This window comes from Neoarius graeffei, chromosome 8 (assembly GCF_027579695.1).
Source record: "Neoarius graeffei isolate fNeoGra1 chromosome 8, fNeoGra1.pri, whole genome shotgun sequence".
In the NCBI taxonomy this organism is placed as follows: domain Eukaryota; kingdom Metazoa; phylum Chordata; class Actinopteri; order Siluriformes; family Ariidae; genus Neoarius; species Neoarius graeffei.
Window position 1 is genome coordinate 45,574,631 of NC_083576.1, and position 144,179 is coordinate 45,718,809.

General features: G+C 41.1%; 4 protein-coding genes across 11 annotated transcripts; 2 read left to right on the top strand and 2 right to left on the bottom strand.

The window, feature by feature from the left end:
- The first annotated feature begins 11,063 nt into the window (after positions 1–11,063).
- On the top strand, positions 11,064–68,683 carry afap1l1a (actin filament associated protein 1-like 1a). 7 transcript variants are annotated; one of them, XM_060927677.1, is made up of 20 exons: positions 25,747–25,784; positions 25,908–25,955; positions 36,032–36,157; positions 37,077–37,160; positions 37,252–37,331; positions 38,013–38,124; positions 38,311–38,406; positions 38,935–39,143; positions 47,369–47,548; positions 47,766–47,867; positions 63,555–63,624; positions 63,927–64,079; positions 64,385–64,599; positions 64,796–64,941; positions 65,040–65,097; positions 65,530–65,635; positions 66,133–66,300; positions 67,221–67,396; positions 67,478–67,597; positions 67,773–68,683. In XM_060927677.1, the coding sequence occupies exons 2-20, from the start codon at positions 25,919–25,921 to the stop codon at positions 67,800–67,802; spliced, it is 2,268 nt and encodes a 755-aa protein (XP_060783660.1). In that variant the 5' UTR covers positions 25,747–25,784; positions 25,908–25,918; the 3' UTR covers positions 67,803–68,683. The 7 variants fall into 7 exon arrangements, with proteins under 7 accessions (XP_060783661.1, XP_060783663.1, XP_060783660.1 ...); XM_060927678.1 differs by lacking the exons at positions 25,747–25,784; positions 25,908–25,955 and adding an exon at positions 11,064–11,151; XM_060927680.1 differs by lacking the exon at positions 25,908–25,955 and having other exon boundaries at positions 25,720–25,784.
- Positions 68,684–69,231: 548 nt separating this feature from the next.
- On the bottom strand, positions 69,232–79,105 carry pttg1 (PTTG1 regulator of sister chromatid separation, securin). 2 transcript variants are annotated; one of them, XM_060927684.1, is made up of 6 exons: positions 78,996–79,105; positions 78,305–78,401; positions 78,054–78,199; positions 77,896–77,971; positions 71,348–71,497; positions 69,232–70,158 (listed from the first exon to the last, which is right to left on the bottom strand). In XM_060927684.1, exons 2-6 carry the CDS (start codon positions 78,390–78,392, stop codon positions 70,109–70,111), a joined length of 510 nt encoding a protein of 169 aa, XP_060783667.1. In that variant the 5' UTR covers positions 78,393–78,401; positions 78,996–79,105; the 3' UTR covers positions 69,232–70,108. The 2 variants fall into 2 exon arrangements, with proteins under 2 accessions (XP_060783667.1, XP_060783666.1); XM_060927683.1 differs by lacking the exon at positions 69,232–70,158 and adding an exon at positions 71,122–71,271.
- Positions 79,106–102,461: 23,356 nt separating this feature from the next.
- Positions 102,462–104,402, bottom strand: foxi3b (forkhead box I3b). The gene is made up of 2 exons (XM_060926904.1): positions 103,648–104,402; positions 102,462–103,513 (listed from the first exon to the last, which is right to left on the bottom strand). The coding sequence occupies exons 1-2, from the start codon at positions 104,237–104,239 to the stop codon at positions 102,966–102,968; spliced, it is 1,140 nt and encodes a 379-aa protein (XP_060782887.1). The 5' UTR covers positions 104,240–104,402; the 3' UTR covers positions 102,462–102,965.
- Positions 104,403–119,834: 15,432 nt separating this feature from the next.
- On the top strand, positions 119,835–120,199 carry syce3 (synaptonemal complex central element protein 3). Its single transcript, XM_060926905.1, has 2 exons — positions 119,835–119,943; positions 120,042–120,199. The coding sequence occupies exons 1-2, from the start codon at positions 119,835–119,837 to the stop codon at positions 120,197–120,199; spliced, it is 267 nt and encodes an 88-aa protein (XP_060782888.1).
- Positions 120,200–144,179: the final 23,980 nt, after the last annotated feature.

Genomic DNA, 144,179 nt, shown 5'->3' on the forward strand with positions numbered 1-144,179 from the left:
TGAGGGCCATCCTTAGGTCACTGAGGCGAGCGGGTCTCACAGCCAACCCAAAGAAGTGTGCGATTGGGCGGGTGGAAGTACGGTATCTGGGCTTCCACTTGGGCAACAGGTAGGTGTGTCCCCAAATTAACAAGACAGCAGCAATTGCGGCCTGCCCGAGGCCCAAGACCAAAAAGGGGGTGAGACAGTTCCTGGGGCCGGCTGGCTACTATCGTAGGTTTATACCTAATTATTCGGACGTTGCCAACCCGCTGACTGATCTCACTAAAAAGGGGGCATCAGATCCGGTCCAGTGGACGGAGCAATGCCAGCGGGCTTTCTCTGAGGTGAAGGCTGCACTGTGTGGGGGGCCACTGTTACACTCCCCTGACTTTTCTCTCCCCTTTATGTTACAGACGGATGTGTCGGACAGAGGGCTGGGGGCTGTTTTGTCCCAGGAGGTGGAGGGGGAGGACCGCCCAGTGCTGTGCATCAGTCGGAAGCTGTCGGTGCGTGAAGGGCGCTACAGCACCATTGAAAAAGAGTGCCTGGCGATCAAGTGGGCGGTCCTCACTCTCCGTTACTACCTGCTGGGACGCCCTTTCACCCTCTGTTCGGACCACGCACCCCTCCAGTGGCTCCACCACATGAAGGATGCCAACATGCGGATCACCCATTGGTATCTGGCACTCCAACCCTTTAACTTCAAGGTGATCCATAGGCCAGGGACGCAGATGGTCATGGCGGACTTTCTCTCCCGTCAGGGGGGGGGGAGTCGGCTGCAGGCCGGATGGCCACCCAGCCTGAGTCGGGCGGTGGGGGTATGTGGCAGCGGGGGCGTGGTCAAGCGTCGGTCTGTGCCCGGAGGGCGGAGTCAGGGAAGGTAAGTGGCAGAATCACTGCACCTGATGTTGATTAACGTGTGTTTGTGTGTCTTCCCCAGTGACCGCGCCCTATTTAAGGAGAGAGTGAAAGCAGAGGAGGAGCTCTCTCCCCAACCAGACACCTGATGTGTGTGCGCGTGTCTGTGTGTGTACGAACGAGAGTGTGCAGAGACAACTGAAAAGTGTCAAAATAAAAGAGTTACGAAACTCAGTTCTGGCCTGCAGTCTTCTGTGCTCCTCCCACTCCTACAAACTGCTACACTGACCTTTTCTCCCTTGGATCCTTTTCATTTAATAAATCCTCAAAGTACTCTTTCCACCTTCTTAATACACTCTTTGTTTGTCAGCACATTTCCATCTTTCATCACTCTTACCTGCTGTACATCCCTCGCTTCCCCGTTTCTCTGCCTAGCTAGTCCATACAGGTCTTTCTCTCCTTATTTGGTCTCCAGTCTTTTGTACAACTCCTGATGTGCATCTGCTTTCGCCTTCGATACCGCTCTTTTTGCCTTCTGTCTCATCTCTCTGTATAACCGCCTGCTTTCCTCGTCTCTCTGATTGTCCCAATTCTTCTTTGCTAGCCTCTTCTCTTTTATAATTTCCTGCACTTCTTTGTTCCACCACCATGTCTCCTTGTCTTCCTTCCTCCTTCCCGATGACCACCCTAGCACCTTCTTTGCTGCCTGTCTTACTAGTAGAGCAGTAGTATTCCAATCTTCTGGCAGACTTCCATGACCACTCAATGCTCATCTCATTTCTTCCCTAGACTCCTTCTGATGTTCAACCTCTTTTAGTTTCCACCACTTAATCTTCAGTTCCACTATATCACGCTTCCTCTTTTTCACTTTCAAGCTCATCCTGCACATGACCACTTGATGTTGTCTAGCTACACTCTCCCCTGCCATCACTTTACAGTCTCCAATCTCCTTCAGGTTGCCCCTTCTGCAGAGTATGTAGTCCACCTGTGTAGATCTTCCTCCACTCTTAAACGTCACCCTGTGCTGCTCTTTCTTCTCGAAGTATGTATTGACTATTGCCAAATTCATCCTCTTTGAAAAATCAACCACCATTTGCCCTTCCACATTTCTCTCTCTTACACCATATCTGCTCATCACGTTCTCATCTCCTCTGTTTCCCTCGCCAACATGTCTGTTGAAATCTGCTCCTATCAGCACGCACTCCTCCCTCGGTATACTTTCTACCACTTCATCCATCTTTTCCCAGAAAGACTCTTTCTCTTCATTCTCACATCCAACCTGTGGGACATGCACACACACAACATTGATTACCACTCCTTGAATCTCCAACTTCATGCGCATCAATCTATCTGACACCCTCTTCACATCAATCACACTGTTGACCAACTCTCCCCTCAAAACAATACCAACACTATTTCTCTTTCCATCGACTCCATAATAAAACTTGCATCCATCTCCAATGTTTTTGGCCTTGCTTCCTTTCCACCTCGTCTTCTGCACACACAAAATGTCCAACTTCCTTCTTTCCATCATACCTGCTAACTCTCTCACCCTGCCAGTCAATGTTCCCACATTCAGTGTTCCTACCCTCAATTCTAAGCTCCTTCCATTCCCAGACCCTCCAGGATTTTGCGATGTTGCGATTTGCAACATCAACGCAAATTCAACCAATCCCCGCGAATTCAGGGCGGTGTTGCAATTATATCCAATCACCGCAACTTTCCCGCAAATTTGACCAATCGTTGGAGTCGTCTTGAGGTGACGTCCACAAACTACCTTCCGCCTTACTTCCGTGTATACATTCAAGAGAAGCAGCATGTGCACAGTGTTGCCAGATTGGGCGGTTTAAAGTGCTTTTTGGCGGGTTTTGAACATATTTTGGGCTGGAAAACGTCAGCAGTATCTGGGAACACTGCATGTGTTTATATAGGCTTAAGTTCTGTTGCTGAAAGTGTGTTATGTTTACAGTGAAGGACTGTGTGCACTTTACATTATTTTTTTACTTAATACAAGAAATTAATGGATGCCAACATTTTTGCCAAAATGGTATTTTATTTTCCATTGTTTAGGTGGCTTCAGCATCATACTGTGAGATTCTGTTCAAATTGTTTTTTTTTCTTCTATGAAGCCTGAGCCATTTATTTTATTAGTTTATAATTATTGTTTAATTTAGTCTTCAGGAGAGACTGCCTGCACACAGTACTAGTATTAATAGTTTTTTTTCTTTCATGAAAGCTGAGGCATTTATATTATATTATATTTTAAGGTAACTTCATGTTGTGCTGTGAGGTTCTATGCACTTTAACTTTTGAACCAACAGGTGCATTTGGATAAGTAAAGCCTATTTTTCTGCATTTTTGTAGTCCTGGTAATCTTTTATATTGGTAAAGATGTTTATAGGACCATTTCTCAGTGTCTTTGTTTTTTGAATCAATAGTTTTTCAGTAATAACTTAATATTTAATATATCACTCAATTTTAATCACAAAAAGAGAAAATCGCAACAATTTCTCGCAACTTTCACTTCCTCCCACAATGTAATCGCAACAAAAACCTAAAAAACACCGCAACTTTCATCGCAATTTTTTGGAACCCCCCCCGCAACATCAGACATTTTAGCCCACAACAATCACAAAAAAGGCCCGCAAAATCCTGGGGGGACTGCCTTCCATCTTTCATGCTCTCTCCTAATATGCCTCCCCCCTCTCTTTCTCCTTCTCCATTTTGGCGCAACAGTAGCACACTTTCCACCGGCACCCTGTTGACCAACAGTACCAGAGGCGGTCATTGTTAACCCGGGCCCTGACTGATCCGGTGTGGTATTTCTCTTTTCATTCCGCATGTTAGATTTGGCACAGTTTTACGCCGGATGCCCTTCCTGACGCAACCCTCTCCAATTTATCCGGGCTTGGGACCGGCACCAAGAGTATACTTATGCACCTCCAGGGGCTGGATTAGACAGTTATCCAATAAATAAAGTGAGGGAAAAAGGGCGTGGAGAACAAAGAACTAGAGACCAGAGGTTTAAGCTGTGATACGTGGAAAGTGGGGTGAATACGTTGCATGGTGAGTGGTAACGTCAGTCTGACAGAACATGGATTGATTACCTTGCTGATGAGGAATGGTCCTAGGTATCTGGGGGCCAGTTTGCGGGAGATAGTTCTGAGTGGCAGATAGTGCGTGGAGAGCATGACTCACTGCCCCACCCGGTAGGTGGGTGCCTTAGAGCAGCACTTGTTGGCCTGCCTCTTGGATGCTTGGCCCGGAGAAGACTCATTCGCTCTGCCCTATGCCCACATCCTCCTGCAGCAGCATATGAAGATCTGGGCTGAGGGTATGGTGACCTTCTCCTCTTGGTTGGGGAAGAGTGGTGGTTGGTAACCTAGGGAGCATTGGAAGGGTGAAAGACCTGTGGCAGATGAAGGGAGAGTGTTGTGAGCGTACTCGACCCAAGGTAAGTACTTACTCCAAGAACCAGCATCCCTGGATGCCATACACCTGAGTGCCACCTCCAAATCTTGATTCACCCGTTCCAACTGGCCATTGGTTTGAGGATGGAACCTCAAACAGTTTGCAGAAGGCCCTCCAGAACTACACAGTGAACTGAGGACCCCGGTCGGAGACAATATCAGTGGGGAGTCCATGTAGGTGGAAAATGTGAAGAATGAGTAATTCGATGGTTTCTTTAGCTGTGAGAAGCTTGGGCAGAGGGATGAAATGGACTGTCTTGGAGAAACGGTCAATAACTGTGAGGATGCATGTGTTGCCACCTGAGTTGGGGAGTCCTGTGATGAAGTCCAGGGCGATGTGAGACCAGGGTCAATGAGGAATCAGGAGGGGTCTTAGCAGGCCGGCAGGGGGTCGATTAGCTGTCTTGTTCCGGGCACATGTGTCGCAGGCTGCCACAAACTCCTGGACGTCTTCCTTGATGGATGGCCACCAAAAGCGCTGTTGGATGAGTGCCAGGGTTCGAGCAGCAACCGGGTGACAAGCCAACTTGGAGCCATGACCCCACTGCAGCACCTGAGTTCGAACAGAACAGGGAACAAACAGATGGTTAGGTGGTGTGTTGCTTGAATTACCTTCTCCAGGGCCTTCTGCACCAATGTCTCTACCTCAAGTAGGGTGGCCCCCACCAGACAGCATAGAGGGAGGATGGTTTTGGGCGTACTAGACTCCTCCTGGTGGGCAGTGAATATCCTGGACAGGGCGTTGGGTTTGCCATTCTTGGAGCCTGGGCAGTAGGAGAGCATGAATCGGAACCGGGAGAAGAAGAGAGACCATCGGGCTTGTCGTGAGTTAAGGTGTTTGGCGGACTTGAGGTATTCTAGGTTCTTGTGGTTGGTCCAGACAAGGAAGGGGAGATCCAACCCCTCGAGCCAGTGCCTCCACTCCTCCAGGGCTAGGTTGACGGCCAACAGCTCTCTGTCGCCGATGTTGTAATTTCATTCAGCAGGGGACAGCCGGTGAGAGAAGAAGGAGCAGGGATGTTATCATTAGCCCTCTGGGAGAGAATGGCTCTGACCCCGGACTTGGAAGCGTTGACCTCCACAATGAACTGTTTGGTTGGATTGGGTATGGTGAGAATGGGTGCTGTGGTGAACTTGCACTTGAGCATGGAGACAGTGTTGCCAGATACTGCTGACGTTTTCCAGCCCAAAATATGTTCAAAACCCGCCCAATTGGGCTGGAAACTGCCCAATCTGGCAACACTGCATGGAGAAGGCTTTCTCTGCTTCCTCTCCCCACTTGAACGAGGTCTTAATCAAGGTCAAGGCAGTGAGAGGTCTGGCCACTGTGCTAAAGTCGCAGATGAAGGGCCTGTAGAAATTGTCGAATTCCAGAAAACACTGGAGCTCTCATCGTGAGGATGGGGTGGGCCAATCAGCAACTGCCTTAAGCTTGAGGGGGTCCATCTGGATCCTAGCCAGGGAGATGATGAACCCCAGAAATGAGACAGAGCTGTGGTGGAATTTGCTCTTTTCTGCCTTGACAAACAGTTTATTTTCTAGCAGGCGCTGGAGGACCTGCCGGACATGGCCCTGATGTTCCTCCAGGGAGCGAGAGAAGATCAGGATGTCATCCAGGTACACGAAAATTAAGATGTTAAGAAAGTCCCTTAGGACGTCGTTGATGAGTGCCTGGAAGACTGTGGGCATGTTGGTCAGCCCAAAAGGGACCACAAGGTACTCGTAGTGGCCAGTGGTGGTGTTAAAGGCTGTCTTCCACTCGTCTCCCTCCCTGATCCTGACGAGATGGTAGGCATTGCGTAAGTCCAACTTGGTAAATATCTTGGCTCCCTGGAGTAGTTCAAAGGCCGTGGTCATGAGTGGTAGTGGGTAGCGGTTCTTGACCATGATGGCATTGAGACCTTGATAGTCAATGCAGGGGTGGAGCGATTTGTCCTTCTCCACAAAGAAGCATCCCGCCCCTGCTGGGGAGGAGGAAGGGTGGATGATCCCAGCTGCCAGAGACTCAGAGATGTACTTCTCTATGACTTGCCTTTCAATGGGAGAGAGAGAGTAGAGTCACCCTTTGGGTGGTGCCGTCCTGGGCAGGAGGTCGATTCCGCAGTCATAGGGTCTGTGAGGAGGGAGGGACACTGCTTGGGTCTTGCTGAAGATGAGTCTTAAGTCCAGGTATTCCGGAGGCACATGAGAGAGGTCGGGAAACTCACTGGCTGAAGGCTGTGTTGGTTTGGCGGGAGGCAGAGTGGAGTTCAGGCAGGAAGCTAGGCAGGAATGGTGTTATCGGCCCAGTTTAGGTGGGGGTTGTGCTGCATTAACCAGGATAATCCTAGGATAATGGGTATGTGGGGGTTGTTCATGACGTGGAGTTGGATGGTTTCAGAGTGGTTACCGGAAATCCTCAGGGTGAGCAGGGTGGTAAGGTGGGTGATGGTGGTCAAGCCGGTGCCATTGAGTGTCAGAACTGTGAGAGGGACGTCGAGGGTGAGTAGCGGGATTCCCAGATGCTTGGCAGTGGCAGAGCAGATCAGGTTCCTTTCCGCCCCTGAGTTGACGAGGGCCTGGAGATGGTGATGCTAGTTGTCATGGATGATGATGACAGGGAGTAATAGTCAATCAGCAGGGGGCTGGTTCTGAGCATTGCCCACCAGGGCCCCTCGATTCGCTGGTGGTCTCATTCCCTTTAGCGGGCAGGCTCGGCAGATGTGTCTTTGCTGACTGCAGTAGAAGCAGGCCCCTGTGCTCCACCAGCGCTGTCATTCCTCTGCTGACACCCGTACCCGGTCTACCTGCATGGATTCGATGGACGAGGCGGGAGGTGGAGAGGAGGTGAAGCTGGGGCGGGTCTTCTCTCTCCTCCGTTGCTGGAACCGAGCATCGATACAGTTGGCGAGGTCCATGAGACTGGAGAGGTCAGATGGCAGTTCCCACAATACCAGTTCATCCTTAATGACGTCGGACAAGCCACACAGGAATGCGTCAACCTGGGCGCTCTAGTTCCAACTGCATGATGCCGCCAATGTCCGGAACTCGACGGCGTAGTCCGGGGTTGACCGGGACCCCTGCTGCAGCTCCAAGAGTTCCCTAGCCACCTCCTGGCTGTACAGAGAGCGGTTGAAAGTTTGCACCATCTCCTCGGAGAAATCTTTGAAACTGGAGCAACAGGGAGCATTGGCATCCCAGACCGCTGTTCCCCACTCCCTGGCCTTGCTGGTGAGGAGCGTGATGATATATGCCACCCGGGAGCATTCTGTGGGGAAGGTCAGAGGTTGCAGCTCCATGATCAATGAGCATTGAGATAGGAATGATCTGCAAGTACCTGGCTCTCCATCGTAGGGCTGAGGCGCTGGGAGTCTCGGTTCATGGAGAAAGGCAGTGGCAGGAGCTGAAGTTGGAGATGGCTGGGCAGGGGTAGGCACGGCTTGATAGCGCTGCATAATGTGTGGTGAGGAGGTTGAGTGAGTTGGACAGGGTGGCGAGGTTCTGGGTGATCTGCTGGAGGTCTTGTTGATGGGTCCCGAGGAGAGTCCCTTGCTGCTGGATGGCCGTTCTCAGATGGGTGAGTTCCGTTGGATCCATGTTGGCCAGAACGTACTGTTAGGGGTGGTGGAGGTGTGGCGAGATAGGATCCAAAAGCAGAACACAGATAGTTATCCAATAAATAAGGTGATTTAATCCAGGGGAAAAGGGTATGGCAAAAAGGTAAACAAACAGGACAACAAACAAATGGCAAAAATAGTCCAGGAAAAAAAAGACAAAAAAAACTTGACAAAAACATGAGACAGGTAAGGGCAAAAATGTTAGTGCAAAAAAACATGAACAAGAATAAACGCTAGTGCAAAAAAAACATGAACAAGAAAAACCTTAGTGCAAAAAACCATAAACCAGAAAAACAGCTAGAGCAAAAACCGTGAGACGCAAAAAGGCACAGAAAACCAGGAAGTGAATACAGGTGAGATGGAATTCCCGTCCCGGATCCCGATCGCGCTGGCGTGAGAGATCCGTAATCTCCAGAGTGGATGTCCAGGGTGGAGCATGACACAAATCATAATCAAAGAATGGAGTTTTACACTATTGTCAGCTTATTATTTAAGGAATTCCAATGCAGATTTTTCATCTCACCTATGGCTTTGAAGACAGTTTCTGACAAGTGTTTGATATCAGCAAGTATTCAAGCAGGTGTTTTGACATTTTGGTACGAGTGGAAAGTCTTCACTAATCTACCGTTTACTTATATATACTTATATATGCTTGTATAACCATTGGATTGCACAGAATTTCAATAACTAGTACTGTTAAGCTTTTATTCAGACCTCTAACATGTTAAAAAGCACGATATTCGTTTTAAGTTGTAGCTCGTCTCGTCTCGTCTTCTTCCGCTTTATCCGGGACCGGGTCGCGGAGGCAGCAGTCTAAGCAGGGAAGCCCAAACTTCCCTTTCCCCAGACACCTCGGCCAGCTCCTCGGGAAGAACACTGAGGCGTTCCCAGGCCAGCCGAGAGACATAGTCCCTCCAGCGTGTCCTGGGTCTTCCCCGGGGCCTCCTCCCGGGGGGACATGCCCGTTGTAGTCAGTTGTAGCTGTTTTTTTTTTAAAAATAAGTCAATTTGAGGGCGGCACGGTGGTGTAGTGGTTAGTGCTGTCGCCTCACAGCAAGAAGGTCCTGGGTTCGAGCCCCGGGGCCGGCGAGGGCCTTTCTGTGTGGAGTTTGCATGTTCTCCCCGTGTCTGCGTGGGTTTCCTCCGGATGCTCCGGTTTCCCCCACAGTCCAAAGACATGCAGGTTAGGTTAACTGGTGACTCTAAATTGACCGTAGGTGTGAATGTGAGTGTGAATGGTTGTCTGCGTCTATGTGTCAGCCCTGTGATGACCTGGCGACTTGTCCAGGGTGTACCTCGCCTTTCGCCCGTAGTCAGCTGGGATAGGCTCCAGCTTGCCTGCGACCCTGTAGAAGGATAAAGCGGCTACAGATAATGAGAGATGAGAAGTCAGTTTGAGTTTACATCACACAGCGGGGTCACCAAATGATCAAATTCTAGTTCATTTACATTGAATTCCATCAGATTTGGGTGTAACTTTTTTTAACCTCTCAGTCAAAAAGTCAGCATAACTTTTGCATATTGCTAAAATATGACATCTCCAGAAGGTATAACCTTAATTTGAACTCATTTGAAAAGTGAGCCCACAAAGAAAATTTGATTTTTCGTTTGCCAGTAAATCGCCTTGTTGTCAAGTGGTCCTGAAAGAATGTCCTCAATTGCTGTTACAAACATCCACTTAATCCAGAAATTTAAAGAGATGAAGTGTTTGATATCTGGTTTAAACAAATATGGTGTTGAATGAGTAATCAGAAGCTGGAATTTTACTCTGCGAGCCAAGTTTTTGGACCTGTGTTATTTTCGGCCCGCGTGATAGCGAAATCAAAATTCTCGATTTTTTTCATAAAATTTGATTTGCTTCGAAAAATAAACCCCAGAACCTTCAAGAACTCATCTACAAACTCAAAATGAGGATAGGTTATGTTTTGACTTGTGGCTATGATTTGCTCGATTTTTCTGTGCATTCGCTCTTAATCTGGCATTTAAATACAGGTAGTCGTTGACTTACGACCTATGCGACTTACGACCAATCGACTTTACGACCGTCTGGTTATGACTGGCAAGTGTTTCCCAGCTGAGCTAGCTGAGCGTACGACAGTTTCCGCCCCAGCTCCCGGCAGCGCCCAGCATCCAGCCAGTGTTGCCAGATATTGCTGACAGTTTCCAGCCCAAAATATGTTCAAAAACCCACCAAAATGCACTTAAAACCGCCCAATCTGGCAACACTGCATCCAGCCTCTTCTATTATGTGTGCAGTGTTTCGCTGGACAAACAACGAGCGAGCTACAGCGCGCGTACGGCTTAACCAGATCTTGTGCTATAACGTGCGCAGCTGGTAATCAAAGTAACTTTCACTTTTCTGTTCTGTTACACTGTTCTGTGTCCAGTGTCCAAAATGAAAAGTTAGTTTTCAACTGTTCAGCTAACAAAAATGTAATTAAAATGATTGTGTTGTTGAAATGATGTGTTTGCAATTTATTTATAATCAAAAACTGATACAGGTGGATGAAAAAGTGATAGTGTGATAAAAAAGTACTATACTAGTACTACTGAGTGATAAGAAGTCCTAGTGAATGCTTGATAAGTAGACAATAATAAATAATTAGGTGTATTAATATACCGGCAAGAAATAAAAGTTACTTTCACCCCTGAGTATGCAGTGTTTGACTTAAACCAAATAATGAGCCAAGGTAGTGAAATAAGAAAATGTTGATAAAATAAGACTTTAAGATGAATACAATATCATTACACATCACAATATACTTACGTTCATTTAACATAGGCCGACTTACGACCAGATCGATTTACGACCGGTCAGTCGTAACCAAACGCAGTCGTAAATCGACGACTACCTGTAGGCAAATTCTCTTCCATTTGCGTTTCCATTTTCCAGTTGCTTTTCTCTGATTAATTAGAGAGTCACACCAATTAATATTTCAATGAAAAATTATTTTTTATAATTCCTCTTTTTATTGCACAATTAGTCAGTCATTAATTAAAAGCCGTGTTACGAGTTCCTTGACACCTGTGGTCCTCCATACTCGGTGATGTTTAAACCGGCCAATACTCTGCACTAGGACCCAGGTGCCACGGTGAGGGGAAGCTGTGCATCTTCTTTGGGACTGTTTGAACTGTAGTAGACTAGTTCTGTCACAGAGGCTGCGCGCGCGGAGAGAAATGCTCACATTGGGAAAGTTAAGGATTTTTGGATGACGTTCCGCACATGGAGGGAAGCAACGAGAAATGTAAGTAGCCTGTAGCGATCCTAGTTAACCTGATTTGTCGTTCCATTTGCAGAATCTTTCAATCACGTAACTTGGGTTCTCAGTAAAACACTTAGAAAGAATAGAAAGCACAGATAAATTCAGGTGTTGCTGGTGTGTCACAAAACACTTTTGGATTCCTGCTCGTTAAGGGAAGTGAGGAATCCAGTTTACCAATGTTATTCCAATGCGTCTCACATAAGTAAGTAAGTTTAGAATGGGAATGTGGTCCGGCCTGTGTGCTCAGCATTTCTCCCTCCAGTATCAGTGCTGTGGCCAGAGGCGCCTCTGGAGGGTGAGGTGTGCAACTTGGACCCTTAAGTGGAGGGGGCCCTCAGGAGCCATTTCATCCACAGGTTCTGCCTTAAATACACCTGCAAAATAAACATACTTGTGCGGGTGAGTGGTTAAGTGACTCTCAAATGGATTTACTTTTCAGTTTCCTCCAAGTCTTGTTCTGAGCTTGGGATCCCACATTCCACTCTTTTTAGTTTATAATGACAAAAGCCTGTCTTTATGAAGGGGACATGTCTAACAAGACCTTGGCACAGTGTTCTGCAGAGGAATGGCAAAATGTTTCTGCACTTCCAGGAGCAGATACTGTAACAATCAGCGTGCTTTGTAGCTTTGAAATTTTCATTAGTTTTTATTTTTATTTAGTGTTTCAGTTTTTTAAACTATTTCAGTTTAGTTTTAGTTAGTTGTACAAGTGCATAAGTATTTTTTTTTTATTTTGAGCAACTGACTAGTTTTAGTGTTAGTTTTTCACAGCCATAGAACTAGAGAAGATAAGAAGACCTTTATTATCCCATAATGGGGAAATTTCCTGTTTGCAGAAGCACAGTGGATAACCGCAAAAGAGGACATATCAAGCCACACAAGTAATAATAATAATAATAATAATAATGTTTTCACTTATTTTTTATTAGATAAGCTATACTAAGCTGTTTACTTCTGGCACAATTAGACACCATATTGGTTTGGCTGATTCTTGTCATCGGTATCCAATTTTGTATATTGCATTGATGGATATATTGATTTAAAATGCATATTTTAACACTGAAATAATGCTTAGCAATAATGGAAAATATGTGACAGAGGGTTTGTGATCACTCTGAACGTGTCAAACAGGAGTGTCAGCATTTAGTGAACATGTTTCTTGTGTGTTTTATATCTGATATAAAAGAAATCCGTGTTTGCTCAACTAAATGAAACTGGATGTTACCGTATGTGTTATTGTAGGTCTTTCTGATGGAGAATTTTCCTTTGTTTCTTACAAATATAAGGCTTATTTATATTTTTAAATTGCAGTAAGTATTGTTTAATTTAAAATTATTGTATATAAATGGTGTTTGCTTGTAATCTTGGCAACTTGTGTCAGTTGTCATACCTGTTGTGACCTTGAGACTTATCATCATAGGTAAGAGCATTTTTAAATATGTTTTTGAGCTAGATGAAAATAGGGAAATTGTCTGGCTTAGCATGCTTTTTGTTCATGCATAAATCCCTCCAGTAAAGTTAGTTTACAGTTATTGTAGCTATGTGGAATTCAGCAAGCTATAAAAATGTTGTACATGGACTTTACCGAGCTCAGTTCATCCATCCATCCATCCATCCATCCATCCATCCATCCATCCAGTGTTCTCTAATCCTTTAAATAGATCTATTCTACACCCTTCCTTATGTATGTATGTACATTATGTATGTATGTATGTATGTATGTATGTATGTATGTATGTGCTAAGGTTAGTGTGCACCCTGCCTCACCTGCCTATTCATAACACTGTTTGCTGGTACAATGAAAACTTCCTGCTTCTTCCTTCTTAAGAATATTTGGAATTCGGCCTGGCTAATTCATTTTCTTTTATAGAGTGAGTCTGTTTATAGGAACAACTAGAGAGACAAAAGAGAAGCTCTCCAGGGGAGCATCCATGTTGTTCCAGGCTCTATTTTTAAACAATCCTGCTGCCAAATTGAATATTTTCATGGGAATCGGGGCCCATTTCCTCTTTTTCTTGCGTTTCAATCATCTGTCAGGTTTAATTAGTTGGGGGCCAAGCTGCGTAGGCACCCATTAGGATTCTACTTTTTCTTATTTTAGATCATCTTCTGGTTGCAGTGTTTATGGTAGCCCATCAAACCATATAGTAAATAGTTATGAAATATGGTACACTAATTAGGGACAGTCCTGATTCTTTTCCCCAAGCTTCATGTTTGCACCTCGAATGCTCTAGTGCCACTAATAGGTCAAATTATGGGGGTGCATTTATGCATGTCACCTTTGAAATGTATGCCCAATTTTCATATTTGAGGTACCAAAACACTCTAACAAAATTGGATTCCTTGGCTCAAGCCGACTTCAATGCATCCCATGATGCCAGTTTTCACCATGTTAGATTTTTTTTTTGCCATTTTGGATTTTATCAAAAACGCTTAAGTTTTTCACAAGTCACAAATTTTGTCCAATCTTCATGAAATTTGGCAGAGACAATTTTCAGACCAAGCCTCACAAAATTTATTTGTTGGCTTATTGATTTGCAAAAGCATTCGTCTGTCACAGTCAATTGAAATTAGCAGCGAAGCTGCCAAACAAGAAGGGAGCTTGTATCTCGGCACTATTTTGATGTCTTGGCACCAAACTTGGTACGTGGACTCAGGACCTGATTTTCAGGAAGTGCAAAATAAATGGCGTCATTTTAACTACTGGGGTGTTGCAATCAGCAAAAATGTGTGTGGCTAACTGTTTATGTTGAATTCTCATCTCTGCTAATACGGAGGGAGTTCCCAAAGCTGAGACATGGCAACTTTTTTCAAGTCAATATAATTGATTTGGTTGCCATACTGGATTTTGTCAAAAATGTTAATTTTTCACAGGCTTTTTATTTTGTTCAGTCTTTGCCAAATTTGGCACAGGCGATCTTCAGTCGAAGCCTCACAAAAGCTCTTCGGGTTTTTATTTTTTTAATTATTTATTATTATTTTTTAATTTTCAAAACCATTTGTCCATTACAGCCTAACAAATTCAGGAATTCACTTCAAACAGGAAGTAAACTCGTATCTTGGCCAGTCTTTGGTCAATTGACATGAAACTTGCTGTGAGTGCATACAGCCATGCCCTTGACAAAATGACATGAAGTTTCCATGGCAACTGTGCCCTGTGGGCTTGCTTGGCCCCCTCTTCTCTGTAATCTTGCAGTTGTTTTTGGTTTCAGCTGAGTTGATTTGAGTTGCACACGTTACTAACAGTAAAGTCACTGCATATATCTAATCTTTTTTTTTTTTTTTCTTCTTACTTTTCTAGTTAAGAAATTAAACTTGTTGTGAATCATTAAACAATGAGTAGCAAATAACCAAGCAGGATAGAGCTCATGAACTGCATGTGCAGTTCATGATGTCTTGGATAAGTGTATCAGGTAGGCGTGAAGGCGAACAGCTCTCCCTATGGAGCTGTTTCATATGTGGGATTGTCTTTTTATTTGAGAAAGTGGCTCTGAATCATATTTATTGTTTCCTTGGTCTTTCCCTTTCAGCATGTGGAAGAGCTTATGAGTATTAAGAACAAAGATCTCCTGTCTTGTAAATTTCCTAATGACATACGAATTAAATGTGAAGACTATTTCACTTTCCAATCTACTGTCTTTTATTTCACCATGGATTTCTTGAATGCCCAGTGTTTTGTAGAATGTAGCACTAATAGTGTTTTCTGTCTTGAACTATCTGCAAAAGTGGGCCTATCATGATTATTGCAAGCATGCCAGGGCTGCAGGTTCGCACAAAGCACTCTGTTTGCCCTGCCTTTTGGCATTATCTTGCGTGAATTAATTGATGGATTTAGATTTGTCAACTGTAGTAGAACGAAAGTTGTTTTAACCCTACCATTGGTTGTTTTTAATTCTGAGATTATAGCATGTTGGATTTATCTTTAAACCACCTTGTTTTATTTTGTGTGCTATAATGTCACCTTCTGTTTTGATTTTGACAGCTTTATTTACGACACATGCCATCTTTTCCATTTTTAAGGCCCTTACTACACCTTCAGTAAGTTTTCTTTTTCTTAATGTTTTTTTTTTTAGTTGTGCCAATACTAACACACTTGGATTCTGTTATATCTTTGGGTTGCAATGGTAGTGTTACAGTGATACTGTGCCCAAGACCAGACAATAAAGAGAAGCTCTAGCTGGTAGCTTGGCACAAACCAAGAGTGCACTTGGTCAACTCCCCCCCCCAGGTTATGCTTTTATCTTGAAATGTTGTTGATCCTAACTAGATAATAATGAAGTCCACAATAGGCCTGCAGCTGCAGGGAGGGTCAGCATATCTCCTGTGACTTATCAATGCTGCTTCAGACAGACTGATCTGTAAAGCTACACTGAGCAACAATGATCCACTTAAACCTGATCTTTGAGGGTGTATTTGAAGGTGAGGCTAGAGGAAATGTGCTGATTTTCTAAGTACCTGATAACCGTGAGCCTTTTATAAACTGTAGAAGTGATTTTTTTTATGAATCTTTCTGTGAAGTGTTTTGCTGATTGAAGAGCTACTGTGGTGTTGTTAAAACATGGTAACTAGACTTTCTAGACCATTTTTAAATTTTTTTTTTCTCTTTCTTGGCTGAAGCTTCCTCTCTGAGCTGATATACTGTATTAGGAGAGGGTAAGGGTCAGGACTGCACCCTAGTGAGGGGAATTTTGCTTTCTCTGACTTTGCTGCACACACACACACACACACACACACACACACACACACACACACACACACCTTTTACATCTTTTCCATGAATATTCCTAGACAAAACCTCTAGTCTTTGTGTAGCCACAATGTCAAATGCCTCTGCACAGTCTTAACACTGTCAATGGAACACTGAAGTTCTTCACAGTGGAAGAAGCAATGGCCAATAGAAGGCATAGTTGCAGAGTGAAATCATGGGGGTTTTGGACAAAATGAAATATTAATTAGGCTGACAGAATGAAGGCTCTTTTTGTCAAGGGATAGCTGACATGAAGAGGGGTAAGTCATATTCAGGGAAACTGTAAAAGATGTTTTGATGGCTAAGGGGTGCTGGTTTAGCTGGTGATGGGTCACTGACCCCTGTAACCTAAGGGCACCAGTGCCAGCATCCCTAATTTTTACACACTTTCATCACCAACCATCAGATCTAACAGCTTGAATAAAAGCTCTCACAATACTATGTTAGGGTTGACTGTGAATTCCAGCTGCCTTAATCCTGATCATGTTGATTTCAAGGTATTTATTTGGCATGAAAAACATTTGTACAGTTTGGTACATTAAAATGTCAGGCACACACACTCACTCCCTGGCCACTTTTTATTAAATACACCCATATACTTGCTGTTTTATGCAGTTATGTACACAGTCAATCCCTTGACAGCAGTGCAATGCATAAAATAATGCAGATACAAATTAAGAACTTCAGTTAATATTCACTTCAAACATCGGAATGGGGGAAAAATTGTCATCTCTGTGACTTTCACTGTGGCATACGTGTTGGTGCCAGATGGACTGGTTTCAGAAACTGCTGATCTCTTGGGGTTTTCACACACAACAGTCTCTAAAGTTTACACAGAATGGTGCGAAAAACAAAACAGCATTGAGTGAGCGACCGTTCTGTGGGTGGAAACGCCTTGTTAAGAGCGGTCAGATGAAATTAGCCAGATTGGTTCGAGTTGCCAGGAAGGATATAGTAACTCATAGCAACTCTTTGCATCTGTGGTGAGCAGAAAAGCATCTTCTGCAACAGCACAAGACCACATTGGGCTCCACTCCTGCCAGCCAAGAACAGGAGTCTATCTTAGAATCAAGAACAAGTTCCTATTAAAATGGCTGGTGTGTGTTCTATATAATGTTACACGGTTGCACGAAGATATGGAGTTTATAAATGTTCTTTATATTATATAGACACATCCACAAAAAATATGCAAGTTAATCAACAGAACTTTAATTTTGAGCCGGTTCACCAGTTTGACAACGCACGTCAAGTCACCAGGAAAACACTGGGAGTGATGTCATCAGAATGAAATATCAGAAAATGTTACTCAGATCCACAATGTATTTCGTATGAAAAATGCGAGTTTTTCAACACAAGAAGATAAACGTCATATTTTCAAGCCAATGTGGTTTTTTTTCTTTTATTATAGACACATTCACAAAGTACCCAAATTTATCAAAACAATTCATCAATATCCTCATGAGTGAGATCTTAATCTAATATACTATGCACTGAGCGACTCCGGTTGAAATTATGGATTCTCTGAGGTGACTGGCATAGTATGATTTTCTGAGGGAGCATGGCCCCGAAGGAAATGCTACTATGCCAGTCACTGAAGAGAATCCATAATTACTGGTGCCTCTCAGTGCATGGTGTATTTGATTTATATCCCTCATCAAAAAATTCCAAATTTAAAGTGCTAACTTTCGTCTATGAGATTGAATCTCAGCATAAACTCACTGGAGGGAGCCATGTTTGTTGTTTATCAGTGCGACCTTCGACCTGTACATGTGCAATGTACCATGCTATTGCGTTTTAAAACCTGTTTTATTTTTTACCACGCTATCACCTGCCTCACGGTGGTGTAGTGGTTAGCGCTGTCGCCTCACAGCAAGAAGGTCTGGGTTCGAGCCCCGTGGCCGGTGAGGGCCTTTCTGTGTAGAGTTTGCATGTTCTCTGTGTCCGCATGGGTTTCCTCCAGGTGCTCCGGTTTCCCCCACAGTCCAAAGACATGCACGTTAGGTTAACTGGTGACTCTAAATTGACCGTAGGTGTGAGTGTGAATGGTTGTCTGTGTTTATGTGTCAGCCCTGTGATGACCTGGTGACTTGTCCAGGGTGTACCCCGCCTTTCGCCTGTAGTCAGCTGGGATAGGCTCCAGCTTGCCTGCAACCCTGCAGGACAGGATAAAGTGGCTAGAGATGATATGAGATCACCTGCCTCACTAGGCATGATCATGATGCATAGATCTACACACAGAAATGCTTGCAGAGCCACAGCTGTGACTTGAGTTGGCCATGTAGCTTGAAATTGTGACGTCAGTTAATGGTGTAGCCAGAATATACCATGACTGACTCACGCCATATCCCTTTTTTTTTTTTTTTTTTTTTTTACTTTTTATATCATGAGATACATTGCTTAATCAATGGTGGAACTATTTTATGTCACGTGAGCCATCCTTGGCCAGTCCCTGCACGGAAGTTTTTTGATAAGGCATATAAAGAGATTTATGTTATGGTTTTGGATCGCCATGTCCTGGATGTAACACACATGAAAAATATGAGTGACACATTTCTCAGTAAAACACTCCTATCCATATATAAACCAGCTATAAACAGCTGTTCCTTCACCAGCCTCTCTTCACTCTTAAAGTTAATATGAAGATAAATGGAGCTTGTCATGTTGCAGACAAACCTCAAAACTCACTGTCAGTCTTAAAGGGAAAAACTTTACCTCTGCCTGTAAAATGCTGACAGTGGAGACTCCTTCCATAAATGTTACATGAACATCTCCTTCCAGAAAACCTCGCCGTATAAAGAATTACATACTTATGTGGATTCTCTGTGCAAGTTATTAGCATGATGACCTAGAATGAGCACAGTAGAACTCTGAGCTGCTGTTATAGAAAATTAATCAACACCACCTGAAGCATCAAAATTGAGAATTCAACAGTGCAGTGGTATGTAAGTGATGTAATCCACCTTTAACAGCAGTAAGCCAATTGCATTTCATTGTGCAACACTTTTGATCAAAGTGTGTGAGAATCATACCACACTGAATCATCTAATCATCTTGGGGTGTGGTTGTAGTCCTTGGGGGTCCTGAATAAAATTACCCATGAACACTGACCCAAGACAAGCTTTGTGACTTGCCTGCATTAAAGAAAATAAACCTTACTGAAAACTGCAGGCATTTGTGGTATGGGATTACTACTTGATGAGGATGACTACTACTGAGACCCCCTCTAGTGGTTAACTAATAAATTGCTAATGATTCGCAGAAGGATATATATATTTTTTTGTTCACATGCTTGAGCCATAGATTTGAAGTTTATCTTGTAATCTCATGCCCCAATTGGCAGCTGCTTATACCTGCAAGTTTTTACAAACTTCTGGACTGAGGGTGTTCATACTGGTTAAAACACATGTACCATGAGGCACTGTAGAATATACCTATACTGTACTGTGCAGTATCATAAATTCCTGGTAGTAGTGGAGCCTCAGGCTGCAGTGAGAAAGGAAAAAGATCAAAACTTCTTGCACCCTGCTGAGCAAAAGATGGCCTTCAAAGCTAATTAATGCTTCAACAGGTGAGTGGGAGTATCAAGCTCATAACTCTGCCGCAGTGCATGTGTAGATGGGATGAACATCCCCGACCCTAAAGGGGCCTCCTACTAGTCATAAGCTTCAGTATCCTCCCTCATTGGCTAAATCCTCTTCCTTGAGTTTGACTTATTAACCATGGCAGACACTGTAAGGAAAGAAAATGATGGAAGATCACCTTATGCACCATCCCATTTACTGGCAAGCATTAGTAGCATGTTCAGTTAATGGTGATGTTCAAGCTAAAATATATGTACAATGTTGGTGCACCATCTAAGAAAGTTGAATGCATTCTTGCATTTCAGGTGTTAACGCCAAAGTGATCTTCAGCTTTAGGTTAATGCAGCCACATTTGAGCAGTTAAGCAGTCTACATCGCTAACGTAATTCATAATGAAAAGTGTAAATGTTCCCAGTGTTTCTCTGTTTTCCATCCTCTATACTGTCTGTGTATATGGCTTTGTTTTATGTTAACCTGAAGCATGTTCTCATCAATCATAAAGCAGCAGGAGTAATGGGTAATTTCCTTTTTCCTCAAGTTTTAATACATATTAGGATGCACCCAGAGAACTATATAAATCTTTGCACATACTCACCTGCTGCCTGTGTGCGCACGTGCACTCTGAAGTAGAGGGAAGGGAGTCATGGATATATTGTCTGCATTATATGGTCATTATTCTGGAGATACTGCATACACGTGTAAAAAGGCAAATGTACGTCTCCATCAGGGTTGGATATGAGACACCCTTGTCTGTATGTTTTATACCTTAACTTTGTTTGCATTGAGTCTTTGATTTAAAATAATTACTTTTGACATTCAAATGTTTTTAATATAATATTAAAGTGAAAGTTTAGATGTGAATAAAAAAGGGAGCAATAGTCAGTGGTGCAGAAAGAAAACATTAAAATGTTTGAGTGACATTCAGTACCATTTTCTTTTATATAGCCAGTCAGCACTGTCAACTTGTGTTGATGTGCCACAGTGTGTAGTAATCAATTTGTGTAGAAGTGATGCTTGTTTGTATGCACAGCTTAAGATTGTAGTCATGAGAGGGGGGAAAAAAAAGTACTCCCTCCTTCAGTTCTATGTTTTTATTTATGAGAGCCTAAACAATTGTGTGATCCTCACCAACATCTGTAAACAAACAAACCTCAGGTGACAACAACAAAAATGCAACATATTTCAATAGGTAGTTACTTTTTTGGAGTGTTAAAAATGCTCAAAACTCAGGTGGGGGGAAAAATAAGTATACCCTGTTCTGTTACATGTACAACCACTTTTAGCAACAATAACTTGAAGTAAAGGTTTTCTGTAGGAGTTTTAGCCTCTCACATCATTTTGGCCCACACAGTTTCTTCAGTTCATTGATGTTTGACAGCATTTGTTTATGTGCAGCTCACTTAAGATCCCACCACAGTATCTCCATGAGGGTTGAGGTCTGTACTTTGATTCCAACTCCTTGATGTTTTTCCTCCTTTAGCCATTCAGATGTTGATTTTGCTGGTGTGCTTGGGATCATTGTCCTATTGCATGACCCAATTTCAACCCAGCTTAGGCTGTTGGACAGATGACCTCACATTTGTCTCAAGGCTATTTTGGTGTAAAGTGGTGTTCATCAGTGTCCCAATGACTGCAAGTTTCCCAGGCCCTGTGGCTGCAAAACAAGCCCAAATTATCACCCCTTCACCACCATGCTTGATAGTTGGGATGAGGCATTTGTGGTGATAGGCTGTGCTTAGTTTTTGCCAAAGGATGTTTCAGAACTTTTGTTCAGAAACAGTTTTGCAAATCAAAGCCGTGCTTCCATATTCCTTTTGGAAAGAAGGGGCCTTTCCTTGCTACTCTAACATGAAAGCCTTACTTGTTCAGTCTTTCTCTGACAAACCTGAACAAACATTTAATGTGCTTACAGAGGCATGATGATCTCTGAGCATTAATCAGTCTGACCTTGGACTAAATTTGCTGAGGCTACATCCACACGACAATGGCAACGAGATTTTATTTAAAAAAAATATCGCATCCACATGGGCAAAGGATCAGTAAAATATCAGGTACATATGGCAACGCAACGCTTGCTGAAAACGATGCAATACACATGCCACACCTCTACGTGCGCTGTAAGACGGTCCCATCGGAGACACCAGAACAATAGAAGAAGTAGGACGCATGTGCATAAACCCCTTCTTCTACCCGGCGTGAAGCACTCACAGGAACAAGCACACAACAACAAGAAGAAGATGGCTGCGACTACACGAGGAAATCGTGCCTTCTGTGTGTACAAATTAGTTTTATTAGTGTGCATAGTTTTATATAACTTAATTTTCTTTTTGTGTGATCACTTTGAAAAGCAGTCTTATCCAATAAAAAAAAGAAATTCAAGAAATGGTTCAGTTTATTTAAAAGAAAAGCTGTATACAAAAGTGAATGCAATGCAGTGGTTCATACAAAACAGCGAGAGTGCTGCTTGTTGTAGTCATGTGGTTGTGACATCATCGTAAACAAATCCGCTCTACTCATCCAGACGACTTTGCAACGGCGCCGTTGCCAGATTTTTCCACTCTGGAACCCGTTCTCGTTTTGGGGCACCCAAAATGCCGGTGCCATGTGGACGCCAGGCTGAAACGATAAACAATTTTATCAGATTCACCTGAATCCGTTGCTGTGTGGACAGCCTCTGGTGGTGTTTACATAAGACCGTATCCGTCTCGTTTTCGTCGCGGATGCACTGTCTGTTAACATTAAAACGCCGGGAAACGACTCCACAAGCGGAACAACTTGAATCCGCCAGGGCCCACGTATTCAATCCATTACGTATCTGATCCGGTGCTGTGTAAACATTGAGGAACGAGGATACGCTGTGCTGAGCTCTAGCTGACGTTGTCATTGGACTACGTCACTGTGACATCCACCTTCCTGATTCGCTGGCGTTGGTCATGCCACGTTGGTCATGTGACGCAACTGCTGAAAAACGTCGCGGACTTTCACTTCCTGCTATTTGTCCCGAATCACTGCTCGCGCGCTCTGTGAGCTGCGCAGGGCCGGAGTGTGCACCCTCCAGAGGGCACTCCCTGTTCAGGGCGGAGTGATTTGGAGCGCAGGATGCCTGCGGAGCCGAGCGTATCCGTGTATTGGCGTTGCTGTGTGTACGCGAATCGTGTATTGGCATTGCTGTGTGCACGCGAATCGTTTTAAAAACGTTAATCTGATGATCCGCTGATACGGTCTAATGTAAACACCACCTCTGAGGCTAAGTTTACATTAGACCGTATCTGTCTCGTTTTCTTCGCGGATGCACTGTCCGTTTACGTTAAAACGCCGGGAAACGGGAATCCGCCAGGGTCCACGTATTCAATCCAAATCGTGTCTGGTCCGGTGCTGTGTAAACATTTGAGAATACGTGGATATGCTGTGCTGAGCTCTAGCTGGCGTCGTCATTGGACAACGTCACTGTGACATCCACCTTCCTGATTCGCTGGCGTTGGTCATGTGACGCGACTGCTGAAAAACTGCGTGGACTTCCGCCTTGTATCACCTTTCATTAAAGAGTATAAAAGTATGAAAATACTGCAAATACTGATGCAAATACTGCCCATTGTGTAGTTATGATTTTCTTTAGGCTTGCCATCCTTCCACTTGCAAGTGGTAAGTGACGCGCATGCCCGACATGCACTGAGATCACACACACAGCGGCTCAGTCCCAAATCACTGCTCGTGCGCTATACTCGCGTGCTCTGGGAGCTGCGCAGGGCCGGAGTGCGCACCCTCCAGAGGGCACTCGCTGTTCAGGGCGGAGTGATTTGGAGCGCAGGATGCCTGCGGAGCCTAGCGTATCCGTGTATTGGCGTTGCTATGTGCACGCGAATCGTGTATTGGTGTTGCTGTGTGCACACTAATCGTTTTAAAAACGTTAATCTGATGATCCGCTGATACGGTCTAATGTAAACCCCACCTGAGACACCCACTCTTGGGAAGATTGGCAACTCTCTTGAAGGCTCCCCATTTGGAAACCATCCTTTTGACTGTCAAATAATGGATTTCAAGTTGTTTGGAGATGGCTGACCATTTCCTGTCCACACACCTGTGTGCTCCAGAATATCAAACTGCCATAAATTCCACTTTTCTAGAGGTAGTCTCACTTCTTGTTGATTAACTAATCTTGTGCATTTCATTTGTAACACATCACTGCTAATTACTCTCTTAATTACTACTGTAATTCTTCCCTCAAAACTTTGATGATTGGAGTCATCAGAGCAGCCATGTCTCTACCATGATATGCCAGATACAGTACTATGGTTATGTGACCTCATTTATTCAACCTCACAGGAAAAAAAAATTCTGAAAAAGCAAAACCTGAGGAAAAATTACATTAAAATTTTGGAAAAATATAACTTTTAGAGCCCTAACAATATCTCCTCAGTTCAGAGGTTTTCCCATGAAAATGTTCTAAAATAGCTACAAATTTTTTTTCTAACTTCTCTTTGGAGATCTTTTGCATTGTACAGGGAGGAGAGGATTATAATGTTGGAGTTATTTTCAGTTACAGCTAAATGCTATCGGTCTATCTAGCCAGTCTGACCTTAAGATTAGTCCCATCTGAAAGCAACACTGTTTTATTTGTTACCTGGATGAGTCAGTGATGTTCCTGATAATCCTGCAAGTAAAAAGTGACTAAGCAACTTAACATCCTGCTGGACATCACATGACCTCATATTGACTGTTATGACTGCTTTGTTAATGTTCATCATATGGAGGCTTACATCAGATTTGGGGCCAAAGCAAATATTCTGCAACAGCCAAATCATCTGTTGTGCCACAGCATATCCATATTTGATGAGAGCTCCAAAGTTTATGCTGGAGGGATTTCTCTCCCTATTGACTTTGGAGCAGTAAAACAAGGTGTCATCTCACAAATCTGATGCACTATGAAGTAAAGCTATGGGGGATTATGTGTAGAAACCCAACACTCTGAGTTTTGAGGCTTCATTTTGTGCTATTTAATATGGATGGACCACAGCTGTTGGTTCATATCATGGGCCAGATTGTTTTTGTGATTTCATTACAGCAGGCCTTTTGCTTTCAATTTTCAGGCTTGTGGCTGTGTGTCTCTAAGAAGACACCTCTGATGAGGTTATGGGCCAAAATTCTCCACCACAGTTCAGTGTATGTCAGCTGGGGTAGTATGTAGAGTTGATAATGGGGACTTGTAGTCATGTTTACAACAGACATTAAACAAAACACTGAGTCACAATGTTGAACAATATCTAAAGGAAGTGTGACTAACACAATGGACTGTCTGATTCAACAAAGATTTGTTCATACTGTGTTTACTTTCTTGAAAAGGAATAATAAGCTTTTGGTTTGATTGATTGATTATTCTGTTTCTTCGCTGTGAGATGTGAGACCACCACATTTGCCCTGGTGAATATATTACACTGTGTATAACTTGTCTTTATATCCAGTAATATAATTGCTCTGCAGTGGTCGTTATCTGCTGTGACTGATATTGGCATCATCTTACATCGTCTCATCAGTACCTACAACAAGACAGATCTCAACATGCCGTCAGGAGTATTTAACTGTTTAAAGAACTGGAAAAGTGTCTGCTGCCATGCTTTCATGGGTAAAGAGATGGAGCCACTGATACTAAGAGCTTATGGGTTTGTGCATGCGAGTGTGTACATATGGTTAGCCACATGCATGAGTGTGCTCTGAAAAATTTGGCATGTCCAATCCTGCTCTGTTGTCTTGAGGATCTGTCTGTGGGCTGGAGAGGCTCATACGCATATCAGTCGGCTCCATTCCAAAGGACAAAACACAAAGAATGGAATTGAGACTCTTAACCTCTGTTCACCTGAGCATAGCAAGGGAATGACTCCTTTGTGTATTACCTTACATTCTTTCGAGTGTGGCATGGATAATCCACCACCACACACACCTTAATGTTGCAGGGATATAGTGGCATACTACATAGGATGTGAAATCATGACAGTTATAAGGCATGAATTAAAGGCAATTCAAAGCTTGATCAGCCACATCTCAGAACTTGATTTTAGGCTTAAGGGGGAGGTGTGAGTACATGTTTACACAAGGCCTGTCTAGGTCCTGGATTCATTAGGACTGCAGATGGGGGATTGGGTGCCTCCCCTGACTACACACACACACACACACACACACACACACACACCCTCCCCCAATGATGCATCAGAGCAGAAAGGGAGGGCAATTCCCCTGTTAGCAATCCTCAGCCATCTTTACATCAGAGGGCGAGAGGGAGGAACTGAAAAAAGGTGATGGCAACACACCTACACTGTCATTTACTGTCTGACCCTACTCCAGTTTGCAGTTCTTTTGTCTCCATGTAAGTGTTTAATTTACATGGCTTTTGTGGATGATTGAGTGACTTTCTTCAGGTTGGTAGAAGATGGTGGGTCTGACTGCCTCTACAGCAATTGGTAATGGTATGTGTTTCATTATTGCAGTATTTTATTTTCCAGTACTTGGACTGATTTACTATATGTTCGGGTCTTGCATTTCACGAAATGTCTTCAAATGTAAAGTTGTTTCAACTACTTGTATAGCCTGAGGCAACCCAATTTGAGATGGCACTATTTATGCATGTTGAAGCATGATTTAAAAAAAAAAGTTTCTCCCAGGCATTTCATGCATTCTTGGGTTGTTCTCTGTGGTTCTCACTAGCAAGTGAATTGCTGTTTCAATTTTGTGGTCATATGAAAGGTGTTGAAAACAGCTTTTGGCAAGGTGAGGAACATACAAGTTAAAAAATTTGAGTTCTAAAGCACTAGTTCAGCTGTGGGGAAATAATTCCTATTGGGAATCGTATGTTTTTCCCTGAAACACACACGCCAGTCTGAAAGTCACATTTCTCAGTACAGCTAGCAATGAACTTTTTAATGTTACTGAGAAAAACAAATATATAATCAGCTGTTATGTTTGTCAGATCTCGCTGATAGATTGGAGGACATTTTATGGAGTGTATGAAAGAAAATGGCAAACTCCTGTACCATAAGCAAACCTTGCACATTGTCTGGACTTGATTTGAAGCACCAGTGTCAGTTCTGGTGTTCGCAGTACAGTGTTTTTTGATGTGGTACATTATCAGAGAAGACCACATGTGTAGCATTTGGGAGGAGAGTGGGCATGCAGGCCTTGTTATGCTTGGCTTGGGAAGTGACCTTCCACAGGTGCAGCTGAAGATAAAGTGGAGCTCAGTACGTTTGATCTCCTCGACTGAGGGGTATAGCTATAGGAATTGTATATGCTCCAAAGCTTTGGTGTTGCTTTAAGCTGGTTGTAACTAGCCCCAGAGGAGGGTTGTGATGGGATGTGGGTTGGTTTAATTTTTATTTATTTATTGATTGATTGATCTTTAGAATGTTTGTGTAAGCTGGCAACTGCAGAGCTAAAAGTTAACTTCAGTGCTTGGTCGCCACTCAGGCTAGTATCCCTGAATTCTTCGTGGCCCAGGCCAAAATAAAGTGGCTCTTAAATTTCCTCTAGTCAAACACCAAAAAATTAAAAACCATTTTCACTTGAATAACACCCCACAGTATTTAACTTGTGCTCCCAGAAATGGATTAATCAGCAACATTAATTCTGTGTAATTGTTGTTTAGATATTGTACATTATTCAAATATTAGTCCTTTTGCTGACATTTTTATTCAGAGTAACCTCACAATAAGTGCATGTAGCCAAGAGAATCCAAGCACGATGTACTAGTGTAAACAAATGGCCTACAAATGCCATCGAATATCTGGAATGATCAGGGTAGTTAAGAAGTTGAAGAAGCTTGGACAAATACATAGGCAAGGAGTTATTTAAGTATGGTATATTTGTTGTTTCCAAAGTTTGACAGCATTTGCATCTGCATTAAAATGATTAGCCTGTGGTTCTCTGACCTAGCTTTTGTATAGGCTCAAGAAGCAAGAGACATTGCGGTACAGTAGGCTGGTGAGTTCTATTACGGGGGGGTCTCAACCTTTTCCGTTTTGAGGCCCACTCATACTTATGAGTCGGTGCCTATTAAAAAAGATACCCAATTACTTTTGGCTCATCTATTCTATTAGAATGTAATAATCTATTGTTAAGTGTCTTAATGCAACAATACCAGGAATGAAATAAATACAATAACTTCTATTTTTATTTTTTAAATTTTATTGTAGGTATTGTATTTTAAACTGTATGAATGTGCCAGAAGCCAACATAAAATCATGTATGCAGGGCATTCTCAGTCAAAAAGGATTAATGATCCAAAAGTGGAGTCTGGTCAATTTGCATGAGAACTTATTGCCATGTTTGTGTACAGTAAACAAGCAAGATATTAAAACCAAGAAGCACACTCAAAATAAGTGGATATAGAAACCACTCAATGGGATAGATACTTAAACGCTAACAAAGAAGGATTTTTTTCCTATGAGTTGGAAAATTGTCCATCTGTTGAGTTCCCTGACATCTCAAACTACCTGGTGCTGCAGACATTGTTCTACACAGACACACAGATGAAAACCTGGAAGAGCATGGAGGCGTACGACTTTTTATATGTGGCTGGGTTAAAGATCTGGGGATCAGGACACTACGAGATAGACGGTGGTCGACGGATCTAAGTGCAGGAAGAGTGTTTATTAGCAGGTATGATATTTACAAAAACAAAACACAAAAGCAAAGCAGAATCATAAAACAGAATATTTAAACAGTGTTATAAATATGGCTCGAAACAAATGTGACCGTGATAATGATGATCCTTCGCAACACCTCTGTGAAAAGTGTCCGTATCTGCTGATTGCGCTCAAATCAGTATCTGGTGTTTCCCATAGTGACCAAGTTCCAAGAATGCGCACCAGGTGCTCCATGAGCACGTTGCTGCTCAAGCTGCGCCAAACTCAAGCGCGCGAAGGCATAACCATCAAGTGTTCGCCTGCTGTGTGACCACAACTTTTTAGCTCACGTGTGTATATCACCATGCATCACCACCAAAATGCCTCATTTTCATCAGTAACCCATCGCAAAGCATCACGAGCTGTAGTGTGACCATAGCTTAATGAGGCAGATGTGACGTCAGATGCAACTCAGCAATTGTACCCTACTACGAGTAAAAATTTGCTTTAACTTGGGGGGGATTTGTGGCCCACAAGATGGCGCTTCGCGGCCCACTAATGGGCCATGGCCCAGTGGTTGAGAAACACCGTTCTATTAGACTAAGGCCAAGTTTACATTAGACCGTATCTGTCTCGTTTTCTTCGCGGATGCACTGTCCATTTACATTAAAACGCCGGGAAACGGGAATTCGCCAGCATCCACGTATTCAATCCAGATCGTGTCTGATCCAGTGCTGTGTAAACATTGAGAATACGTGGATACGCTGTGCTGAGCTCTAGCTGGCGTCGTCATTGGACAACGTCACTGTGACATCCACCTTCCTGATTCGCTGGCGTTGGTCATGTGACACGACTGCTGAAAAACGGCGCGGACTTCCGCCTTGTATCACCTTTCATTAAAGAGTATAAAAGTATGAAAATACTGCAAATACTGATGCAAATGCTGCCCATTGTGTAGTTATGATTGTCTTTAGGCTTGCCATCCTTCCACTTGCAAGTGGTAAGTGACGCGCATACCCGATGTGCACTGAGAGCACACACACAGCGGCTCAGTCCCGAATTACTGCTCGTGCACTTCACTCGCGCGCTCTGTGAGCTGCGCAGGGCCAGAGTGCGCACCCTCCAGAGGGCACTCGCTGTTCAGGGCGGAGTGATTTGGAGCGCAGGATGCCTGCGGAGCCGAGCGTATCTGTGTATTGGCGTTGCTGTGTGCAGGCGAATCGTGTATTGGTGTTGCTGTGTGCATGTTAATCGTTTTAAAAACAGTAATCTGATGATCCGCTGATACGGTCTAATGTAAACCCCACCTAAAGCTAGGTGCTTATGGTTATGCTATTTGGCAGATGCTTTTGTTCAAAGCAACTTAGAATATTTACACACTACGCTATTAGTAAAGTGTTACAATAATACAGTCACTCTACTCTGACATAGCCTACCTTCCAGATGATAGCTGCTGCATGACTGTAGGATTTCCCTTTATTTGCTCTGGCTAGGCTTAGTGCACCACAAACAAACTCACTCTTTTACACAATTTTGCCAATTTTATTACTGTGTAGATAATTCTACACCTCCGTGCTTTTGTACTTCCTTAGCTCCTCGCCATCAACGCCCTCACTAAGAATAAAATAATTGACAATGTCAACGTAGCTAACATCAGGCCACAGCTTCATGTCATCTGTCCATTCTGTGAGGGTAGACAGATGGCACACTTTAATCGTATTATCCCCAGAGCATGTCGAAAATCAGACTCGTGTAACCATCTTTTAGGTGGTGTTTACATTAGACCGTATCAGCGGATCATCAGATTAACGTTTTTAAAACGATTCGCGTGCACACAGCAACGCCAATACACGATTCGCGTGCACACAGCAACGCCAATACACGATTCGCGTGCACACAGCAACGCCAATACACGGATACACTAATCACATGACTAATTAGACGGCACGTCACATGATTCCAGTGCATATCGGGCATGCGCAAGTCACTCACCACTTGCAAGTGGAAGGATGGCAAGCGAACACCTTCTCCAGCAGATAAACACACCTGGCTGTGATGTTCATGTTCTCACTGAGTTTAAGCGCCTGAAGGAGGTAAATAAGTTGAAATGTGTAAATAAACCTCAGTGCGGCTCAGCGCTTCCTCCTGCGCTCCAAATCACTCCGCCCTGAACAGCGAGTGCCCTCTGGAGGGTGCGCACTCTGGCCCTGTGCAGCTCACAGAGCGCGCGAGTGAAGCGCACAAGCAGTGATTTCGGGACTGAGCCGCTGTGTGTGTGATCCCAACGCCAGCGAATCAGGAAGGTGGATGTCACAGTGACGTTGTCCAATGACGACGTCAGCTAGAGCTCAGCACAGCGTTTCCTCGTTCCTCAATGTTTACACAGCACCGGATCAGATACGAACTGGGTTGAATACGTGGGCTCTGGCGGATTCAAACTGTTCCGCCTGTGGAGTCGTTTCCCGGCGTTTTAATGTGCACGGACAATGCATCTGCGACGAAAACGAGACGGATACGGTCTAATGCAGGGGTGTCCAAACTGATCCATAAAGGGCCGTGTGGCTGCAAGTTTTCATTCCAGCCATGCAGCAGCACACCTCATTTGGCTTATTCAATCAACTGACACACCCACCCTTTAATCAAGGGTGGGTGTGGCTGCAAGTATTTGACTGTGTGAAGACAGTTCAGTTGATTGAATGAGCCAAGTCAGGTGTGCTGCTGCATGGCTGGAATGAAAACCTGCAGCCACACGGCCCTTTATGGATCAGTTTGGACACCCCTGGTCTAATGTAAACACCACCTTAGTCATCTTTGAGCTTAACTACCTAGAAGTTAACATTAGCTACAAATGTTAACACAGTGGAGTGGAAGAAAGATACCGGCTTCCGCTATGACACAGCAGTGAATCCTGGGAAAGGTCAGAGCTCGGGAAAGTTGTGAATCTCGTGGCGCTATCTGAAAACTCATGAATGGCTTTGAATTTTGCACTTTAGAACTAAACTTTTTTTTTAATGAGAATTCATGAACTTGGAGTTGAGGAAAGGTACTCCAAGGACGGAACATTTTATTTAATTTTTATTGTAAATTTTTTTTAAATTTTTTGGTACTTCTCAAATTGTTGTTGCCTTTCGTGCAATCGAACCTCAACTTTTAGTGGTCCTGGTCAGTTTGTAATTGCCACTGGTGACCATGCGACCGTTAAGTTTCAACCCTGCAACTGTATTCCTAGGCCTACTCGGATGACCTAAATCCATTATCTGAAATCCATGTCATGACATCTTTTGTGGCAGAAATGCCTCTTTATTCTCGGCGCTTGATGATGAGGGCTGTTATTTGAGTGATGATGAATGTGTCCACAGATGCTGGACAGCTTCCTTTGGTCTCTGTGACTGATACCTTGGTTAGATTCTGTATTACATAATATGTCTACCTATGATAAATATATTTCACACTATGGTATCCATGGTTAATACGTCTCTCCATGCTTTGCCTTCTGTGTGATTCAATCATTGTAATCTGAATGTCACCCTTCTCAAAAGCATAACCCCAAATAAAAATTTTTGGGAGGCATTTTCAAAAGAAACTCAACTTCCACCTACTCCTAGTTGGCAACTAAGCCATATCTTCTGGAAGAGGTCATCTTCAGGGCAATCAAATAAAACTAGCCATTTTGTGAATACAGGGGCCTTGTGTCAACAAGTCCAAACGGGAAAGTTTTAAAAAATGTTGAAATACGCATGTTTGCATAACATACACGCTACTGGGAGTCTACCCTGAAGGCAGCTGAAGGGGATTTTGGCAGGAAGAGAGGTGTTTTGCAGTAAGTGATTCAACAACGAAGGCTTTCGGCTCACTATTGTGATCTCTGGACTGAGAAACTGACTGAGCATTTTTGCTACGTTATACTTCTAATAAAGAAATGGAGCATGTGGGTGTGGATGCAACCGAATATATTTGTGTTTTGTAAATGCTTCACCTTCCCCTGGGAGAAAGCTGACGTCAATTCACTTTGATTTGAGAGAATTTGTGTTCTGGACTTCTGAGCACAAGTTAATTGGAAGCATGTTAAGTTTCAGTTATATACAGTGGTGCTTGAAAGTTTGTGAACCCTTTAGATTTTTCTACATTTCTGCATAAATGACTTAAAACATCAGATTTTCACACAAGTCCTAAAAGTAGATAAAGTTAAACGAATGAGACAAAAAATTATACTTGGTAATTTTATTTATTGAGGAAAATGATCCAATATTACATATCTGTGAGTGGCAAAAGTATGTGAACCTCTAGGATTAGCAGTTAATTTGAAGGTGAAATTAGTCAGGTGTTTTCAATCAATGGGATGACAATCAGATGTGAGTGGGCACCCTGTTTTATTTAAAGAACAGGGATCTATCAAAGTCTGATCTTCACAACATATGTTTGTGGAAGTGTATCATGGCATGAACAAAGGAGATTTCTGAGGACCTCAAAAAAAGCGCTGTTGATGCTCATCAGGCTGGAAAAGGTTACAAAACCATCTCTAAAGAGTTTGGACTCCACCAATCCACAGTCAGACAGATTGCGTACAAATGGAGGAAATTCAAGACCATTATTACCCTCCCCAGTAATGGTTGACCAACAAAGATCACTCCAAGAGCAAGGCGTGTAATAGTCGGCGAGGTCACAAAGGACCCCAGGGTAACTTCTAAGCAACTGAAGGCCTCTCTCACATTGGCTAATGTTAATGTTCATGAGTCCACCATCAGGAGAACACTGAACAACAATGGTGTGCATGGCAGGGTTGCAAGGAGAAAGCCACTGCTCTCCAAAAAGAACAAAAAGAACTGCTTGTCTGCAGTTTGCTAAAGATCATGTGGACAAGCCAGAAGGCTATTTGGAAAAATGTTTTGTGGATGGATGAGACCAAAATAGAACTTTTTGGTTGAAATGAAAAGCATTATGTTTGCAGAAAGGAAAACACTGCATTCCAGCATAAGAACCTTATCCCATCTGTGAAACATGGTGGTGGTAGTATCATGGTTTGGGCCTGTTTTGCTGCATCTGGGCCAGGACGGCTTGCCATCATTAATGGAACAATGAATTATACCAGCGAATTCTAAAGGAAAATGTCAGGACATCTGTCCATGAACTGAATCTCAAGAGAAGGTGGGTCATGCAGCAAGCCAACGACCCTAAGCACACAAGTCGTTCTACCAAAGAATGGTTAAAGAAGAATAAAGTTAATGTTTTGGAATGGCCAAGTCAAAGTCCTGACTTTTAATCCAATTGAAATGTTGTGGAAGGACCTGAAGCGAACAGTTCATGTAAGGAAACCCACCAACATCCCAGAATTGAAGCTGTTCTGTATGGAGGAATGGGCTAAAATTCCTCCAAGCCGGTGTGCAGGACTGATCAACAGTTACCAGAAATGTTTAGTTGCAGTCATTGCTGCACAAGGGGGTCACACCAGATACTGAAAGCAAAGGTTCACATACTTTTTGCCACTCACAGATATGTAATATTGGATCATTTTCTTCAATAAATAAATAACCAAGTATAATGTTTTTGTCTCATTTGTTTAACTGGGTTCTCTTTATCTACTTTTAGGACTTGTGTGAAAATCTGATGATGTTTTAGGTCATTTATGCAGAAATATAGAAAATTCTAAAGGGTTCACAAACTTTAAAGCACCAGTGTGTGTGTGTGTGTAATACATTTATTAATTATAAAAGATTACTGGCCATATTGTCAGCAGCAGAGTGGTGCTAGTGAAATGGAGAGTGACACCAGAAAAATAAAAGCTTGTTGCTGAGTCCTGTCAACATGTATGGTCTTTCAACTTTTAATGAACTTTTAGCTGAGTCATTGTGCAGCTGCATGATCGACACAGATCAGGCCTCTCTTTCCAAGATTCTTCCTCATCTTATGCAAGTGTTATGGCCACCCTAATAATTATGAGCTCATGTATGCAGAGTCCAGAGGTGTTTACTGTGTGTATTTATTTCCTCAAACAAAGCTGTGAGAATCTACCCAAATGACCAGCTTCTTGCTAAACATCCAGAATGTTTGCCTATTAGGGAGTGTTTTAGCATTCATTTCAGGGATATCGGAATCTGCCTGCCAAGCTGTTTCTTGCAGTGGTAACTAAAATCTGGCTAGGGCTGAAGTGTACCTGCTGTGAGTGTATCTGCAAGCAAGATATTGTATCACTGAATGATGTGATGGAAAGGTGGAAGATACAGGAGATTTCAGTGTCCCGTAATGCAATCTGAGTGATTGATTGTTTCTAAGGGAGTTTGATTATCTGTCTTAGGTTAGATGGCAGGTCTCCATTTAGGGAAAAGATTTTTTTGTTTTGGAAATCCCACTGATATCTTGAACAGAGCTGTGGAGTCCTAGTGAGAGGTTTCATGGTCCAAGCATGTTACAAGTTAGGAGCCAAATAACCTTGCACATGCAGTAACCTTCCACTGACAGTACTGAAGTTACTCTTTGGAATATAGAGTTAACACTGAACTGTGCATCTTGGTCTCTGTTATTCCAGTACAGGAAACACTTAAAAACTAGACAGCCTTAAGCACTGTAGGAGCATTGTGGTCATTAAATGTTTGCAAACTAATGGCCCTTTTCCACTACCCTTTTTCAGCTCGCTTCAGCTCACTTCAGCCCGACACGGCTCGCGTTTCGACTACCAAAAACCAGCACGACTCAGCTCGTTTCAGCCCTGCTTAGCCCCTAAAACTCGCACCGTTTTGGAGTGGGGCTGAAGCGAGCCAAGCCGTGCCGAGTGAGGGTGGAGGCGTGAGCAGACACTCCCCTGTGCACTGATTGGTGAGGAGGAGTGTCCTCACATGCCCACACACGCCCCGCGAGCGCGCTGGGATCTGTAAACACCGCAAACCCGGAAGAAGAATAATTACGAATTACGAGAATTTCTGAAGCCTTATGCGCCTCGCCTCATCTATACGCTCTTGCCAGTATCTGTCCGCGTTGTCGGTGACAACAAGCCACAGCACCAAGACCAGCAACACTAACGACTCCATGTCCTCCATGTTTATTGTTTACTATCCGGGTCGTGAGACTACCGCTTAAAAGCTCACTGAATCAGTGACATACAGAGCATCGTGGACGAGTTCGCGGAGCGCAAGGCTCGTCGTATGCCCTTCAAATAATGCGCGCAGTAGGCTATTGATGTTTTATTATGAGCCATGTACAGTATGTCGCCTAATGTTTTTTTGTTTGAGTTACATGTTCGTTTGAAGGACTTGATGTACAAAATAACATAGTTGCACCCCGTAGTGTTGAAATTGGTAAACACAGTGCATTCAGTGAGGTTTGCACCGCCCTCCTTTTATTTCTGACTCTTCCTGTCACCGTTGCAACCTCTGAGCGCTCATTCGTATGCCCTTCAAATAATGTGCGCAGTATAGGCTATTGATGTTTTATTATGAGCCATGTACAGTATCCTAATGTTTATTGTTTCTGAGTTACATGTTCGTTTGAAGGACTTGATGTACTAAATAACATAGTTGCACCCGGTAGTGTTGAAATTGGTAAACACCGCAGTTGCGGACATTTTGTAGCCTAAAATGATGTTATGATAAGCTTTAATAAAGGGCCCGGTCATTTGCCCTGCCCCCGGCCCGGCTCTGACTTGTTCCGCCACTGTCACTGATGTCACTGTTTGCGCTGCTTAACGACATCACGTGACGTCCACCCACTTTCGCTAACTCCACCCAATGTGTCCACCCACTTCCAGCCAGCACGGTTCAGCGCGGTTGTAGTCGAAATGCAACTCCAACAGCCCCGCTTAGCTCGACTCAGCACGGCACGGCTCAGCCGCGTTTGTAGTGGAAAAGCGGCATAATTAACCCATGACATGCATAGACAGTTGTAAAGTCTGATGTCTACTGACCTCCTTACCTTGATCTTTTCCCCCTTAGTGATGGAACTCTTGGTGACAGAACTGAATGTGTTGCTCAAGCTGCTAGACCATGAGACCTTGAGCTCTGCTACTGAGGAGAAGAAGTGTGCTGTGAGGAACCTCGTTAAACAGCTGAAGCCCTCAGGTGGTTCTTGGTGAAAAAAAAAAAAAGAATACACACAACAACAAAAAAATACATCTTAGCAAGTGAAGGTATCTTGAATAAAGGAAAATTATCTAATATTTCTCATTATGTGCTTATTATTATTATTATTATTATTATTATTATTATTAATTTTTTTTTTTTAAATTTCCCTGAGGGAACCTGCCCAAAGGGATCAATAAAGTTCTATCTAATCTATATAGCAAATATAAAACACAGTGGAGGTAAAAGGTCTTCATACTCCTGTTAAAATGACAAGTTTTTGTGGTTTTAAAATATAAATCATGTCACATCTTTTTCACATTTATATAATAGTTGTATAGCAACCAACAAAATATAAATGTTTTAGGGAAAAAAAAAAGAAAAACTTTAACCCCAAATAAAGTTTCAGATTAATCAGAATTACTTCACTGGTAACCAGTATATGATGGTTTACTTTTGAATGAGGTTTAAATGTGTTAATTTTGCCTTTTTCTAGAAACAAATGCTTAAAATCAGCAAAATTGGCTCCCTGTAGAATTAGACAGTTCCAAGCTCGAACTGAGTAAAATATCTGGAAATGGACTTAATAATGTTTTGTTTAATGACAGTGTAATGAAGAGAAATATTTGCCTATATTCAAGATTTTTTTTTTTTACTTGCTAAGATATTTTTTTGCAGTGTATGATCAGATGTGGGATGAGGGGGACAATGTGTAAAATCACCTAAATTTTGTTTACATTAAATGAAGTTGCTGCTCTAATTTACTTACAAATGTAATATTCATAGAAATGGTGACCTAGTAGCAATTAGTCTCTGAAAATGTTAATGGTTCCTTTATTTTCCTATGGTTATCTTAATGGTTGTTATTGTTGTTGTTTTTTGTTGTTGTTGTCTCATTTAAATTTTTTTTTTTTTAAAGTCACTGGACCAGAATACACGTACATGAACATTTCTGTCTGCAGAAATGGCACTAGCTTTGTGGAAGCCCTTTTTGAGAACTTTGGTAAATAAGACTAGCATTGATGTGTTTCACTCAGCATTCCCTATTGATGCCATTATTATGGACTAAAAATATTTATGCATTGTTTCCACAGACTGTAACCTTAGTGAGCTGAAAGTTGAAGAAGAAAAGAAGAAAGACCTAATCCAAAGAACCCAAGCTGCACCTAAACCTGTAAAGTGCTGCCTTTTCATTTGCTCTAGCATTTGGCACTCTTCTAGAGAACTGTATGAGAATAATTTGAGTAACTACTCACCTTTACTCGACTCTAACAAAAAGATTCTCAGAGCTGCTTTTAGAAGAGTAATATTTTTATCTCAAAAACTCATGAACTGCCTTGAACAACAAAAATTTAAAAGGAATGCAAATAGTTTGTCATTTTTAAAAAATTGTTTGTAAAACTTTGTTATTGATTTCTTGTTTCCTGGGGTATAAACATGAGGCTGCACACAGATAAAATCCCTTCATTGTTGCAAAAAGCTTTTAACACAAAAAAACCCCCTGTACAAGTCAGATTAAAAATAATAAAATTAGATAAAATTAAAACAATTTAAAATTCTTGTAAATTGCATGTTATTCTGCTTGCACATTAATGTTTGCATACATGTCCAATATATTCTATATTTAAAGCATTCTGTGGGAAGATTGTGGTTTGATAAAATACGAAAGCTTAGCGAGCCTTTTCAAAAGGGGCAGTTCATTGTGGCATGGTGGTACTAATAATCCTCTAACAGCACTATCTTCACAGCAGATGTACTTCAAGATGTTAGACGAAAAGCTATGAAAGAAGTTGATTGAGTATTGTGGGGCCACAGTTTATGGTAGAATGTCTTATTGCCCATTCATTTTGACTAGATTGCACCAGATTCAGCACCTCCACTTCCCACCACCCCACCTCCAGAGGACTACTATGAGGAAGCTGTGCCACTCAGCCCTGGTACTGTGCCAGAATACATAACTAGCCGCAGTGAGTATTGCTGCCCCAGAAATATTGCTTAAATGAAATAAACATTCAGTCATATGGTTTATGTCTTGTATTTTTCTTGAAGAATGCATAAACAAATGGTGAATCTAGGTAGCCATTTCCAGTTACATTTATGAGCCAGAACATATGCACAGTATACCATTTTACAACTTAATCTCTGATCTCTAGGTAGCTCCAGTCCTCCTAACTCCATTGAGGATGGATACTATGAAGACACTGACAACTGTCTCAATGTCCAAATGAACCGGCGGCGCAAAAACTCATGTAAAGCTCATTACCTGTAGATGCATCTCCTTCTCAGTGAAAATAATGATAAAATCGCTTCCCTATGAGAATACAGAAGGCATAGAATGTCAGTGTTTCGTTTTTGCTTTACCTTGAGCAGCATATTTTTGGTTACCTTAACATTTATTCTTCACATTTAGAATAAACAATTAGTGTTTGTTTAACTGAATTTAATGTGTCCTCTATCTCGACAAGCGCTTAACTGATATTTGGTGTCTTTTCAGCCATGGCTTACATCCATGGTACTGTACTTTTGCTGTTGGTCAGAAAATATTTACAAGCAACATTTCCAGAAAAGTTTCCCCTACTTTGAGATGTGCCTTCACAATGCACAGGATTGGTTTACTAATTTGAATTTTCTTGTCCACTATATTTCCATCCGCCTGTAAGCCAAACCATCTTACCACTTGCCCCAGACATGTGTTCCCACAAGACTACAAATAAGTTTGGCATATGTTTTTAATCAATAGTGGTTATTTTTTTTTATTATATGTATTTGATCTCCAGATAATGATTCAGATGCTTTGAGCAGTTCCTACGAGTCATATGATGAGGAAGAGGAGGAAAGGGGTCAGCGTTTAACCCACAAGTGGCCCTCAGAAGAGAACTCGATGGCCCCAGTGAGGGATTGCCGTATCTGTGCTTTCCTGCTGAAGAAGAAGCGCTTTGGTCAATGGGCCAAACAACTTGCAGTCATTCGTGAAAATAGACTTCAGGTGGGCCATGTTGAGCTTTGCCCAGTGACTTTTTGTATTCAACCCGTGTGTGTGATCTACACACGTGTGTGTGTGTGTGTCTGTGTGTGTGTGTGTGTGTGTGTAAAATATATATTTACTGTATATATTAAAAAAAGCCTAGAGATGCATTTCCACTCAGAAAAGGTGAAGTGTGATTGCAACGGTGCCAGTCTGAGAAACCGAAATGAAGTTTGACCCCATGGGAGAAAAAGGGATGAGCGAAAAGCAAATAAAAGACGAGTGCAGTTCATGACCAATTTCGTGTATAGTACCAGTCAAAGATTTGGTTACAGTTTCTAATTCAATGGCTGTTCTTTATTTTTATTAATTAAAATACACTTCGTCTTAGAGTAATGATGGACTGTCGTTTCTCTTTAGTTAAGTGGTTCTTGACAAATGATTACTACAGTTGTCAAATATAGCTATTTGCTGTATTTTATTATTTACTGTTTGATGGTATCATTTAATAAGGTAAAAAAATTCTACTAATTAACTTTTTGACAAGGCAAACCTGTTAATTGAAAAGCATTCTAGGTGACTACTTCATGAAGCTGGTTAAGATAATGCCAATAGTGTACAAAGAGAAGGTAAACGGTGGCTACTTTGAAGAATCTAAAATATCAAACATTGTTTTTTAACACTGTTTACCACAATTCCATACATGTTCCATATGTTGATTCGTAGTTTTGATGTCTTCAGTATTGTTCAATATAGAAAATAGAATGCAGAAAAACATGAAAGATTAGGTGTGTACAAACTTTTGACTGGTACTGTATGTGTCAGGTGAGGTGGCCTCAGGTGTAATATGAAGTTTGGTGGCTCTCTGACGAAATGTGACCGAGCAGGAATGCTTTGATTCTGAAGCAACATTCTTTTCAATGGGGCCAAAATACGAGACTAAAACAAGAGAATGGTTTGTCTTTCCAAAAGCTGTACACAAGCACACTATTCCAGAACACGACGGACAATTTGTCATTGGTTTGGAGTTATTATCTCGAATTGCAAAAGTAGTAGTGAGACAATAAGTGGTCTTAATAATAATAATAATAATAATAATAATAATAAAACCATCAGAGAAAAATGGTGCGATTTGCTTGCGCAGTTACACTAATAGTCCAGTGGTTAAGTGACCAAAAAAAAACCACAATATTGTTCAATTAGTGATACAAGCATGAAATTTTCAGTAAATAAAGTGTTTTAAATAGTAGATGCATAGAAGAGCAAGACTCCTTTGGAATCTTACCTCTAACACTATAAATAGTGATTTTCTAGATGGTCCCCAGTCTTGTACTGCAGGCTCACAATTAAATTTGGATTTCCTTCAAATTCTTTTTTTTTTCTTTTTTTCTGTACTGTTTTTAGATATTTTCTTTGTTTTTTTATCTTTTTTTTTAAGCAATACATTTTTAAAATATAAAATATTCTTTTTAAATTGGGATTCCTGTGGTCTGCAGCAACACCTGGTTGATTTTTAGATCAGCAGGTGGAATTGACAGCTTTCTGAGTTTTTGGATTATGGAAAAGAACTGGAATTTGTGTGCTTTATGTGAGCGTCATACAGGTGAGAGGCTAGTGTGCCTTTTAAATAGGACAAGGCTCAACTACAGTTCAGGATGCAGACATTTGGCGGAAAATTTGCAGCATTTTAGTGAGCTCGGTGACGTACCCATTCAAGTTGCTTTGTCATGCCTTAATGATGGTAATGGAATAGAAGAAACACTGAGATCCCATGAAGCAAAATGGCACAAGTCATTCTTTAACAGGTGCAGTAATCTAAAGTTGCAGAGGGCGAAAAGAGGAAGTTAGGACAGTTCACTGGGAGACAATGAGGCATCTAGTCCAGTAAAAACTCGTGCCAGTCTGAGCATGGCCTCTTCTGTTGATAAACAACTAGAACTAGAAAAGAATGTTTCTTTTGTGATGAGCCTGGAAGGGCTCTTTGTAGAGCAGCAATGCTTACCTTTAATAGCAAGGTCAGAGCTACAGCTACAATACTACAAGACCTAAGTTTTTAGCAAAACTTGCAGCTGGTGAGCTCCATGCTATTGATGCATATTATCACGCCAAATGTTAAACTGCCCTTTATTGAGCAAAGTTGCTCCTAAAGAAGTGGAGCACTCAAGTTTCATTGGAAGCCATCGCTCTGGCCGAGTTAGCTGCATACGTGGAAGAAAATGAAGATCAAACAGTTTTTAAGCTATAAGATTTGACAAAACTGTATTCTTCAAAACTTGAGGAACATGGGGCACATGTACCTGAGTGTGTAAACTCCACCCGATTGAAAGATCGCCTACTTTCACATTTACCTGATCTTCATGAATGCAATGATGGAAAAGAGGTTAAACTTGCTTTTTCCAGTGAGATTTGTGCAGCACTGCAATTTGCACAGGACCATGATTTGAGGATAGATCTAGCATGGGATCGGTACTTGCAAAACAGTTTAAAGCGAGGTACAGGAGAGACAAGAGGCATGGGCTCTTGAATGTGTGTGAACGCAGCTATTTCAGCAAATTGGGAAACCCTTCTGCAGTCAGAGGAGAACAAAAGAGAGCTATTCCACTATTGGTCACAAAAAGCCACAGTGATTGATTGATTTACCAGGAGTGGAGATGATCGGCACATTTGATGTTGAAGTGCTCAGTTCCCTTCCAATAGATAAGGAAGGCCTAACCCCTTGCAACCACGAGGAGGCAGATTCAAGAATCCTGATCCATGTAAAACCCGCATCAGGCAAAGGTTTCAAGAAAGTCATGATAAGAAAGGTCAACACTCAGTGCGTTTACATGCGCATAGAGAAAATCGAATTTCTGCCGTAGCTCGACTGAAATCGAAGTTCTAAATGCCATGGAAACACCTTAGCTCGGCTGAAGGCAAGGCAAGTTTATTTATATAGCACATTTCATACACAGTGGCAGTTCAGTGTGCTTTACAGAAGTAAAAGCAAAACAGTAAGCAATAGAAAACTAGACAGGGACACTCTAACGAGTGCAAACCCCGCCTTTTCCCTATTAAAATACATTGGGCGAAAATTTCGAAGTTCTGCCATGACCTTGACCTTTGACCTCCAAAATTTAATGGTTTCCTTCCTGGGTGATTGGCAACACGTACAAAATTTGGTCCAAATCGATCCATTGGTTCTTGAGATATCTTGCAGACAGACAGACAGATACACACACACACACACACAGACTGACGCAAGTGAAAATAATAACCCCTCCGACTACTGTCGGCGGGGTTAATAAAATTACATAAAATAAATGGGGAAGAAAAATAATGAGTTAAACAATAGTAGAAATAGAATAATAAAATGAAGTAAAAGTTCAATAAAAAAACAGCAGAATAAAATAGAATAAAAGTTAAGTAAAATTTAAAACATGCAGAGACTGTAAAAGTAAAGAGTTTAAAACATGTAGAGATGACAATATTTATAATTTAGCAGAAAGCATCTGAAAACAGCTTGGTCTTTAACCTAGATTTGAAGCTGCCAACAGCAGGAGCATTTTTGATGTCCTCTGGCAGTTGGTTCCATAGCTGTACTGCATAGTAGCTAAAAGCTGCTTCACCACACTGTTTTAACAACAGGTTTTAACAGTAAATTTTTCTGCTGCGATCTGGTAGATCTGATTGAGTTAGGCCGCTGCAACATATCAGAGAGGTAATTGGGCCCTGTACCATTTAGAGATTTGTACACCAGCAGCAATACTTTAGTCAATTCTGTAGCTTACTGGAAGCCAGTGAAGGGACCTTAGAATTGGAGTAATGTGCTCTGTTCTTTTTGTTCGTGTGAGAACCCTAGCTGCTGCATTTTGAACCAGCTGAAGTCGTTTGATGGTCTTTTTTGGCAGGCCTGTGAAAAGGCCATTGCAGTAATCAACCCTACTAGAGATGAAGGCATGTATAAGTTTTTCCAGATCATTTTTTGACATAAGTCCTCTTAGTTTGGAAATGTTTTTTAGGTGATAAAATGCTGTTTTAGTGATTGCTTTCATGTGACTGTCAAAATTTAGCTCGCTGTCAATGAAAACACCAAGATTTTTAACCATTTCTTTTGTTTTAATCCCCTTTGTGTCAAGAATAGTGGTAATCCTGAGTCTTTCATCTTTTTTTCCAAATAGAATTACTTCTGTTTTATCTGTGTTCAACTGAAGAAAATTTTGTGACATCCAGTTGTTGATTTGATCGATACACTGGTAGAGACATTCAAGGGGGGCATAATCATTAGGTGATAGAGCAAAATAAATTTGGGTGTCATCTGCATAGCAGTGATACAAAATTGAATTGTTCTTGATAATTTGCCCAAGTGGGAGCATATAAAGGTTGAATAGTAATGGTCCAAGAATCGACCCCTGGGGGACACCACAGGTCAAGGACATTGATGTTGAGGAACAATTTCCCATGGTAACAAAGAAGCTTCTATCTTTTAAGTATGATTTTAACCAGCTGATAACTTTACCAGTCAACCCAGTGTTCAAGTCGATATAGCAGTATGTTGTGATCAACAGTATCAAAAGCTGCACTGAGGTCCAGTAATACCAGGACCGATGTTTTGCCTGCATCAGTATTAAGACGCATGTCATTTATAACTTTAATCAGCGCTGTTTCAGTGCTATGATTGGCACGAAATCCTGACTGAAAGTTATCAAAACAGCTGTTTGATATCAAGAAGGCAGTTAATTGATTGAAGACAATTTTTTCAAGGATTTTCCCGATGAATGGTAGATTTGATATTGGCCTGTAGTTATTTAATACTGAAGCATCCAGATTATTCTTTTTAAGTAGGGGCTTTACAACGGCTTTTTTCAGGGACACAGGAACAATGCCAGTCTCTAGGGATGTATTTATGATTTGAAGCACATCTGTAATTATAAGATGAAGAACAGACTTAAAAAAGTTGGTGGGCAGAATGTCCAATTCAGATGTTGAGGAACTGAGATTTTGTACAGTTTTTTTCAAGAGTCTCATAATCAATCAAACAAAATTCTGACATTGTGTTGAAGTTATCTGTCTGTGTCACTGGTGATTGCAGTTTTTCAATTATTTGCAACTGAGATATATTATGGGTGGTGTAGTGGTTAGCGCTGTCGCCTCACAGCAAGAAGGTCCTGGGTTCGAGCCCCGGGGCTGCATGTCCAAAGACATGCAGGTTAGGTTAACTGGTGACTCTAAATTGACCGTAGGTGTGAATGGTTGTCTGTGTCTATGTGTCAGCCCTGTGATGACCTGGCGACTTGTCCAGGGTGTACCCCGCCTTTCGTCCGTAGTCAGCTGGGATAGGCTCCAGCTTGCCTGTGACCCTGTAGAACAGGATAAAGCGGCTAGAGATAATGAGATGAGATATATTATGAGCAATATTCTGCTGTATTTTATCAATTTTGCCTTTGAAGAAGGATGCAAACTCATTGCATTTATTAACTGAGAGAAGTTCAGGTGCTAATTGTGGTGGGGGATTAGTTAGCTTCTCTAATGTTGAAATTAGCACACGGGTATTGTTCATATTCCTGTTGATGATGTTGGAGAAGAAAGACTGTCTTGCTTTACGAATTTCATAATTATATTTACAAAGCATCTCTTTATGGATTTGATAATGGATGTGAAGTTTAGATTTGCGCCATTTTCTTTCAGTCTTTCTACATTCTCTCTTTAGCAGTTTAATAGCTGGGTATTGCTTCCATGGTGCTTTCTGCTTATCATTGACTCTTTTAATTTTGAATGGAGCAATATCATCCATAATTTGGGTCATATTTAAATTAAAAATTTCCAGTAAATCATCTACAGAGTCTGACATTTTGGTTGAGATCCGAGAGAGAGCTTGCTCAAAGAGAACACGTGTTGTCGTTTATGACTCTCCTACCCATAGTCATTGAGCTGTTCTGAATGTGAGGAGACATAGAAACATCAGAGAAAAAAAATCGAACCGGACTGGATTTCTCGTAATTGAGCTACGCGACCTAGATTATGCGATTGTAGCCGAGCTACTTGGTGCATGTAAACCCTATCGAGCTACGTAGTCGAGCTACTTACTTCAGCACTGCCCCTTCCGGAAGTGACGAGTGATGAGACCACAAGCGGGAAACACAACAGCCTCGGTCGGCATGACAACAGTAGTAGTAGCGATCAGCAGAAGAGGTCAGGAGGAACAACATCTCTCAATGTTGCTGTCCTTGTCGTCGTTCTTCTTGTGAACATGGAACTGATAACTTTGTTTATACTCTTGAATAGCTCTTCTTCATGACAACAACCGGAAGTGTACCAACACGATGGGGCGTGTAGCGCCACCTGTGGCTCGGGTGCACAATGTACCTCACACAATAGCTTGATTTCCTTGTGTGCATGTAGGATTGGATTTCTCTGGCACCCCTGCTGGGACCCTTAGCTCGATTACCGACAGTAGCTCGATTTGGATGTGCATGTAAACGCACTGAGTGAGAAACCCTGCCATTCTTTCATACTGTAACAGGGTATGACACTTTTTTTTATATTTCTCTGGAAAAGATAAAAAGGCAGCTTTCCTAACGTGGAAGGCATTTCCTGAGATAACAGAAGTATTTTGGATTTTTCAACTCCTCAAAATGAGGTCTCCAGAAGACCAGTTGAATCAACTGGAACAGTTCATAGTGATGTACAGCCATACATGCCCCTTCAACAATGTCAACGAAGCACATCAAACACTCTCTTTGCTCAAGGAACCCAAAGCATTGAAATCATACCACCAACCTAAGCTGCTCTTAAGGAGCACATCAGGGCAAGGTCCGTTTTCCGCTTCCGGTTGAGAGTATATTGTGTGCATTCTGGCTGCCGCTTCTCATCGAAGCTTTATTTTATTTTATTTATTTATTTAGTGTTTGTTTTTGTGCACCGGTGGTGGTGTAGCTCCGGACCCAGTTTTGAGCTTCAGTTCCCTCCAGGCCTTGGTTCACCTTGGATGATGCCTGTGCTCCTAGCTATGGACTGCAGTGAGCTCGTTGCTCATTTTAACATCGTGGTTATCCAGCGCTCTGTGCAGAGGTGCTTTAGTGCTTGGCGTGATGTTCCGAGCAATGTTGCTCAGTGGTGTCGTGGCGGCTGTGCAGGCTGTTTGGGACGTACCAGCACTCTGCGTGGCGGTGCGTCTGTGCTCGCTTTGTGGATCCATGGCGTGGTGTTCCGAATGATGTTGCCTGGTGCCGTCGTGGCGGCTGTGCTGGCGGTGTGGGACTTGTTTTTGTACGCCTTTTGGTGGGACTGTGGCTGCTACACCATTGGAATGACATCCTGACCTCTATTTGGTGGACTGACATTTATTTATTTTATTTTATTTTTTATTTATTTAATTATTGTTCCCTATAATTGTAAAGCGACCTTTGAGTTTTGAGAAAGGCGCTATATAAATTGAACTTTATTATTATCAAGAGAGCTGTGTATCAAGCTAGACAAGTTTGGGGACAAGCGCTTAATCCCATTCAGAAACTCCCTACTCCTGAAGAATGGTGCTGGCAGCATTCACCAGAAGGCTGGTGTCCTAGCTGGACTCTGCTTCCAGAGGCATCACGTGTATGCAGTGAACTAATATATTGTGGCTGCAAAAAAAGCCAGTCGTTGTTTATGTACATGCACGAAAGTGAACCTGCCTTGCACTGCACTGTGTTCCTGTGCAGGAAACTGTTAAGTGATTTTTATTTTTTTCTAAATGTAAGTATTTGAACACAGAGCAAAAAAAAGCATGCTGATTGTGTTTAGATATAAGCCCCGCATAAAGAATTTAGGTTTGAAGCTGTCGTTCCCCCCACCCCCCCAAAACCCCCATTTTTTTCAAAAGTTGAGTACCTGGTGGTTTTTCAAACAATATTTATATGAAAATTACAATAAGATTTTGGCAACAAGAGCAAGATCTTGGATGAGTCTTGCTTTTATATCAATCCCCATACTATAAAGGTTACACAGGTCAATTTTGACACTTGTATCATATTTTGAACAATTTGTGGCCTTATCTGCCAGACTATAATAAGTAATACTTGGTACAAAAATTCAGTTGACACTAATATTGAATAGCTTGTAATTCCTACTGAGGATAATGCAAAAATAATTCTATCCAATCAAGAAAACTAGTCCTGTGGTCTTTCATTATTGACTATGCCAGCATTTTTGCTGTGACTTTGTGCTTGATTCAGCTTTATATGCAGTCAGCTATTTACTGAACTGTGCCATTTGCTGGTTTCTCTTTCCAGTGCTACAAAAGCACCAAAGATCAGTCTCCCTACATGGATCTGCCACTTAATCTGTGCAATGTCATATATGTGCCAAAGGATGGACGGAAGAAGAAGCATGAGCTTCGGTTCTCTCTTCCTGGTGGAGAGGCTCTGGTGTTGGCTGTACAGAGCAAAGAACAGGCGGAGAAATGGCTCCGGGTAAGCGTGTTGTTCTCGTCATTTAAAAAGGAATTCTCAGGTCATACAACCAGAACTGTGCTTAACTCTGTTAAGAATACACATACAGCTTAATATGCTGAATGAAGGCCAGAAATAATATTGCACAAGAAAGGTGTCTCCACCAAAGGAATCCTATGTAGCCAAATCTATTCATATGCTGAGACTGCTGTGCTGCTTCTCTGTGTGGTGTTTGTAGGTGGTGCGTGAAGTAAACAGTGTGGGGAATGCACTGGACATCTCGGCATCTCCCATGATCCCCAGAAAAAGAGAAAAAGAGCCAGAAAAAGACTTGGACAAGGTAGGCAACTGGTGTACTTCAATAACCTTTGGTATGGATTTTGGTGTATACAATGTATATTTGAATTCTTTCACAGTCCTGGCTAACATCCACACCCAAAGCACAACAAAGAAGTCTTATAAGAGTTATTTTTCTTAGGTATGCAATGCTTTGATCTAACAAGGGATGATTCCATTGAAACCACCATACGAATGAACAATCTTCCTCAATAAAATCTACTCTTGTTTATACAGTGTCTTGCAAAAGTATTCATCCCCCTTGGTGTTTGTCCTGTTTTGTCGCATTACAAGCTGGAATTAAAATGGATTTTTGGGGGGTTAGCACCATTTGATTTACACAACATGCCTACCACTTTTTTAAAGTTGCAAATTGTGGTGGATTTATTTATTTATTTATTTATTTATTTGTGACACTATATTTAAAATGAAAAAAGACAGAAATCTTAAGCATGCATAGGTATTTGTCCCCCAAAGTCAATACTTTTGCAGAGCCACCTTTTGCTGTAGTTTCAGCTCCAAGTCTCTTGGGGTATGTCTCTATTAGCTTAGCACACCTAGCTACTGGGATTTTTGCCCTCAAGGCAAAACTGTTCCGACTCTTTGAAGTTAGAGTTGTGTTGGTGTACGGCAATCTTCAAGTTATGCCACAGATTCTCAGTTGGATTGAGGTCTGGGCTTTGATTCGGCCATTCAAAGACATTTAAACATTTCCCTTTAAACCATTCCAGTGTAGCTTTAGCAGTATGTTTAGGGTCATTATCCTGCTGGAATTTGAACCTTCGTTCCAGTCTAAAACCTCTAGCTGACTCAAACCGGTTTTCCTACATACAGTTGTGCTCATAAGTTTACATACCCTGGCAGAATCTATGATTCTTTGACCATTTTTCAGAGAATATGAATGATAACACAAAAACATCTTTTCCACTCATGCTTAGTGGTTGGGTGAAACCATTTATTGTCAAACGACTGTGTTTTCTCTTTTTAAATCATAATGACAACAGAAACTACCCAAATGACCCTGATCAAAAGTTCACATACCCTGGTGATTTTGGCCTGATAACATGCACAGAAGTTGACACAAATGGGTTTGAATGGCTACTAAAGGTAACATCCTCACCCGTGATCTGTTTGCTTGTAATCAGTGTGTGTGCATAAAAGCTGAGTGAGTTTCCGGGATCCAGACAGACTCTTGCATCTTTCATCCAACCACTGACGTTTCTGGATTCTGAGTCATGGGGAAAGCAAAAGAATTGTCAACGGATCTACGGGAAAAGGTAGTTGAACTGTATAAAACAGGAAAGGGATACAAAAAGATATCCAAGGAATTGATAATGCCAGTCAGCAGTGTTCAAACTGTGATTAATAAATGGAGAAATCAGGGGCTGTTAAAACCAAGCAAATGCCACAAAGTATCTCGCCTACAATACGCCAAACAGCACAGAGACAAACCTCAAAACTTCTGGAACAAGGTAATTTGGAGTGATGAGACCAAAATTGAACTTTTTGGCCACAACCATAATGTTACTGTACATTTGGAGAGGTGTCAACAAGGCCTATGATGAAAGGAACACCATTCCTACTGTAAAGCACGGAGGTGGATCGCTGATGTTTTGGGGATGTGTGAGCTACAAAGGCACAGGAAACTTGGTCAAAGTTGAAGGAAAGATGAATGCAGCACATTATCAGCAAATACTGGAGGCAAATTTGCACTCACCAGCCTGGAAGCTACGCATGGGATGTACTTGGACGTTCCAACATGACAACGATCCAAAACACAAGGCCAAGTCGACCTGTCATTGGCTACAGCAGAACAAAGTGAAGGTTCTGGAGTGGCCATCTCAGTCTCCTGACCTCAATATCATTGAGCCACTCTGGGGAGATCTCAAGCATGCAGTTCATGCAAGACAGCCTAGGAATTTACAGGAACTGGAGGCTTTTTGCCAAGAAGAATGGGCAGCTTTACCATCTGAGAAAATAAAGAGCCTCATCCACAACTACCACAAAAGACTTCAGGCTGTCATTGATGTTAGAGGGGGCAATACACGGTATTAAGAACTGGGGTATGTAAACTTTTGATCAGGGTCATTTGGATGTTTTTTGTTATCATTATGATTTAAAAATAGAAAACACAGTTGTTTATCAATAAATGGCTTCACCCAACCATGGACCATGAGTGGGGAAAAAAGTTTTTGTGTTATCATTCATATTCTCTGAAAAAAGGCCAAGAAAGCAAAAATTCTGCCAGGGTATGTAAACTTATGAGCACAACTGTAACTGCCTAGTATTTAGTGCCATCCATCTTTCCTTCAATCCTGTCCCTGCAGATGAAAAACATCCCCCATAGCATGATGCTGCCGCCATCATGCTTCACTGTAGGAATGGGGTCATTCCATGCCAAATCAACAAATATCTGACAAATTTATGCTCGACCATCTCAGATTTCAATTAAATTTGGAGGGCTCAGAGATACTATTAAAAGAAGTTAATCCCCAAAATTTGAGCTTCCTATCTCCAACGGTTTCAGAGATACAGGCATTTTAATTTTTCGATTTTTTTGCATTTTGCTCAAAACATACATATTTCAAAGTGTAATATAATCTTTATTATGCAAGATAGAAACCTAAACTTTTGTACAGAGAGACTCAATGTCTTGTACTACAAGCTTCAACTTAGAATTTCAATGGTCATTGTATATTAAATGGTGATTTTAACAAGGAAATTAAAAAGACAAATTTGCATTTTTTGCATTTTTAATTCATTCTGGAAGCTTGCCTGTGGCAGTAATGCTTAAACTAAGAATGTTATTCAAATCTACACAGAAATATCTATCAATTTCAGTTTTACCAAGTCTCCACTATGCCTAGTTTGTCTGTAATAGGGTTTTGAAATTCGCCGATTTCTAAAACATGCCATTTTCAGTAGCAAGAAATCCAATGTGGGATAGCAGTTAGGAACTTGTAAATTTTTTTCAGTAATCCCCAAGACCCATATTTTATATTTCCAAATTTTTGTTCTGTGTCTCTCAAGTATTTTTAAACTACAGGGCTTTAAAAAATCCATTTTCACCAAATTCGAATTTTTGATATATTTTCATATAACTGATATTTGAGGGTTAATAAATGCTTCAATAACGCTCAAGTAGGTTAGGAGACATGTTTCTTCCTCAATTTTAAATAAAATTTCAATTAATGCTCAGTATTAATTATTTGTAAACTTGATTTTAATCTAAGACTGTGTAACATTAGCAATCAATGACCAGCTATTGTGTACCAGTCAACAGCCAGCCTTATCAATATCAACACAGCACAATAGGTGACCTTTGATACCAGAACAGGTGGCTCATATCTTATAGTTTTAGAGTCTGTAAACTGCATACTTGTTCAGATAACATTATATTGCTTGGATTATATTAAATACATTGTAATACAGAGCACTGAGAAAATTTACCAATGTTATTAACTGAATGTGTTTCTTTGCAAGGATTGGATATTTTGAACAGTTGACTAGGGAATTTAATTGTAGTTGCTTTCAATTTGAGATCAGTATAAATGAGTTTGTTCTTAGACATCTAGAAATGGCTGAACTTCCTCCCTGTTCTATAGGAATTGGACTAAAGAAAGATTCTGACTGCCATAAACTAACATACAACAGAAATTGTAAGTTAAATACACTCCCTCAGTATAGTTTGGAGCAAATTTCATTAATTAAACAGAGAACTGAACTTGAGAACATTTCAAGCACAGACACAGTATGTCTGCATCATGAGAAACTGTTTCTGATGAAATATGAAGAGCTACAGAAAAGTTGTTGTGATCCATATGAAAGGCTCAAGAAAAAAGTTAAAACAGAATTACGTTCAATTCTTCCTGAAACAGCAGATTCACTTTCAAAACTGATAAATAAAAATATTAAACCTGGACAAAAATTGTGTTCTAAATGTTCACAGAGATTGAAAGAACATTTAAGCCAAGCAGATTCAGCAGGTTTTACAGAATCAGAACAAGAGAGCATGTGTGTAGATGTGGATCCAACATACACTGGTGAGGTAGCTGAATCACTTGACAAAAGCCTTGTGTCAATTGGTTGCTCTCCACTGAAAATTGCCAAGTATAGCCACAAACAGAAAGCTGCATATGGCAAAGCAAAGCTGCAACGAGTAGAAGAAACTTTACGTTCTAAAATGAAATTTTAGAAATTAATGAAATTTGCTCCAAACTATACTGAGAGAGTGTATTTAACTTACAATTTCTGTTGTATGTTAGTTTATGGCAGTCAGAATCTTTCTTTAGTCCAATTCCTATAGAACAGGGAGGAAGTTCAGCCATTTCTAGATGTCTAAGAACAAACTCATTTATACTGATCTCAAATTGAAAGCAACTACAATTAAATTCCTTAGTCAACTATTCAAAATATCCAATCCTTGCAAAGAAACACATTCAGATAATAACATTGGTAAATTTTCTCAGTGCTCTGTATTACAATGTATTTACAACCCCGATTCCAAAAAAGTTGGGACAAAGTACAAATTATAAATAAAAAACAGAATGCAATAATTTACAAATCTCAAAAACTGATATTGTATTCACAATAGAACATAGACAACATATCAAATGTCGAAAGTGAGACATTTTGAAATTTCATGCCAAATATTGGCTCATTTGAAATTTCATGACAGCAACACATCTCAAAAAAGTTGGGACGGGGCAATAAGAGGCTGGAAAAGTTAAAGGTACAAAAAAGGAACAGCTGGAGGACCAAATTGCAACTCATTAGGTCAATTGGCAATAGGTCATTAACATGACTGGGTATAAAAAGAGCATCTTGGAGTGGCAGCAGCTCTCAGAAGTAAAGATGGGAAGAGGATCACCAATCCCCCTAATTCTGCACCGACAAATGGTGGAGCAATATCAGAAAGGAGTTCGACAGTGTAAAATTGCCAAGAGTTTGAACATATCATCATCTACAGTGCATAATATCATCAAAAGATTCAGAGAATCTGGAAGAATCTCTGTGCGCAAGAGTCAAGGCTGGAAAACCATACTGGGTGCCCATGATCTTCAGGCCCTTAGACGGCACTGCATCACATACAGGCATGCTTCTGTATTGGAAATCACTGGGCTCAGGAATATTTCCAGAGAACATTATCTGTGAACACAATTCACCGTGCCATCCGCCATTGCCAGCTAAAACTCTATAGTTCAAAGAAGAAGCCGTATCTAAACATGATCCAGAAGCGCAGACGTCTTCTCTGGGCCAAGGCTCATTTAAAATGGACTGTGGCAAAGTGGAAAACTGTTCTGTGGTCAGACGAATCAAAATTTGAAATTCTTTATGGAAATCAGGGACGCCGTGTCATTCGGACTAAAGAGGAGAAGGATGACCCAAATTGTTATCAGCGCTCAGTTCAGAAGCCTGCATCTCTGATGGTATGGGGTTGCATTAGTGTGTGTGGCATGGGCAACTTGCACATCTGGAAAGATACCATCAATGCTGAAAGGTATATCCAGGTTCTAGAGCAACATATGCTCCCATCCAGACGTCTCCTCTTTCAGGGAAGACCCTGTATTTTCCAACATGACAATGCCAAACCACATACTGCATCAATTACAGCATCATGGCTGCGTAGAAGAAGGGTCCGGGTACTGAACTGGCCAGCCTGCAGTCAAGATCTTTCACCCATAGAAAACATTTGGCGCATCATAAAACAGAAGATACGACAAAAAAGACCTAAGACAGTGGGGCAACTAGAATCCTACATTAGACAAGAATGGGTTAACATTCCTATCCCTAAACTTGAGCAGCTTGTCTCCTCAGTCCCCAGACATTTACAGACTGTTGTAAAGAGAAAAGGGGATGTCTCACAGTGGTAAACATGGCCTTGTCCCAACTTTTTTGAGATGTGTTGTCATGAAATTTAAAATCACCTAATTTTTCTCTTTAAATGATACATTTTCTCAGTTTAAACATTTGATATGTCATCTATGTTCTATTCTGAATAAAATACGGAATTTTGAAACTTCCACATCATTGCATTCCATTTTTATTTATAATGTGTACTTTGTCCCAACTTTTTTTGGAATCGGGCTTGTAATATAATCCAAGCAATATAATGTTATCTGAACAAGTATGCAGTTTACAGACTAAAACTATAAGATATGAGCCACCTGTTCTGGTATCAAAGGTCACCTATTGTGCTGTGTTGATATTGATAAGGCTGGCTGTTGACTGGTACACAATAGCTGGTCATTGATTGCTAATGTTACACAGTCTTAGATTAAAATCAAATTTACAAATAATTAATACTGAGCATTAATTGAAATTTTATTTAAAATTGAGGAAGAAACATGTCTCCTAACCTACTTGAGCGTTATTGATATTAACCCTCAAATATCAGTTATATGAAAATATATCAAAAATTCGAATTTGGTGAAAATGGATTTTTCAAAGCCCTGTAGTTTAAAAATACTTGAGAGACACAGAACAAAAATTTGGAAATATAAAATATGGGTCTTGGGGATTACTGAAAAAAATTTACAAGTTCCTAACTGCTATCCCACATTGGATTTCTTGCTACTGAAAATGGCATGTTTTAGAAATCGGCGAATTTCAAAACCCTATTACAGACAAACTAGACATAGTGGAGACTTGGTAAAACTGAAATTGGTAGATATTTCTGTGTAGATTTGAATAACATTCTTAGTTTAAGCATTACTGCCACAGGCAAGCTTCCAGAATGAATTAAAAATGCAAAAAATGCAAATTTGTCTTTTTAATTTCCTTGTTAAAATCACCATCTAATATACAATGACCATTGAAATTCTAAGTTGAAGCTTGTAGTACAAGACATTGAGTCTCTCTGTGCAAAATTTTAGGTTTCTATCTTGCATAATAAAGATTATATTGCACTTTGAAATATGTATGTTTTGAGCAAAAAAAAAAAAATCGGAAAATTCAAATGCCTGTATCTCTGAAACTATTGGTGATAGGAAGCTCAAGTTTTGGGGATTAACTTCTTTTAATAGTATCTGAGCCCTCAAAATTTCATTGAAATCTGAGATGGTCGAGCATAACCTCTTGTTGATTTGGCATGGAATGACCCAATGGTGTTCTCAGGGTGATGGGAAGTATTGGGTTTGTGCCACACATGACATTTTCCATAATGGCCAAAAAAGTTCAATTTTAGTCTCCTCTAACCAGAAAATCTTCTTCCATGTGTTTTGGGGAGTCTGCCACATGCTGTTGGGCAAACTCCAAATGTGTTTTCTTTTCTTTGAGTCATGACTTTTTTTTCTGGTCACTCTTCCATAAAGCCCCATTCTGTGGAGAATATAGCTTAAAGTGGTCCTATGGACAGATACTCCCATATCCACTGTGGATCTTTTGCAGCTCCTTCAGTGTTCTCTTTAGTGTCTTTGTTGCATCTCTGATTAATGCCCTCCCTGCCCGGTCTGAGAGTTTTGGTGGGTGGCCTTCTCTTTTCAGGCTTGTAGTGGTGCCATATTCTTTCCATTTTGCTGTAACGGATTTAATGACACTCCGTGGGCTATTCAAAGTTTGAGTTGTTTGTTTGTTTGTTTTTTTGTTTGTTTTTTAAAATAACCCAGCCCTGATCTATATATCTCCACAACTTTATCTCTGACTGGTTTGGAGTGTGCCTTGGTTCTCATGTTGCTTGCTTAGTAGTGTTGCAGAGTCAGGTCTGCCAGAACAGGTTGATTTTTATACATCATGTGACACTTTGCACACAGGTGGATCTTAATCAACTAATTATGTGACTTATGAAGTTAATTGGTTGGACCAGCTCTTATTTAGGCATTTCATATGAAAGGGGGGTGAATACTTATGCACACTTCAGATTTCTGTTTTTTCCATCTTAACCCTCTGGGGTCTGGGGGTATTTTCTGACACTAATGATTTTGGCATGTTCTGATTTTGTCAATTTCAACAAATCTAAGCAGTCTTTTCAAAGTCATATGAAAAAAAAAAAAAAAAAAAAATATATATATATATATATATATATATATATATATATATATATAAATAAAATGTGTGTGTGTGTGTGTGTGTGTGTGTGTGTGTATTCAGCACAAGTTCAGCTACAATAATATCTATGTATTATGTCATGATTGTACTAAAAAAAGATAAATGAAAATGTTGTAAAAAGTAGTTTTAGAACTGTTGGAATGTGTGAAAAACATGACCTTACCCATTGTGATGGTTTTGGCACTTGAGGTGATTTCTGTTCAGTCTTAGGCCCTGTCCACACGGCAACGGATTCAGGTGACTCCGATACAATTGCTTATCGTTTAGGCCTGGCGTCCACACGGCACCGGCGTTTTGGGTGCCCAAAACGCAATCTTTTTGAGAACGGGTTCCAGAGTGGAAAGATCTGGCAACGTTGCCGTTGTGAAGTCGTCTGGATGAGTAGAACGGATTTGTTTACGATGACGTCACAACCACATGACTGTGAGTGCTTCACGCCGGGTAGAAGTGTAACGAATATCACCAGGAAAAAGCCTTACAGAGCACTAGTGAGAGTGAAACACGAGCTTGGATATTATTATTATTATTATTATTATTATTATTATGTTCAGTGTTAGTTCACAGTAGTAATGCAAGAAGCAGAATAGTGACAGTAATAGTGAAGCAAAAACATGCAATTGTACAAACACTGCAGCTCTACAGCAAAATATTCATTTATGAAATGGTCTGATTCTTAACACCAGTAGTGCCAATGATCTCATTGCGATGCGAGTTGTCAACAAATCCTATAACTTGGTTCATGAAACGCGCTTACAAAATATTTTCACTGTGAATATTTATTGTGTAATGGTGCAAAGTGAGAGAGAGAATAGCCCTTAGGGCAGAGTCAATCCCACCAGCAAAACTAGGGGGAAAAAAGAGCGATCTCACCTCTTCAGATGATGGTTTAAGTCCTAGAATACATTCCTCAAAAAAGCAAATTAATCCATCAACGTGTATCATTCAATTTATTCCGGACCATTAAAGACGCCGCCTTCCGCGTACGTCATCTTCGCCGCCATATTGGAAAGGTCAAAGCGGAGAATAAAGATTAGCTGCGTTTAACTGTACCAACAGGTTTACCGTCCAAACGAGATCACATGGGATTACCTTTCACAGGTGAGAAACAACAAATTAATCCATCAAAGTGTAGTATTCAATTTATTCCGGACCATTAAAGACGCCGCCTTCCGCGTACGTCATCCTCGCCGCCATATTGGAAAGGTCAAAGCGGAGAATAAAGATTAGCTGCGTTTAACTGTACCAACAGGTTTACCGTCCAAACGAGATCACATGGGATTACCTTTCACAGGTGAGACTGGAAAAATACTTTTCATTGTATTTGGTCATTATAATGTAATTTTCCGAACAGATTTTCCTGACTTTGTGGCTAATATGAAGTCTCGCGCATAATAGTTTATGCGCATGCGTCCTTACTTCTTCTATTCCCATACGAAAAAGAACAGTAAAGAACTTATAAGAGTTTACCACTGTCTTAGTAGTAAATCCTTATAAATATAAGGATAAATCCTTATAAGGATTTATAAATAAATATATATGCCATGTATGATTTACTCCTGAAAGTGGCCCATTTTGCATTTTCCTCATACAAATTTTTTATGAAAATCTAGTATGTATGAAGTGAACATTGTGCATGGTTTTTACAGATAATGTGTATGATGAATTACACCGTCTTTGTATGCTTCACGTAATGTTTGTAGTTTTAAATTATATTTTACAGTTTAAAATGTATATGCCTTTTATATGTAAATCCACATTGTTTCACGTAATGTTTGTAGTTTTAAATTATATTTTACAGTTTAAAATGTATATGCCTTTTATATGTAAATCCACATTGTTGGATTTACATATAAAAGGCATATACATTTTAAACTGTAAAATATAATTTAAAACTACAAACATTACGTGAAGCATACAAAGACGGTGTAATTCATCATACACATTATCTGTAAAAAACATGCACAATGTTCACTTCATACATACTAGATTTTCATAAATTTGTATGAGGAAAATGCAAAATGGGCCACTTTCAGGAGTAAATCATACATGGCATATTTATTTATAAATCCTTATAAGGATTTACTACTAAGACAGTGGTAAACTCTTATAAGTTCCTTACTGTTCTTTTTCGTATGGGTTGTTCTGGTGTCTCCGAAGGGACCGTCTTACAGCGCCCCTAGAGGTGTGGCATGTGTATTGCATCGTTTTCAGCAAGCGTTGCGTTGCCATATGGACCTGATATTTTACTGATTGTTGCCCATTTGGACGCGATATATTTTTAAATAACATCTCGTTGCCGTTGTCGTGTGGATGTAGCCTTAGGAATGTATCAAGCACACAAACTTGCATCTGCTCCACTGATTTGGACAATTAACTGGCCGTCAAAAAATTTATGTCCTATTGTTTTGGGATAAAGGGTTGGCAGTGGGAGGGGTATTCAATGAGATGAGTAAAAATTTCCATTCCATGAGAAGAGTGAAAACCCCTCCCAATGCCAACTCTTAATCCCATCAGGTCAGGTCACAATGGGTAAGATAATGTTTTATTTTTTTCACACATTCTAACACGGTTCTAAAACTGCTTTTTACAACAGCTACATTTATGTTATTTGACTTTATTTTGGTATTTGACTATTCAGTGTGTCTTGAAATTAACTCTTGTCCTATATTACTCAGTTCAGAGCCACAACCTACTGTTACACAATTACTCTAATTTTGCTCCCACTCCAAATTTTACTCACTAAACTCAAAATGGAGCAAAATTACCAATTTTTGAGGAAAATACTTTTAACTCTGGAAAAATTGCTCAGTCATTTTTCCTGTGTATGCACTAAAGCGCATGCATATCAACCGATCTATTTATCAGAAATAGAAGAAATATTTACACTTATTCGAGTTGATCTTTGGCTGGATCAAGTCTAAATTTATATTAAAAAAAAAGGCTCCACTCATCAGTGTTGCAGTTCTCAAGATTGAATTGAATCATGAATGGATTCGCTATCCTGAAATTGGATTGCTGTCCTGAATCATGAAATAAATCATGAATTGAATCGCTGTCCTGAATCATCTGAAGCACATAAAATCTGCGCGCCATCTCGCATAATAGTAGTCGTGGATGGTACAACAATTACAAACACTAACTGAATCAGAACATTGCAGTTGTAGCTATAGTCATATAGTAACTACACTAGTATACCCTTGCAATAATAATTTCAATAAACGGTTAATGTTCAGTTCCTTCTTCATTTATTCTCTATTCAAAAGACACAACTGAGTCACACAGCTTGATAAATGTGTAATGGACAATAACAATTTTATCAAAAATAGTTTTTCCTGCCTTAGTTGATTTATTTCCATTTCACATGCCTGTAGCTGTTGTAAAGTGAAGTCTGTGTGTGTAGAACACCTTTCAAACTGTAGGTTAATTACTACACTCTGGCTCCATGGTGACATTTTGCACAGGACTGGGATCCTCAAATAACAGAAACAAAGCTTCAGTGCTCTCTGCTTTTAATCTTTTCTGTTCTTTCAGGATATATTGTGCATGTCGCTCCTTGTTGTGTTTTTTTTTTTTTTTACTGAGTTATGTCCAAGTTGTTTGAAACCAATCTGGGTTTTTCATATTGAATAAGGAAGCTGCTTCACCTGTAAGGAAATCAAACACTTTCATGAAGACGTTAACTCGAATGCGAGCAGAAAAAAATAAAACGAGATTCTTAACCAAACTCTTCCATCCTCCCTTCCGACTTTCTATTTTTATTTTTTATACGTTTTAAATACAATCGCGAATTTCTCTGGAGTTTTCAGGCTTGGGTCCTCTTGTCGTATCCTCTTTAACCACTAATTTCTTCGTTGTTCTTGAAGCATTTGCTTCTCGTTAACATTTTTCTTGATAGCGGGGAGACGGTAATACCTTTTTTATCTATTTCTTGATTTGAACAACCAAAAACGGCGCAAAAAGGAACCATATTGACGACAGATTAAGCCTTGCTTAAAGGATATGGGACATGGATTTTTTTCTGGGTATAATTATGTATAAAGGACATAAGAAATGCCATCTAAATCACTGCAGGGCGTCAAAAATGTGAAAATCATCACATTATTCAACTTTTTTTTTTTATACATCAGCGTAAAACAATGATTCGTTAATTAGCTAGGTGGGCACGTGACCCGTGACGTCATAAAAACTTTCCAAGGAGCCAGCGCTTGGGAATCTAATGTAAACAGGTTACTGAAATGGACACCATCGACAGTGACATTCCCGATGTTTCACAGAGATGTGAAGTTAGACCCTATCAATTCGAACCGATAGCTGGAAATTCACATGAATCTTGTCTTTACTCTGACGGGTCAGATGATTCTGAGAGTGAGAGTTCATTCAATCCCCATGAAACTGAAAGCGGTCGGCTGGATAACACTTGGTAAGTTGAAAACAATTCTGCTCAAAGGCTAATGATCTGTTGAAAGAAGTATTATTTTTGTATCATACATTGAAAGTTCATCATAGATCTAGCTAAAGTCCGTTGCAAGCTAGTTTTTTTTTTTTGCTGATATTTTTCGAGATTGATTGAGATACAACTTCCAGAGTCCGAGATGAAAACATTCAAAATGGCGAAACGAGTCAGAATTATGATAATCAATAATTGATACACCCAAAATTATAATACTAATCCTTACCTCGGCTTTCAGTCGCTTAGCGCAGAGGTCTTCAACAGGGGGGTCGCGAAATCGCACCGGATCACTCGTATCAACAAAAATATTCCTGCCCTGTCCCCTGGCCTCCGTGCAGGGATGCAAACACCGCACCTTTCGGCGGATGCCGCCTTTTTCACGGCTGAATCGCGCAGATCCTATTTTTAAAAAAAAAATAGCGATATTAATTCATGAAACATGAAACAGGAAGTATAAGGATGAGGAAAAAAAAACAGTTTAAATCGGGAAGCTGCGCACATTTGTGCAGCTTCCCGATTTAAACTGTTTTTTTTTCATCCTTATACTTCCTGTTTCATGAATTAATATCGCTCAGTACCTGAGTATTAATGTTGAAAGAATCCTCAGTGAAATGGTCCGAACACAGTTTGTGGGAAACAGTAGGTACAAAGTTTTACCTACGGCAGTAGTGAGCCCACACTTTCCTCAGCTTCGGGTCCTTGGGGAATGCAAAAAAACTTACTCCAGGGCATTTCCCATTGGAATTATTGCAACCATAAGCAGCACAATATACCATGATGTTCAATGTACGTTAAAGACTATAAAAACAATTTTTTTGTCATCCACTTCTCCATTCATCTACCCGCTTGTGCTGTGCCCGAAAGTTTTTATGACGTATGATCACGTGACAGCGGCTCTTCCGGTTGTAAAATATGCATATCGGAAGTCGAGCAGAAATGCCATATAATCATCACGAATATAACAATTTTGCTGAATTTAATAAATGATTTTGTATTTGTTGATGCAATTAATTCATATTTTTAATGGAAAGAAACTGGTATAGCGTGCATTTATGTTTCATGTCCCATATCCTTTAATCTGACGCTTGGGAGTCAAACACACTGTCTGTCTGTTTGACCTCCAGGTGTAATTATCATGTGATGCGTGACATGTGCAAGGGGTCTATATGGATTGTTCCCTGTCTCACAGTGCTAAGCATTATATCTCTGTGCTAACACTTGTTTTTGACTTTGCTTTGTTTATTTGGACTCTGCCTTTTGCCTTGCCTCTATTGTTCTGTTTGCACCTTAGGTGATCCTTGCCTGTCTATGCCCATGTTTACATTAGACCGTATCAGCGGATCATCAGATTAACGTTTTTAAAACGATTAGTGTGCACACAGCAACACCAATACACAATTTGCGTGCACACAGCAACACCAATACACGGATACGCTCGGCTCCGCAGGCATCCTGCGCTCCAAATCACTCCGCCCTGAACAGCGAGTGCCCTCTGGAGGGTGCGCAGTCCGGCCCTGCGCAGCTCACAGAGCGCGTGAGTGAAGCACACTAGCAGTGTTTTAGGGACTGAGCCGCTGTGTGTGTGATCCCAGCGCATATCACTTACCACTTGCAAGTGGAAGGATGGCAAGCCTAAAGACAATCATAACTACACAATGGGCAGTATTTGCATCAGTATTTGCAGTATTTTCATACTTTTATACTCTTTAATGAAAGCTGATACAAGGCGGAAGTCCGCGCCATTTTTCAGCAGTCGCGTCACATGACCAACGCCAGCGAATCAGGAAGGTGGATGTCACAGTGACGTTGTCCAATGACGACGCCAGCTAGAGCTCAGCACAGCGTATCCGCGTATCTCAATGTTTACACAGCACCGGAGCTGACACGATCTGGATTGAATACGTGGACCCTGGCAGATTCCCGTTTCCCGGCGTTTCCAGGCGGTTTAATGTAAACGGACAGTGCATCCGCGAAGAAAGCGAGACAGATACGGTCTAATGTAAACTTGGTCTATGACTCTGCTGTTTGCCTAACGTTTGGATTTGTATGCCTGCCTGTGTTGTGAATAAACCTTCCTGCTCTTGCATCCATCTGCAGCCATCACCTTTAACTGACAGTTTGTTAGTAAATAATCCCATGTTTTTTAAAAAGCAAATTAAAAATAGTCGCTGGATTTAAAAACCCACCTATCTTGTGTAAATAAAGGTACAGATTTCGTTGTCAAGTGTTTTGAGATGTTGCCTTGCACTTTCAGTTGGGTTCCCTGTGGTAGTGTACATATGGATGGACGTTGTATAGTCAAGCCATCAAAAATCAGGTTGATGCATTATCATATTCTCTCTTAAATATTGGGCTCTGCTCCGTGCATGCTTTGCGCATGTGAGGAGCTCTGCTATGAACAAAAGCCTTGACTAAACAAATGTTTTCAGCTTAGACTTAATACTGTGTCTGAGTCCTGAACACTAATCAGACTGTGCCTGAGTCCTGAACACTAATTGGAAGGCTGTTCCATAACTGTGGGGCTTTGTAAGAGAAGGCTCTGCCCCTTACTGTACCTTTTTATTAATCGAGGTACCAACAAATAGCCTCCATGTGATCAGTGTTGTTGTGGTTGATCATAAAAGACCAGAATTTCACTCATGTACTGTGGCGTGAGACCATTCATTGATTTGTAGGTCAATGGTAGTATTTTATAAGCAATGCGTAACTTGACTAGGGGCCAATGCAGCGTGGATAAGATAGCAGTGATGTGGTTGTATCTTCTGGTTCTAGTAAAAACTCTCAGCAGCATTCTGGACCTTGTGGAACACCAAACTTGGTACGCTTAGAGAAGTCACCATTTACATCTGCAAATTGATGGTGATCAATCAAGTAAGACCTGAGCCAGGAGATGGCTGTTCCCTTAACTCCAACATCATTTTCTAGTCTGTCAAGGAGAATAATATGATCAGTGGTGTCAAATGCTGCACTAATGCCAAGCAACACAAGCAAGGAGACACAATCCTGATCAGAGGCCAGTAGTAGGTCATTTACCACTTTAGCCAATGTTGTCTCTGTACTATGATGAGGCCTAAACCCTGACTGATACGTTTCATGATGAATTTCACATTGAAATGAGAGATTTGAGATTGCTGCTGCTTGTTCCTGATGAGTGTAGTTTAAGTAGTATGTATTTAAAATTACTTTGTCTTCTAGAGATTGTCTGGTGAGAAACATGCATCAGATTCCGATAGCATGCCTAGTGGAGAAAGTAGCCGGGAGAATGGTAAGGTGCTCTTTCTTTCAAACCTCTGCAGTTAACACTTACTTCTATCATTTCAATTTTTAAATTCTACATTTACGTACTGTGATTTAATAGAAGCTATTTAAAGCTCAGAATGACATTCATTCGACTGCTTCAATTTGAGTGGTTGAGTCAGGTGTGTGTGTGTGTGTGTGTGTGTGTGTGTGTGTGTGTGTGTGTGTGTGTGTGATTTTGCCCAGTGGGAGCTCTGTATACTTTTTATAATTTCTTTACAGGGTCATTAAATGTTTCCTCTTTAACATTACTGTGTATATTTTATTTAGGTAAGCCCAAGCGAGTTGCTTTGTCAGAATTAACAGGCACAATGAGCAGAGCAGCAGGACGCAAGATCACTAGGATCATTAGCTTTTCCAAAAGGAAGCCACCTCTACCTGGAGATACACGAACACCAACACTTGACGAAGACCCTCGTTGTGGTAAGATTCAGCTGTTCCTGTTACACTATTGCTATCTGCTATATCACTGGCTATCCCATTTTCTTCAGTTATCATTGTGCAAAAAATCTAATTAAAAATACTATACAACATAGGTTGTAGAATCGCAGCAACTCATTCTAAACGTCCTTATCGAGGACTAGCAATGGAGTTTGAGGGAATACCATTGTCAGTTAATAAATCATCAGACTATCTTAAGTAAACAGAGAATAGTAATGGAGCATAAAACCATTTACAAATTTGTGTTTTTATAAACATCTCCGATGTAAATATTCTGTTTCTGGCAGGCTATCTGAGTGTTTTGGTGAACCAGTGCTGGAAGGAGCAGTGGTGTCATGTAAGATGTGGCTCACTTCATCTTCACCAGGAGAAAGTTGATGGCTGGCGGAGCCCACACACCTCCATTGTCCTACGTGGCTGTGAAGTGGTGCCAGGCCTTGGGCCCAAGCACCCCTTTGCCCTCAGAATACTAAGAGGTGGCACTGAGGTGGCAGCATTAGAGGTATAGAGGGTTTCCAATGGCAAAATTTGCAAATACTTTTTTTTTTTATTTGAACCATCTCATTTCATCACTTTCAGTCTAGAAATTAACAAAACATTACACAACATAATATTAAGTAATACACTACCAAATCACTCACTTGTAGTACTTTTCAAGGTCAGATCTGAGATTCATTTCTCATTAATTTGTGTTTCAGGCGAGCTCCTCCGAAGAAATGGGCCGTTGGCTTGGAGTTCTGTTGGCAGAAAGTGGTTCTTCTGCTGATCCAGAGTCCTTGCATTATGACTATGTGGATGTGGAGACCATTGCCAATATTCGTACAGCTGCTCGATACTCTTTTCTGTAAGTGACCAAAAACACAAGTGAATAGAATTGAATGAATACTGATGTGTTTTGAAGCTATCATTTATTGAGTGATTAATTTTTCCTTTTCTGTACAGATGGGCCACCTCCACTGAGTCAAGGACTTATGATGAGGTGCCTCACGATGAAACAGAAGTATGTAAAAAGCATCAACAATCAACTATCTATCTATACTCAGTGTTAACACTTCCACCCTAAATGTTACGTATTAGCTCTCCTGTCAGGGACGACATCTTGCGTCTAAGGTTGAGCATGATCCTCCAAGACAGAGATATCTCTATATCTTTCCTCTGAAGTGTGTACTGAGCAATGAAGGGTTAAGTCCCTGTCTGCAGCTGTCTGAAGTCATCACAGCCCAACTCAAGTATCCATATCAAAATATGAAACCAATTACTTCTTAAAACAAGAAAAGAATCAGATTAATAGGAAAAGAAGACAGAACTGGCATCTGCTGAAGCCTTCAACGGAAACAGTCCCCCTCCTCAATTTTTCACTACATCAAAGATTGCTCTTGGGTACAGTTACAATCTCAACCATTTTACCTTCTTTTTCTATTTTGTCATACAGCAGGAAAATGAGAGGCTGAAGAATGGGTATTTAGTAAAGCGCCGGTCTGCTAGTAGTGACAGAAGTATGGCCAAGCCTCAGATCACCATTAAGCGTCACGGCTCTAGTGAGTGACACAAACTATGTACTGCTCTATATTGCTATTTTGAAATTTGTGGGTACACATTCACATTCTCACTGATTCTTTTGTTAGCAGTTCCATATTATATATTGTATCACTTCCTATGTTATAAATGGACTGTTGTATGTCCCTGGAGGTTTTGGCTGTTCCTCATGGTCAATAAGTGGTGATAACCTAGATGCTGCAATAAAGAGAAAAATGCCTGAACACCTAGAGAATTTTAACAAGCATACTTAAAGCTTCTTGTTCTCACCAGTTTTCAAAGCAGTCAGAGAGAGTTCCCACACTGTCACTTCAAAGGCATCTCTAGCATGGCCCAGGCAAATTATGCAACCCGAGCTTTATAAGGCATCTGAGTTTGATCTATAACTCTCTCAGCTCTGTGCCTTTGCTGTGGTCTTGATGAGGGTGTTAAAAGTATTGTCACTTTTCCATCTTCCCACAGTTCTCTGCAACCTGACATCTGGCCTTTTACCTTGCAGATGCAAATCAATATGGAAGGTATGGGAAAACACGGGCTGAAGAGGATGCACGCCACTACTTGAGGGAGAAAGAGGAACTGGAGAGAGAGAAAGACAACATCAGGAATGCACTGGTGATGCTGCGAAAGGAAAAACGAGAAACCAAAGAGAGAATGAAGGTGGCAACAGGTAAGGAAATAATTTAAAGCATAAGGCTTCACTTCAACAAGTCAAAATGGTCCTACTATACATGTGCAGTTATTGTATTTATGGCTCAGTATAGCTCATTGCTTTTATAAAATACTAAAGCAGAGTTGGAGAATCTTAAAATTTCTATGGCTAGAAACATTCTGAAATTACTGGACTGTTACGACCATCTGTTTAAAAAAAAAAAATACTGTGCATTTTTCTTTGGATACACTAGGGGAACTGAATCTGTAGCTCCATCTTCTGGCCATAGCTTTCAGTGTTCTCCAAAGTATACTTGCAAAAGCAAGTGATCAAAGAAAATCTGTTGTAGACAACAGCAGATATCACAGGGCTTTAATTCAACTGATTTAGTTCAGGTGAGACTCAGATGATCTCAGTCTGTTGACAGGCTTTATTCAACTGAAAATTTTAAGTTGATTTCTCTTACTATGGAGTGAATAATAGATATTGTATATACATTTCCTATGACTGTTAATGCCGAGGCAGCACAGTGGTGTAGTGGTTGGCACTGTCACCTCACAGCAAGAAGGTCCTAGGTTCGAGCCCAGTGGCCGACAAGGGCCTTTCTGTGTGGAGTTTGCATGTTCTCCGTGTCCACGTGGGTTTCCTCCGGGTGCTCTGGTTTCCCCCACAGTTCAAAGGCATGCAGGTTCGGCTAATTGGTGGCTCTAAATTGACCGTAGGTGTGAATGTGAGTGTGAATGGTTGTCTGTGTCAGCCCTGTGATGACCTGGCAACTTGTCCAGGGTGTACCCCGCCTCTCGCCCATAGTCAGCTGGGATAGGCTCCAGCTTGCCTGCGACCCTGTAGGACAGGATAAGTGGCTACAGATAACGGATGGATGTTAATGCAATATTCTGCTATGAGATGTGTAGTAGTAATAGTGTGTTTTGATGCAGATAAACAACGGTTGGCACTTGAGGAGCATGTGGCCCAGCTGGAGGAGAGCTGCCAAACAAAGGAAGGTCAGCGTGTGGACTTGGAACTTAAACTCACTCAGGTTAAAGAGAATCTGAAGAAATCTCTGGCTGGAGGAGCTTTAGGAGCACCTGTAGAGACCAAACCATTAGGCAAGGTATGAAAACACAAAATGTCTAAATTGCACTACCTGCAAAATTTATCTAAAATTTAACTGCTCTAATTCCTAATTTTATAGAAGACACAGAGAACTGAGGTACCATACGTTGAGTCATTAATTCCAGTGAACTGTGAAGTGCGAAAGCGCCCCCTATCCATCTATGCATCTACAAAGGGAAATGTTATGCAAAAAGCCAAGGTAAACAGGCACAGGCTATATTAACTAATATTTGTACCCTTTATTTATCTATACTGAACAAACGATGTGATACCATCACAGAGGAAAACAAGCAGCTTATGCAATAGATAGAATTTTATTACCATAGACACATTACCTTTCTTTATGCTAAAAAAAGTGGTGTTTTTTGTTTCAGGAATGGGAATCTAAAAAAGGGAAGTGCTGAAGATGTCCTGGCCTTTTTTTTTTTTTTCTTTGCGGGGAGGTTCAAGTGGAGAACCTGCGAAGAAGAATCTCTCATGCAGACATAAAACTCCACAGTACTCTTTGTCTCTGTATAAACAGACAATACGTACAGGATCACATCTGAGGAATCAGATGCTCTTTTGGGGGGGGAAGCATGAGGTACATGCAATTTTCTTAAACTCCATCACAAATGTTTTAAGTTCGAGTACTTTGGAGAGCATGACTATGTGCGGATATGTGGCACATCCAAATAACACTATCTGCTTATTTTTTTTTATAGTACATTGTTCCAAGTCTGAACATTATCAAATTACAGTAATAATTAGGTGACTGCATTTACCATTTTGGGTCAGTCAGTTGGAAATTTACATGCAATATACAGTAAATTATGCAGAGCCTATTGGCCATGGAAATGGGGAATCATTGAAAGTAGGTTGGTTGATGTTAGAACGTGGTAATAAGAATGGTATACTGTTTTGAGTATGTTGGAGAGCTGTGCAAAGTCACATGCACACTGAGGTTTTCTGAGTTTGCATTTACTTTATAAATTGTCATTTCAGGAAGTGATGACTGCTGTTTATTTTATTTTTTGGTAATGGTTTTATTGTATGTGTAAAAACCTTCTGGAAACCATAACACAAAGTGGTGCTATTATACTTTTAATAATCTAAGCTGAAACACTAACAGTAAGTTAAATTATAAGGACTGTAATCAGTATTTTGCTGACATTTTCATGCTTCTCACTATTTCCAAGACTACAATTTCAATGTGATTAACAGTTGCACTTTATGGTCTTTGACATGGAGGTGGAATAAGGAATATTCATAACAAATGCCTATAAAATGCACAGGTTCTTGTGGATGTGATGTCAGTGTATTAATTACTTAACAATGGAGAGGGAGATATTAACCACCCCTACCTAATGTAAAGGGGCTGGCTGGCTCACCCTTTCCAGAATCCTCTGGGCTAACTAGCGAGTTGCCTTTTCTATGCGAGCAATATTCTAAACAATCCACCAACATCCTCAGCTATAAATCTTGACTTAACATGAAAAAGTACTGTTAAATTACCCATTTTTGTTTTTGGATGGTTATTTAATAGACCTGAAGCAGTCTTGCCATCTCTCACACAGCCATGAAGGGGGGGAAGCATGTTTTGTTCAAAGCTTCCACGTGGATGAAAATGTGAGCTTCTTAAGGGATAATTTATAGTGAATTTGCTGAGGTCGTTTTGCACAGAGCTAGTAGGTAGAAGTCATATGCTAGAGAGGAAGGAAGTCTATTAGGCTTAGTAGATTCTCACCCATCTAACATACCATAGGTCTAAAAAAAAAAAAAAAAAAAAAACCATTTTAAATCTAGTTTCAGTACAATAAATAAGTGAACTTATTTAACATGTTAAAAAAGGTACTTTTAAATGTGCAATATGTGCAAGTGAGTTACAGTAAGTAGAGGCTTTCAAGTAAAACTTTCAAAAGTTGATAGAAGGTAATAAGGGCAGTTTTAAACCAAGTAGGGAAGTATAAATTGGAGAGGGTAAGATTATCCCAATTAAAAAAAAAAGTACATGTTGCAAAAATGCAAAGTATGAAACAAGGGTGTTCCAACAGGGTGGCTATAAAAGTTGAGTCTGCTAGCAGGTAGGGTAGTTGTATACCTGTCTTAAGTGCATATCACAGGTAAATTCAGGAGCAAGATCAACATAATTCTATTTTAACAACTTGTCAAATCTGTCACATTGCATTTTGTGCTTTTTTTTTTTTAAATACCTTGCACAATACCAGAAAAATTCAGTTGAAATCAAGCAATTTGAGGTGAATTTGTTCACCTCTGAAAAAGCTTGGCATTTGGATTTCCCAGCAAACATTGATTTATGACATCACAGGCAGGACACCTCCTCCTGAATCCTACATCAGTGCTGGTTTGTTTTTTGTTTGAGAAAACGTCCTGGTGGTTTTCTGCAAGTTTCTCTCATGTAATTATTAAAATGGTTAACAGATGTATTGTAGGAGGGTGTAGCAACACCAATCTTGATGGGATTGTCTGGTCTTTTGGAAAACAGTACTGAGAAATGAGAGTACACTGTGAGGCACCTGGAAAATTTGGCTACATACTACAGCATTTGCGGTGCTAACTTCAAGGCCTGATGACTGAGAACTATTTGCAGTGGGAAATGGGCTTCACAAGGCAACTTGATCTGAAAAAAAAAAAAAAGTTCCAGCGGTCAAAATGCCCAAAGCAACACCATCTCCATCTGAGTCAGCATCACCAAAGGAGCCAGTCGCGTTCATCTCCCCTGACAGGTGAAGTGCCGCATCCACTGAGGACCAAGCAGAGCTGAGAAAGACCAAGAAAATCAGCAATTCACAAGTTGACTGTTGCCAGGGTAAGAAATAATTGACCAAAGGTGAAGCAACATTGCGCTCAGGTGACCATTCCATATGTATTTCAATGCAAAATTGCTAGCTGCTAAACTTTGTCTACACAGGCTGTCCACTGAAACCATGCAAGCGCTCTCAGCCTGCTGGCAGTTCCAAAGGTGACATCACAAATCTGGCTCCAGACTCCCTTGGGATTTTTCCCCAGATGTCTTTTTTTTCCTGCTGGAGACAGATGGCCTTGTGCAAAGTTACCCTTCTGGATGAGTGTAAGGGACATGCTTTCATATAAAAGCAATTGGTTCAGGATATGCACTTTAAGGTTCAAAGTTCAAACATCTGAGGAAGGTTTTTGATTCCTTAAAACAAAAGTTGTAACTCCTGTATCCAGAACCAGTGGCTGTGTACAAACTAAGGGAAGATAGGCTAACGTATGACAAGCACACCCCATACAGTAAGATACTAAAACAACTTTTTTTTTATAGCCATATTGTTTAAGCAATAGGGAGATACTTAAGTTTCTCAATCATGGTACTTTTTGCCTAACAGCAAGGGACTGTCCAGGTCAGACGGTCAATGAGGACACCTTGGATTTTTGTCCAGTATGCTTTGAAAATAAATTGAATTTCAGGACACATGAGCCAGCCCCTTTAAAAGTTGCATTTGCACCTTTACCAAAGTCTTGAGATGGTCCTTTTAAATATACTCAACTGAGTCCTTCATGATTTCCTTATCAATTTAAAGCCTTCTTGAAAGTCTATACTTTGATGTTAATTGTTCAGTTACATGTGCCCAAGTCAACTAGTGCATGTTCTTAGCTGTATATTCTGGTCAATGACCTTGAGCACAGGAAGGGCATGATGCAAGTTAAACCATTTCAGGGATACAACCCAACATGCTTAGATAAATATAGCCAAGTAACTTGTTAAAAAAAAATCACTTTAATTTTGTAACAAATTTGAGTACAAGTGATGCAATATTTATCATAGTCATGAGTCACACTCCAATGGCAAGTCCACAGTTAGCTCACTGATGGTTTCTAGGAATGCTTCCAGGTCTGCTCTGCTGTGCCCTGTTTAAATTAAATAAATAAATGTCATCTCCCTAAATGCAGAAAAGTTATTCAGACAAGACTTCAATTACAATACCTGAAGGCATCATGAGGGGAGACTGTTGCAAACATGGTTGAATCATAAAGTCCTCTTCAAGCACATTTAGAGACCACTGCTGCTTTCCCAAACCAGCCAATGAAAACCTGCTGATGCAGACTTCTTCTGGTACACTGTATACTTCAAAGTCTGGATGGTTAAAGATCATGAGAAGTATGAGGCATAAGCACATAATGGCATGGTGACACTTAACATTCCTTGAGTAAAGAATCAGCAAGTGAACTTTCCAAATATTGAACCCCATCCAAATCTTCATAGTATAGTTCAGTCCTTATCATTAATTCATACAAGCTATGGGATGAGCAAAGAGTGAGTTAACAAGAGAAGTCAGCTTTGGCTGTGCAGGAACACAGGATTTACCAGGACAAGTGTGCTGCCCCTACCCCCTTTGTGTGTGTGTGTGTGTGTGTGTGTGTGTGTGTGGGGGGGGGGGGGTGTTGAGGAGAGAAGGGAAGCATTGGAACTATTCCAATAATAGGCTTATAGCTAGCCAGGCATTTAACTGTTTTCCACAGCCACAAGTTTTATACTAATCTGTTAACTTTTGCAAAATTTGTGTTCTGAAGTAATTGAATTTCTGTGGACATTTATCAGGTTTCCTGGGGCCTGTTTTCCATATATGGAAGTTAAATTGAGAATTTTCCAAAAAAAAAAAAAGTTCTTACTGGCCAGGCTTGAATGGATGCAAAATACAACTTGAGAGCTTTGCTGACTGTCAGACAAAGCTCAGGCTATTTGGAGGTAAAACTCTGACCAAGTACCTATGTACTGCAAAGGTTTGTGACCTCTTGGATTACATCTAGACAAAATACTGGGGAGTGAAAAACATTAATCCTCTGATCAAAAGTAACTTGACTAAATTTCAAAGTAAATGAGTATTCTGTCAAAGATATACCATGTTGCTTTTAATTAATATTCAAATATAGCAAGATCCATGCAGAAAGTAGAGGGTTTGACCAAGACCTTCAAACATCGAGTCCTTTATGACTATTCAATATTTTCCCCACTAGGGGCTGCTTCAAGTCCAACCCTACATTACTAAGGAATGTTTTTATATATGTTTTAATAGAAGAAACTATTGGGAAAGCAGAGTTCTGCCAAGAGACCAAGGCAGACCAATGAAGACCCTCAGCTTCCTGCAAAGGGGAAGAGAAGTGTTAAATGCCTAATAAATGAAAATTAAGGCTCAACTGGAGCTCCAGAAGTCACCAGATTTCATCAAAAAGATTACATTTTCAAAACTTCTAGGGAGACCCCCGATCCCAGCCAAGGCTGCAACCCACATGCACCTCTGGCATGCACCCAAGTTACACTCCCTACTTTCGGGTGGGGGTGGGGTGGGGGGGGGGGCACTCCCAACCTTACCAATCCTGGCTAAGCCTCTGACCAATAAACATTTTTGGGGCCACAGAATAAGAATTCAGATTTATCCCATACTAATATTTGAAGAGAAAAACATGCTTCAAGTTAGTTTACAACATGAGAAAAACTTAGACTTGAAATTCCTCTCTGCATTTAACCCATCTGAAGCAGTGAAACATACACAGAGCAGTTGGGGGTTAGGTGCCTCACTCACCACCCCATGTTAACCTAATTGCATGTCTGGACTGTGGGGGAAACCAGAGCACCTAGAGGAAACCCACACAGACACAAGAACATGCAAAATGCCACACAAAAGGCCTATCAGCCACCAGGCTTGAACCCAGAACCTTCTTGCCATGTAGTTAGCACTGTCACCACCACCAAGACCTGACATTTGTTAACTCTAGGACGTTAGCAGCTATTCAGCAACCTTTATACAACCATTAGTTCCAGTCATGGGATGTGATTGGACAAGCAATGTTCCAAGAGTGCCAATAGTACAACAGGACTGGGACATTGTACCACTCAGCTTGTCTTTTGCTAGAATTGGAATTTTATCCAGGGAATAGTTCATTACATTGAAACTGATAGTTACTATGGACTGCCAATCTGCATTGCACAACACTGCCCAGCTATGGCTTCACAGGAAATATTTTCTTGGACAGAACTTTGGCCATAAAGAATCAGTGACTGACTTGTTTATAGAACTTCTATAGAAGAGACATTGCATATTTGCTTTGCTAGTCCATATTAGTCCAGAAGATAAGCAGCAAAATTGTTCAAATTGTGATAAGAGCTCCTAGTTTACTATACATCATTTAAGGCAAGTGCAATACAGAAGTCAACCCATCTCAGACCTTACCAGCTTAATGAAAATTTAGCCAGACTAATTCATACAAGCTGTATGGAGCACCACAGGGAGCCCAAATCTTGGATAGTAACCACTTGACAAATCAACTTTAGAAGTGTAAAATGTCATTATGGTTTAAATAGTTGATTTAAATCTGTGGCAAAGAGTTTGTTCCCAGTACTTTGAGGGGAAAAAAGGGCTGCCTTCAGTTACAATTTCTAATCTTGAAAGCAGCTTCCAGAGCAAAAGCAAGAGAGCTGTGCAAGGGAGATTGCCTTTAGTGCACTTGCAGTTTCCATGGCAACTCTTTGCATCCACATTGGATTAGCTCACTGTAGGTCTTCAATGCCTCAGACGTCAGTCCAGTGTGGAGTCCAGCCTTCACCTTGCCTCCAGCCCCACTCACGTGGACTTGGCAGTTCCTGGATAGGTTGTGTTTGGCCCCAGACATATCCTGCTTGGCAAGTTGCCCATGTTCCACAAGAGCACCTTGTGTTGGTGGAATTTTTTCTACATGCCCAGCTCCTTGGGCAGAGTGACTGACAAGCTTCATTTACCTGCTTCAGAGAGCATGTGCAACTAAAGGATCACCACAAATTCAAAGTTGTTTGATATACTCTTGGGGGACAGGTGCACATAGGCATTGATGGGAAACTGAAGGCAGCAGTCACACCTTGTCAGTGTCCAGGTGTTCCAGGCTCCTTCCAATTGCAGAAAAATGGGATACCACATCCTGTGATGGCACAGAAAAAAGGCAACAATTCACATTATGTTGGGAGGTAGCTGGCCATGGAGTAAGCAGGCAAGTACTGAGATTCCAAAATTCTTGATCAAGTCTTGCAACATGTAGTACTAGTAGTTACATCAATATCTACAGTTCATGTCCAAGCTTATTGTAGCCTTGGGAAACTGCATGCTGAACATGAACAAATTCTTGTGTCCACATCTTCATGGTTGCACAGGGCAAGTCCTTGGTCAATGGGTACAGAGCTAATGACAATGGTGGTGATTTGACTACCAGGCACTTCTACTGAAGAAATGCTTTCTGCTAGAAAGTAGAATCCTGCCTTGTTCTCATCAGATCTTAAGGATCTCCAGTTGGCAGGTATAGAGGAGTTCTTGCACACCTGCACATAACTGGACCCCTCATCTCACAAATGTTCTTCAAACATTTTGGGAGGCATCAGTCCCATACAAGGTCTATCCACTTAGTTTGTTACACCTGCCTAATATGGTGAACAAACATTTGTTGCATACTTTAAAGTGCACCCGACACCAAAAAAACGTTAATTTGCACCATATTGAGTTGAATAAAGTGACATTTACTTCACACATCACGTGACAGAATAGTAAGAAACATTTTGAATGGCCCGCCATGCAGATAAATCGATATCACGGCGAGCCGAGCCAATCCACAGCCGAGGAAGAAGGTGGATATGACGTCACATGCAGAACCGCTGACAGACATTTTCTCAGCTTCTCGCTCACCAGTGCTTTTGCAAGTGAATATTTTTGCATCTGACTTATGGATTTTGGTGAATATGCCTGCTCGTTGTGTGGCTGGGTTTTGCTCAAACACCAGGGAAGCCGAGTATAGTCTGTATACCTTTCCCAAGGATCCCATCAGACGCGAAGAGTGGGCAAAACAAGTGCGCCGGACACGGGACATGTGGACTCCCAATGACAGGTGGGCCTCTGACAGACTTGACACTTGTTTGATTAGCAGTTGATTTTTCAGTGTAGATCTCCATCTTGTAATGAGATATTTACTACTAAATAATAGCAATAGGTGAATTTGTTCATGATTCAAAGTTCTGCCACAGTTCCACTGCAATACCATGTTGGCTGGACCTTATAGGCCTAACATGCAATTGAATTTCATCAGTTCATAGAAGTTTTTATCCTTATCAAATAAGGTGAGAAAGCAGCCCAAATCTAAGACCATGAACTTTCAAGAAAGCATATTTTTGTAAAAGGAAATCAGTGTGGTACTGTCAATTTTATCCTGTTATTTACCACCTAAGATACAGCCTATTTTTCAATGAAAAATAACATTTCATATTATGAATATTCATAATAGTTCGCAAGTTACTGAATCTTCAAATTTGACATGAATCAAAGGGTTTGTATGCAAACCTAAGGTGATTTTTGGCAATTATATCAATGAAAACCAATCCAATGCATACAAATAGGAGGTTGTCATAAGATATGGGCAAGCTTACTACTTGCATGGATATTTCACAGTATTGTCTCTTGAGAAAAATCTTGAGAGAATTCAACATAAACTGTTATCACTTCCTGTTAAACAAACAAGCGAAATGACCTAATCACTATCACGTTGCCATTGATGGTAGGATGCGTAAGGTAAACAAATCTCGCTCAGGCGGCAGCCGGGATGTGTACCTCACCAATCCCACTGTCAATGGCAACCAGGAAATTGTTGCAGAATACTGACTTGCTACTTGTGTTACAAATTTATAATAAATGTTCACTCACTCAGTCAAACTCTGTACTACACAGTACACCTATATCCTAGGCAAGTTTAGATGCTTGGTTACAGTAATAGGGGAGAGGCCTGGATTTATGCACCAGTCCATGTCAAGACCTAGTGTGTGGGGTGGCGTACACCAGGCAAGGGGTCATTCCCTGCCTAATCACCTTCCTTCTCCCCCCCACACACTCCTCCCTCGTCCTTTATGCCTCCTCCCCCCGAGGACTAGATCTATTACCATTCAGTGCTTTGGAGCCTCCAGATGTCAGCTGGGATCACGACATCCTCTGCATTGGTCCCAGCATCTGTGTCAGAAATCTCACCTTCTGCAGGCAAATCGTCCAGATACGGCTCAAAACGATGAGGAAAAATGCCACCCACTGCTTCGTCTTCATGTAATCCGACATGTCCAATGTCAACCTTAAAAAGGGCCTCAGTTTCTGAAGACCGATTAGAAAATCGCTCCGTTTCATCAGCCATAGCTGCATAGAAGGCAGAGCAGTCGTTCTGCATGTGACATCACAGCAAATATGGCAGCCACTGACAGCAGCTTGGTACTTGGCCAGATTGATGCAGCTGCACAGAGTTTCGTTCTGTTGGTGGTTAGTTCTATCATGAAAATGATCAGTGGTCTTTGTAGTTTTATGACAAACCTATTTTAGAACAATATCGCTGTCAGGAGCACTTTAAGGTTTGACTTTCCAGGCAGCATGTTGACCACCACAGCAGCATCTATTAACTTCATGTCACCAGTGGGGCTACCAAGCATTGAGCCTACCTCAAGACACTGGACAAGGTCAGATTTCTAACCTTATAGCTTCCCTTCACTTGACAGTGATTGGGGACTCATCATGTTTGAAAAACTCCAGGTTTCTGTCCCATGATTGCTATGATGAGTCTTGCAAATAAACTGCAATCACTTTTGCCACAAAGCTCTGTGGTTCTTTAAAGTTTCTTCAAAGCCACAGCCATCATCCAGTCTTTGAGTGTTCACTTTAATGGGAAGACTTCCAAGATTACAAATTTAGCAAGTTTACTGCCAGAGTTGTATAGCCCGAACCATAGTTTTGCCAGCCACCAGTGCTATTAGAGGGTAAATCAGCTTCTCACTTGTACTTTTCATACAGAGCACACAAAATCCAGTCTTTGGGTAACTTCTGGGATGTATTAGCAAGTATTTTTGCAAACAAATTAATTCCACATCTATAAACACTTGTGTAAAAACAGGCACTCCTCAGAATGACCCAAACAATCATTTTATTCAAAATCCAATTTCTAATGGCTTGGTTTATAAAATGAACCCTCCTAATTTCAATCACCACAAGTTATGTTTGGCATTATTTTTTTCATCTTATTGAATTCTAGATGACTTTAGGATGTTTGCATATGAGCCCACAGTACACAGCCACTGGCTTACTTAAGAGCTCTAAAAATACCTTCACTGAGGGATCTTGACAGGGTCCCTGATCTTGTTTTAATCTATATGCTCAGAGGTACATTTTCTGAAAATTTTATGCTTATTACATTTTGAACAATTAAGGCAATATTTGCTGCTTATCTCCAGACTAATTTTTGCAGGTTGAAAAAGGGTCTTGTTTTTGGAAACATTCTATTAATGGTAATCTCCAAATGGAGACTCAGAACTTCCAAAAACTCACAGGAACCAAGAGAACATTATGCATTCAACTCAATAAGGATGTTAGAAGTGTTAAGTCAAGTATCTTTATGCATACATGCAGAAAGTTGTGTAGATAGATTAAAAACCCTTTGGAGTCATGCTTGAGACTTTGAGTTGGTCAAAGTTCAGCTTTGAACTAGACTTACCACTCGGGTCATAGGGGAAGCACTTCTCAATCTCTGGATAGTCCTCACAAACAGGCTGAGGAGCCACTTTACATTGCTTTCAAAGAGAGAAAAAAAAAAAGATTGGTAACATCTTGAATGGATAAAACTTAAGAAATTATACTCCAAAAACAACCAACCTGGGCTGCAAGGGGTTTATTCAGCACATCGCCTTTATTTGAAGCTGCTGGAGTGGCTACAATCTTATTAACTGTTCCCAGAGCTTTGCGGCCTGACTGTACAGGAGCTCCCAGTCGTGTCTTCAGTGGAGTTTTTAGGAGATGTTCTATAAAAACAGTTACACAGACAATTGTACAATGAAAACCTTGACCAAAAGCATTATTCCAGCAAAACCCTCAAGTCGATTAAGTGTGAAATGACTCCAGCTTACCAGGAGCAGACTGAAGCCTCTGGCGAAATTTTAGGGATGGAGCAGCAAGTGTGCCATTTTCTTGATCAAGGTAAACCATAGCATCCATGGCCTGACACTAGCATAAACAAGTAAGTCGAACAAACTAATACACAGGTTCCCAATCCTGGTCCAAGAGTAACTTCCATCCTGCACATTGTAGTGTCTTCCCTACTCGAACTTCAGCTAATTAATATTCTTTCCAGAGCTGAAACGGGTGTGTTGGAGTAGGGAGGACACGTTGTGTAGACGGTTGGAATCCTGTGATCTAATAATATATTCCTACAACTACTGCAACATTTTCTTACAAGAAGTCAATAAATAAGCGACATTAAACCGTTGGTACTGTAAACAAGGGAATGCCGACAAACAACAAAATGAACTTGTAGGATTTGAATCGACATTAGTTGGATTCTGGTGAACGTGATCATTGACTGAGTTTAGTGACTTACGACGTGAAATTGCATAACAATTTGCTGCTATATTCGTATAGCGACTAACGAATTCAGTGATGCATGCCAGATTATTAAGTAGCATTAGCACGAGAGTAGCAAACTCTTCGAAATGGCTAACTAGACAACGGCAGTTGTTTACGATTTACGACTTTAGCAACAAATTAATCCAGGTTTTCATCTCACAAACCTTGCTTTAGTGTGTGGACCTGCTAACTTACCAACACCAGCCGTATTATACACCGTCCTGCTTCTGTGAAGTTTTGAACGTATATATTTTGACTTCAAGTTTCCCGGTTTTAAAAAGCAACGTGCCTTCTGATTGGGTCATATGTTTTTTTTTTCTTCGGTGGTATGTTTAGTTATGTTCGTCAGTGTGATACTGCCACTGTGTGGTCAGGATGGTTCAGTCATTTACTAAAAGTATTACTTGAAGTTTTAAGTCTTGCAAGGCTGCATACAGGTTGCAGCGTTTTCTTCAAAATGTGTTTTTAGTGTATTTATTGGACAAATAATAAACAAAATAATTGATACAAACAAATGAAAATGAAAGGTATTTCCAGACGAAAAAGGGATACAATTTACCATTTAGGGCAACTATGAACAGAAAAATTGGATTCTGTGTGTGTGTGTGTGTGTGTGTGTTAGAGTGCCAAACGTTCTCATCTCATCTCATCTCATCTCATGATCTCTAGCCGCTTTGTCCTGTTCTACAGGGTCGCAGGCAAGCTGGAGCCTATCCCAGCTGACTACGGGCGAAAGGCGGGGTACACCCTGGACAAGTCGCCAGGTCATCACAGGGCTGACACATAGACACAGACAACCATTCGCACTCACACTTACACCTACGGTCAATTTAGAGTCACCAGTTAACCTAACCTGCATGTCTTTAGACTGTGGGTGAAACCGGATCACCCGGAGGAAACCCACGCGGACACAGGGAGAACATGCAAACTCCACACAGAAAGGCCCTCGCCGGCCACGGGGCTCGAACCCGGACCTTCTTGCTGTGAGGCGACAGCGCTAACCACTACACAACCGTGCCGCCCTGCCAAACATTCGTTTTAGAGAACAAACTTAAATGTTACAGAAAAAAAAATGTCTGTATCTGAGCAGCATATTACATAAGAGACCACTTTTCAGATTAAAAAAGAAAACATAATGAAGGCTATTGGGTTTTGCTGCAAAATTAGGAAACAAGTGTGACAGTCAAAGTGTCAAGAAGAACTATGGATGGTTCTGCAAGATGCTGAGTAAAATCTACAGTTCATTTTCTTATAAAATTGCACTCATTGTACCTGATACTACTATTTTTTAAAGGAATCCTCCAGTGGATTTATTCTCAAACTTATTTTAAGTAAAAGTAGTCGCAGATTTCCAAAATCAAACTTTCATTTTTGGAGACCAAATAGTGTTCCAGAAAAATTAATTTTCTCTAAAATGTCAGATGGGCTTCCTGTGGTGGTAATGGATGCAATGATGTCAGGTAGTGTTCACCTGGAGCAACTCAGCTGTTTATAGTCTCTGTTTACATCGTAGTTTTGTTAGTTTTATGAGTATTTTGCTGAATTTATCAGTTTTTAAATAAGTATGCCTCATTGTGTAGCATATAAATGCCACAATGATGCTAAAAAGAAACTACAAGCTGGAACTAGACTACATTTCCACAGAGAAAATGCAAAGTGTGCTTCCTCAGCTGTAGCAGAGTGTCACTGACAGAAACTGGATCAGACATGAAACCTCAAAAAGTCCAAGGAAGGAAGGAGGACTGGTGAACCGGCGACAGGGTCATGGGTGTTGAAGGCTCATTGATTCCCATGGGGCACAAAGGCTATCCCGTATGGTCCAATCCCACAGAATAACTACTGTAGCACAAACTGCTGAAGTTTATATATATATATTTCGTCTGAATGGTACCTTTGTCTAGAAGGCCCAGTGGATAGTTGAGTGGACACGTGATATACTGTATATGTTTTCACTGTGTTCTGTCAAATTAACAGAAATTGCCCCACGTGTCTCCTCAGTGACGTAGACCTGGCCCTAGTGGAAGTCTTCGGTGAGGAGCGCTGATTGCGAAGTCCCATACAATCAAAACTCTCAGGTGAGTTGGGGAAGGGATTCCCTGCTGAGGTTTCACGCAGTTTGTTAGCGTGAACATGTAGCCTATGGGAAATGAATAGTGTATTGGATTAGCACTAATCCCATGTTTTGGAAAAGCGAAAATGTTGTCTTGGGCCCCTCTGGGGTGTCAACAATCCATGTGAAAAGTGTGGAATATGTGCCTCCAGCCATGTCGATTTGCAAAGGTGAACAGGCAGAGAGACAGACAACCTTCCTTTAGTAGTATATATATATATATATATATATATATATATATATATATATATATATATATATATATATATATATATATATATATATATATCATCTCATCTCATTATCTGTAGCCGCTTTATCCTGTTCTACAGGGTCGCAGGCAAGCTGGAGCCTATCCCAGCTGACTACGGGCGAAAGGCGGGGTACACCCTGGACAAGTCGCCAGGTCATCACAGGGCTGACACATAGACGCAGACAACCATTCACACTCACATTCACACCTACGGTCAATTTAGAGTCACCAGTTAACCTAACCTGCATGTCTTTGGACTGTGGGTGAAACCGGAGCACCCGGAGGAAACCCACGCAGACACGGGGAGAACATGCAAACTCCGCACAGAAAGGCCCTCGCTGGCCACGGGGCTCGAACCCAGACCTTCTTGCTGTGATGCGACAGCGCTAACCACTGCAAAAAAGAGTTGAGACCTTTGAGATGTGGGCTTACAGATGTATGAAAATGCTTTCTTGGACTGAAAAACTAACAAGTGAGGATGTCCTGAAGAGGGTAGGTGCTAAGCGAATGCTTCTGAGAGTAATTAAAGAGAGAAAACTTAAGTACTTTGGTCATACAATTAGACATGACAGCCTCCATCATACTCTACTGGAAGGCCAGATAAACAGCAGGTGAGGTCAAGGCCTGCCCAGAATATCATGGGTTATGAACATCAGGGAAGGGACTGGCATGACTTACACAGAGGCAGTACGAAAAGCACAAAACCGGAAAGAATGGTGTTTCATCACATCCTGCCCTCAACCAGAGAAAAGAAGAAGAATATATATATATATATATATATATATATATATATATATATATATATATATATATATATATATATATGCACACACACACACACACACACACACACACACACACACACAGCCGAGCCAAAAACAAAAAAAAGAAGAAAAAAATTGGCCATTTGGATTTATATAAACAAATGCATAAGAGCCATTGACTGTATAATTACTACAGTGATTAATGTGTTTCAGGTGGCAACAATTCTTTTAAGCCTAACTGATGCAGTGAGTAGCTTTTTATTTCTTAAACAAACACGTCAAAATACATATCCTATGGAAAAGATGTTATTGTGTTTCAAAAGGGTCAAATTATTGGCCTGCATCAATCAATGAAAACAACTAAAGAGATTGCTGAAATGACTGGAATTGGGTTAAGAACTGTCCAACACATTATTAAAACTTGGAAGGATAGTGGTGAACCATCAAGTTCATGAAAAAAATGTGGTTGGAAAAAAATCCTTACTGACCACCACAGATCACTTAAATGGCTTGGTGAAGTTGAATCATAAAAAAAAAAAATCAACAGTAGAACTCGCACTATGTTCAATAGCGAAATTAAGAGCATTTCCACACTCCCAATGTGATGAGAACTGTGGATCACTGTGGATGAATTATAAGAAAAAGTAAAATCTTGGGGTTTCCAAGTCTCCAAAACCACCATCAGGTGCCACCTCCATGCCAACAGATTACTTGGCAGGTGTGCCAGAAAAAAAAGCCTTTTCTATCAGTTAACCACAAATGTAAGCACCTGAAGTTTGCAAAACGCTATGACAGCTTTGACTGGAACTGTGTTCTATGATCTGATATCACAAAAATGGAGCTTTTTGACAATAAACACTCAATGTGGGTTTGGCATAAAAAGAACGATGGCTATAATGAAAAGATCCCGATCCCAACTGTAAAATATGGTGGAAGATCTGTGATGCTTTAAGGCTGTTTTTACTCCAAATGCCCTGGAATCCTTGTTCGGGTACATGGCATCATGGATGCCATGAAATACTAGGACATTTGAAATCAAAATCTGGCTACCTCTGCCAGGAAACTAAAACTGGGTCGTCACTGGATCTTCCAGCAGGACAATGATATGAAGCATATGTCCAAATCAACACAAAAATGGTTAGCTGACCAGATTATCAAACTTCTGTCATGGCCATCTCAGTCCTCTGATCTGAACCTCATTGAAAACCTGTGGAATGAGCTGAAGTGGAGAGTATACAAGAGAGGGCTTAGGACCCTGGATGATCTGGAGAAATTCTGTGAAGATGAATGGTCTCAGGTCCCGTGCTCTGTATTCTCCGACCTTATACAGTGTTATAGGAGAAGACTCAATGCTGTTTAACAGTCAAAGGCAGGTTGTACAAAGTATTAAATGCAGGGGTACCAATAATAGTGGCACATGTGATTTTGTTGAAAATGATTATTTCTTGATGAGGGATTTGTTTTTCTCTGAATAAATGTATTTCAATTAAAGGTTGGAGTTTTCTCTTTTTTTCACTGTGAAGTGAAGCTACTGCAACAAAAGGTGGATTTTTTTCTCACACTTTTTACTCATCTTTACAAGGGGTGCCAATAATCATGGATGGCACTGTACATGCATGGATAAATGCATGCATGTAGATCTATGGTGAAGCCTACAAAGATTGAAGGATTCACCAGATAATCAAATAATCAATATGTTTTTCCCTGAAGTAATAAACATTTGTAATTCCTTATGTTGTATTCATGTACTAAATACAACATGACATAATGAATAGAACATATTAATATCCTTATTATCAAATGTTCCATGTTCAGAATCAAAGTCTCGATTATTCATTCAGAGTACTGAAGGTATGATCAGCTCTTGCAGCAATGTTTCAGTCAAGAATTAACTGTATCCAGTTAACCCAAATGGAGAGGATTAGTTGAAACATTGGTACTACAGGGCTTATATGGCTGAACAAATGTAAAATGTTATCTAAAGATTAGTATAAATAAAATTTGGACATCCAGTATAATTGACTACATTGCATTGGACTACTCGCATTGGCAGCACCATCAGAGAAAGAATTGAAAGAACGGCTCCTGATCTGGATGGATGCACTAGAGAGAAAGGGACTCAGAGTTAATAAGTTGAAGACAAAAGTATCGATTTGTGGTGTGAAAACATCAGGAGAGACACTGCATAAGGTGAAATGGCCCTGTGGGGTGTGTTGCAAGGGGTTTGGATCAAACTCACTTGTATGTATGACCTGCAGGAGATGGGTGCATAAAAGATGCAGTGGGGTGAGCAGTAGCTTGGGCAAGGTAGCAGGTACTTTCAAGTGCCTAAGATGTCAGGGCTTGCTCAATGAGGATGAAACATCAGATAGTACTCTGAGATTACAGGATTGTGAGTTTGAAGTTGTGCATCATTTTTGCTATCTGGGCGATATCACTGAAGAGAACAGTAGTTACCAAGTGGCAGTAAGTAGAAGGATCAGAGCCAAGTGGCTGAAATTCAGAGAGTTAGCAGGGGTGGTTGTTGCCAAAGATATCCCCAACAACATGAAGGGGTTAATCTATAAAACATGCATCAGACCCATCATGATATATGGTAGTGAAACATGGCCAATTAGATTACAGGAAGAGAAAAGGCTGCAAGGAGCTGAAAGAAAGATGTTGAGGTGGATGACTGGTGGGATTATTGATGTATGTGAGGCTAGGAAAGTACTGGGTGTAGAAGATATATCTGCTGTTATGAGGAAGAACAGACTGAGATGGCTTGGCCATGTTGAAAGAAGTGAAGCTCAAGTATGGATTAAAAAGATCAGGAAGATGGACGTTGAGGGCAGTAGGCCCAAAGGGAGGTCCCAAATGTCATGGAACTATGTCATTCAGAAAGATCTAAAAGAGTGGAAGATGGATATTGATGATAGCAATGACTGAGAAAAGTGGAGACAAGGAATGAGAAATGCCATGAGGGAGGTCAACCCTAATCAGGAAAAATAGTCTCTGAAAACTAAACGATTGTTGTTGTTGTATTGTTGTTGTTGTTGTTGTATAATTGACTACATTAGGAGAGAATTATGGAAATTTAATTTCAAAAATATTATTTGTCTGTTCGTTAATAACATTTTATTAAAAAAGAAAGAAAGAAGAACCCAACAGACAGCGGTGTCCCAAAACATTTGGGCCAAGGGACCCTGAGGGCTTATTTCCCTCAGAGTGTCATTCATTTAGCAGGCAGTTGCTGGACACCTGCAGAGTAAAGAGCATCAGTAAATGCTACAATGAGGGATGAGGATTCTAAATCAGGTGAGATGTGGGTCAGGGCATATAAAGAACATATAAAACAACAAAAGAGCAGCTTAGTTAGTCTGTTCCCTGGAGACATTGCCCCTGATCCTAATGCAATAACTAAATGGGCAAATATGATTGAATTTATGCAAAGCATACTACTTGTTGCGATAGAAATTCCAGACTTTACATGCCTAAGTCACAGTCCAGTGATTCTCAACAGTCCTAATCTCTCTCCATCTCCTCAAAATGTTTATTTTAGGTCCGTTTACTATTCAACTTATGGCCCACTGGTAGCTTTTGATCCTGTTCAAAATGTAAACACAGTTGAACCACTTCAAATATACATTCTAAGAAAATGTTGCCTCAGTGTTTTTTTTAATCCAGTCCTCACATTAATTTATTCTTAGAATATATAGGACTTTCCTTTGTTCTTTTTCTTTCCTGTATCATGTATCATTCATTTTCCCCCATTCGCTGCACTGAGGTGCTCACTGCATTAAAGTTCCAAGTGAAAAAAAAAACACACACACACGAGTAAATAAGCTTTATTCCTGAATTTACTGTGTTTATATCTCTTGTCCAGTGTCAGCTGGGATTGGATCCAGCTCACTCTTGACCCACAGTGGATACTGTAAGTGGTATAGAAAATGAATGAATGTACTGTAGTCAAATTAAATATCTCATCTCATCTCATTATCTCTAGCCGCTTTATCCTTCTACAGGGTCGCAGGCAAGCTGGAGCCTATCCCAGCTGACTACGGGCGAAAGGCGGGGTACACCCTGGACAAGTCGCCAGGTCATCACAGGGCTGACACATAGACACAGACAACCATTCACACTCACATTCACACCTACGGTCAATTTAGAGTCACCGGTTAACCTAACCTGCATGTCTTTGGACTGTGGGGGAAACCGGAGCACCCGGAGGAAACCCACGTGGACACGGGGAGAACATGCAAACTCCACACAGAAAGGCCCTCGCTGGCCCTGGGGCTCGAACCCAGGACCTTCTTGCTGTGAGGCGACAGTGCTAACCACTACACCACCGTGCCGCCCCAAATTAAATATAGACAATACAATTCTATTATAAAGCTATAGGTTTAACATAATGCATAAACACAAATCACATGGTATAGTAGGTGAATTAGGTGAATGCGGCAGCGGGGGCATGGCCGAGTGTCAGTCTGTGAATGGAGGGTGGAGTCAGGGAAGGTGAGTGGTCGTGTCACTACACCTGTTGTCAATTAACATGTGTTTGTGTGTCTCCTCCAGTGACCGCGCCCTGTAAAAGGAGAGTGAGAAGGGGAGGTTGGCGCTGAGGGCTTGCTAATAGCCTGTGTGTGTATGTCTGTGAGAGAGAGTCTGAGTTGTGTGCTGAAAAGCAGCAATAAAAGAAATAATTAAGACGCAAACAACTGCCTGCCGTGCTTCTGTGCTCCACCTATGTCAGGGTCTTTCTACAGTGGTGCCGAAACCCGGGAGAGTGCAGAAGGGAACAGCCCCATGGAGTCCTCGCCGTTCAAGAACTTGATCCATGCCCTCGCCACAGCCCAGCAGAACCAGCACCAAGTGCTGGTCGCCCTCCGGAAGGAACAAGAACAATGGTTTGAAGCCTTGGTGCTGGCCCAACAGGAAGACTGTCAGGCATTCTGGCACCTGCTCGTGTCAGCGGGGCCCACGACCACCACCGGAGCGGACCCTCCCCACCTCACGCTAACGAAGATGGGTCCGCATGACGATCCGGAAGCCTTCCTCGTGCTCTTTGAGCAAGCAGCGGAGGTGTGGGATTGGCCGGTCGACCAGTGCGCGGCGCACCTCCTCCCCCTGCTGACGGGTGAGGCGCAACTGGCCGCACTGCAGCTCCCTGCTGACAGCCGGCTCATGTACACGGACCTCCAACGAGCCATCCTCCAGTGTGTCGGCCGCTCCCTGGATCAACAACAGCAGTGCTTCTGCTCGCTGCGTTTGGAGGAGGTTGGCTGACCGTTCTTGTTCGGGCAACAACTCCGGGACACCTGCCGGCGGTGTCTGAGGGCAGACAACTACGACGCCAAGGGAGTGATCGACCTGGTGACACTGGAGCAATTCATCGCGCGACTTCCGGAAGGAATCGCGGAGTGGGTCCAGTGTCATCGCCCGGCGTCGCTGGACCAAGCTATCGAGCTGGCAGAGGACCACATGGCGGTAGTTCCGAGGGCAGAAAGGCGTGTCTCCTCTTCTCCTCTCTCTTCTCCCTCTCCCTCTGTTTCCCGTCCTCGCCCCATTCCCCCACCATGGAAGCGGGGGCCGGCACCCCTCCAGCTGGCCTGGCGCACCCATGGTCTCCTCCCATTTTCCCCTTCCGTGTCTGTGTCTTCTCCCCCCCCAGGTGAGTGATTCCCATAACACTGGTGCAGAGGAACAGCCTGGGCCGGTGTGCTGGTGTTGAGGGGAGCCGGGACATCTCCAACATCAGTGCTCCGTGATGGACGTGAGCGCAGTGGCCCGGGTCCCCGACGTGCCAGAAACCACCCTCGATCGGGCCGGAGTGTATCGTATACTGGTAAGTGTCCAAGGGGATATGTACCAGGCTTTGGTGGATTCCAGCTGTAGCCAGAGCTCAAGCCACCAAAGCTTGGTGTAAGGCGAGACATTGGAGAGAGCACGAGTGGTGAAGGTGTTGTGTGTGCATGGGGATGTTCATGACTACCCTTTGGTGTCTGTCCACATTCTATTTCGAGGGGAAAAACATAGTGTAAAAGTGGTGGTTAACCCTCGTCTCACCCACTCGCTGATTTTGGGGACTGATTGGCTGGGTTTTAAGTAGTTAATGCGCACATAGTGAGGTGTGGGTCCTGCAGTAATCTGTCTGGGGAAAGCCCAGGAGTAGCATTGGCAGGAGAAGCTGTCACAGAGCCATCTACATCAGCAATGCGTCAGGGCAATACGTGAGGTGAGGAGCGCCCCACCCCTCCTCCCTCTCTCAGGGATTCCCTTGGGGATTTCCTGTTAAAACAGTCATGAGACGGGACTCTGCGGCATGCATTTGACCAAGTGAGAGTAATTGATGGTCAAATTCTCCAGCCAAATGCAATGCCGGCCTTGCCCTACTTTGCTATTATTAAGGATAGGTTACAGTGGTGCTTGAAAGTTTGTGAACCCTTTAGAATTTTCTATATTTCTGCATAAATATGACCTAAAACATCATCAGATTTTCACACAAATCCTAAAAGTAGAGAAAGAGAACCCAGTTAAACAAATGAGACAAAAATATTATGCTTGGTCATTTATTCATTGAGGAAAATGATCCAATATTACATATCTGTGAGTGGCAAAAGTATGTGAACCTCTAGGATGAACCAGTGACTTCAAGGTGAAAATAGAGTCAGGTGTTTTCAATCAATGGGATGATAATCAGGTGTGAGTGGGCACCCTATTTTATTTAAAGAACAGGGATCTATCAAAGTCTGATCTTCACAACACATGTTTGTGGAAGTGTATCATGGGACGAACAAAGGAGATTTCTGAGGACCACAGAAAAAGTGTTGATGCTCATCAGGCTGGAAAAGATGACAAAACCATCTCTAAAGAGTTTGAACTCCACCAATCCACAGTCAGACAGATTGTGTACAAATGGAGGAAATTCAAGACCATTGTTACCCTCCCCAGGAGTGGTCGACGAACAAAGATCACTCCAAGAGCAAGGCATGTAATAGTCAGTGAGCTCATAAAGGACCCCAGGGCAACTTCCAAGCAACTGAAGGCCTCTCTCACATTGGCTAATGTTAATGTTCATGAGTCCACCATCAGGAGAATACTGAACAACAATGGTGTGCATGGCAGAGTTGCAAGGAGAAAGCCACTGCTCTCCAAAAAGAACATTGCTGCTTGTCTGCAGTTTGCTAAAGATCACGTGGACAAGCCAGAAGACTATTGGAAAAATGTTTTGTGGACAGATGAGACCAAAATAGAACTTTTTGGTTTAAATGAGAAGCGTTATGTTTGCATAAAGGAAAACACTGCATTCCAGCATAAGAACCTTATCCCATCTGTGAAACATGGTGGTGGTAGTATCATGGTTTGGGCCTGTTTTGTTGCATCTGGGCCAGGATGGCTTGCCATCATTGATGGAACAATGAATTCTGAAATATACCAGCGAATTTGAAAGGAAAATGTCAGGACATCTGTCCATGAACTGAATCTCAAGAGAAGGTGGGTCATGCAGCAAGACAACGACCCTAAGCACACAAGTCGTTCTACCAAAGAATGGTTAAAGAAGAATAAAGTTAATATTTTGGAATGGCCAAGTTAAAGTCCTGACCTTAATCCAATCGAAATGCTGTGGAAGGACCTGAAGCGAGCAGTTCATGTGAGGAAACCCACCAACATCCCAGAGTTGAAGCTGTTCTGTACAGAGGAATGTGCTAAAATTCCTCCAAGCCGGTGTGCAGGACTGATCAACAGTTACCGGAAACGTTTAATTGCAGTTATTGCTGCGCAAGCGGGTCACACCAGATACTGAAAGCAAAGGTTCACATACTTTTGCCACTCACAGATATGTAATATTGGATCATTTTCCTCAAGAAATAAATGACCAAGTATAATATTTTTTGTCTCATTTGTTTAACTGGGTTTTCTTTATCTACTTGTAGGACTTCTGTGAAAATCTGATGATGTTTTAGGTCATATTTATGCAGAAATTTAGAAAATTCTAAAGGGTTCACAAACTTTCAAGCACCTCTGTATACCGAGTGATGCAGGACACTCAAACTGGAGAAAGGATAACACAGTTATTAATTCCAAAGAGCCATCGGGAATTCATATTCCAGGCAGCTCACTTTAATCCCATGGCCAGATACTTAGGGCAGGATAAAACACTAGCCCGAAAAATGGCCTGGTTCTATTGGTCAGGGATTCACGGGGATGTCCGTCGGTGGTGTGCGGCGTGCTGCGAATGCCAATTAGTAAATCCAGCGGCCACTCCAAAAGCGCCTTTGCGCCCTCTCCCTTTAATCGAGACCCCTTTTGAAAGAATTGGGATGGATCTCGTCGGGCCATTAGATCAGTCACTACTGGGATATCGCTTTATTTTAGCTCTGGTGGACTATGCAACATGATATCTGGAAGCAGTGCCTCTTCACAATATCTCAGCACACAGTATTGCAGAAGCGCTCTTCCGCTTTATCTCCCAGGTCGGGATTCCGAAAGAAATCCTGACAGACCAAGGCACTACATTCATGTCACACACACTGTGCGAGCTATATGGGTTACTGGGGATTAAGCCTATCTGCACCAGAGCCTATCACCCACAAACTGATGGCTTAGTGGAACAGTTTAATCGAAGTCTCAAAAATATAATTCAGAAGTTCGTAAGCGAAGATGCACGTAATTGGGATAAGTGGCTCGAGCCACTGTTATTTGCAGTACAAGAGGTCCCACAAGCCTTCACAGGGTTTTCACCATTTCAATTATTATATGGGCATAAGCCGCGTGGCATTTTGGATGTGCTACGTGAAAATTGGGAGGAGGGACCTTCACCTAGTAAGAACGAAATTCAATACGTTCTTGACCTGCGCACCAAACTCCACACACTCACGAACTTAACCCAGGAGAATTTGCAGCAGGTGCAAGAACGTCAAGTCCGACTGTACGACAGGGGCTCGCGCCTTAGGGAGTTCACACTGGGAGACAAAGTATTCAAATTACTGCCTACATCGAGCTCCAAATTGGTCGCCAAGTGGCAAGGGCCCTTTGAGGTCACACGGCAAGTCGGGGATGTCGACTATGAGGTGAGGCGAACAGACAGGGGTGGGGCATTGCAAATTTACCACCTCAGTCTATTAAAACATTGGAATGAGGAGGTCCCCGTGACATTGGTGTCAGTAATTCTGGAGAAGGTGGAGCTGGGGCCGGAGGTTCAAAAAAGAAAATTGACATCGCCCACCACTCCGGTCCCCTGTGGAGACCACCTCGCCCTGACCCAGCTCACGGAGGTAGTCCAGTTGCAGAAAGAATTTTCCGACGTGTTCTCGCCCCTGCCCAGCTGCACCCACCTCATAGAACACCACATTGAGACGCCCCCGGGGGTGGTAGTGTGCAGCCGCCCTTACCGCCTCCCTGAACACAAAAAAGGTGGTCCAGGATGAACTTGAAGCCATGCTCGAAATGGGCATAATCGAGGAGTCCCACAGTGACTGGAGCAGCCCAGTGGTCCTGGTCCCCAAGACCGATGGGCCAGTCCAGTTCTGTGTGGACAAATAGGAAAGTCAATGTGGTGTCTAAATTTGACGCGTACCCAATGCCTCGCATTGATGAGTTGCTTGATCAATTAGGCACTGCTCATTTTTATTCAACACTGGATTTAACAAAGGGATATTGGCAGATCCCCTTGACTCCTCTGTCCCAAGAGAAAATGGCCTTTTCCACACCATTTGGCTTACACCAATTTGTCACACTTCCTTTTGGGCTGTTTGGGGCACCTGCAACATTCCAGCGGCTTATGGACAGGGTCCTCTACCCCCACACCACCTATGCAGCCATGTATCTTGATGATATTATCATCTACAGCAATGACTGGCCGTGGCACCTTGAACACCTTAGGGCCGTCCTGAAGTCGCTGAGGTGGGTGGGTCTCACAGCTAACCCAAAGAAATGTGCAATTGGGTGGATGGAAGTACGGTATCTGGGTTTCCACTTAGGCCATGGGCAGGTGCATCCCTAAATTAATAAGACGGCAGCGATTGCGGCCTGCCTGAGGCCCAAGACCAAAAAGGGGGTGAGACAGTTCCTGGGGCTGGCTGGCTACTATCGTAGGTTCATACCTAATTATTCGGACATCACCAGCCTGCTGACAGATCTCACTAAAAAGGGAGCACCAGAGCCAGTCCAGTGGACAGAGCAATGCCAACAGGCTTTCTCTAGGGTAAAGGCTGCACTGTGTAGGGGGCCACTGTTACACTCCCCTGACTTTTCTCTCCCCTTAATTTTACAGACAGATGCGCCGGACAGAGGGCTGGGGACCATTCTGTCCCAGAAAGTGGAGGGGGAGGAGCGTCCCATGCTGTACATTAGCCGGAAGCTGTCAATGCGGGAAGGCAGGTACAGCATGATAGGGAAAGAGTGCCTAGCCATCAAGTGGGTGGTCCTCGCCCTCCGGTACTACCTGCTGGGACACCCTTTCACCCTCTGTTTGGACCACGTGCCCCTCCAGTGGCTCCACCGCATGAAGGATGCCAATGCACGGATCACCCATTGGTATCTTGCACTCCAGCCATTTAAATTCAAGGTGGTCCACAGGCCAGGGGCGCAGATAGTGGTGGCAGACTTCCTGTCCTGTCGGGGGGGGGGAGTTAGCTTCAGGCCGGACGGCTCCCCGGCCTGAGTCAGGCGCTGGGGTTACGTGGCAGTTGGGGCGTGGCCGAGAGTCAGTCTGTGAATGTAGGGCGGAGTCAGGGAAGGTGAGTGGTTGAGTCACTACACCTGTTGTCAATTAATGTGTGTTTGTGTGTCTCCTCCAGTGACTGCGCCCTATAAAAGGAAAGTGAGAAGGGGAGGTCGGGGCCGACGGCTTGCTAGTAGCCTGTGTGTGTATGTGTGTGTCTGTGAGAGAGAGTCTGAGTTGTGTGCTGAAAAGCAGCAATAAAAGAAATAATTAAGATGCAAACAACCGCCTGCCGTGCTTCTGTGCTCCACCTACGTCAGGGTCTTTCTACAGTGAATGACGATGAATATGAAAATCTGTAGACATTGTTTTGGCAATGAAACAAACTATCTTTTCCAGGACCCCTATATCCAGATGAGACGCTTATCTGAAAAATTCAGAAATAGACTTGATAAAGTAGGGAGTCAGATCCTGCAGGACATCTGGAATCATCCCTGTTGCTGATGAAACATTTCTGAGAGGCTCTTCCAGGATGACAATGCTCCATCCACAAGGCATGAGGAGTCACTGAATGGTTTGATGAGGATGAAAGTTATGTAAATTATATGTTATGCAGTCACCAGATCTCAACCCAATTTTACACCTATGGCAGATTTTGGACTGAAGTGTTAGAAAGTGGTCTCCACTACTAACTTTTAGAAGACTGGTGTTCATCCCTTCAGCAGTTCTATGCCAAGGTGCACTGAAGCTAATCTGGTTGCTTGTGGTAGTTAAACGCCATACAAAGACACTATTGGTCACCCATCTGTGTATGTATTTGATAAAAAGGATGCTTTCACAAAAAGGATCCCCCCCCCCCCCCCCACACACACACTTTATATTTTCAACCACAGGGAGGCACATCAGATACATTGTTTGAGTCCATTGTATGATACTGAGTCACGTTTTAAGAATCCTTATTAGGTCAACACTTAAAGACTATTAAACCAAGTTTTCAAAATGCTTCTCAGTAAACTGTTTTACACAGTGGCCTTAGTGCTAAATTGAGGGAACTAAATCAGCCATACAGTACCAGTGAAAAATTTGGACACACCTTCTAAATCAATGGTTTTTTTAAAATTTCATTTAATTTTTATTATTAAAAGACACTTCATGACTTAAAGCAATGATGGACTGTCATTTCTCTTTATTTAGTTGAACATTTCTTGACATAATACTGATTATTACAGTTGTGGAATAGGGCTATTTACTGTAGTGTTATTATTTACTATTTCCAGTTTGATGGTATTAAGTGCATTAAGAAGGCAATAAGTTTCACTAATTAACTTTTGATGAGGCACACCTGTTAATTGAAAAGCATTCCAGGTGACTACCTCATGAAGCTTGTTAAGATAATGCCAATAGTGTGCAAAGCGTCATCAAGGTAAATGATGGATACTTTGAGGACTCTAAACTATGAAACATATTTTGTTTAACACTTTTTTTGTTTACCACATGATTCCATCTATGGTCCATATGTTATTTCACAGTTTTAATGTCTTCAGTATTGTTCTACAATGTAGAAAACAGTCAAAATACAGAAAAAACTATGAATGAGTAGGTGTGTCCAAACATTTGACTGGTACTGTATGTGCACTCTATTGCTGAAGCCATCACCAGGAAATTTACACCAATCAGTCCAAGTCTACTGTAACCATCTCCTAAAGTGGGTATTTGAAAAAAAAAAAAGTTCATGTTTTGTTTCCTTTCACCCGTAGTCAGCTGGGATAGGCTCCAGCTTGCCTGCGACCCTGTAGAACAGGATAAAGCAGCTAGAGATAATGAGATGAGATGTTTTGTTTCATTAATCAGTCGCATGCTTGTGTTTGCACCATGCTGACATATTAAATATTTCAGGATGAAAAAATAGAACAATTCAATAGTGGGGCGGCACGGTGGTGTAGTGGTTAGCACTGTCGCCTCACAGCAAAAAGGTCCGGGTTTGAGCCCCATGGCCGACGAGGGCCTTTCTGTGCGGAGTTTGCATGTTCTCCCCGTGTCTGCGTGGGTTTCCTCCGGGTGCTCCGGTTTCCCCCACAGTCCAAAGACATGCAGGTTAGGTTAACTGGTGACTCTAAACTGACCGTAGGTGTGAATGTGAGTGTGAATGGTTGTCTGTGTCTATGTGTCAGCCCTGTGATGACCTGGTGACTTGTCCAGGGTGTACCCCGCCTTTCGCCCGTAGTCAGCTGGGATAGACTCCAGCTTGCCTGCAACCCTGTAGAACAGGATAAAGTAGCTAGAGATAATGAGATGAGATGAGAATTCAATAATGTGTTTGTTGTTTCCTATTACTATTTTCCTTAAATATTCTATAAAAGCCACACCACACAGTCAGACTGCTGTAATACCCTGAGATAAAGGAATACTTTTGCCTGAGAAGAAATTTCCTGCTTTCACCATGAAGTTAATCTTGGCTTGTAGTTTTGAAAAACAAACTTTAACTTTGGGATGAAGGGAAAAGTGGAGGTGCTTTTTTAATCTTTTGTACATTTAAACTATTCATCTATGCTTGACATTTATTCTATGCATCTGAAAATCACAAGGGAGCAACAAGGATGATTCCAGAAGTTCTGCAGATCTCACTCCACACTTTACATAATTTATTTCTGAATGAAACAAGCTGTTGAGTTGGATATAATAGCAATGAGGTTCCTGGAATAGATAGATTGTTCCATTGCCAAAACAATGTTTACAGGTTTTCACTTTCATTATAATTTACCTAAAATCTGCTATCATATGATTTAGTCGTGTTTCTGTATTATGGTTAACCTATAGCATTTTAATAAGATTGTATTTGTGACTTGACTACATTATATTCTGGGGGGTGATGGGAGTTTTATTTCATAGCATTTTAAAATTATATTTTTGTTGCTTTTTGTACTAGGACCTTTGGTAAAGCTTTGTTAAAATCAGATGATGAATATAAATATTGCAGTGAGCACACGAGTGAGTGGAGCTGGCAGTGGTTCTGCAGTGCAATGGCAAAGTTAAAGTTGTTCAAAACTTCCTCACTTAATGTGTCTGGAGTGTGCGTGAGTATTTACAGACAACAGAACACTCGAACTGGAAGGCCTGCCTCTTCCATCATCTGTTCCTGGAGTTCTCAATCTGCGTTTACTAAACACAACTAAAAGGCCAATACTGTTTTACTAATAACAGTGCAGCGTGTGGCTACTGTTTGGTGTTATTTTGGCAGCAGAGCAATTTGCCTTATATCATAGTGATGCAATAGCAATCAAAATTGTTATTGTCATGAAAATTATAATTTAAAAGTTGCTGTTATATTGGAAAAAACAAAACTTCTACTAGCATTGTATGTGATGAAACAATATTAACTCTTGTATAAGAGGCTAATCTCAATTATGGGCCCCTCTGCTGGTCTTTTTCTTTATCTTGATGAATTCTCTTTGGAGTTTATGGTGTCAACATTGTGTATGTGACCTGAATGACACTCCAACTTATTCTAATCTCTAAACAGTTTCATACTCAACCACATCACTTTAAGTCTTTTATCTAAGCAAACTTGTTAGAAAAGGGCATTGATGTGCAATAGGTTATTTATTTATCTCATCTCATCTCATCTCATCTCATCTCATCTCATCTCATCTCATCTCATCTCATCTCATCTCATTATCTCTAGCCGCTTTATCCTTCTACAGGGTTGCAGGCAAGCTGGAGCCTATCCCAGCTGACTATGGGCAAAAGGTGGGGTACACCCTGGACAAGTCGCCAGGTCATCACAGGGCTTATTTATTTATTTATTTGTTTGTTTGCTTGCTTGTTTGTCTATGTGGTGGTCAAAACAGGCCATTATCTATTTCCATTCAATCCAACAGAGTAGAAAAAGCGGAGTCCTTCTTGTTTCATGGTTGTTTCATATTATATAATGAGTTCTCAAAACTGATACTGTATAATTTATAGCCAAGTTTCACTATTTATTTAAATAACTTAGTTCTTATAATCACCTAACAAGTAAAGGAATACTCCAACTGTAGTGACTGATAATTCCACCTTATTTGTTATACAGCAAACCTTGTTGTATAACATGAGAAAACTAGGACATTTACATAGCTACATTACACACAAAAAATTGGAAATGTATGCTTTATTATAGGATTTAAAATGTAATTATACAATATCAATGTTCATGCTCATTAGCAGGTAAGCATATGATGTTGTTTCATGTACAATCCCACTTCCAAAAAAATTGGAACACTGTGTGAAACATAAATAAAAATGTAAATAAAAACAGAATTTGCAAACAATGGAAACTCTATATTTCACTGAAAATAACACAAAGACAACATGTTGAAACTGAAAAGTCTTACTGTGTTTTGAAAAATATCTGCTCATTTTGAATTTAAGCAATGTTTCAGTGCCATTTTGAATTTAGTGCCAGGAAAAAGTTGGGACATGGGCAAAAAAAAGACTGGAAAAGTTGTGTAATATTACAACCCCGATTCCAAAAAAGTTGGGACAAAGTACAAATTGTAAATAAAAATGGAATGCAATAATTTACAAATCTCAAAAACTGATATTGTATTCACAATAGAACATAGACAATATATCAAATGTCAAAAGTGAGACATTTTGAAATTTCATGCCAAATATTGGCTCATTTGAAATTTCATGACGGCAACACATCTCAAAAAAGTTGGGACAGGGGCAATAAGATGCTGGAAAAGTTAAAGGTACAAAAAAGGAACAGCTGGAAGACCAAATTGCAACTCATTAGGTCACTTGGCAATAGGTCATTAACATGACTGGGTATAAAAAGAGCATCTTGGAGTGGCAGCAGCTCTCAGAAGTAAAGATGGGAAGAGGATCACCAATCCCCCTAATTCTGCACCAACAAATAGTGGAGCAATATCAGAAAGGAGTTCGACAGTGTAAAATTGCAAAGAGTTTGAACATATCATCATCTACAGTGCATAATATCATCAAAAGATTCAGAGAATCTGGAAGAATCTCTGTGCGTAAGGGTCAAGGCCGGAAAACCATACTGGGTGCCCGTGATCTTCGGGCCCTTAGATGGCACTGCATCACATACAGGCATGCTTCTGTATTGGAAATCACAAAATAGGCTCAGGAATATTTCCAGAGAACATTATCTGTGAACACAATTCACCGTGCCATCCGCCGTTGCCAGCTAAAACTCTATAGTTCAAAGAAGAAGCCGTATCTAAACATGATCCAGAAGCGCAGACGTCTTCTCTGGGCCAAGGCTCATTTAAAATGGACTGTGGCAAAGTGGAAAACTGTTCTGTGGTCAGACGAATCAAGATTTTAAGTTCTTTATGGAAATCAGGGATGCCGTGTCATTTGGACTAAAGAGGAGAAGGACGACCCAAGTTGTTATCAGCGCTCAGTTCAGAAGCCTGCATCTCTGATGGTATGGGGTTGCATTAGTGCGTGTGGCATGGGCAGCTTACACATCTGGAAAGACACCATCAATGCTGAAAGGTATATCCAGGTTCTAGAGCAACATATGCTCCCATCCAGACGACGTCTCTTTCAGGGAAGACCTTGCATTTTCCAACATGACAATGCCAAACCACATACTGCATCAATTACAGCATCATGGCTGCGTAGAAGAAGGGTCCGGGTACTGAACTGGCCAGCCTGCAGTCCAGATCTTTCACCCATAGAAAACATTTGGCGCATCATAAAACGGAAGATACGGCAAAAAAGACCCAAGACAGTTGAGCAACTAGAATCCTACATTAGACAAGAATGGGTTAACATTCCTATCCCTAAACTTGAGCAACTTGTCTCCTCAGTCCCCAGACGTTTACAGACTGTTGTAAAGAGAAAAGGGGATGTCTCACAGTGGTAAACATAGCCTTGTCCCAACTGTTTTGAGATGTGTTGTTGTCATGAAATTTAAAATCACCTAATTTTTCTCTTTAAATGATACATTTTCTCAGTTTAAACATTTGATATGTCATCTATGTTCTATTCTGAATAAAATATGGAATTTTGAAACTTCCACATCATTGCATTCCATTTTTATTTACAATTTGTACTTTGTCCCAACTTTTTTGGAATCGGGGTTGTAAAATAAAAACAATAATAAGAATAATTAGATTAATTGGCAACAGGTCAGTAACATGATTGGGTATAAAAAGAGCATCCCAGAGAGGCAGAGTCTCTCAGAAGTAAAGATGGCGAGGGTTCACCACTCTGTGAAAGACTGTGTGGACAAACAGTGCAACAATTTAAGAATAATGTTCCTCAATGTAAAATTGCAGAGAATTTGGGGACAACATCATCTGTGGTACATAATTTCATTAAAAGATTCAAAGAATCTGGAGAAATCTCTATACACAAGGGACAAGGCTGAAAACCAACATTGGATGTTTGTGCTCTTCAGGCCCTCAGGCAACACTGCATTAGAAACAGACATGATTCTGTAGTGGAAATCACTGCAGGGGCTCAGGAATACATCCAAAAATGATGAAATGCAAGTTAAAACTAGTTAAAACCAAAACTGTCCTGTGGTCTGAAAAATAAAAAATTGAAATTCTTTTTGGAAATCATGGACACCGCGTCTTCCAGGCTAAAGAGAAGGACCATCTGACTTCTTATCAGCACACTGTTCTAAAGCCAGCTTCTGTGATTGTATGGGAGGGCATTAGTGTACATGGCATGGGTAGCTTGTACACCTGGGAAGGCACCATTAATACTGAATGATATATTCAAGTTCTGGAGCAACATTCTGCCATCCAGACAACATGCTTTTCAGGGAAGGCCTTGTTTTTTTTAGCAAGACAATGCCAAACCACATTATGCATGTGTTACAACTGCATGGCATCATAGTAAATGAGTCCGGTTGCTAAACTGGCCTGCATACAGTCTAGACTTGTCGAACACTGAAAACATATGGCTCATTATAAAGTGCAAATATGACAAAGGAGACCCCGAACTGTTGAGCAACTGAAACCGTAATTTATACGAGAATGTGACATTTCACTTTCAGAAGTACAGCAATTGGTCTCCTCAGTTCCTAAACATTTACAGAGTGTTGTTAAAAGTAGAGGTGGTGCAACACAGTGGTAAACATGCCCCTGTCCCAACTTTTTTGAAATGTGTCGCTGGCATCAAATTCAAAATGAGCATATATATTTTTTTCTAAATAAATAAAATTAAATTAAATTTCTCAGTTTCAACATTTGATATGTTGTCTTTGTACTATTTTAAATGAAATATGGGGTTTCCATGATTTTCAAGTTATCACATTCTGTTTTAATTTACATCTTACACAGCATCCCAATGATTTTAGAATTGGGGTTGTATATACTCTTTTCAGGTATTAATATCAATATTATTCAGTATAATCAAATCTATGACATAAAATACTTTCTAGCTGCAACAAAATTACATTCACGTTACACCTAAATCATTAAAAGTACTTTCCTGGAAAGTGTGTGTGTGTGTGTGTGTGTGTGTGTGTGTGTGTGTGTGTGTGTGTGTGTGTACTCACTAGCTTACAAGCAGCAGGTCCGGTTGGAGATTTATAGCTTACCATGATTATAATCATGTTAAGCTGTTGAACAATAATTATCCACCCCTACAGCACTGGAAATCTCAAGAAATCAAAGAATGAATACTGGAGCCCTTAATGTTTTTGTCAAGCATATATAATCCACTTAATTACCATACAGTCTGACAGATTACTCTACTATGCATATTAATCATATGACATGTCACTGAACTAACCTTCCATGCAAGATAATAAAAAATAATCTTTGAACAGTGTGAAAAATGTTGTTTCATAATTGGGGTTATTATAAATAATATTAGCCAGGAAAAAACCCTTTCGAAGTAGGGAGCAGATAACCAGAGTAGTTGGTATATAAAGACTTTTACTAGGGTCTATAGAGAGAAATAAACAGCAATTTTTATTAAATGTTAACATGCATTAAAAGAGTCCATATTCCTGGATTATGGCTGGCCTGGAACAGCCCAATTTTTTGCAACAGACAACACAAAAGAACAAGAAGCTATATGGTAACAGCTTACAACAACATTTTGTAAATTTGTGCCTGACAGTGTCGGTATATTCATATCCTTTATGTCTTTTGGCATCTTTAGTCAAAGAAAGTGCTAAACTACAATTGAGGTTCACAAAGTAAGAGGTAGGATAAAACATGTGCCAAAGAAATTATTGTTAGCTCTGCATGTTCAGACAAATAAATAAATAAATAAAAATAAAAAAGCCCCTTCCATATGAATTGGCCCATCTTCTTAAGAGAACTGCTGTCTTTCTTTGTCCTGAAAGCATTTATTTTTCTATCATAATAGTGCTTGATGATAACCATCTCACTCTTGCAGCAGCTCAGAACCAGACAGGAGGCACAAATCAGTTATAATATCAGTTTCCTGCTGTTGTGCTGAGTATCAGGTACGTTATGAACTGTTATGCAAAATGGTTGTTATATGACCTGATGAGAAGATTTAGCACAGATCAGCTTCTTGACAAAAACCTTTTAGTATTTGCTGACAGCACAGACACCCAAACGATTATTTTGTCTGTTGGTTATCTCAACGACTCAGTGAAAGTAAATAATCTGAGCTCTTTGTCATGTAGACAGGTTAGAATAATATTTGTTCTAAGTCGATCAGTGCTCCCGCATGTGCCCCATGCCTTTTTTTAAAAACTACATTTGGGGAGTCTGAGAAGAAAGCTCACTATGATCTACAGCTTTACTTTTCCCTTCAGTTGCAAGAGTACTACCTATGTTTAGTAGTAAATAATATCCACAAGGCAGTATGAAGAATGATGCAGGTTGTAAACAGACAAAACAAGTGAACATTTTGTATTCTGCCAGATACTTTTATTTCTGGTAACTTCAATGCAGTTTAAATTTGTTGATTCTATTAATTAATCATTTTATGTTACCCACAGGGAACGTGTAAAATCATTACTACTAGTCTACACCCAGGTAAATTTGGTGACAGGAACACATGTCTATGACCTTCTTAAAAATGTAACCATTGTATTAGTGAATGAAGTTCAGAGGTTCACGTTAAATTATTGTGTTTTTAGTTAATAATTTATTATGACTGACTAGATAAATTAGTTTCTGTGTGTAGTTTTAAATTTCTCTGAATACACATGATCTCCTTATAGTATTTATCTTATTTCTGGTCATATAAAAAAGGATCCCTATCAACTAATTTCCTTTTGTCTAAATTCAGTTAGACTCTTTCAAATATAGAGGCAAATATCTGTCAGCCATATTTTTTGGTTATGTGACCCTGTTTCCTGAAAGAGCTTCCACAATAGTGGAAGCCCATTCATTTTTAATGTTGTTACATTTTCTTGCAGTTCACTTTAAAGTTATATTATTTCCAAAATTTAAGCAAATTAACATATCATTACATTAGTTATATTTCTCTTCAGGCAAATTGAATATGCTTTCCATTAAGGATCACTTTTATGTAACATAATCACAATGTAATATGATCTCTTAGGACAATCTAATACAATGTAATTAAAAAAAAAAGCTTTAAAAATTTAAAGGGGTCTGGGAAATCAGTTATCGTAGGTTTATTCTTATTCTTACCTGACAACTTTCAAGCTTTGGAGGAAGACTGTCAAACATGAACTGATCTGACAAAGATGCATAATGTTGAACAAAAACTGGAACCAGACTAATTAGACTTTTTTTTTTAAACATCAACTTTTTTTCTGCCATGCATTTAGTCTTTAGCTGGCTGAGGGTTTTGCATTAAAAACTTATTGCTCTCTCAAAGTTATAATTTAGTAAATCATTATTGTAGTCATTTGATTAAGCATTTCTTTATTTAAAAAAGTAACAGAAAGTACACATAAAACTCTGTAAAACATTTACTCACACCGTTATATGTAAAGACATTACAACTTTACATTAAGCAGATAAATAAGAAAGTTTAAAAAAAAAACCAAAGGATCAAATTACAGGTATAGAATGAAGAATGTTGCATCCTATGCATTTTCTCCAAGGTTATTCTGCTGACTGAAGACTTTAAGCCATGTTCTATGTTAGTACAGGTGTTCACAGTTTTAGTGATATGATCAACAAAGATAGCTGGATGGAATGGCATGATGTCAGCAGCAGACCTCATATCAAAGCTGCTGGTGGCCTTTGTTAGTATCGTGCACATTATGATGCTGACTAAGCTGTTCCTGTGGGAATCTGTTGTAATCTCATACTCATGGGGTCATTTCAGCATTCAACCAAAACTGGTCAACTGGTTGTAAGTGTGTCTATATGTGTGAAGCTTTTCCCCCTTCTCATCAGGCTCTGGGTACAGTTCACTATGCAGTTTGTGCTAGTTCTTATTGACTATTGACCTTTCTCCAGTTCAATCACACCTCTGTGCCCTCTCGGGGATACAAAATGCCAGTTGAATTCAAGCCAGGGTAGAAATGGCCACTGAACTGGTTGAAAGCAGGGCTGCTGTAGCCTAAAGTGGAATGAGACCCTGAAGGGGAGATAGGAGGGGCTGGTGGAAGAGCTGTCCACTCAGGAACTGTGGAACCAGGGGAGTATGAGCTGAAGCCTGATGTTTGGGTTGATCTTTGTGTGCCATCCCCTGGCAGGCTGAAAGGAATAGGGTGATTAATGGGTTCTCCACCCACCTCCACAGACCCAGCTGATACCCCAGACATTTCTGTCAGGAAGTTGCTCAGGCAAGGGGGGGAACCCATGGCCAGAGCTTTTTCAGGTGAAGCTGAAGTGTCAAGTGCTGGATTTTTGGGGCTTCCACTCCTATCTCCTCCCTCTGAGCTAAGAGGTCCTCCAGAGCTGCCCTCCCCAGCAAGACCATCAGACTTTCGCTTCCTCTTGCGTCTGAAGTTGCCATTGTCAAACATCTTTTCACAGTTTGGGTCAAGGGTCCAGTAATTACCTTTACCTTAAGAGTGAGAGAAAAAGATTTTACATGAATTTGAAACGAATATGATACCAAGCAAAAACCTCCCAGAAAACCTTACTCACCAGTATGCAAAACTGCTTAGGATAACAACAAACAGACTCAAGAGTTCTTACCAGGGTCATCTTCATCCCGAGGAACTTTCTTGAAACAGTCATTCAGTGATAGGTTGTGGCGAATGGAGTTCTGCCAGCCAGCCTTGCTCTTATTGTAGAAAGGAAAATTTTCTGCTACATACTGGTAAATTTGACTCAGAGTCAAGCGCTGATCTGGGGCACCATGTATTGCCATTGCAATGAGTGCTGAGTATGAGTAGGGTGGCCTGACCAACTTCATTAGGTCCTCCTGCGAAGGTATGGAGAACCAACCCAGTTCTCCACCAGCACCCCCAGGACCTCCTTGTCCAAGGTAGGGCCTCTGCATGCCATAATGCTGTGGCACAAAGGATGGTACAGCAGGACCTGGTGCACCATTCAGATATGAAGAAGGGTTGATCCCAGTACCAGTGAACCACAGGTATGGGTTAGGAGATGAAGTTGCATACTCCCCAAGATCATATGAGGAGGGGTTTGTCCTCTGTGGACTTGGCAATGATGGAGGTGGATAGTAATTATCGCTGTAAAGGCTCAGCTCTGGAGGCTCCTGTCCCAAGCTAGGGAACTGTGGACCACATCGAGTTGGAGACTGACCTTGATCATATGATGTCATGATTATTGCTTCATAAGATTCTCCTGTCTGGATTCAAATAGCTCAGGTGGCTCCAGATGTGATATACAGTTTCTGCGATGGTCCAGAAATATTTCTTTTTCTCTTCTTTTAAAAACAGATCCCGAGTTGAGAGGTCTAATATCTTTCTTCACTCTGCCATTGTTTTCTCTTGCACTCTTGTGAGTGATGTCAACTGACCCACCTGTTTTATTCGTGCATACCTGGCACCTCCCTTCTTTCTTCTTATTGGTTACTTTCTCTTTCTATTTATATGACTATATTCACTCTTTGGTCAGTTTTTTGGTCATTTAAAGGAGTCAGTTAAAGATCTGCAGAGTGATTTTTAACATGCATACACAATTTATTTTGTAGTGTTTCTTACATACAGCGAAATATGCTTTATATGCTTTTGGATCCTTCAGCTGACTAATGTTTGTGCATGGATGTGAATGCAAATAAAAGATGGAAATAATGAGACAAAGACTAAAAACAAATCTTTTTTTTCCAAAGTCCAGCAATTAACAACTGAATTTTATCTTGTTTCTCTCAGATCAAAATAACCTGAATATCACTTCAGTAACTCAATAAAAAAGGGGGCTGGGGGTGGAATCATGTTCAATAACATAATGTACCAATGATATCAAAGTACAAAAATTGTGCCAAATATTGAAAGTTTCATACTGGAAAAAAGTTTTTAGTTTTATCCTACTTTTCATTTTTAATAAAAGATTATTTTGACTCAAACAATAAAAATTCCAATATATATATACACAACCCCGATTCCAAAAAAGTTGGGATAAAGTACAAATTGTAACTAAAAACGGAATGCAATAATTTACAAATCTCAAAAACTGATATTGTATTCACAATAGAACATAGACAACATATCAAATGTTGAAAGTGAGACATTTTGAAATTTCATGTCAAATATTGGCTCATTTGAAATTTCATGACAGCAACACATCTCAAAAAAGTTGGGACAGGGGCAATAAGAGGCTGGAAAAGTTAAAGGTACAAAAAAAGGAACAGCTGGAGGACCAAGTTGCAACTCATTAGGTCAATTGGCAATAGGTCATTAACACGACTGGGTACAAAAAGAGCATCTTGGAGTGGCAGCGGCTCTCAGAAGTAAAGATGGGAAGAGGATCACCAATCCCCCTAATTCTGCGCCGACAAATAGTGGAGCAGTATCAGAAAGGAGTTCGACAGTGTAAAATTGCAAAGAGTTTGAACATATCATCATCTACAATGCATAATATCATCAAAAGATTCAGAGAATCTGGAAGAATCTCTGTGCCTAAGGGTCAAGGCCAGAAAACCATACTGGGTGCCCGTGATCTTCGGTCCCTTAAATGGCACTGCATCACATACAGGCATGCTTCTGTATTGGAACTCACAAAATGGGCTCAGGAATATTTCCAGAGAACATTATCTGTGAACACAATTCATCGTGCCATCCGCCGTTGCCAGCTAAAACTCCTATAGTTCAAAGAAGAAGCCATATCTAAACATGATCCAGAAGCGCAGATGTCTTCTCTGGGCCAAGGCTCATTTAAAATGGACTGTGGCAAAGTGGAAAACTGTTCTGTGGTCAGACGAATCAAAATTTGAAGTTCTTTATGGAAATCAGGGACGCCGTGTCATTCGGACTAAAGAGGAGAAGGATGACCCAAGTTGTTATCAGCGCTCAGTTCAGAAGCCTGCATCTCTGATGGTATGGGATTGCATTAGTGTGTGTGGCATGGGCAGCTTACACATCTGGAAAGTCACCATCAATGCTGAAAGGTATATCCAGGTTCTAGAGCAACATAGGCTCCCATCCAGACAATGTCTCTTTCAGGGAAGACCTTGCATTTTCCAACATCACAATGCCAAACCACATACTACATCAATTACAGCATCATGGCTGCATAGAAGAAGGGTTTGGGTACTGAACTGGCCAGCCTGCAGTCCAGATCTTTCACCCATAGAAAACATTTGGCGTATCATAAAACGGAAGATACGACAAAAAAGACCTAAGACAGTTGAGCAACGAGAATCCTACATTAGACAAGAATGGGTTAACATTCCTATCGCTAAACTTGAGCAACTTGTCTCCTCAGTCCCCAGACGTTTACAGACTGTTGTAAAGAGAAAAGGGGATGTCTCACAGCGGTAAACATGGCCTTGTCCCAACTTTTTTGAGATGTGTTGTTGTCATGAAATTTAAAATCACCTAATTTTTCTCTTTAAATGATACATTTTCTCAGTTTAAACATTTGATATGTCATCTATGTTCTATTCTGAATAAAATATGGAATTTTGAAACTTCCACATCATTGCATTCCGTTTTTATTTACAATTTGTACTTTGTCCCAACTTTTTTGGAATCGGGGTTTTATATATATATATATATATATATATATATATATATATATATATATATATATATATATATATATATATATATATATATATATATATATATAAATAAAGGGACATAAATAATTAGATTGCATGTTAAAGTCGCAGTGACTGCTAGAATATCCATAAAGTCTTAAAGAGTTTAGGTTAGCAAAAATATTTTTCTTAGGCCCTGGTTACACTACAGCTTGTGATGGGTTTGCGAATAATTGGCGATGACTAATCGTGCGATACATGATGAATGTTCTCTGAACTTCACGAGTTGTTTTTTGATATGTCTCCGCCTTGTGAGTGGCCAAAAACATTGCAAAAAATTTCAGTGCATACATTGAAATTTGGTGACGATGTTTTCGTCTGCAAACTAAGCGGCGAATACTTGCAGATGGGTTTAGGAATATTTCCCAAAGCTCGGGGAACCTTTGTCAAGCCTCTTGAGATGTATTTGTCTCTAATCCATATCCCCGATGCTTGTGGGAGCTTCATCAACACAGTGGCTCGGCATAGCCTAACCTTCACTGAGACTTAAAAAGTGCATTTACATTTGGGGATCCTTCAGAGTGCGTTGTGCACGCACTGGGGACCCAGTCATTATGGGAAACACCTGATACTGATTTGAGCACAATCAACACGTGCATATAAGGACACCGTTTTCACAGAGACTTTGTGAAGTATTCTGTCAGGTATGCGGCGGTAGACGGATGTAAGTGCAGGAAGAGTGTTTATTAGCAGGCGTGATATTTACAAAAAAACAACAACCCACAAACAAAACCGAAAGCAGAGTCATAAACATAGCTAGAAACAAATGTGACAGTGATGATAATACTTCGCAAAGCATCTGTGTCCTTATATGCGCGTGCTGATTGCGCTCAAATCAGCATCAGGTGTTTCCCATAACGACTGTGTTCTGTGAGCAAGCATGGCCACTCGAGCACGTGAAGGTGTGACAGTCAACTGTTCACCTGCTGTGTGACCACAACTATTAGCTCACCTGCATATCGCCATGCATCGTCACCAAAACGCCTCGTTTTCATCGCTAACCCATTGCAAAGCATCACGAGCTGTAGCGTGACCATAGCTTTAACAACTACAAACCCATTTCCAGAAAAGTTGGGATATTTTCCAAAATGCAATAAAAACAAAAATCTGTGATTTGTTAATTCGTTTGAATCTTTATTTAATTGACAAAAGTACAAAGAAAAGATTTTCAAGTTTTATTGTCCAATTTAATTGTATTTTGTACAACCCTGATTCCGCGGCACGGTGGTGTAGTGGTTAGCGCTGTCGCCTCACAGCAAGAAGGTCCGGGTTCGAGCCCCGTGGCCGGCGAGGGCCTTTCTGTGTGGAGTTTGCATGTTCTCCCCGTGTCCGCGTGGGTTTCCTCCGGGTGCTCCGGTTTCCCCCACAGTCCAAAGACATGCAGGTTAGGTTAACTGGTGACTCTAAATTGACCGTAGGTGTGAATGTGAGTGTGAATGGTTGTCTGTGTCTATGTGTCAGCCCTGTGATGACCTGGCGACTTGTCCAGGGTGTACCCCGCCTTTTGCCCGTAGTCAGCTGGGATAGGCTCCAGCTTGCCTGCGACCCTGTAGAACAGGATAAAGCGGCTAGAGATAATGAGATGAGATGAGATGAGACAACCCCGATTCCAAAAAAGTTGGGACAAAGTACAAATTGTAAATAAAAATGGAATGCAATAATTTACAAATCTCAAAAACTGATATTGTATTCACAATAGAACATAGACAACATATCAAATGTCGAAAGTGAGACATTTTGAAATTTCATGCCAAATATTGGCCCATTTGAAATTTCATGACAGCAACACATCTCAAAAAAGTTAGGACAGGGGCAATAAGAGGCTGGAAAAGTTAAAGGTACAAAAAAGGAACTGCTGGAGGACCAAATTGCAACTCATTAGGTCAACTGGCAATAGGTCATTAACATGACTGGGTATAAAAAGAGCATCTTGGAGTGGCAGTGGCTCTCAGAAGTAAAGATGGGAAGAGGATCACCAGTCCCCCTAATTCTGTGTTGACAAATAGTGGAGCAATATCAGAAAGGAGTTCGACAGTGTAAAATTGCAAAGAGTTTGAACATATCATCATCTACAGTGCATAATATCATCAAAAGATTCAGAGAATCTGGAAGAATCTCTGTGAGTAAGGGTCAAGGCCAGAAAACCACACTGGGTGCCCGTGATCTTCGGGCCCTTAGATGGCACTGCATCACATACAGGCATGCTTCTGTATTGGAAATCACAAAATGGGCTCAGGAATATTTCCAGAGAACATCATCTGTGAACACAATTCACCGTGCCATCTGCCGTTGCCAGCTAAAACTCTATAGTTCAAAGAAGAAGCCGTATCTAAACATGATCCAGAAGTGCAGACGTCTTCTCTGGGCCAAGGCTCATTTAAAATGGACTGTGGCAAAGTGGAAAACTGTTCTGTGGTCAGACGAATCAAAATTTGAAGTTCTTTATGGAAATCAGGGACGCCGTGTCATTCGGACTAAAGAGGAGAAGGACGACCCAAGTTGTTATCAGCGCTCAGTTCAGAAGCCTGCATCTCTGATGATATGGGGTTGCATTAGTGCGTGTGGCATGGGCAGCTTACACATCTGGAAAGACACCATCAATGCTGAAAGGTATATCCAGGTTCTAGAGCAACATATGCTCCCATTCAGACGACGTCTCTTTCAGGGAAGACCTTGCATTTTCCAACATCACAATGCCAAACCACATACTGCATCAATTACAGCATCATGGCTGCGTAGAAGAACGGTCCGGGTACTGAACTGGCCAGCCTGCAGTCCAGATCTTTCACCCATAGAAAACATTTGGCGCATCATAAAACGGAAGATACGACAAAAAAGACCTAAGGCAGTTGAGCAACTAGAATCCTACATTAGACAAGAATGGGTTAACATTCCTATCCCTAAACTTGAGCAACTTGTCTCCTCAGTCCCCAGATGTTTACAGACTGTTGTAAAGAGAAAAGGGGATGTCTCACAGTGGTAAACATGGCCTTGTCCCAACTGTTTTGAGATGTGTTGTTGTCATGAAATTTAAAATCACCTAATTTTTCTCTTTAAATGATACATTTTCTCAGTTTAAACATTTGATATGTCATCTATGTTCTATTCTGAATAAAATATGGAATTTTGAAACTTCCACATCATTGCATTCCATTTTTATTTACAATTTGTACTTTGTCCCAACTTTTTTGGAATCAGGGTTGTAAATATAAAGAAAGTTAGAATTTGATGCTTACAACATACTCAAAAAAAAGTTGGGACAAAGGCAAAATAAGACTGAAAAGTTTATAGGATATTCAAATAGCACCGTTTTGGAAGATTCCACAATAAGCAGGTTAATTGGTAACAGGTGAGAGTATCATGATTGGATATAAAAGGAGCATGTCCCAAAGGCTCAGTCTTTGCAAGCAAGGATGGGTTGTAGCTCATCCCTCTGTGCCAGAATTCATGAGAGAATTGTCAGGGAATTCAAAAAGAACATTTCTCAGTGCAAGAGGGCAGAGAATTTAGGTATTTCAAAATCTACAGTATATAATATTGTGAAAAGATTCAGGAAATTTGAAGACATCTTAGTGCATAAAGGACAAGGTCAGAAACCACTGTTTCTGTGTGTGGCCTACGAGCCCTCAGGTGGCACTGCCTGAGAAACTGTCATGCTAATGTGACGCACATAGCCACATGGGCTCAGGAGTACTTTTGGAAAACCGTTGTCACTTAACGCAGTCAGCCGCTGCATCCAGAAATGCAACCTGAAACTGTATTATGCAAGGAGGAAGCCATTCATCGATTCTATGCAGAAATGCCACTGATTTCTCTTGGCCTGAATTCATCTCAGATGGACTGAAAGACAGTGGAAATGTGTACTCTGGTCAGATGAGTCCACATTTCTGCTTGTTTTTGGGAAAACCGGACATCGAGTTCTTAGTGCCGAAGGTGAACATGACCATCCAGTTTTTTTTGTCAGAGGAAGGTGCAAAAGCCAGCATCTGTGATGGAATGGGGGCGTATCAGCGCCCAAGGCATGGGTAAGTTGCATGTATGTGAAGGTACCATTGACACGGAGGTGTACTGTATATTGGGATTTTACAGAGACATATGCTGCCATCAAGGTGACGTCCCTTTCCGGGAAGTCCAAGCTTATTTCATCAGGACAATGCCAGGCCTCATTCTGCATGGGCTATAACAGCATGGCTTCTTAGACACAGAGTTTGTGTGCTTGACTGACCTGCTGCCAGTCCAGACCTGTCTCCTATTGAGAATGTATGGCACATTATGAAGTAGAAAATTAGACAATGGCGACCACAGACTGTTCAACAGCTGAAGTCTTGTATCAAGCAAGAATGGACAAAAATTCCAATTGCAACAATTAGTATACTTAGTTCCCATACTATTAACAAGTGTTATTAAAAGGAAAGGTGATGTCATACAATGATAATGCCTCTGTCCCAACTTTTTTTGAGTGTGTTGCAGGCATCAAATTCTAACTTTGCTCACATTTACAAAATATGATTAAGTTGGTCAGTAAAACTATTAAAAATCTTTTCTTTGTACTTCTGTCAGTTAAATAAAGTTTCATGTGAAGTAACAAATAACAAATATCTGTTTTTATTGTATTTTGGAAAATATCCCAACTTTTCTGGAAATGGGGTGTGCCATCTCTGAGGTTTGGGATACAGAGGAATTGGGAGCAGGCTTCAGAACAGGTGTGTTTATTAGTTTTTCTTATTTTTCAGTGCAATTATTAAACCATGCACACAGACACCACACGCATGAGGGAACACACCTCTCTCTCTCTTGTGCCTGGCTATCTGAAAGACACATGTTAATAGACAGCCAGAAATTAGACACAGGTGTACCTTGTCACATGTTACCTGCTGGTTCACCCTGACTCCTCACGGTTCACAGCCGACACTTAACCACACCCTTGCTGCCATATGGGATTTGTAGGTTATAAAGAAATGAGAAGGATGGGATTTTGTTTTGGAGAAAACTTAATGGAGCCATTACTTACGTTCTCCCAGTTGTACATTTACTTCTACATCATGTTCATCTTTCGACCACTTCAACACCATGCCAAATTGTTGACACTTATATAGTCATTTTCTTTGTACAATACAGTGGTGCTTGAGAGTTTGTGGACCCTTTAGAATTTTCTATATTTCTGCATAAATATGACCTAAAACATCATCAGATTTTCACACAAGTCCTAAAAGTAGATAAAGAGAACCCAGTTAAACAAATTAGGCAAAAATATTATACTTGGTCATTTATTTATTGAGGAAAATGATCCAATATTACATATCTGTGAGTAAAAGTATGTGAACCTTTGCTTTCAGTATCTGGTGTGACCCCCTTGTGCAGCAATAACTGCAACTAAACGTTTGCGGTAACTGTTGATCAGTCCTGCACACCGGCTTGGAGGAATTTTAGCCCATTCCTTCATACAGAACAGCTTCAACTCTGGGATGTTGGTGGGTTTCCTCACATGAACTGCTCGCTTCAGTTCCTTCCATGACATTTCAATTAGATTAAGGTCAGGACTTTGACTTGGCCATTCCAAAACATTAACTTTATTCTTCTTTAACCATTCTTTGGTAGAATGACTTGTGTGCTTTGGGTCGTTGTCTTGAGATTCAGATTCACCTTCTCTTGAGACTCAGTTCATGGACAGATGTCCTGACATTTTCCTTTAGAATTCGCTGGTATAATTCAGAATTCATTGTTCCATCAATGATGGCAAGCCGTCCTGGCCCAGATGCAGCAAAACAGGCCCAAACCACGATACTACCACCACCATGTTTCTCAGATGGGATAAGGTTCTTATACTGGAATGCAGTGTTCTCCTTTCTCCAAACATAACTCTTCTTATTTAAACCAAAAAGTTCTATTTTGGTCTCATCCGTCCACAAAGCGTTTTTCCAATAGCCTTTCAATAGTCCACGTGATCTTTAGCAAACTGCAGACGAGCAGCAATGTTCTTTTTGGAGAGCAGTGGCTTTCTCCTTGCAACCCTGCCATGCACACCATTGTTGTTCAGTGTTCTCCTGATGGTGGACTCACGAACATTAACATTAGCCAATGTGAGTGAGGCCTTCAGTCGCTTAGACGTTACCCTGGGGTCCTTTGTGACCTCGCTGACTATTACACACCTTGCTCTTGGAGTGATCTTTGTTGGTCAACCACTCCTGGGGAGGGTCACAATGGTCTTGAATTTCCTCCATTTGTACACAGTCTGTCTGACTGTGGATTGGTGGAGTCCAAACTCTTTAGAGATGGTTTTGTAACCTTTTCCAGCCTGATGAGCATCAACAACACTTTTTCTGAGGTCCTCAGAAATCTCCTTTGTTCATGCCGTGATACACTTCCACAAACATGTGTTGTGAAGATCAGACTTTGATAGATCTCTGTTCTTTAAATAAAACAGGGCGCCCACTCACACCTGATTGTCATCCCATTGATTGAAAACACCTGACTCTAATTTCACCTTCAAATTAACTGCTAATCCTAGAGTTTCACATACTTTTGCCACTCAGATATGTAATATTGGATCATTTTCCTCAATAAATAAATGACCAAGTATAATATTTTTGTCTTATTTGTTTAACTGGGTTCTCTTTATCTGCTTTTAAGACTTGTGTGAAAATCTGATGATGTTTTAGGTCATATTTTTGCAGAAATATAGAAAATTCTAAAGGATTCACAAACTTTCAAGCACCACTGTAAAAAAACAAACAAAAAAACACCCACAGTAATCTTTAAACTCAGCGGGGGGGAACTTGATTATTATTATTATTATTATTATTATTATTATTATAACAGTTCCCCCCCCATCCTCCCACCACAACCCCCCGCATTTGTGTTGCATGAAGCATTATTTGATAATTTATGTTTTGATTATTATATCGAATTTCTCTTTCTACAGGTAATTTGTAAAGGACACAATGATGGCTTTGCATTCCAAGTGTGGACATTTTAGATGTTTGCATTTTGAAAATTCCAGCTTGGTCTTCCTAGCTACAAGGTGCCAAAACACAGAATGAGCTGGTCAAAGTGGTCTTTGTCAGCTATCTCCCCCCCCCCCCCCCCCCACACACACACACACACCCCACCACCCTTCCTTATTATACAGTGGGGCAAAAAAGTATTTAGTCAGCCACCAATTGTGCAAGTTCTCTCACTTAAAAAGATGAGCGAGGCCTGTAATTTTCATCATAGGTACACTTCAACTATGAGAGACAGAATGGGGGGAAAGAATCCAGGAAATCACATTGTAGGATTTTTAATGAATTAATTGGTAAATTCCTCAGTAAAATAAGTATTTGGTCACCTACAAACAAGCAAGATTTCTGGCTCTCACAGACCTGTAACATCTTCTTTAAGAGGCTCCTCTGTCCTCCACTCGTTACCTGTATTAATGGCACCTGTTTGAACTCGTTATCAGTATAAAAAACACCTGTCCACAACCTCAAACAGTTACACTCCAAACTCCACTATGGCCAAGACCAAAGAGCTGTCAAAGGACACCAAAAACAAAATTGTAGACCTGCACCAGGCTGGGAAGACTGAATCTGCAATAGGTAAGCAGCTTGGTGTGAAGAAATCAACTGTGGGAGCAATTATTAGAAAATGGAAGACATACAAGACCACTGATAATCTCCCTCAATCTGGGGCTCCATGCAAGATCTCACCCCGTGGAGTCAAAATGATCACAAGAACGGTGAGCAAAAATCCCAGAACCACATGGGGGGGACCTAGTGAATGACCTGCAGAAAGCTGGGACCAAAGTAAAAAAGGCTACTATCAGTAACACACTACACCACCTGGGACTCAAATCCTGCAGTGCCAGACGTGTCCCCCGCTTAAGCCAGTACATGTCCAGGCCCATCTGAAGTTTGCTAGAGAGCATTTGGATGATCCAGAAGAGGATTGGGAGAATGTCATATGGTCAGATGAAACCAAAATAGAACTTTCTGGTAAAAACTCAACTTGTCGTGTTTGGAGGAGAAAGAATGCTGAGTTGCATCCAAAGAACACCATACCTACTGTGAAGCATGGGGGTGGAAACATCATGCTTTGGGGCTGTTTTTCTGCAAAGGGACCAGGACGACTGATCCGTGTAAAGGAAAGAATGAATGGGGCCATGTATCGTGAGATTTTGAGTGAAAACCTCCTTCCATCAGCAAGGGCATTGAACATGAAACGTGGCTGGGTCTTTCAGCATGACAATGATCCCAAACACACCGCCCGGGCAACGAAGGAGTGGCTTCGTAAGAAGCATTTCAAGGTCCTGGAGTGGCCTAGCCAGTCTCCAGATCTCCACCCCATAGAAAATCTTTGGAGGGAGTTGAAAGTCCGTGTTGCCCAGCGACAGCCCCAAAACATCACGGCTCTAGAGGAGATCTGCATGGAGGAATGGGCCAAAATACCAGCAACAGTGTGTGAAAACCTTGTGAAGACTTACAGAAAACGTTTGACCTCTGTCATTGCCAACAAAGGGTATATAACAAAGTATTGAGATAAACTTTTGTTATTGACCGAATATTTATTTTCCACCATAATTTGCAAATAAATTCTTTAAAAATCAGACAATGTGATTTTCTGGATTTTTTTTCTCATTTTGTCTCTCATAGTTGAGGTATACCTATGATGAAAATTACAGGTCTCTCTTATCTTTTTAAGTGGGAGAAGTTGCACAATTGGTGATTGACTAAATACTTTTTTGCCCCACTGTAAGTGAACAACCTCTCACTTTTCAAATTTTCACTTAAAAATAGTAATTGGCTTATACATTATTTTCTATGGAAATGTATTGCTGCCACACCAGAAAAAAAAAATCAGTATCACACAGGCTTGTAGTACTCGAGTCCAGGACTCTGACTCGATTCTGACTCGTGCCCTAATTTTAAGGACTTGTGACTCGACTTGGACTTGAGCATTAATGACTTGGATTTGGACTCAGACTCATGCATTAACTGCATTCAGACTTGTAAATTGGAGATGAGGACTTGGATTTTTTCTTTATTTTTTAGTTAGTTAGTTAGTTAGTTAGTTAGTTAGTTAGTTAGTTAGTTAGTTAGTTAGTTAGTTAGTTAGTTATGGTTTATTTGATAGGGACAGATACATATCATGCAGGCTGTACAACAGCCTAACAGTAGGCATCATAGCATTGTAACATGCCATAATAATTTGGCATAAGATATTTATAGCTACATTAATTTTGTACTAATTTCATGCAAGAGTGTCTCTTAGTAGACTCTCGGGTGCGCTCCAGACAGCGCACGCCAAATGGACTCTCGCGTGCGTGCCGTAAACGACTTGCACCTGCACAGGATTAAGGCGCAATCAGCATGCCGATATAAAAACTGTGAAAACACACTGACTTTGCGAAGTATTGAGTTGTGTTGCTGACACATTACTGAGCCTTATTTCCTTGTCTGGGTTCCTGTTTCTTGTCTTTGATCCTGCTTAGAGTATGATAGCCTGTTTGTGCTTCGCTCAACCTATTGCTTGTTTCACTGTTTTACGATTTTGCCTGCCGTTCTGGATTGTTTACCCGTTTTCACTTACATTAATAAACACACCTTCTGCACCTACAGCCATCTCCGACAGAATACTTTGCACTCCCTGACAGAGATAATGCACATTCACCTGTTCATATGTCATGTTCAGGAACAAACTAATGTTAATAGCACTAAAACAGCCACCGTCAAATGGTGCGGTTGGAGTCTTGGACTCAACTTGGACTCAACTCGAAAATGTTTTTAATGACTTAGACTTGAACACTGGGGACTCGAGACTGGACTTGGACTCGAGGTTTAGTGACTCGACTACAACACTGGTATCACATAATAACATGAACAGTTTTTGTTATAACAATATATTTTTCACGTTATTACCGTATTTGATCCCTACCAGAATCACCGCACACATCAACATTCTCCTGTTAATCATTTTGGTGACACTACAGTGAATAAGAGTGACTTTCGTAGCATCTATTTTCTGTCTTGAACTTTTTACACAGTCCCTGAGCACTCGTCTCACAGTGGCTGCACACAGAGACCGGTGATATTAGTCCAGCTCGGAGAATTCCTCGTTTTGATTAAAATTAGGTTGTAGTTCGTTGTCTACCTTGGTACAGTAGGAAAGCGGTGTATATTGTGTTTTAACAACGTTTCGCTTAAGAGTTATTGATCCAGGAAATTTGAGTCTGTGAATATATTTCCAACTTTACTGCAGTACAACCCAAACATGAAACAGAATTTGATTAAATCATGTAAATGAGTCACATTACCCAGTTTATTCTCCACACACATCATTCAAACCATAGACTCAAAAATAAGATTAAAGTTATCACGTTACAACATGAAAATGTTATTTACCAGCTGGGAGGTCCGTATCGTGAAACACTGTGACCGAGGTCTTGAAAGTACTGACCGAGGTCACGGTATTTCACCATACGGACCGACCTTAAGCTGGTAAATAATATATTTATTTTTTTCTTTATCAAATTCTAACAGAAAACGACAGCGCCCGAAACCGAGCCGCCATTTTGAATCCTCATTCACGGCTGTAATGCAAATGGCTTCCTCCGCGGTATACAAGTGCACTTCCACGGCAGGGGAAAAACTACATTTTGCCACCTATGTAGTCCCCTATTTATACAAAATTGAGTCATTCAGGATTCAGCCATGTTTTTGCTCGGTGTTAGCAAATTACAGGTTTTTAGCTTTCTCCTGAAATGTTTTATTTTATTTCTTCTTCCTCAGGGTAGTAAAACTCGCTTTCGCTGTGAACACTGTCGTTATCGCTATCCATGCTGTAAAATTAATGCTATTCTCCTGAGAAATGCTGGCAAAAATTTATAAGATTTTTGATAATCTTATAAATAAAGCTTATAAAAAAGATAAATGTTGACAAAAATTGCTATTATGTTTGTTGTGAACGAGCGAGTCGCCAGAGGTCTGTAACCGGGGTCCGGTACCGTAGGATACGGACCCGCTCGCCAGCCAATCAGAGCGCAGGATTTGGACTGCGAAAAAAGAAAGTTGTTATAACAATAAACTTTTCACGTTATTACGTGATACTGACTTTTTTTTTTTTTTCTCGAGTGGCAGCAATACGCTTCTGTAATTCTCACGATAGGACATTTAGACCTTCCCATATTAACTTTTCACATGTTCGGGAGGACATTAATTGTGGAACGCATCCGGAAGTCGTTTATGCGCATGCTCCAGGAGAGCTTTACGTGACCACGGTGACAGAGAGAAACTGTTGTAAAATTTCTTAGAATCCTCAGCGGGGTCTCGCAAAACTCTTGTTTGATTTAAACCGTTATAAATTACCTTAGCAAGGTGATGTAATTTACTATGTAAATTGTATAACCTGTTACTTTTGTCTAAGCAATGTAAAGACAGCTAATCTAGCTTGCTAACAAACTGTGTGAGAAAACCTTGTCGGATAGTTCGGTAGATTTGCAGCTAGTCCATAAAGCCTATGTAATTATCCAACTGGTCAGTTTACCACACAATTTTTAGCCAACTTATTGACGAGGAGGTCAATGCTTAGTGTATTAAAGATACAGTGGTGCTTGAAAGTTTGTGAAGCCTTTAGAAAAAACAACAATGCACACCATTGTCGTTCGTATTTCTGCATATGACCTAAAACATCAGATTTTCACACAAGTCCTAAAAGTAGATAAAGATAACCCAGTTAAACAAGTGAGACAAAAATATTATATTTGGTCATTTATTTATTGAGGAAAATTATGCAATATTACATATCTGTGAGTGGCAAAAGTATGTGAACCTTTGCTTTCAGTATCTGGTGTGACCCCCTTGTGCAGCAATAACTGCAACTAAACATTTCCGGTAACTGTTGATCAGTCCTGCACACCAGCCTGGAGGAATTTTAGGCCGTTCCTCCATACAGAACAGCTTCAACACTGGGATATTGGTGGGTTTCCTCACATGAACTGCTCGCTTCAGGTCCTTCCACAACATTTCAATTGGATTAAGGTCAGGACTTTGACTTGGCCATTCCAAAACATTAACTTTATTGTTCTTTAACCATTCTTTGGTAGAACGACTTGTGTGCTTAGGGTCGTTGTCCTGCTGCATGACCCACCTTCTCTTGAGATTCAGCTCATGGACAGATGTTCTGATAATTTCCTTGAGAATTCACTGGTATAATTGTTCCATCAATGATACCAAACATAACGCTTCTCATTTAAACCAAAAAGTTCTGTTTTGGTCTCATCCACAAAACATTTTTCCAATGGCCTTCTGGCTTGTCCACGTGATCTTTAGCAAACTGCAGATGAGCAGGAATGTTCTTTTTGGAGAGCAGTGGCTTTCTCCTTGCAACCCTGCCATGCACACCATTGTTGTTCAGTGTTCTCCTGATGGTGGACTCATGAACATTAGCCAATGTGAGAGAGGCCTTCAGTTGCTTAGAAGTTACCCTGGGGTCCTTTGTGACCTCGCCGACTATTACACGCCTTGCTCTTGGAGTGATCTTTGTTGGTCAACCACTCCTGGAGAGGGTAACAATGGTCTTGAATTTCTTCAATTTGTACCCAATCTGTCTGACTGTGGATTGGTGGAGTCCAAACTCTTTAGAGATGGTTTTGTAACCTTTTCCAGCCTGATGAGCATCAACAACACTTTTTCTGAGGTCCTCAGAAATCTCCTTTGTTCATGCCATGGTACACTTCCACAAACATGTGTTGTGAAGATTAGACTTTGATAGATCCCTGTTCTTTAAATAAAACAGGGTGCCCACTCACACCTGATTGTCATCCCATTGATTGATTGAAAACACCTGGCTCTAATTTCACCTTCAAATTAACTGCTAATCCTAGAGGTTCACATACTTTTGCCACTCACAGATATGTAATATTGGATCACTTTCCCCAATAAATAAATGACCAAGTATAATATTTTTGTCTCATTTGTTTAACTGGGTTCTCTTTATCTACTTTTAGGAGTTGTGTGAAAATCTGATGATGTTTTAGGTCATATTTATGCAGAAATATAGAAAATTCTAAAGGGTTCACAAACTTTCAAGCGCCACTGTATATACAAATGTGGCTGAATATCGCGTATTTTAGCTAGAACTCAGTAACTAATTTAGCTAGCTTGCTTATCTTGGTTTTTAGATGGTTGACAAGGTTTCATCTGGCGAACAGTGCGAGGATTTTGGTCGTGAAAATTTAGAGCTCAGTAAAGATTTAGAGAGGATGACCGAGCAGATGGAGAATATTTCAGGTGCCATACATATACAACAGTTCACGTTTGTAGTGCTGTTTGACAGAAAGCTAGCTACCTTAGCAGCGTAGTAACCGTTTCCCATTCTTTGCTCCCAGTGAATCTGACTTGGATGGCATACGACATGGTGGTACTGAGGACTGATCCTCAACTTGCAAAATCCCTCAAGAAACTGGAGAATGAGTTCGTCCAGTGTAAAGCTGTTATCTGCGGCTCCAAAGACAATCTAGTTGACCAGTGTACAATTTCAGACTAAAAGAAAACCCAGGAGTAGACGCTGATATTTTTTATTTATTGAACGTGTTTTTCTGAAATTTATTTATCAACTTAAACTATTAGGAAAATGCTGTAAAATTTACGTCGTATTGATTTGTTGTTTTTATTGATATGAATAAAAAACAAGTACATTCTGGTTGATAATTTTGTGGCAGAAATCTGTTTTAGATTTTTTTTTTCACCAGATGCCAAACTTTTATTTTTGTATTTATCTTTTATTTTTAATCTATTACATTTCAGTGCTGGTTTTGTTCCATTGAGCACTTTAACAGTCTCTACACTCTATTTATAGCATGAATGAATGAATGAATGAATGTAATAAAAATATCAGACTGGGCCATGTCGAGTATTATTGTTTGAGCAGTGTGAGTTTTTTTTTTCTTTTTTCCCCCCTTTTTTTCTTATGGTTATATTTCATTGTATTTATTCAATATTTCCTTAATGTTTATTTGGTCTGTTCCAGAAGGAGAAAAATGGAAATGTCCACAGATATTATGTTCAGTGCTTCCACTGTTGATTTGGATTACATACTGATGCAGCTGGATGCTATTTCGGAGACTTTGGATCAGTTAGAAGGTGTGAACAACAGTAATGATTTAGCCAAATTAATTGATACTTCGATAACACATTTAAATCAAAGGCAATTTACCTAATTATTTAATTATTTTGATTGTGGTCTAATTTGATATTATCCAATATTTATTATAGATTATTATAGAACATTTAAACATACTTAGCATAGATATCTTTGTATATGATAGATACATTTAAGTATAGCAATGCGTATATACATATATGCTAGATACATTTAAATATATAAAAAGTGTATATAAATTTATCTAGCCAATCATTATCAACCCATTTCTCAATACACCTATCATTTCATCATCATATATGTTAAACAAAACATTGAAAGATAAAAGATTATTATTTGTGTACTATACAATAAGCTGTGGTCAGTTTGTTTGTGGTTTTTAATTAGACTTGCTGCACCCGATATGTGGGAATAGTTTTTTTTATTTATCTTTATTTATGGAACTGTAAGTGCTGCCTTGTAATTAAAAATGACAACTGTGTGAAACTTTACAGCTCATAGTACATCAAAGTATGTGATACATGTTTACACCACAGTTATTTGACAGCTGTCCTTCAAACAATTCTTATGTCCGGAAAAAAGGCTAAAGTTGCATATTGGTCATTTTCTTTAGTCTGGTGTAAAGGCCTTCTATGGTACCTTGCAACAGAGGTCACAGCTTCAGTTAAAAAAACAAAACAAAAAAACCCCCCTTAACGGTGAATTTGACGGTGTTTTACCCTAGGAGCGGTATATTTTAGGAGATCTGATACAGCATAGGTTCCAGGTTGGCAAACTGCTTTGGGCAAAACTCCAATTACACCAGTGCTCTGGCCATGATTAACATCTGCTGATGCCTATCAGTTGTGAGGGTTAGCTGCAGAAAAGAGGAAAATCAAATGTGATTCATATTTAATATTAATGGTGTGATATAACTGATAGCACATACAAATGGCTAAACCACAGTGCTACTAAATTCTTACCTTCATTTGCTACAAACCTTTCTTATATCAATAACTTAGCACAGTGTAAATTACCTTGATGTCCGTGATTACCTAAATTGATCCCTTGTTCATTCTTTGTTTCCAGTGAAGACTCAGTTGTTGCAGTGTAATTTAACTGTGTGCTTCACACACCCTGATAAGGTGGCATGTCTGCATTCTGATGTCGAAGACTCAATGAGGTTGACAGCATCTCCAGATTTGGCAGAGCAAATTGGTAGGAAGAGAAATTAAATTTGCATTTAAATATATAGAAATTTGTTAGGCATAAGACAATCATTAAAATCACATTCCCCAGGAAAGTCCACTTTTTATATAAATGATTACACCTAAAATGAAAAATCCACACCAATGCACTGGCTAAAAACTTATAGATTTATAAAATTAACTTACTAAAGTTAGGTTAATTTATGTAATAGTTGCAATACTATTTTATGTTATCTAATAGTTGCAATACTAATTTATGTAATAGTTGCAATACTTCGTGTACCACATGAAGACAACTATTACATATTACATTGTGTTCTATGTACCACGACAAGTTATTGGGCTTGAAAAAGAGTAGGATGTTTGGCTTGACTGTACACCTTAATTTGCTGTTGACTGAAATCTTTTGAAAGACAGGACTCAGACTTGCATCATACTTTCTGCTACAGTTGTTTTAAGTTAGATTAAATGTCATGATGAAGATCTCTGTAATCTGTTTCTGTCAACCCACCACTTATGCCTTGTGTCTATAGAACCGTTATTCTTATAGCTGGATGTTATACGCTTTAATTGGTATGGTGGCTCTGTAGAGTTTGTAGAGTTGCCTGTAATAAGTAAGGCACCATTCCATTTACAAATAACCAATTGTTCTCTACCTTGTAAATATAAAGGTGTTATTTTGTACCATGCAAGATTTATTGTACTGTAGTGACAGTAAATATATTATTTTCCCAGCAATCATTGCAGTAGCCAGGCTAAACTTTGGTATCATAGACATGTTTTTTTTCCCTTGGTTGTATTCTGAATACAGAATTGTTTTGTGTTTTGATTGGCTGTGTTGTATTGGTAAACTGAAAATTATTACAAGACTGTGCCATTGTTTCTGCTATTTTTATTAAGGCTTTTTATTTATTTATTTATTTTTCTCTCCCTAACAGTGACATATTCCTCACCATGTTAATTTCTTTGACATACTTCAGATTTCCTTCATGTTATAAGTCTTACATGTTACCGATGATCCATGTCCTATATTGAGATTCAGTATTTTAGTTTTAAAATCTGGGTTTTAGTTTGTTTATGATGTTGTTATAACAAAGATATACAGTATGCAATAAATATTTTGCCCTAATGTGTGTACAGTGGGGACCAAAAGTCTGAGACCACACTGAAATCTAAGATTTTTTTGTTTAAATTTGAAAATAAACAGGTTTTAGAATTTTGAAAACAAAGAAACTAAAATTTCAAGATCTTGAACATTTAATATTTGAGATTATGCACTATTCTTATGCCCCTATTAAAATGTAAGCAAATTTCTGATAGTGACCATGTTAAATGCTTTGTATAAAAAAAGGTGAGCATTTCCTCATGCCTAATCTCTTCTATTGAAGTATGTGTTCAACACGACACTCTGATGGAGTTGATCTAAAATGGTTCATGAGGTTTTGCACAAACTTGTGGAGTCCATGCCAGCTCAAGTGCACACTGTTATTAAAGCAAAAAGGGAACATATCAAATAATAACAAACTCCAAATTTAATTTAAATATTTCAAAGATTCTACATTTCACTCAAGTTGTTGTCAATAGTATAATTTGTTGTGGAAATTGTATTAAATTAGAAAAGAATGCAAAATGTTCACTAATAGTCTCAGACTAGCTGTCTGGAAGCAACTATACACAGATATATGCAACAATATTGCCATCTTGTGGTTTTGTAGACAACCTCCACTTTGGAATGTGTTCAACAAGGAAAAGAGTATTTCATGAATCACACAGGTTTGGATGCAAGTTGTCCCCCCCCCCCCCCCCCCCCCCCCCAAAAAAAAAAAAAAAAGTTACAACCCAATAAGACAAGGCAACTAGGCAATGCAAAGAAAAACAAACAAAAACAAGAAGAACTAAAAATTAATTTGATATGTGGTTTTACACATAATATGCTCCAGTTCGATTATATATTTCCTGGTGGTGTAAAGTACCTTGATGCTGTAGTGTGCTCTACTTTTTTGTGAGTCCCCTCGCTGTGATACACACATGAACCAAGATCCTGGGCTGGCTGGTGCTATTTTTGCCATCCATCCATCCATCCATCCATCCATCCATCCATCACTGCTTATCCTGTGCAGGGTCGTGGGCAAGTTGGAGCCTATCCCAGCTGACTATGGGTGAGAGGCGGGGTACACCCTGGACAAATCGTCAAATCATCGCAGGGCTGACACATAGAGACAAACAACCATTCACATTCACATCTACAGTCAATTTAGAGCCACCAATTAGCCTAACCTGCAGTGGGAGAAACCCACACAGACACAGGGAAAACATGCAAACTCCACACAGAAAGGCCCCCGTTGGTCACTGGGCTTGAACCCAGGACCTTCTTGCTGTGAGGCAACAGTGCTAACCAGTACACCACCGTGCCTGCTATTTTTGCCAACCATGTTAATTTGCTTAATTAAAACAAAATACAGTACAGTGCAGCACAAAATCTAAAGCTTTAATGCTATCACAATATTCAGTCTTCTCTCATTTAAACACTTCACTGACTGAAAATGAAGATCCTATTCAGGCTTCCATTTACAGTTGAGGCCAAAAGTGTACATACACTCAAACTAAAGAAAAACTAAATTTTCCACAAATCCCTACATTATCATACATTTCTCATACCAAGTTAAAGTATCTACCTGATTTTCATAAGAGCTGTTAGGTTTTGATCTGTCTGTACCGAAGGAGGTTGAATTGACAAAGTATGATCTAGGAATGTAAACCTCTGCTGCCGAAGAGATTCTGCCTCATGGAGCAAACAGTTGCTGACATAGACACAGCTGTTCAGAGATGTTTCTCAGTTTGTTGTAGGACAAACATGAGTATATATTCACATGCAAGAGTGTGTTGTAGCTATGTGATTGGATGATGTGATGTGATTGATAAAGCTAAGTTATCTATGTATGACAGGGTAACCTAAATGGGTGATGATGCCTTACATTGCTAGTTTAAACTACACTACTTTATGAAAGAAGAGAGACATTATGTACCCTTACATCACCTGTCAGTATCATTATCTTATGAAAAGAGAAAAGACATTACTGGTCAACATATCCTTCATTAAGCAGAGAGTGAGCGAAGATAAATCTCAAGGATTTAACTAGCCAAAACAAATAGCAATCAGAACAGCCTGTACCAGTTTCAAGCATGCCAAACATATATTTTTATTAAGAGGTAATTTTAAAATAATAGCGAAGAAACAGATTTATTTCAATTTTATTTACTTTATCAGATTTTTTGTAGCTTAAAAGTTTACATACACATTGTTAGTATTTGGTGGCACTGCCTTTTTTTTTTAAACTTGAATCAAATGCATTGACACCTCCATGTACAACTGTACCTCTAACTGTGATGAGTGATGTATATTTTCCTCCTCAGACAGTGAACTGTATAGTTAATGTTTTAGATTTAACAAGCGAATGTCTGTATATTGTCTGATCTAAAGCAAATACTTGGATATACAGTATAACGTGCTATTTAAAGTGCTACTTGTTTATTCTGATACTGTGTTCAGCCATGTTGATTTGATGTTGCTCCTTAAATGGGGAAGGAACTAGAAGTTGAGAACATTACCCCAAGTTGACAAGTAGAGGGAGTGTTTTCTCTGGCTTTTGTAGGTTGGGAATTACAAGTTGTGGCCTCAAATCAAATGCAGCATTCTTACTCATAAACGCTTTTTCTTACTTCATTCTTCTCTGTGGGATTCAGGTCAGGGCTTTGTTATATTCACTCCAGTACTTTCACATTTACCTTTTTAAGCCATTTTATTCCAACTTTTGAGGTATGCCTAGGATCATTGTCCTGCTGTCAATCCCAGGTGTGACCAAGTTTTAACTTTCTGGCTGATGTCTTGAGGTGTTGCTTCAGTATTTCTAGATAATCCTCCTTTCTCATGATGCCATCTATTTTCTGAAGTGCACCAGTCCCTTTTCAAGAAAAAACACCCCCACAACATGATGCTGTCATCTCATTGCTTCAGAGGTAGGTTGGTGTTCTTTAGATTAAAAGCTCTTTTTCATCCATACATAGTGATGATGGATGATGATTCACTTGCCAAAAGAAATGTATAGTAACATGAAATGTGTGGAGCTGTGAAGAAATGAGATTGACTGTCTTTAGCCAAGGTGTATATAAACTTGTGACCTCAACTGTACATGTGATAAGAGCCAAAGACTTTCTGGATTTTTTGTCAATGGTGCAACCAAAATGTTTCATCATCAGTAGACATCAGGAGAGGATACTATGGCTGCATAAAATCATTGCACAAAATTATGGCCAAATCTGGCTTTAGTCTAGCCTTTTTATTCCAGTCTGAGAGTAGGAGCTTCTTTCTTCCATTACAACATTTCAGGCCATGGCAATGTAGGACTGTCTAGTGGATATACATACTTTGGTACTGATGTCTCCAACTCCTTTACCAATTCCTGTTATGTTGGCTTCAGTTAAACTTTTTGGACCAAGGTTTGGTCATCCTTGGGATGAATTTGTGCCACTTTCCTGAATGTTGCATTGTTGGTGTTGCCCCCAGTTTTTTTTTAATCTTTGCATATAGTTGTTGGTACAGATTCTTATGGTACTTTCAGTTGTTATGAAATTGATCCTAAGGAGAAACTGGCTTTGTGCAGATCTACTCTTTTTCCCCTCCAGGTCTTGGCTGAATTGGATGGATTTTCCCATGTTATCAAAGGTAAAAAGGCATGAGCTGTAAAGGAAAGCCATTTTACAGTTACAGGTGCTCTATTTAACTCTTAATTATAACAACTGGCCAATCAAAAACTCCTGAAAGTAATTTCTGAAATCTTCCAGACTGTATAAAGAGACATTTAACTTGGACTTTGTAAACATTTGACCGACTGAAATTCCAATATAGTCAATTAAAGCTGAAAAAAATCTGTCTCCAATTGCTTGTTTTAAAATTACTATTGATGTAGGCAAAGTAGATGCCCTGATCCACTTTCCAAAAGAAACATATAGTAACATGAAATGTATGGAGCTGTGAAGAAATGAGACTGACTGTCTTTAGCCAAGGTGTATATAAACTTGTGACCTCAACAGCCAAATACTTTCTGCATTTTTGTCAATGGTACAACCAAAATGTTTCACCATCAGTAGACATCAAGAGAGGATACTATGGCTGCATAAAATCATCTCTTCCAAGGATTCAAGTGCTTGCTTATTTTCTATAGTCTATATTAATGCACATAATTAGCTTGTCAGAATTTTGAGTTAAATTATAGTTTTGTAGCCTAGTTAATTGGACCTCCAGCAAGCATAATATGGGACTGGACAAGCATATCAGAGCTTTGACCTACATAGTGGGCTTGCTAATGAATTTTTGGTTTGTCCACCACGATCAGTGATGGTCAGTCTCTTGGTTGGCCTGTTGGTATCCTCTATTGATATCCTGAAGTGGGACTGACAGAAACCCTTAATTTTTTCATGAACAGTTTCCATACCTGAGACATGAACTGGGAGCCTCTATTTGACAGCCTTTTGAGGATGCCAAAATATATAAAGACATGATGGAAAAGTAATTAACAAGTTTTGAAGGCTATGGGCAATGCTGGAAGGGAGACAGAGATTTTAAGAAGCAGTTTATGCTTACTATGATTGTGGTCATGTTTCTTAAGGGATTGGAATTGTGACAAGGTCAATGGCTAAATGGTACCAGGGCGAGGAGGAAACGTTTTCCAGCCAGTAGGATTCTGGGAAATTTGGCCTTAAAAATTTCTGCATATCAGCTAACATGGTTTCCTTCCTGTGTCCACGAGTTGGGGATGAACTTGTTCCAGATATTAGTGGAAACATAGATTTTACCTACAGGAATGCAATGTCATGCAACAATGAAGATCTCATCTCATCTCATTATCTCTAGCCACTTTATCCTGTTCTACAGGGTCACAGACAAGCTGGAACCTATCCCAGCTGACTACGGGCGAGAGGTGGGGTACACCCTGGACAAGTCACCAGGTTATCGCATGGATGACACAGAGACAAACAACCATTCACACTCACATTCACACCTACGGTCAATTTAGAGTCACCAATTAACCTAACCTACATGTCTTTGGACTGTGGGGGAAACTGGAGCACCCCTAGGAAACCCACACAGACATGGGGAGAACATGCAAACTCCACACAGAAAGGCCCTCGCCGGCTGCTGGGCTCAAACCCACAACCTTCTTGCTGTGAGGTGACAGTGCTAACCACTACGCCACCATGCCGCCGCAGAAGGTGTTTTTCCAGTTAAATACTTTTCTTGCTGAAAAGATAAGTTGGTCAATGCTAGTAGATGGAAAGAACCAATTATCAATTGCCACTACTCCTGTGACACAATAGGCAAGGTATTTTAAGAAAATAACACAACAAAATGTTCAAATTTTCAAACATCAATCAATCACTTTAAGTAAGGAAGCTGGAAAATAACAGCTGGCAAAGCCACTAGCTTGACCAACCCAAACTGTGTTTTGGGAGCTGGGACAGAGTGTTTTAGGGCAGTTTTTGTTTTTTTCCAGTATTTAAAATTACTATAGTGGAACCCTTATAAGCATATAAATATTCATGCTTATGACACATAACAAGAAACAAACATGGGGCTGATTGTTGACACTGAGGATAATTTAGTTCATAAGTTAGAAGCAATGCCAGTAGTATGGAGGTGGTTCAGCTAACAAAAGTCAGTCTCCAAAAGGTAGACTTGAGCTGGACCAGAACCAGTGGTACTTGACAGTGGTACTTGATGTGATTTAGCTTTCAGTAGTCTAAGTGGGTGGATCCCACTTCCTTTCTTTTCACCAAAATAGAAGCTAATGCTAGAGATATGTATGATGTGAAAAAGCTTGGTCTATAGATATGTATTCCTCCATGGTTTTTCCTCTGTAAAGAATACTGGGTAGATTCAGGAACATGGTGGCGTGGTGTCTAACAGGAGGTCAATGGTACAATTTTATCTCATCTCATCTCATCTCATTATCTCTAGCCGCTTTATCCTGTTCTTCAGAGTCGCAGGCAAGCTGGAGCCTATCCCAGCTGGCTACGGGCAAAAGGCGGGGTACACCCTGGACAAGTTGCCAGGTCATCACAGGGCTGACACATAGACACAGACAACCATTCACACCTACGGTCAATTTAGAGTCACCAGTTAACCTAACCTGCATGTCTTTGGACTGTGGAGGAAACCGGAGCACCCGTAGGAAACCCACGCAGACACGGGGAGAACATGCAAACTCCGCACAGAAAGGCCCTCGCCGGCCACGGGGCTCGAACCTGGACCTTCTTGCTGTGAGGCGACAGTGCTAACCACTACACCACCATGCTACCCCCACAATTTTATTATTATTATTATTATTGTGCACATTTATGTTTTGGGCCATATCTCATGAACCATTCTTTGGTTATCCAGTTTAAAAAAGCCTCAAAAACCGTTTTGCTTCTTCATAGATTCATAGATTTCTTAGATTTTTTTGTGCTAATTTGTATAACTACTCAGCAGATTGTGAAACTGAATAATTATTAAAAAAAACATGTTGAGATTTATAAACAATATGATTGTCACACATCAGTCAAATGGCTGTAACTAATGATTACATGCATAGATTCACATGAAACATGGAGGACAAGATTCTGAGGTCATAAAGTTTGGGGCATGGTCATGCATAAGGGGCAGAGCTAAGGTCAGATAACTGTTTCTCATGAACCATAAGTCTGATCGAGCTGAAATTAATGCATCTATGTACTCATCTCTAAGTGGATTTTTGATGATGACAGCAGATATATGACAGGTTTAACAGTGAGCTATTGCAGTGAAACATGAATAGTAATTTTGGGTAGAGAATCACTAGGAACTGATCACTAGTAATCTCACTTGAATTGGCCACTGGGGCACTATTTACATATTTACACAGAAAAACAATAATATTACTTGGAAAATATGGTGGAGAAAGAAATTTCTCCTTTAGCTTGATTCTATTGCTGAAACTATAGAACACTGACTTTTGTACTATTCAGCCCTACTAGGCTTGGGCAGTATTAAAGTATACTGGGGTATTTAGAAATCCTAACAGTATTATTTTCAATACCATCAAAAATACAGATGCTCCTCTTTCTATTAAACTGATATGGAGATGCTGTTTTGAAGTTATATAATGTAGTGCACAGCACACACCACCAGAGATCAGTCTGCTGGTGAGAAAGGTGCTGATTGGTTAACTATGTTTCCCATACACCCTAGGGGTGATTACATTGTGTGTTCTGCAATAATGAGTAAGTGGAATGGTGTTGAAATAAACCAAGGAGGTAATCAAGCATTCTGAATGTGTGGCAGTCATGGGAGTGTGAGATGACCAACTAGCATTAGCCTTCCACTGACATCCATTCATTCTGTTCATTTATATGGCCATTGTTATTTTCTAGAGAGACTGTATGACAGACGCCATAACCTTGTAACTCACTTTATGGCCGCATAATAAATATTTTTCTCCAAGTATGCTAAAAATTATGTTGCAAGCCTGCGACATCCAGTCACACAGGAGACAAGTAACCATATTGTTTGGATAAGCAGCTCTTGAGGAATCTGAAAAAGCTATTTAGCCATCAGTGCACAGACAGTAGCATCACTGGCATTCTGTTGGACTGTGTTTCAGCTGCCTTCAGGGGAAAAAAAAGATGTCAAAGTCAAAAAGTGAGCCAAGAAAGATTTGAGGCACAGCTACCAGACAAATGCCATGTTTCCAGGCATGGTGGATGTTTCTTCCATTAGTTTACATCACCAAACTGAACCTCATGTTGCACAGTAGACAGTCAATGAGAGGCTCAACAGGAAGTAACCCCAATCCAGCTTCACTGTTCTCCAGTCAAACCCTATGGAGTGGCTTGGTTCACTCTTTTGACTGTCTGCAGTTGAAATAAATGAAGGGCGATCTTTAACTCTTCAACAAGAAATTGTCTTTACATTTCCCTAGCGCTCAACTTCCACACTGGTGACCCTGTTTACGATCAGACAATTCCAGAGTTTACAGTACAAGACGGCTAATGCAGTTTCGCTCAAATTATGTCATTTCTGCTAATCAAGTAGCTAAGTATGACTAGACATGGAATCATGAAAATATTGCCACATAGAACTTTATCTTATTCAAATATAAAGATTTTGAAAGACCTAAATTCTCTGCATCTTGCATTGAGAAATGTTCTTTTTGAATTGACTAACAATTCTCTCCTGAATTTTGGTGCAAAGAATTGAGCCACAACCCATCCTTGCTTGCAAAGACTGAGCCTTTGGGGCATGCTCCTTTTATACCCAATCATAATGCCCTCATCTGTCAGCAATTAAGCTGCTTATTGTGGAATCTTCCAAAATGGTGTTATTTGACTATCCTATAAACTTTTCAGTCTTATTTTGCCTCTGTCCCAACTTTTCTGAGTGTGTTGCAGGCATCAAATTCTAACTTCATTGATATTTCCAAAATACAATTAAGTTGGTCAGTAAAACTCTTGAAAATATTTTCTTTGGACTTTTGTCAGTTATATAAAGTTTTGTGTGAATTAACAAATTGCAGATTTTTGGGGTTTTTTTGCATTTTGGAAAATATCCCATCTTTTCTGGAAATGCGGTTTGTACTATTTACTGTTTGATGGTCTCAACAAGGCAAGAATACCACTAATTAACTTTTCAAAAGACACAAGATGAGCACCTCATGAAGCTGGTTAAAGTAATGTCAGTAGTGAGCAAAGCTGTCATCAAAGTAAACAGTGGGTACTTTGAAGAATCTAAAATATGAAACCTTTTTTTTTAAACTTTTTTGTTTACCACATAATACATAAAATATAAAATAATGGCACGACAAACACCAGCTGCCATTTTATGGAATGGCTAAATACAAGATCTTGGTGAAAACTTCACACAACTTTGGACGGAAATAAATCTTGTGACGTTACATAAGGTTGTTGAAACAATTCCACAATTAATGCACACTGTAATCAAAGCTAAAGGCAGTGCAATGAAATATGAGAGCAGGGTTATATCTGACTGAAACCAAAAACATTTTTATTTACTGTGCCTGTAATAGCAAAAAATAATGACTAACTACAGCACTACAGCAAGTGGCATACAACAGGAAAGGCCTGACATACTGGCCACTTTAATTGGCACTTTGTTCTTGAGTCTAAGATTCCTGTTCTTGGCTGGCAGGAGTGGAATCCATTGTGGTCTTGTGCTGTTGCAGAAGATGCTTTTCTGCTCAGCATGGTTGTAAAGAGTGAATATATGAGTTACTATATCCTTCCTGGCATCTTGAACCAATCTGGCTATTTTCCTCTGACCTCTCTTATCAACAAGGCGTTTCCACCTACAGAACTGTCTCTCACTCAGTGTTTTTTGTTTTTTGTACCATTCTGTGTAAATTCTAGAGACTGTTGTGTGTGAAAACCCCAGGAGATCAGCAGTTTCTGAAATACTCAAACCAGTCCATCTGGCACCAACATGCATGCCACAGTGAAAGTCACAGAGATTGTAATTTTTCCCATTCTGATGTTTGAAGTGAATATTAAGTGAAGCTCTTGATTTGTATCTGCATGATTTTATGCATTGTGCTTCTGTCAAGGGATTGGCTGATTAGATAACTGCATAAAACTGCAGGTATATGGGTGTGCCTAATAAAGTGGTGAGTGTATGTCTGCATACTAACAGTAACATTAATGCTGATTGTGTTAGGGTTTTGCTGGGATTCGAACCTGGTTCGTTGGTGTGATGATCCAGCAAACCCCCACTAGGCCACCAGGGGAATGACTCAAATGCAGAGGCGTGAGGCGGAAGTAGAAAAAGTAACAAAAGGTTTATTTATACTATGTACACTATATACAATCCAGGGCAAAACAAAAAAAACAAAAACAAAGAGTATAATTCAAAAAGAAAAAGGCAAAAAGGCAAAAGCTCAGAAGATCCACAAAACACAGTACAAAGGAAACTGGAGATAAACATAACAGCACAAAGACTCCGTGACAAGAGGACTGAACTCAGGGGTATAAATACACAAACTAATTAAGGACACAGGTGAAGATAATCAGGACAAACAGGCAATTAACAAAAAACACAAAACACAGGAACAGTGGCGGCCTCTAGAGGCCAAAATAAACATGACACGAAAAAGAAATAACAGCGGCCTCTAGAGGCCAAAACAGTCCTAGTCCTAACAGGACCCCCTCCTCTAGGAGCGTCTCCTGACGTTCCCAGGGCGATCCGGATGGGCCGAATGGAAGTCCCGACACAGTTCTTTATCTAGGACATCCCGAGCAGGAACCCAGCAGCGCTCCTCAGGACCATAGCCCTCCCAGTTCACCAGATATTGCAAGCCGCCGCGGACCCGGCGGGAGTCAAGCAGGCGATTCACAGTGAACACAGTCTGCCCCTGGAAGATGCGGGGGGGTGGGGGGTTCCTAGGGGCAGGGGCATACGTAGACGTCAGTACGGGCCGCAACAGGGAAACATGGAAAGTGGGGTTGATCCTCAGAGTCCGAGGCAACTGGAGCCGGTAGGAGACAGGGTTCACCCTGCGCACCACCTTGAAGGGGCCAATGTAGCGAGGAGCAAGCTTGCGGTTCTCCACCCGCAGCGGAAGGTCCTTAGTGGACAGCCAAACCCGCTGCCCAGGGCGGAAAGTGTGTGCAGGTCTTCTATGGCGGTTGGCCTGAGTCTGGTTGGTTCTGGAGGTCTGTATGAGGGTCTTCCTGACCTTGCTCCAGGTCTTGCGACACCGTCTCACATATTGGTTGACCGAGGGCACCCCCGCGTCCTCCTCCTGGTCCGGGAACAGAGGTGGCTGGAACCCGAATTGGCACTGGAATGGCGACAGCTTGGTGGCCGATGACTGCAGGGTGTTGTGGGCGTACTCTGCCCATGGCAGCCAGGTGCTCCATGATGTCGGGTTATCCATAGCCAGGCCTCGCAGGGTGGTTTCCAGGTCCTGGTTGAGCCTCTCCGTCTGACCATTGGACTGTGGGTGAAACCCAGAGGAGAGGCTGGCAGTGGCTCCGATGACCTTGCAGAACCCGTGCCACACTCGGGAGGAGAACTGGGGCCCTCGGTCTGAGACGATGTCCTGTGGAAGACCAAAGACTCGGAAGACATGATTAAATATAAGTTTCGCTGTTTCAAGAGCAGAGGGGAGTTTGCACAGAGGTATGAAGCGGCAGGCCTTGGAGAATCTGTCAACAATGACCAAAATGACCATGTTACCTTGTGACTCAGGGAGACCCGTGATGAAGTCGACTGCCACGTGGGACCAGGGACGCCGGGGAATGGTCAGAGGATGCAGGAGACCCTGGGGACGCTGTCGTGGGTTCTTGGTTCTGGTGCAAACCTCACAGGACAGGACAAATGACCTTACTTCCTGCTCCATGTTAGGCCACCAGAAGCGTCTTTTCAGGAAGTCCAGGGTCCTCCGAGCTCCCGGGTGGGCGGTGAGAGGGGAAGAGTGACCCCACTGGAGAACCTTGGCCCAGGCTTGATGTGGGACGTACAAGAGGCCCGGTGGCCCCGTCCCAGGACCGGGGTCCTGGCGTTGGGCTCGTCGAACAGCCTCCTCAATACCCCAGCGGACAGGGGCCACAATCCGGGACACCGGGATAATAGGCCCGACTTCATTCTCCCTGTTAGTGGCAGAGAACAGCCTGGACAGTGCGTCAGGTTTGGTGTTCTTGGAGCCGGGACGGTACGAGAGGGTGAAGTCAAACCGACTGAAAAACAGGGCCCACCTAGCCTGTCGAGGGTTCAGTCTCTTGGCTTGCTGGAGGTACTCCAGGTTCTTGTGGTCAGTCCAAACCAGGAATGGATGTTGCGCTCCCTCCAGCCAGTGCCTCCACTCCTCAAGGGCCAGTTTGACCGCTAACAGTTCTCGATCCCCCACATCGTACCGGGACTCCGCAGGACTCAGGCGGTGGGAGAAGTAAGCGCAGGGGTGCAGCTTTCCTTCCGAACGTTGAGAGAGTACCGCGCCGACACCACTGTCCGAGGCGTCCACCTCCACGATGAATGGTTGGGAGGTGTCCGGGAGGACCAGAATGGGTGCCGTGCAGAAGCGGGCCTTGAGGTCTTTGAACACCTTTTCTGCCTGAGGAGACCAGCCATAAGATCCACCTGTCCCTTTGGTGAGGTCTGACATGGGTGCTGCCACAGAACTGAAGTTCCTGATGAACTTGCGGTAGAAGTTAGCGAATCCTAAGAACCGCTGAACCTCCTTAACGGACTTGGGAGTAGGCCAGTCCCGGACGGCCAGGGTCTTGGCAGGGTCCATTTGGAGTTGGCCTGTCCGTACAATAAATCCCAGAAAGGAGACCTCGGGAACATGAAATTCGCATTTCTGGGCCTTGGCGAACAGATTGTTCTGTAGCAGCCTCTGGAGAACCTGGCGGACATGGTGGCGGTGCTCCTGCATGGTCTTGGAAAAGATAAGGATGTCATCGAGGTAGACAAAGACGTACAGGTTAATCATGTCCCTTAAGACGTCGTTGATTAGGGCCTGAAAAACAGCTGGTGCGTTGGTGAGTCCGAAGGGCATCACCTGGTATTCGTAGTGCCCAGACGGGGTGTTAAAGGCAGTCTTCCACTCGTCTCCCTGTCGGATACGGATGAGGTGGTATGCGTTCCGTAGGTCCAACTTGGTGAAGACGGTGGCGCCTTGGAGCAGGTCGAAAGCAGTGGACATCAGCGGAAGGGGATATCGGTTGCGCACAGTGATCTTGTTCAGGCCCCTGTAGTCAATACATGGTCGAAGCCCCCCATCCTTCTTGCCGACAAAGAAGAAGCCGGCACCAGCAGGTGAGGTGGAGGGTCGAATGAACCCAGAGACCAGGGCGTCTTTGAGGTATTCCTCCATAGCCTTGCGTTCTGGCTGAGAGAGGGAAAACAGTCTGCCACGAGGAGGGGTAGTCCCAGGGAGCAAGTCGATGGCACAGTCGTAGGCCCGGTGCGGAGGAAGAACGGCGGCCCTGCTCTTGCTGAAAACTTCCTTGAGATCCCAGTACTCTGTGGGAACTTGAGATAACTCGGTGAGATCAGGGGGCTCGGCAGGAGACACAGGAGAGCTAGAGAGCAGACAAGAGGCATGGCATGCAGGGCCCCATTCCACAACCTGGCTTGTTACCCAGTCTATGTGAGGGTTGTGGCGAATAAGCCAAGGAAGGCCTAGAATAACTGGGAACTCAGGTGAAGGAATCAGGTGCAGGGATATTTCTTCCTTGTGACCTTGAGACTGGAGGAAGACTGGAGAAGTAACTTGGGTGACTCTTCCATCACCTAACGCTTGGCCATCGAGGGCAGACACAGACAGAGGGACTTCAAGAGGTGCAGTAGGTATATTGATGCTTTGGGCGAAGTGAATATCCATAAAGTTCCCAGCCGCCCCTGAGTCTATCAAAGCTTGACAAGAGTGGACAGACTCACCCCAGGAGATGGAGACCGGGATGTAGATTCCTTGACCAGGGAGTCCGGGAGAGAGGGTAGGCCCCGTCACAACCCTCCCTCGGCTGGACGGGGCGGTCCTTTTCCCAAGAGTTCGGGACATGATGCTCGGAAGTGACCAGGCTTGCCACAGTAGATGCAGCACTTGTTCCTCCTTCTGCGCTCCCTCTCAGATGCAGAGAGGCGAGTACGACCCACTTGCATGGGTTCTGGACAGTCACTGAAGGAGGTAGATGGTCTCCAGGTAGAGGTAGGGAGGCTGGGGGGGCTCAAGGCTTGGTGGCGTTCTCTCATCCTGTTGTCCAGACGAATAGCATGTGAGATGAGGGTTTCGAGGTCACTTGGGCATCCAATAGAGGCCAGACCGTCCTTGATGGGGTCAGACAGACCATGGTGGAAGGCTGACACCAGGGCAGTCTCGTTCCATCCACTTACTGCTGCGAGTGTTCGGAACGAGGTGGCGTAATCTGCGACGCTTCCTCCTTGCCGGATGGACATGAGCTTTCGGGCTGCGTCGGTACTGATGTCTGCCTGATCGAAGACCCGAAGCATCTCTTCAGAAAACAGCTGGAAATCAAAGCACTCAGGTCCCTGTCTTTGCCAGATAGCAGTAGCCCAGGCTCGCGCCTTACCAGCTAATAAGGTGATCACAAAGGCAATCTTGCGGCGATCCGTAGTGTAGGTGGTAGGCTGAAGCTCAAAGGTGAGTTGACACTGGGTAAGGAACTCTCGACACTCACTGTGCTTGCCGTCATACCTCTGTGGTGCAGGAAGGCTGGGTTCGCGAGGTGAAGAAGGCAGCATGGCAGGAGGCACTGGAGCAGGAGTGGGAGCTGGATCAGGAGCAGGAACTGGATCAGGAGCAGGAGATGCAGGCAGAGATGTCAGCTGTGCCAGGGTTTTCCCAATTTGCTGAAGCAGTTCCTCGTGGCGAGCAAGGGCCTCACGTTGGCTGGTGAGCGTACGTCCATGAGCGTCCATGGTCGCTCCGAAGCGTGTCAAAGCTGCCATAATTCCCTGAAGGTTGGCCGGGTAGACAGTTGAAGCAGCCTCTGCTGAGTCGGTCATGACGGAGTCTTTCTGTTAGGGTTTTGCTGGGATTCGAACCTGGTTCGTTGGTGTGATGATCCAGCAAACCCCCACTAGGCCACCAGGGGAATGACTCAAATGCAGAGGCGTGAGGCGGAAGTAGAAAAAGTAACAAAAGGTTTATTTATACTATGTACACTATATACAATCCAGGGCAAAACAAAAAAAACAAAAACAAAGAGTATAATTCAAAAAGAAAAAGGCAAAAAGGCAAAAGCTCAGAAGATCCACAAAACACAGTACAAAGGAAACTGGAGATAAACATAACAGCACAAAGACTCCGTGACAAGAGGACTGAACTCAGGGGTATAAATACACAAACTAATTAAGGACACAGGTGAAGATAATCAGGACAAACAGGCAATTAACAAAAAACACAAAACACAGGAACAGTGGCGGCCTCTAGAGGCCAAAATAAACATGACACGAAAAAGAAATAACAGCGGCCTCTAGAGGCCAAAACAGTCCTAGTCCTAACAGATTGTTAAACAGTGCAAACATCTGCAAAATATCTAAACAGCTTTCCACATAAGCCCTTTTTACACAGGTATTCCAAAATATTGGCGTAAAGAAGACACATCAATATTCCTTTAGTGATTTACACTGAACCAAATAAAGCAGGCATGAAGCCGCACCAGTGCGTGTTTTTACACAGCAAGCTGGCATTCTGCAACTAGAGGTGTGATGTGTCACAACAGCGTTTTGGTGTCTAGGATGATGTATCTACTTGTTGGAAATATGAATACCCTGAGCTTACCAGCGTTGCTTTCAAAATAACAGAGGGTGAACTGAGTGTTGAGGTGCTTTTCTTAACCATGCACATTTATACCATCTTCAAATACAAGCAAAGTTGCTGAGCATCATATGCAACATGTAATCACTTCCGTTATTCATGTTTAAGGGAAGTAATACTCTCTCTCTCTCTCTCTCTCTCTGTATATATATATATATATATATATATATATATATATACACACACAGTGGTGCTTGAAAGTTTGTGAACCCTTTAGAATTTTCTATATTTCTGCATAAATATGACATAAAACATCATCAGATTTTCACACAAGTCCTAAAAGTAGATAAAGAGAACCCAGTTAAACAAATGAGACAAAAATATTATACTTGGCCATTTATTTATTGAGGAAAATGATCCAATATTACATATCTGTGAGTGGCAAAAGTATGTGAACCTTTGCTTTCAGTATCTGATGTGATCCCCCTGTGCAGCAATAACTGCAACTAAACATTTCCGGTAACTGTTGAGCAGTCCTGCACACTAGCTTGGAGGAATTTTAGCCCGTTCCTCCGTACAGAACAGCTTCAACTCTGGGATGTTGGTGGGTTTCCTCACATGAACTGCTCGCTTCAGGTCCTTCCACAACATTTCCATTGGATTAAGGTCAGGACTTTGACTTGGCCATTCCAAAACATTAACTTTATTCTTCTTTAACCATTCTTTGGTAGGACTTGTGTGCTTAGGGTCGTTGTCTTGCTGCATGACCCACCTTCTCTTGAGATTCAGTTCATGGACAGATGTCCTGACATTTTCCTTTAGAATTCGCTGGTATCATTCAGAATTCATTGTTCCATCAATGATGGCAAGCCGTTCTGGCCCAGATGCAGCAAAACAGGCCCAAACCATGACACTACCACCACCATGTTTCACAGATGGGATAAGGTTCTTATGCTGGAATGCAGTGTTTTCCTTCCTCCAAACATAATGCTTCTCATTTAAACCAAAATTTCCATGTTGGTCTCATCTGTCCACAAAACATCTTTCCAATAGCCTTCTGACTTGTCCACATGACCTTTAGCAAACTGCAGATGAGCAGCAATGTTCTTTTTGGAGAGCAGTGGCTTTCTCCTTGCAACCCTGCCATGCACACCATTGTTGTTCAGTGTTCTTTTGATGGTGGACTCATGAACATTAGCATTAGCCAATGGGAGAAAGGCCTTCAGTTGCTTAGAAGTTTCCCTGGGGTCCTTTGTGACCTAACTGACTATTACATGCCTTGCTCTTGGAGTGATCTTTGTTGGTTGACCACTCCTGGGGAGGGTAACAATGGTCTTGAATTTCCTCCATTTGTACACAATCTGTCTGACTGTGGATTGGTGGAGTCCAAACTCTTTAGAGATGGTTTTGTAAGCTTTTCCAGCCTGATGAGCATCAACAATAATTTTTCTGAGGTCCTCAGAAATCTCCTTTGTTCGTGCCATGATGCACTTCCACAAACATGTGTTGTGAAGATCAGACTTTGATAGATCCCTGTTCTTTCAATAAAACAGGGTGCCCACTCACACCTGATTGTCATCCCATTGATTGAAAACACCTGACTCTAATTTCACCTTCAAATGAACTGCTAATCCTAGAGGTTCACATACTTTTGCCACTCACAGATATGTAATATTGGATCATTTTCCTCAATAAATAAATGAACAAGTATAATATTTTTGTCTAATTTGTTTAACTGGGTTCTCTTTATCTACTTTTAGGACTTGTGTGAAAATCTGATGATGTTTTAGGTCATATTTATGCAGAAATATAGAAAATTCTAAAGGGTTCACAAACTTTCAAGCACCACTGTATGTATATATATATATATATATATATATATATATATATATATATATATATATATATATATATATATATATATATATGTTTGTCTCATATATCATATAACATGTTTGTGTCTGTCAACCAAGATGGCATTTCAGGAAACAAGTATGTCACAGAAAACTGCGCTCGCAAATGGAGAGGAGAGAGATAGAATCAGAATGAAAGGCAACGAGGAAGAGAGGCGTGGAGAAACTTGTGCAAGTAACATGTTTGTGTGATCAGATGTTGGAGGAGAAAGTGAAGAGAAGTAAGGACTGATTTAAGGCAGAAAGTCATGCAGACCTTAGATGCCGTAGACAGGGATGTTTGAATTTATGCTGGTGTTGGAAAGAAGAATGTCAATTTTAAAAATGACACACCTCTGTCCTGCTGTGCTGGCCCTCCCTTTTACACAGATGTCAATTCCGACTCTGTTACTACCAATCATTCTGGCTCATTGGTGGAACAACACAGACCCCCTGTGCTGCATTCAGATGTTTTATACAGAATGCAAGGTGGAATAAAGGCCTAAGGTTTATGCCTTGAACAGGCTGTATAAACTAGGCTATATACAGCAATCAGCAGCATCTCTATACCCACATTCACCTCAAGAAGAATCAAGTAAGACTGTGAGCAAAGAGTCAGACAGGAGGCAATATTTACACACACACACACACACACACACACACACACACACACACACACACACACACACACACACACACACAAAGCCTTCTTGCTGTGAGGTGACTGTACACCACCATGCACAGGCATGCTGTCAGATATCATGCTGTCAGATCATGCTTCCAAATGCAAACCTGCATTTTGTCAGATATTATTATTACTATTATTATTATTATTATTATTATTATTATTATTATTGTTGTTGTTATACTATCATGCAGGGGCGTCACTAGACCCAAGACCATACTGGGGCACAAAAGGGGCACAGGAAATGTATGCGAGCGCGCGAAGCGCGCGAGCTAAAAATTTTGCACTATATTTATATTTTTTATATAATATATATTACATTTTATGTAATATATATTATATTTTATGTAATATATATTTATATATTGATATTTATATTTAGAAACGGCCTGCTTAAAACTAGTCACTAGAGCTGTAAAACTCAAAATGATTACGAGGACACTGAATCCAGGTCAATCATTTAATAATAACAGTATGAATATTTGCAACATTTGTGATAATAGCAATGTAATACTTATACTGTTGGTAATATTGTAAAAGAACATATTAACATACAATACAACACCGCCGAGTTTTTAAACTCAACCAAGAGTACTTAATGGCCAACAGTATTCACACTTGATACCTTTTAAATCACCAAACATATCTTTGTAAGCACACGCATTTTCAGCATTGAACATCTCTAAACACAATCCAAAAGCCTCTAAAAGCACCACTGTGTGTGTGTGTGTGTGTGGGCTCGCGGCTTGCCACGTTGCAGACGACGGAATGAATGCAAACTTTTCAATATCCCTTCGTTTCAAACAAAAAATCAAGACAACACGAAAACAATGTCCCAACACATATTAATTCTACAGCGTTACAAAAATGACAGTGGAATTACTGTCTACTAACCTGTAAACAGTTGAAAAACACGGAGAGATGGTTTCCCCTGCTCTGAATTTCATTGCATCTGAGGGCTGCTGGAGTCTGCGGTCCCCATAGCAACCAAGATGTTACTCATGTCACGCGCACACTTTTTTCACATTGCTTAGTGTGCGCGAGGCCAGCCAAAACTACCAATGTAAAAGCATTGTAGATGGTCTTCTTCGCGCATCGGTTAGCCTACCCCACGTTATGAATTAATTAAATTGCAGCTATTCCCAAGTTTAAAATTCAGAGCGTTTCGTCACTGGATTTTTTTTACTGGGGCACTACAGATCTATACTGGGGCACGTGCCCCAGTAAAATACCCCTGGCGACGCCGATGCTATCATGCCTCTTTCTTGATAAACTTGTGTGTGTGTGTGTGTGTGTGTGTGTGTGTGTGTGTGTGTGTGTGTGTGTGTGTTTTAGTTACATAAACCTGCATGAGTCTGTTTATGTGTGTTACTTTGCACCTAAAAGCATTAAATTAGGTGTTTCCAAACAATTTACCACTGCAACATCAGCTGATTAGAATACTGTGCTCAAGGTCAAGCACATAAGTATATCTACAGTGGTGCTTGAAAGTTTGTGAACCCTTTAGAATTTTCTATATTTCGGCATAAATATGACCTAAAACATCATCAGATTTTCACACAAGTCCTAAAAGTAGATAAAGAGAACCCAGTTAAACAAATGAGACAAAAATATTATACTTGGTCATTTATTTATTGAGGAAAATGATCCAATATTACATATCTGTGAGCGGCAAAAGTATGTGAACCTCTAGGATTAGCAGTTCATTTGAAGGTGAAATTCGAGTCAGTTGTTTTCAATCAATGGGATGACAATCAGGTGTAAGTGGGCACCCTGTTTTATTTAAAGAACAGGGATCTATCAAAGTCTGATCTTCACAACACATGTTTGTGGAAGTGTATCATGGCACGAACAAAGGAGATTTCTGAGGACCTCAGAAAAAGCGTTGTTGATGCTCATCAGGCTGGAAAAGGTTACAAAACCATCTCTAAAGAGTTTGGACTCCACCAATCCACAGTCAGGCAGATTGTGTACAAATGGAGGAAATTCAAGACCATTGTTATCCTCCCCAGGAGTGGTCAACCAACAAAGATCACTCCAAGAGCAAGGCATGTAATAGTCGGCAAGGTCACAAAGGACCCCAGGGTAACTTCTAAGCAACTGAAGGCCTTTCTCACATTGGCTAATGTTAATGTTCATGAGTCCACCATCAGGAGAACACTGAACAACAATGGTTTGCATGGCAGGGTTGCAAGGAGAAAGCCACTGCTCCTCAAAAGAACATTGCTGCTCATCTGGAGTTTGCTAAAGATCACGTGGACAAGCCAGAAGGCTATTGGAAAAATGTCTTGTGGACAGATGAGACCAAAATAGAACTTTTTGGTTTAAATGAGAAGTGTTATGTTTGGAGAAAGGAAGACACTGCATTCCAGCATAAGAACCCTATCCCATCTGTGAAACATGGTGGTGGTAGTATCATGGTTTGGGCCTGTTTTGCTGCATCTGGGCCAGGACGGCTTGCCATCATTGATGGAACAATGAATTCTGAATTATACCAGCGAATTCTAAAGGAAAATGTCACAACATCTGTCCATGAACTGAATCTCAAGAGAAGGTGGGTCATGCAGCAAGACAACGACCTTAAGCACACAAGTTGTTCTACCAAAGAATGGTTAAAGAAGAATAAAGTTAATGTTTTGGAATGGCCAAGTCGAAGTCCTGACCTTAATCCAATCGAAATGTTGTGGAAGGACCTGAAGTGAGCAGTTCATGTGAGGAAACCCACCAACATCTCAGAGTTGAAGTTGTTCTGTACAGAGGAACGGGCTAAAATTCCTCCAAGCTGGTGTGCAGGACTGATCAACAGTTACCGGAAATGTTTAGTTGCAGTTATTGCTGCACAAGGGAGTCACACCAGATACTGAAAGCAAAGGTTCACATACTTTTGCCACTCACAGATATGTAATATTGGATCATTTTCCTTAATAAATAAATGACCAAGTATAATATTTTTGTCTCATTTGTTTAACTGGGTTCTCTTTATCGACTTTTAGGACTTGTGTGAAAATCTGATGATGTTTTAGGTCATATTGATGCCGAAATATAGAAAATTCTAAAGGGTTCACAAACTTTCAAGCACCACTGTATGAAATACAGTATTTTGCTGCAGAATAAGGAAAGCTACTGTGACTTATCTTGCTTCATTTTTTACAGTCAGCTCTGTTCTGCTGAACTTTTCCCTTGGAAAAAATGTTGTCCAGTTTCCAAGATAACATCCTGTTTTTATCTTATGATTTTAAAATTCTGAAATGACTCTATATATTCAAACAGAATTAAAATGGTAGTTAAAAA

Coding starts and splice junctions, on each gene's coding strand:
- afap1l1a (XM_060927677.1), top strand. CDS start 25,919: ATGGTGGGTCTGACTGCCTCTACAGCAATTGGTAATG. Junction 36,158..37,076: donor TAAACAGCTGAAGCCCTCAG/GTGGTTCTTGGT, acceptor TTTTTTTTAAAG/TCACTGGACCAGAATACACG. Junction 64,080..64,384: donor TGACGAAGACCCTCGTTGTG/GTAAGATTCAGC, acceptor TGTTTCTGGCAG/GCTATCTGAGTGTTTTGGTG.
- pttg1 (XM_060927683.1), bottom strand. CDS start 78,392: ATGGATGCTATGGTTTACCTTGATCAAGAAAATGGCACACTTGCTGCT. Junction 78,200..78,304: donor GAGGCTTCAGTCTGCTCCTG/GTAAGCTGGAGT, acceptor CTGTTTTTATAG/AACATCTCCTAAAAACTCCA. Junction 77,972..78,053: donor ATAAACCCCTTGCAGCCCAG/GTTGGTTGTTTT, acceptor TCTCTTTGAAAG/CAATGTAAAGTGGCTCCTCA.
- foxi3b (XM_060926904.1), bottom strand. CDS start 104,239: ATGACATCATATGATCAAGGTCAGTCTCCAACTCGATGTGGTCCACAG. Junction 103,514..103,647: donor TCGGGATGAAGATGACCCTG/GTAAGAACTCTT, acceptor CTCACTCTTAAG/GTAAAGGTAATTACTGGACC.
- syce3 (XM_060926905.1), top strand. CDS start 119,835: ATGGTTGACAAGGTTTCATCTGGCGAACAGTGCGAGGATTTTGGTCGT. Junction 119,944..120,041: donor GCAGATGGAGAATATTTCAG/GTGCCATACATA, acceptor CTTTGCTCCCAG/TGAATCTGACTTGGATGGCA.